Source organism: Ochotona princeps, chromosome 15 (assembly GCF_030435755.1).
Source record: "Ochotona princeps isolate mOchPri1 chromosome 15, mOchPri1.hap1, whole genome shotgun sequence".
Taxonomy (NCBI): domain Eukaryota; kingdom Metazoa; phylum Chordata; class Mammalia; order Lagomorpha; family Ochotonidae; genus Ochotona; species Ochotona princeps.
In genome coordinates, this window is record NC_080846.1 from 25641120 (window position 1) to 25785298 (window position 144179).

Genomic DNA, 144179 nt, shown 5'->3' on the forward strand with positions numbered 1-144179 from the left:
ATATATGCAAATATATGTATATACATATATGAAACACATATGTTTCAGTCCTTCAGCAATTTCTGTCTAAATGCCCTTTACTTTCCTTAGAAGCTGCTGATGGTTCTAAGTCTGCTTGTGAAAGCTCCCATTCCCAACCTTCCCCTCCTGACCTCAGTTGAGCTTCATGCCTGTGCTCCTTGCCCTTGAAAATATTTTGGTTTATTTTTCTCCCTGTTCTTTTTAATGTGTTTTTAAAACACATTAGTGGCCAACTTTTATAATGAGGAGATTTGAAACTGAAGCCTGTGCTTTAATCTTCTCTCATGAAATTGATCATTTTGATAACAGTGAGCCCAAATTTTTGACTGACAATGCTTGGATGAAGTTCACTGACATCACTTCTCAGCTGGCTTTGCCCGCCCAATTGCAGGATACACACTGTCTGGTTTACTTGTTTCCTGCCTTTTCTGGATGTCACTCTGGCACCAAGGCTGGGGATTAATACCCTTACATGGTTGCTTATTTTGACCTGCTTACTAAATTACTTTGCTGTCCCTTGAAGTAGATGAGCTTGGGACTGTGACCTTAACCGTAACCTTTCAGCTCAATCCTCTCTGATGTTTCCCACCACTCCTTTGTCTGCAACTGAGAATGTGGAGCCTTTGGGTGTATTTCAGATAGGACCCGGAGTTGTAACTGGTGCTGGATTCCAGTGTGATGAGCTACTTCCATGGACTTCCAGAACATTGGGCTGGAAGTGTGGCTACAAGCTGCATGGTCTAGGCATTTTAGCTGCCATATTACTTAAAGGCATCAAAATACTTTAAAAAATTGCACCAATTTCATTCTTGCTTCCTGGATCCAATCAATATACTGTTTCCTTGTTGATTTAAGCTTTATTTTATTCTTTTTTTTAAATTAAATTTATTCATTAATTACATTGTGTTGTAATTACATAGAATCTGGGATTCTCCCCCCCCCATCCTCCCCCCATGGTGGGTTCCTCCACCCCGCTGCATAACCATAGTTCAAGTTCAGTTGAAATTCCCTCCCTGCAAGTATTTGCCAAGCATAGAGTCCAACATCCCATAGTCCAGACAAGTCCAGCTACAATAGGGTAGACCCTCTCTGGTCTGAAGGCAGAGTCAGCAGAGTATCTTCCCGGTCAAATAAAAGCACTAATATACCATCTGCAACAATTAACATCATTATGGAATTAATTGACATGGTATTGAGCAGTCAACATGTTAAAAATAAATGCGATTTCTTAACCACTTTCTGTGACCCTCCCATTCACAGTTCAATTTTAGTTTATATACTACAAATGACATAATATCCATAACATAACATGATATGCCTAACATCATATCACATTAAATTAAGGCAAACATGTGGTATCTAACCTTTTGGGATTGGTTCATTTCCCTTAGCATTATGGTTTCCAGTTTGGCCCATTTGGCCACAAAGAACTGCATTTTGTTTTTTTTAATAGCTGAGTAGTATTCCATGGAGTAGATGAACCATAGCTTTCTTATCCAATCCTCTGCTGATGGGCATTTTGGTTGTTTCCATGTTTTTTAGATTTGTATATTCGTTGGCTGTATTTTATGTATTTATTTTTAAGAAAGACTTGTATAGTTCTTTGGAAGAGTTGGAGAGAGAGAGAAACTTCCATTTGCTGGCTTACTCCCTAGGTGGCTGCAATGGCCAGGTCTGGGCCAAGCTGAAGCCAAGAGCTTCCTCCAAATCTTCCACTTGGGTGTCAAGAGCCAAAGCACTTGGGCCATCCTCTTCTGCCTTTTCATCAGCAGAGAGTTTGATTGGAAGTGGAGCAGCCAGGACTTGAACCGGCGCAAATATGGAATGCTGGATTTGCAGGTACCAGCTTACTGGCTATGCCACAATACTGGCTCCAACATTAGGTTTTTTTGGTTTGTTTTTGTTTTTGTACTGCTAAGGTGGATTCTCATAGTAGCTTTGGAACTGGAACTGGTTTAACTTTAGTTACTGCTGCAATCAGTAATTGTAATCACTAATTTTTCTTTTTTACAATTGGTATCATTATGTCATGCATTGCCCCATACTCTCTCATATAGAAATTGTCAATAGATAAATTTACAGTGAAAATGTAGGGGATCAGGTGACTTCCAAAATCTACCAGGATCCTTCTTTAGCCTGTTGTTCCAGTATCCCTCTCATTGCATCAAACACACAGCACCCATTGTGAACTTCTCCCTCTAAGCCATTGTTCATGTTCCTCATGTTATATTACCTGTTGCCATCTCCTCAGCTCCTAGCTTTTTGTGGTACTTTTCTAGGTTCTTATTTATTTATTTATTTATAATACAAAGTCAGATATGCAGAGAGGAGGAGAGACAGAGAGGAAGATCTTCCGTGTGATGATTCACTCCCCAAGTGAGTGCAGTGGTTGGTGCTGTGCCGATCCAGAGGCAGGAGCCAGGAGCCAGGAACTTCTTCCAGGTCTCCCACACGGGTTCAGGAACCCAAGGCTTTGGGCCGTCCTCGACTGCTTTCCCAGGCCACAAGCAGGGAGCTGGATGGGAAGTGGAGTTGCCGGGATTAGAACTGGCGCCCATATGGGATCCAGGTGAGTTCAAGGCGAGGACTTTAGCCACTAGGCCACGGTGCTGGGCTCCACTTTTCTGGTTCTTGCAGATTAGATTAATCTTTCTTCTCTTGGTTCTCTTGGGATGTTTTCTCTGGATCTTATAGTTGAATTGGGTTATAGTTAGTTGGGTTTTTCTCATTACCAAGATTTGAGCCTACAACAAGTACATTGGCTTTTTATCTCCTGTACCCAGCAGGTAGCCTCACATGAGTTGAATTGAAACAAGTAGGGAATTTATTTTTTCAAACAATTTCATGACTTGCCCAAGTTGATCTGGGACCAAATGTGTTTTTCAAAAGAGATTTAACAATTTTTTTAAACATACCTAAAAATTGTCAATGCTTTTGGGGCATCATGAGGTGTCTTAATGTTTTTGTTCTATATTTTAAAAAGATGCAGTCAACAGAAAGTGATTTAGCATTGATAGCATCCTTGATCAAAAAGCCAGGCCATAATTATACATGTGATGATAGTATTAAGTTTATTGCATTTCTTTGCTGTAATAGTGATGTTGCTCCTGGTGGAAAAATAGCTTTATTATTAGGAGACACATTCTGGTTTATTTAGGGGTATTATGTCAAGTTATCAGCAACTTATTTCCAAATGGCTCAGCCAAATAGAGAAAAAGGATATTTATATCTTAAAAGAGAAAATGCAAAAATGTCAAGACAATACTAATTAGTAAGTTTAAGTGAAGAATAAATGAGTACTTCATGATAGTGTTTCAATTTTTCTATAGTTTCATAATTTCTATCAAAATACAAATTGAGAGAAGAACAAAGCAAAGGGCTAATAGAGTAGTTTAATTTCCTAATTATATTCTTCTTAGGCTATTACTGTGTAAATTATAGCAGAACAGTAAAAATAAAGCATTTGGGCATAGCTCTATTTTTAAGAGGGAAACTATTTTGCAATGAACCATATATTCAGCTGTTAGAATTACTAAATTTGTAATGCAGTTTTTACTGTTTGTATGAGAGACCTCCCATATTTTATGGCTTACACTTTTAACAAAAATAAATTCTGGAGGAAGTAAACCCATAGTGCATTGAGGAATCTAAGTTTGTGCTGTAAGTTTGGAAATCTTTATCAAATCCTAACTATGCATTCTCACAAGCATTTTACAATAATCTGCTATTTTTGGTATCTATAAAAGTCATTATATTGATTTGCCTCCTTTTTGATTAGAAAAAAAACTTATCTTGGTAGCAGTTAACTGGATCTGATTGATAAAGACAGAGATAGAAATAGATGGGTGTAAAAGGACACATAGGAGATAAGACTATGCATTTATTGCCCATTTATGTAATTACATGTGTCACCAAGGACAAAGTTCCTTAAAACAAAGGCAGAAGGCAGAGTGGGTGCTGCTCCCAGCCTGAAGCTAGATGGATTGGCTGCCACTTCCCCCTTCTCCAGTTGTCCCAACGCCACGCATATCCTTCTTGTTTGAGAGTCACCTTTGAGAACTCAGCCAACTTCCTGGCACAAGTAGATGGCTGAAGACATGCTGCACTCCAATAAAAAGAAAACAAAGTGTTTTCAGGATCACTCCTAGGCTCTGGATCCGGAGGGTGGCACTTCCGGGAGTCTCAGGACCCTGTTTTCAAAGGGAACAGTGACCAGGATCCCAGCACCATGGACGTGGTAGGCGAGCATGAAGCTCTGCAGCAGTTCTTTGAAGGTAAGACGCCAGTTTCCAGCTTGAGGTTGCTGCCTTCGAGAAATGTCTGCTGGCATTGACTCTTCTATCGTTCTGGGGTTCACTGAAACTTTGCCTTCAATGGTATGTTATCATACTTAGATTAACTCTCCTGACATAGGAAGTGGCGTTTACTTAGTGCCTAGTTAGCAAAAATCAATGATAGGGGCAATTATTTTTCTTCTTCTGATACAGGTTTCCATCAATGCAGCATAGTTAAAAGAAGCAGGGGGTCAGCGTAGGTAGAGTACTTTATAAATAGTTTGTAGAAAAAGTGGAATTGAAAGATAAAGGCTTTTGTTGTAAAAAAATTTTGAAATCTGTGCATATAAACGGTCTTTTAAAAGTGCATGGATAACATGTCTTATGAAAAAGTCATGAATTTCAGAAGACTTTTGCACCAAAATAATTTTTAATATTATTTCCCCCGATCTCTCTGAGGTTATCTTGCATTTGTTTCTAATATCTGCCCCTGCTCTGTGCTAGGTTTTATTATAACTCTGCACATCTTAAAAATTATAGATTTGCCTTATCTCTAAAGTTATTGCTTATAGCATAAGAAAAATGTGAAATTTTAATTAAAATATTTTTCTCTCAGCATAGTTGAATATAAAACAGCAAAAGGACACTTTTCCTCCCTGTCCTGTTCCCATTTTTCTGTTTTCTTAGCACTTTAGAAATGTGTAACTGAGTAATGGTTTGTTTCTTCAGTAGAATAATATTTTTCCTAAGGGAGAGGCACCCCATGGGACATGGTCACACAGGTCTTCTTCCTTCTAAAAAGCGAAAATGGGCTCTCCTGTGTAACTGTGTTACTACTCTGATGGTAGGACTGTTGAAAAGCAAGGATTTGTCTTCTTGGGACACCTTTAGGTGTCCACGCCAGTGTGGCTTCAGGTCTTTATCAGTTAGCCATGCTCAGACTGCCATGGGAAGGAGAATGTGTCCATTGCTTTTACATTCTTCAATATCTCATTGTTGTTAAATATTGTAATTGCTATTATTAATAGTATTCCCATGCTCCTTAGTCCAAAACCAAACTCTCTGGCTAGTTTGAAGTTCATTTGAAGAGAAGAGGAAATTCTCAGATAGAGTATAATATGGTCAGTGTTGTTCCTGACTTTACCTTTGAGTGAATACCTGAAAAGATGGTAGATTTTACAAATAAGAAACAGGCATGAGTATAGGTGGTTCCTGTCCCCTGAAAATCAAACAGTATTATGAATTTTTTTAACTGTATGCTCTGTTCAGCCAGTATTGAGCACCAACTCTGTATCAAGTCCAACAAAAACTGCCTTTAAATGCAGGTTGTAGGATTTTGAAGCCTCTCTCTTAGATACTAATGATTTTCTTTCTCTAGAATTTCTTCAGATGTACCTAAGAATTAGGACAGTAAAAGTAGACACAATGCTCTAACAAGGAAGGCCAGTTATTGCAGGTCATGCTCCTGTCAATATGTCACTGTGTCACTATTTCTGTGGAAAACTTTCCATATAAGAAATCCAAGGTTGGACCTGGCGCGATAGCGTAGTGGTTTAAGTTCTCGCCTTGCACATGCCAGGATCCCATATAGGCGTTGGTTCTAATCCCGGCGGCCCTGCTTCCCATGCAGCTCCCTGCCTGTGGTCTGGGACAGCAGCTGAGGACGGCCCAAATCGTTGGGACCCTGCACCCACATGGGAGACCCGGAAGAGCTCCTGGCTCCTGGCTTTGGATTTGCTCAGCTCTAGTCGTTGTGCTCACTTGGGGAGTGAATCATCGGATGGAAGATCTTTCTCTCTCTCCTTCTCTCTCTATATCCGCCTTTCCAATAAAAATAAATGAAATCTTAAAAAAAAAAGAAAAGAAAGAAATCCAAGGTCTGCAAAAACAAATTGTTACCACACCCCAAAGTTACCTCCCTCCATTTCTGCAGACTCTTTGTTCTAAGAAATGAAATCCTAAACAATGGGTAAATAATCTTGTATTAAAAAGTAGCTGGAAAGACAGCATCATCTTGAGTTTTATAGCTTTGCTTGTCAGAGCTCACTTGATCTTAGCATTTATGTGAAATCTTCCAATATGCCTTAATCTTTACGATTTGTCTCAGGGAAACAGCAAGAGCTAGCTGACAGTCCAATCCCCTGTCTGCCACGGGCGCACAGACAGACACATGAGCTAAAGTAGAAGAGAGAGATCAGGTGCTCCAGGGATCCCAGCAACCTCTTAAAGCTCAGCTGATCTCTGAACTGTTTGATATCAGAAGGAACACATGTTTTGATTTATCACACCTAAAAAATTGCCAAAAAGTAAATTTCTGATCATAGCAGATGAGTTTATTTAACTATGGTTTTTACACATAATGGAATTTTTGTAGCTTTTCAAAATAATGATAAGAAAACTTTTTATGATATTAAGGAGGAAAGCTACAAATTGGAATATATAGCGCAACTGAATGCAGTTTTCTGCAACAAAGTTTATTCAAACTGATATTTAAAAATCAATGAAAAGTTATAGTAGATATACACAAGGGGGCTTAAAAACATTCCTGGATGGAGTGGCATTTGTTGTAGTGATCAAACAGCTTCATGGGGTACCTGTATCCCATGTCAGAGTGCTTGTGTTAGAGTTCTGGCTCCATTTCTAACTCCAGCTGCCTGCTAGCACACATCCTGGGGGCTAGCAGGTGGTAGTTCCTGTTGTTGGGTCCCTGCCATCAACATGAAATAACCAGAAAGACAGGTTTCAGTCTGGCCAAATAGAGGTGAATCAGTAGATGGAAGAGCTTTCTGCTTGTCACATTTTTTTAAAAGCTCTTAGGAAATAGAATTAAAGGATAGATTAATTACAGTGTAAAAAGTTAGAAAAGCCCATATATAATTTTTCATAATGCAAACTATTTGTAGACTCTGAATACATACGTGCATATACAAATACATAGGAAAATACATGCATGAGTACATGTTATGTATTAAAAGTAATTACTTGTGAGTGATCAGATCATGAGGGCTTTCATTATGAAGACTTTCATTTTCTCTTTTATACTTTATAATCCAAGTTCTTCATAACTGAAATGTATGTTTAAATCAGGGTAAAATCTATCCTAAATAAAGTTGGCTTAATTCAACAAAGTCTCTCCTTTTTAAGAGCCATGTGTAATGAAAGGCTGTAACAGTCTTTGACATAGATGTAAGGATTATTAGATGTCTTCCATAGTAAACTGTGAATCACATCATTCTGGAGTTTAGAGTCCCTGGAATTTGTACCTTCTTTTGTGCTAGAGCTATTTTAAAGATTCTGTGAATTATAGATGAGTGATATCAATGCCCATGCTTTGTATCTACAGATATGTAAATAAATCATGTCCTCAGGGCATCAATAGTTCTCATCAAAGTTATTATACAGTTATCAGTCAGTTCATTTCATGATTTTATTTTACATGGGGAGAAATAGTATGGATAAATATATGGTAAATATATGTGATATATTCCATTTTTATATATAAATATGTGAAATATTGTCTATATATAATTAATAACATGTTTTATTTGTATATAAAATTTAGATGTAAATTATGTTTTAAAAATTTATATGCATATAAATAAAATCATGGAATGAATTGTATATATTATATCATTTTAATTTTCCTTTGAATCCATACAACCTCCTGGATCTTTCATTAATGATATAGTTAAGTAAAATCTGTGATGTATGTTCATATGATGTTTACATGAAAATGAAACTTGTGCTTTAAAAAATCTACATTTGTTGACATTTGCAAAGTTTTAGGTTAACTGCGAAGCTTTCAATGTCAGCTCATTCAAACCAAATTGACAGCAACACGGATATTGAGCTTTTACTGTGTGCCAAGCCCTGTACTAGTCACGTTACATTAGGATGTCATTTAACCCTTCCAATGACTCTCTGGATCAAAATGAACAAAAAAAGTACAGTAAACCCCAAACCTGAATTTATTTTATTTCTGGTAGCTAAAATGTTAGAGTCAATATTTGTCTCCCTGAAGAACTTTGATGTTTTTCTCAGACTACCTTGAGATCAGAAGGTTCATCATTGGTTTCTAAGCTTCTTAGAGCAGCTTAGTAAGTCATTTGAAAAGAATATTGTTCATTCACTTTACTATCTGAGGAGGAAATTTTCTGAGTGGGTGAGAAATGATTTACTCATTCCCTTTGTAGTGTCCGAAAGCAAATGTTCCCTGGTTGCTCATGAGTGCAGAAATGAGGTTCCTGCCCATACTGAGTAGAGTAGACGCAGGTGAGGACCCAGGAGGGAAACAGACAGATGGAAGCTCCTTCCCTTGGTGGGGAGGCTGTGGAGGCAGCTGTTGTACCAGAGCTGTGGACAGGTTGAGATAGGAGGGAAAGCAAAGTGATCCCCTCAGGAAGATGCTGCCATGCAAGCTTCCAGCATTTCCGGCCTGTCTGCATCAGATTCAGATTCTTTAGGTAGTGATTGTTAAAGCAGGGTTGTCAAGAAGGTAAAGCCATCTGCTGTCCACAAGCCCTCCAGGAATGCTCTGGGGGTTCCTCGGGCTCAGGAACATGGGCTAAAAGCTGAAGACTCCCGGGCAGGACAGCAGTCCCTGAAGGAACCAATCAGACTAGATCAATCTAGAAAGATATCAAGGAAGCTGAAGCAGGATTATTGAGTGCAAGAGGGGCGGAGCTTGGAATAAAGCCTCTGTGGTGTCAGAGTGTAGTAGATACGCAGCAATATTGTTAGGAAGAATGAAGATACAGCAGATGAGAGATCTCTAGCTATCTCTCTGAATTTCAAAAATAAACAAGCAGTCATTACATTTTAACTAGATTTTGGACAACTTGAAATTTTTTTTTATTGATTTATTTATTTTATTACAAAGTCAGATATACAGAGAGGAGAGACAGAGAGGAAGATCTTCCGTCCGATGATTCACTCCCCAAGTGAGCTGCGACGACCGATGCTATGCCGATCCGAAGCCGGGAACCAGGAACCTCTTCCCGGTCTCCCACGCAGGTGCAGGGTCCCAAGGCATTGGGCCATCCTCAACTGCTTTCCCAGGCCACAAGCAGGGAGCTGGATGGGAAGTGGAGCTGCCGGGATTAGAACCAGTGCTCATATGGGATGCTGGCGCATTCAAGGCGAGGATTTTAGCCGCTAGGCCACGCCGCCGGGCCTGACAACTTGAAATTGTAAACACAGGGAAAAGGAAAACCTTCTCAAAGCAAAAAGGTCCAACAAAACAGTGGTGATTGTGAAAAAGTGTTACCAGTTGGTAGAAATCCTGAGTTCCATGATTAGCAGACTAAAATGATGACTTTCCTGAGAGGTCCTAGTGTATCATGAATGTCTAAACTACATCTACATGTCTACATCTACATCATAAATGTCTCCCCCAGATACAAAACCGACCTTGGCTGATGCTGCTGGGTTCTGGAGAGAGGGATCAGCCACTCTGAGCCGCTGAGCTGCCCGCTGCTAGAGCTGGTTGTAGGCAAGGCTGTCTTATGGGTTTAGAGGATGCTTGATCTCAGACTTGTTTTTACATTCTTCCTTTTGTTCACTTTGGAATCACTGCTTTCTCTCTTTCTCAAACCTTAGCACACTTGTGCCCTCCGCTTTCTGATCCAATCAAACGAGGTGGTCCAGAGGGAGCAAATGGTAAACCACATAAGCCACTTTACATCTCTGTAGAACCTTGTGTTTGAAGCACTTTTATAGCACCCTGAAGCAGCTTTGATCACATGAGTTGGGAAGGTTACTTTCTCCAAGGGTAGGTTTGGTTTCTTGGTCAATTTGTAGACCTGGATTGTGTGAAATGATTCCACAGAAGCAAGAACTTGGTCTTTTGTGTGGCAGCCCCTTTATCAGCGAAGCTTAGACCTTCCTGGAGACAGGATAAAAGCTTACCAAATGGGCTCAGCATGGTGGCCTAGTGGCTAAAGTCCTCCCCTTGAACGCACCAGGATCCCATATGGGCGCCGGTTCTAATACCGGTAGCCCCGTTTCCCATCCAGCTCCCTGCTTGTGGCCTGGGAAAACAGTCGAGGACGGCCCAAATCCTTGGAACCCTGCACCCGCATGGGAGACTTGGAAGAAATTCCTGGCTCCTGGTTTCAGATCGGCACAGCATAAGCTGTTGGTATCACTTGGGGAACAGATCATCGGACGGAAGATCTTTCTCACTGTCTCTCCTCCTCTCTGTATCTGACTTTGCAATAAAAATAAAATAAATCTTTAAAAGCTTATCAAAGACAAGAAGCACCAGCCAGATTGTGCCAGCAGTTTAGAATTGTTGAGCATTTCTGTCTGGTGTCAACAGGTGTTAGGAACCTTGCTGCCAGGCCAGCACTGTAGCCTAGTGGTTAAAGTCCTTGCCTTGCATGTGCTGTGATCTCATATGGGCACCGGCCCAGAAGAAGTTCCTGGCTCAGCTCCAGCTGTTGTGACCACTCATGGAATGAGCTAGTGGATGGAATATCTCTGTCTGTACTTCTCTCTGTAAATTTGACTTTCCAATAAAAATAAGAATGCTGTTGGGAAGCACCATGGTTGGTACAGAGAGACCAATGATTGTTAACTATTATTCTCTTACTGATACATAATTATTGTCCTCCCAATTCCCATCCAAGTGACTCTTTCAAGGATCTTTCTTCTTCTATGAGAAATGCTAGCCTGATAGAAATTAAGCAACTCACTTTCAGGGTCATCAAATAGTAAGTGATTGCAAGTGATTACACATGATTACATCATTTATTTCTTCCTATGTTTAGTCAGCCAATCCAAAAATATTCCCATGTCGCTCATGAGCCAGGATCTGTGCTGATGGCTAGGGACTCAGTAGTGAATGAGCAGGGCCCTCCTAGCCAAAATAAGAAAACAGTAAGGAGATAAATTTAGAAGATGATATAAACATCATTAATTATAAAGAAAATATAGGCTGGCGATGGTGTAAAAAGTGGCTGATGACAGGAGGAGTGAGCTCCTTGAGCTAAGGCAACCAGGAAAGACTTTAGGAGAGGTGACATTGGAACTGAGACCTAGACAATGACCAGGAGCAGGTCACGGGTCATGTGGGAGCTAGAGGTTGGAAGGAGCCAGCTGAGAGCTAGGGGAGAGAAGAAGGCATTTACCTTCTCAGAAAACATGTTAATTTCCTAGGATTACTGCAATAAATTACGTCACATTAGGAGACTTAAAACAACAGACATATATTCTCCCACAGTTCTGGAATCCAGAAGTCTGAATTCAAGGTGTTGGAATGGCTGTATTCACTCAGCAGGCCCTAGAGGAAGATGCATTTCATGTCCATCCTAACTTCTAGTGGCAGCTGGCCATCATTGGTATTACTGCAAACCATACTGGTTTCTGTTTCTGTCTCTGTAACACCTTCTCCATGGCTGTCATCTTCCCCTCTACTAAAGATGCCTGTGTTTGGGCTTAGGGCATATCCTAATCCAGTATGATCTCATCTTGAGAGATTTAATTGCTCAGACTTTTCACAAGTGAGATCCCACTCACAGGTTCTGGGTGAGCATCTCTCTTGAGGGCGCCACTTTTCAGCTCACTACAAAGAGTGAAAAAGTAGCTGTTCTAAGGAGATGATAAAATTGCCAGTTGGGGTTGGGCCTGGGCTTTGTCATTAGTTAGTTTGAGTTTGCGTGATGTTCTCAGCAGCATTCAGCTGCTTAGGTGCAGTCCAAGAATGGATGAAGAATTTGGTTTCACTTCAATTGAAGTTTTCCCAGGTGAATACCACAGGAGAAAAGATAAGAGAGATACAAGCCTTGATGAAGATTGTCACCAGGACCACTTATGTGAGCTGAGGAAGAAAGGATGTGTTGAGACAAAGGGCTTGAGGAACTATGGGAAAGTGGGAAGAAAATTATTGGATGGGAGTTCCCAGGTGGTGTGTAGAGTTATTAGAATAGTGTCAATGAGTGGTCAGAGAACAAGAAGCTTGAACCTGAGACATCAGCATGCCAAGTGGCTAATGGCAGTGCCTTGGTCTAGGGAAGGGTGAGGAGAGATGCCCGAGATGAGGCAGATAAGACATTTAGAAGTGAGGAGAAGACTCTGAGAGGCTGAGATATCACTGGATAGGTGTTGCAGCAACAGCAGTTATGCAAGTGTACTGTTGGAAAGACCAAGTGAACAAGCTGTGGCCAAGTTCTGTGACAAAGGAACAGAGCAGGAGGCTGGTCGGTGCTCCTGCCAGCAGTAGCCTAATTGTTGGACACATGTTCCAAGTGAAGTGAGATAGAGAGGGAGGAAGGAAATCAGTGGAGAGCAAGAGCACATCTTTCTCTTTCAGACCCCAGAAGCATGTGAATGAGAAAACATAATTTAACTATTTCTTATTATTGCTCATTGGGGATGATTCTGTGTTTATACTGTTAAACATGTACTGTGGTTAGCATTCCACTCCTCCAATCAAATCATGCTAAAATAGAATTGTCGGTACATAGAATTTTTATTTAAGGTTTTTTTTGATAAATAATGTCAAAAGTCCTGCTAGGAAGTTATATATATATAATATATATTATACATTATATATATAGTTCCTTTTGACTGTTGAAAAGTTGCATTCTGTCCAGAGTCCTTTAGCTGAGATGAGGTTTACGGGGTTGCTTGGCATCCTTTGAAACTGGGTGGGAAGAAGTGTTTGTGTACACTCAGACCTATGGGTAAAGATATTCTAGCTTCCTTCAGATGCTCAGCAAAGTCCAGGACCCAGGACAGGTTAAAGACTAGTGAGTGCTGTAGCCCCTGAATAGTGACGCTTCTCTCTCCTGCTCCTCCCAGAGGAGCTGCCATCTGGAGCAGCCTACAGTGGGGAGGGGGGGTGTCCCGGGAGGAGGGGGCACATTTCAGCAATCAAAGAGTTGAGAAATTTACAGATTCTACTCAAAATGTTGTTCAGGTTTGTGAAATCAGTCATTTGACAGTATGATTAGAAGTGTTTGCTGTAAGGTTAAGCTGCTGCGTGGACACCTTGTATCCCATGTCAGAGTGCCTGGATTCTACCACTCATGGAGGGGATTCAGATTGGATTCCTGGCTCCTGGTTTCAGGTGGAGGGGTTTGGAGAATGAGCTAGTGGTGAATACCACCTTTTTTGAGCGTGAGATTATGATTTTAAGAATGCAGTGATGAAGAAATCGTTTCCTCTATGTTCTTATCCGTAACAGTATTGTGAAGACATTTAGACCAAACCAATGTTGTAATAAAAGACGAAAGTGTATTTTTGAGCATCTGTTCTTTCTATTACGTGCAGGAACAGGAAAGCAGGTGGCTTCTTCTCAGAGAAGCTGACCTGACCAGGAATAGAGATCATTCCTTTTTCCCTGGGCTCCCTCCTATCCCCAGGGGTTGCTCAGTGTTCCTTGCCAGAGGCCCTTGCAGAGATACTTTCAGGGCTCAACCCAATCTAATAAGAAGAACTCCTTGCAGGGAATCAACATTTATTCTTTAGTCCTCACATGCTGCTGGGAATGGTTAATATTAATGAGTGTTTTCATAGTTGACATCCACGTCCATATAAGGAGAAACAGAAGGTACTAGAAATTCCTGCAGGAATCAGTGAAAGTCAGGCGTCACTTCATTCAACTCTGCCCCTACTTGAAAACGCTCACTGTTTCCTTCCTTTGCATCAAAGAATTCTGAAAAATACTCTGAAAAATTCTGAAAAATACTTGTTATCTTCATTGCTCTTTTATTCACTTTCCAACTCATTTTAGTCTGGCTTCTGTTCTGTTGGTGAAATGTCTCCTAATTGACCTTGTTTGCTTCTGTAGCGCCACTGCTACTTCTCTGTTCACCCTTTGTGTTTTTGCTTAGGGTCTGTCAGGTGTTGTCCTGGCTTCCCCAATCCAACTCTGAAGTTCTTCTGTTTGTGTACCATGAGCTTACCCACATGGATCAGCATAGCCAAAATCTCTTCAGCCAGTTCCAGATCCATATTCACAACTACTTAAAATATATTTGTATAGGCCTGGGTGTCTCACAGCTGTCTCAAATCAATCCACTTACACTGATCCCAGTCTTCACTACTTTCTGTGTTCTCTTCACTGTCCCAGATTTCTTGAATTATTTCATTTTGGGATACTGTAACATGAGATTTTAATAAATAAAATTCCTAAAGAACAGAAATTTATTTCTGATAGTTCTGTAGACTGCAAGTTGAAGGTCAAGCCTTCTCTTTGTGTTCTCAGATGGTGAAGGGAGAAGAGCAAGAGCATGATGGCTGAGTACTGTGTGAGGCTTCCTTTTGTTTTTCATTTGGGGGGGAGGAGAGAGAGAGAGAAAGAGAATGAATGAATGAATGAATGAATGAATCTCCCATCCTCTTGTTTCTTCCCAAAATGTCTGCAAAAGCTGGACCTGGAAGAAGATAACTATGGGAGCCAAGAATTCAGTCTGGATTTCCCATTTAGGTGGCAAGGACTGAACAATATGAACTGTCTCCTACTACCTGGAAGCTTGGATCAAGAAGTGGGGCTGGGGTTTGGACTTGGGCACTCCAGTTATGGGGTATGGGTATCTCTAGTGATGTCTTAACCACTAGCCAAATGCCTCCCTTACAGTCCCTTTTGTAAAGGACTGGATCATGTTAATAAGGATGTCTATGGTCTAATCTCTTCTGAAAGGCCCTCTTGATATGATCACTTGATATTGGCAACTTTTATATTTTGGGGATGACATATTTAAATCATAGCTCTTTCCAAACTGGAAACCAGGGTATCACTGACTTGTATGGACTATAGTTAGTCATTTTCCAAATTCTGTTGCTTTGACCTCAGAAATCTTTCAATTGCAAACTGGCATGGCTTTGAAAATTCATCTCTTTGCAAGACCTTCCTGGGCTGTCTTCTTTCTACACTGCTGTTGGCTCATAGAAGTGCAGTACTGAGACATTTCTGTTGTCTCAGCATGCCTGGACCTCAGGCCAATAGTTCCAGTGTAAACTTATCTCCAGGGATTTTCCCATGGAAAAGCAGCATGGTAAAGAGTTAAGAGCATGCTTGAGGGTCAGATTTCTGATCTTGACCTACCCTTTATTGGCTGTGCGTTCTTAGGTAAGCTATTTAAACTCTATGTGTCTCTGTTCTGTGATGATGCAACTGGGAAATTGTATAATATTGTTTCAGTTATACAATGGTTAAATGAGGCCCAAAATAGTACCTGCATGACTACATGTTTCTGCTTACCACCATCCTCGTTTTTGTCATGTCCATGGTCATTCCCACTGAGGGTTTTTTGATTTCCTGAATATGCTTTGCCTTGTGGTCTTGATGCAGCCTGCCTGGAGTGTTGGTTCCTGCTTCTTCATCTGGCAAACTCACCTGGGCCAAGTTAGAAGCACAATTTCCCATGCTTTTCCACCACTTGGGTGAACTCTTTAGATTGGCACTCTTAGCATCAAGGTTGCTTTCCGTGTTTGTAAGTCTGTCTCTCCTGACTCAGTGAGTACTTCCAGGTGAGGACCTGACTGTGCCTCCTTCATCTTTGCAGACTTAGGGTCCTTCGTGTAGTAGCTACTCAAGAAAGGTTTGTTACATGTGTTTAATAAGTGAGATATTTGACCAGCACTCTCTGTGGGAGAGGAAGTACTAAGCACAGGAGCTGGGTGTATGCTCCTTTTCTTTGCAGGCATTTTAATATCTGAATCAACTCTGTAAAGGAAGTCACAGCTCCTCATCACTGTAATGTTTGTAGACTCCTGGCTCCTCCATTGCGGTGTTTTCCTGTCGTGGGAATTTTGTGCTGTTTAAAAGGAGCTCTTTACTGGCAGTGGGTCACAGAGATGACATGGAACTCAGCAGAAACATGACAGAGGCATGAACTTTGGATGGAAAGGGTCAGAAATCAAAGTCCATAGAAGCTGAAACTCAAACTGGGTCACCAGCTGAGCTGGGTGCCGAGATCAATACTTGGAAATCACCAGGAGATCTTAGGAGGTGAAAAGTGGAAACTGCAAACCTTCATGAGAATAGAGGACCAGGCTGTATGAAGCAGTCAAGGTGGAACAGACCTGGACTATAAGAATGGGACAGGAAAGATTTGATTGCCATATCTTTCTCATCTGAGGCTGCGATTCACAGGTGCCTGGCATCCTGTGAAGATCAGGTGTCATTATCAGGCATAGTCACTAAGTTGGAGCTCCCAAGTCTAGTGTGCACATCAAGGAGGGCAGAAGAATGAGATGGTTCTGAGTGCAAATCCTACTTCTGTTGCATTCTGCAGGTGTTGCCTTAGCAAATGACTGTTTTTCTCTGAGACGGTTTTCTCATCTAGCAAATGGAGGTAATATCTCACACAGTAAGAATTAAGTGGAATGAAGTGTTGGACTTGACATATGGCTATCATGTAGTGAAAAAACTGTAATTGTTTTTAAAAAAATATTTATTTATTTCAAAAGCAAAGTTACAGAGAGAGGGTGAGGGAGGTAGGGAAGGAGAGATTGAGAAAGGGAGAGAGAGATAGAGAAAGAGAGATTGAGAGCACTTTCATGTGCTGGTTCACTACCCAAATGGCTGGACCTGGGTAGTCTGAAGCTGGGAGCCAGGAGCTTCTTCCAGGTCTCCCACATGGGGGCAGAGATCCAAACACTTGGGCCGTCCTCTGCTGCTTTCTTAGGCCATTAGCAAGGAGTTGGATGGAAAGTGGAGCAGCTGGGACATGAACTGGCACACATATGAGATGCTGGCACTGGAGGTGGTGGCTTTACCAACCACACTACAGAGCAAGCCCCAGAAGTATAATTAATATTCTATAATTAAGACATCTGTTAGTTTGTATAAAAGATTTCCCTGAGCAGCCTGTAATTTCTGAGGACACTACTGCTTGATTTTATGTTAGCTATTGTTGTGGGACCTTTGGCAGTATTGATCCATAGTTTGTACAATATAATGAACCCAACAAGTAGCCAGTTTGTTCATCATTTCACAGTGGAGGAAACAGACCTAAAGAAGTCAGGTACAATTCCTTGACTGATACAGCTATTGTGTCTCAGAGGTTGAGTTGGCAAAGAAGACTGACTGCAGGTTGATTTTCCCAGCCCTACACTGTCTTTTGAGCAGTTTTAGAGGGTTTGTTGTAGAACTCAGAGCTCCTGTAAAAATAGCAAAATAGCCAGGGCACTTTTTCTTTTTGAAAATTTGCATGTACAACTATCCTGGACTGAGCAGTTGGTCCTTTATTATCATCTGGCATTTTTGGCAAGGCTCAGCTCTAGCACTGTGCGATGAACTGAAGGGTTTACAGTGCAGGCAGCTTCAGAAACCCTAATATGAAGTCACTAACCAGCCAGCAAAGATAAAAGAAACCCAACACTGTTAAGAAGTACTGCTCCATGCATGAGAAAAATCTACAGAGGGAATTTAGGCAGCCGGGTTTGCTTAGAAGTGGCATAGAAAATGTGAACTCTTAGCCTGGTCATTTTGGGTAATGTGACTCAGGACAAAATGCCCAGCAAGATGGTGTGCCAGTACTTGGTAGTCTGGTGTTAGCAATGTGAGACACAAGTGTCATGTGCAGCAGAAGGGAGTCATATGTTTAAGAAGAATATTGTGTGACTTGCTAGTTGGAATTAGCGTCACCCTCACTGAATTAAAACCATTAACAGCTTTAAATATTAGGAGTCAAGAAACACATTTCATTGGATGCTATGATGTGCTAGTCAGTGGCAGACAGCTTTCAATCTTGATTCCTTTCTTCTTAGCTGTGTGACCTTGGATTACTTACTTAGACTTTACCTTTTACAGCTTCAGGTTTCTGTATGTGTAAAATGATGATAAAATACCTGCCTCAGGGGTCATTGTCATGGCACAGCAAGTTAAGCTGCCACCTGCAAAGCTGGCATCCCATGTGAGCACTGGTTCGAGTTCTGGCTGTTTCACTTTGGCTCCAGCTCCCTGTTGATGTGTTCAGGAAACAACGGAGGATGGTTCAAGTACTTGGGCCCCTGCCACCTATGTGGAAGACCTGGATAAAGTTCCTGGATCTTGGATCAGACCTGATGCATTCCCAGCTGTTATGGCCATTTGGGGAATGAACCACTGGATAGAAGATCTCTTTCTGTCTCTCCACCCTCTCTCTGTAACTGCCTTTCTAATAAATAACTAACTAACTACATATTTTAAAAATAGAAGACAAATAAAAATGTACCTACCTCTTAGAGTTGTTAGACTTGATGACAGAATGTTGACATGGTGAACTAATCTCTAGTTATTGATTTTTGTTATGGTATTTGCAAGTATGAAGGAATTAATTGTTTGCTTCATTTATTTTGAAATAGGAATGAGTACAAGCTGTATAGTTTGATCTATACATTTCCTTTTCAAGGAAATACTCTTGTCTCCAGGGAGTTATTATGACTTTTACATGTTCACATTAATTCCAGAGCCTTTATAATCATAAAATCCATTTATAGCCCTGAGTTGCCAAGCAACAAAGGACAAAGTACTGAGTATTTCCGTTTATTGCAAAAGCTTTTTCGTGTTGGCCTTGAAATCAACATTTTTCAGAAAAGACAGAACAGGGAAACTCAATTCCATCTTTCCAACATTTGGTTGGTATTCCTTGCTTTGGAGTAAGATGGAAACTGAAAGGAATACATTGTTATTATTGTCATATCTGGAAAAGTTAACACATTTTGTATAAATTTTACAGTAAATCTGTAATCAGTTCAGAAGTTGGAAGACTACAAATCTATTTTTTAAAAGATTTTTTTTTTAATTAGAAAGGCAGACATACAGAGAGAAGGAGACACAGAAACAAAGATCTTCCATCCATGGCCTACTCCCCAAGTGGCTGCACCGGCTGGAGCTGAGCAGATCCAAAGCCAGAAGCCAGAAGCTTCTTGTGGGTCTCCCATGCTGGTGCAGGGTCCCAAGGTCTTGTGCCATCCTCTGCTGCTTTCCCAGGCCACAAGCAGGGAGCTGGATGGGAAGTGGAGCAGTGGGACATGATCCTGGCAGATTCAAGGTGAGGATTTAACCACTAGGCTATCATGCTGGACCCTATAAACCTATTTGAAAGACAGAACTTTTCCTCTCATACCTATGTCCTATTATAACCTGTGACTTTCTCTCTATATATATACATATATATATTCTATACACACACACTATATATGTATATATATGTATATATATCACATATATTGGAAAAGCATTTACAGAGAGAGGAGATAGAGATCTTCCATCTGCTGGTTCACTCCACAAATGGCTGTAATGGCTTGAACTGAGCTGATCAAAAGCTGGGAGCCAGGAATTTCTTCTAGGTCTCTCATATGAGTGCAGAGACCCAAGGACTTGGACCATCCTCTACTGCTTTCCGCAGCCATAATCAGGGAGTGGATTGGAAGTGGAGCACCCAGGACATGAACCCGCACTGATATGGGATGCTGGTGCTGCAGGCAGAGGATTGGCTTGGTAAGCTACCGTGCCTGCCCTGACCAGATCTTTTATCTCTCAGTTATCTTTTATCTGTCAATTTTGCTAGGGTGGTGAAAAATTCATATGGAAAAATGTTATCTGCTGATCTTACTAACCAATGATTGCAAACAGGTCATTCAACCATGATATGCAGAGTTTGGGGAAGCTGCCTTTTAGGCTGATAATGAAAGGAAATATCTCTACTTCTTTAAAAAGAATCAAACCTTTTATTAAGATTTTTTTAGATCTTTAAAATATTTATTTTTATTGGAAAGGAAGATTTTAAAGAAAGAAGGAGAGATGACAGAGAGAGCAATCTTCTTTCTACCTGCTGGTTCACTCCCTAAATGGCCACATGGCTGGAGCTGGGCAGGTTGGAAGCCAGGAACTTCTTCCAGGTCTTCCACATGGGTGCAGGATCCCAAGGGTTTGGGCCGTCCTCGACTACTTTCCCAGGCCACAAGCAGGGAGCTGGATGGGAAATGGAACAGCCAGGACAGAACTGCTACCCATGTGGGATGCCATCACTTGCAGGTAGAATTAGACAGTTGAGCTATTGTGCTGGGCAGTTTCCTAGATTTAAAAAAAGTTATTTGAAAGAGAGAGAGAGAGATCTTTCATATCCTGGTTTACTTTCCAAATGGCTGCAACGGTCAGGGCTCAGCCAGGCCAAATCCATGTGCACACAGTATCTTCCAGATTTCCCATGTGAGTTCAGAAAAAACAAGCACTTGGGCCGTCTTCTGCTTTCCAAAGAACATTAGCAGGGAGCTGGATCCGAAGTAGAATAGCTGGAACTCAAACTAGCATTAACGTGGATGCTGGCATTTCAGGTGCTAGATTAACCTACTGTAGTAAAATGCTGTCTCCTGGTTACTCTTTTTAGCTGCATGGGAATCAAACAATCACAGAAATCTGCTTCCTTCTTCTGGCAAGGTAGATTCTGTGTGAGTCTGACATATCCTTTAATGGTGGGCAAGAGGTGAGGCTGTGAAACAAAGCACAGGAACTGTCCTCCTAGTTGATTTTTAGGGAACTGTTAGGAAAAACAGACTTTTACCCACAGCCACTAATTTTTACATTTACTTGTTTTGCTGATTCACTTCCCAAGTGGCTGGGGCAGTTGGCACTTGATCAAGCTAAATCCAGGAACCAGGAACTCCGAACTCATTGTAGTCTCTTACATGGGTAGCAGGGACCCAAATACTTGAGCCGCTCTACACTGTTTTCCTGGGCACATTAGCAGGGATCTGGATTAGAAGGGGAGCAGCTGAGACTCAAACCCACACTCTTCTGTGAGATACCAGTGTCATTAGGGGGCAGCTTAACCAACTGCATCACAATGCCCGTGCCCATTTTCCTCTTTACTCTTCCATATTCCAAACTCTTTCATTTCATCAACTCATTAACCTCTTGCATGATTCTAAGAAGAAGGTGCTTTATGCATTGAAAGATAGAGCCTTGAAGAATTGACAGATCTAATAAGTTGATAAGTTGGTGGCATACCTGTCTTCTAAGTCCAATATTCTTACCATTTAATTTTTAGAAAATTAAAATATTTGTTTTTTGTTTGCATAAAGGAAGAGAAAAAGAGAGGGACAGGGAGAAAAAGAGAGAGAGAGAGGGAGAGGTACAGAGACCTTCCATCCATTGTTTCACTATTGATAAGAGTCAGGGCTGGGCCAGGAAGAAGCCAAAACCCTGGATCTCAATCCAGATCTCCAGTGTAGACTTCAGAGACTCAAATATCTGGACTGTCACCTGCTGCCTTGCAGCATGTATGTTAGTAAAAGATGGAGTCAAGATGCAGAGCCAGGACTCAAGCCCAAGCACTCTTACATGGGAACCACCGTGTCAGGTGCTCATTCGCTGCGCTCTTTGCTTCTGTCCCCACTGTGCTTTCTCAAAGGAACAAGCCAGTAAAGGCATGTGTTGGCTTATTTCACAATCTCTGTCTAGGTGTCAGAAAAATAACTCCTGTAAATATGGCTCATCTTTGGAAAAAACCTCCCCCTTCTATCCTCTTCTTTCTCCTCTGCCCTTAGCCATTGTGTAATTTCTCACCAGCTGGCCACTGATCCTCAAGAACTTCGCTGGTCCTCAACTCCATTCTGCTGCAGAACAGAGTTAGCAAATTCCTGTCTCTTAAGCCTTCACCTAATCCCCTGCTTGGATGAAAGCACTCTTCCTTGAATTCAGCCATTCATTCTTTGTTCTGAGTCTTGTCTTCTCGGAAAAATGGGGCACAGAGAAGCAAACAGAGATGCAGTTTGCTGTGCACCAATGCACGGAAATAGGTTGATATTTGCCACCATAGTCATTCAGTCTGTTAGCCATTCTCTGAGCAGCGAATGCTTCTCTGTTCAGATGAGGAACTAGGCCCAGAAAAGTTAGTAAAACTGAAGTTTCACTCAGGTTGGCCTGACCTGCAGCTCCCACGTCTCCTGCTTTTCTTATATTTGGATCATTTGGGGCTCCCCTGCTCCTGGCACACAGCCTTCCTTCCCTTGTGCACTAGTTTAAATGTTGTCCATGCCAGGTCTTGCCTTTGGCCTCATTCCCTGAAGGACTCCCTATGTATATCCATAGTATTTTTCATCTGACCTTCCAAAGCCTGTAATTGCTGTTTTTGGTGTCTGTTCCTGTAAAGAAGAACTATGCCTCATTCATTTTCATGGCCTTGGTGCCTAAGAAATGGCATGGAGCAGCGTAGAAACAGAGCTGTTCAGTTAATAAGTAAAAATCTAGAAGCTTGGGTTTCTACCAGGAATACCTGGATTACCTTTTTTATTCCTCACACCAACAACTGGCTGAAGACTAAGCCCTGATTCAGTGCTTGCATAGACTGTTCTGGCTTGGCAGGACAGGGAGGCATTTCTGGAATAGAACAGACATTCCTGAGAGTGCCAGGTGGGCAGTTTTCTTGTTCCATTTTCCTGAACTTGTGCCAAGCGGCATAGTCCGGAGGGAAAATTCTTGAATATTCAATACTGCATTCCAGGGCAGCCCAACCCACCTGGTGAGGCTGTGGGTGGAGTCTGCTTTTGCTGTATTTCTTTGGAAAAGATTTTTCCTTTCTTCCTCCTCCTCATGTTCCTTCTCTTTCTTCTCTGCCTTTTCCTGCTTGCTATTCTGTTTAACTTTTGGAAAAACTAGACTTTCTAGTAGTTTAAATTAGAACAATAATTCTTCAGAATCTTGTACATAAAATCAATGAAGTTCCTTTACTGACTCCTATGTCATTAAAACAAAACAAAAAACTTGACTGGGGTGGACCTCTGGCCTAGCAATTAAGATACCGCTTGGAGGACCCCATCCCATCATGAAGTGGTTCGTCTGAGTTCTGGCTGTGCTCCCAATTCCAGCATCCTGCTATTGGACACCCTCGGAGGCAATAGTGATGGCTTAAGTGGCTGGATCTGTCATCTGTGGGAAAGCCAGATGGAGTTTCTGGCTCCTGGCTTCAGTTTGACCCAGCTCTGACAATTATGAACATTTGGAGAATGAACCAGTGGATAGGAGAGTGCTATCTTCTCTTTCTCTCTCTTTCCACACAAATAAATTCATATTTTAAAAACCACTGCTGGTTCCAAGATTTATCTTCTCTGGTTAAAGTTATGGATTGTTATGCATGATGTTCTATTTCTCTACTGGTGTTTTATTTACTCCTTGTGTATATTAACAAAAATGCATGTTATTAAGGAGAAAGTGAGTGAAACAGAAAACTTTAATCTTCACCTTCCAGGGCTGGGAGGAGACTCAGATGTAAGTTTCCAAGAAAAATAGATTCCCAGACACTCAGGAAGATGAGAGAATCTTTTTAAACTCATGCTTCAAGTCACTGATGCAAATTGAGAAGTGTGAACTTAAGAATCTCCTAGTGCAGACACGAACATACTTTTGCCAAAATAGAGGTTGCCTGTTGCAGTAGATAATTTTTCCCTTCTAACTTGGAATCACAACAAAGTTGTGATTATCCATGAAGAAATTACAATACACAGGGGCAGCTTTCCAACAATGCTAAGCCAATCAGCAGTGATTATTTACCCTGAGTGACTGGCAAGTTGTAAAAAAGCAACCAGTGACGCATTCCTGTGGAATTGTAATACAATCAATGTTGCAGAAACAGATCCACATCTTGAAGTCACATATGGTACATACCATCTCCAGACACACCCAACCCACCCCTTTTCAGCTAACAGAGACCCGATGGGTTTAGATGGAGGAGGAGTCTATGAACCCAGGAAGGAGAGACTCTGACCCAGTACTTTTGGTCAGACTGAGACTGATGTAAACCAGTTATCATAATTCCAATTGTCTGCTCCCTCTGCCTTCTCATCACAGTTCAGCACCTGACAACTTCCACAATCTCAACCAACATGCTTTGTGTAAGGACAAGTGCATGTATATGCTGAACTCCTTAATGGTACTAATAATGATTTATCATGCCTGTTAGATTTCTGAAGCAATGTTATTATTTCTGTTAACTTTCTGTAACTGTTCCCAACCCACTTTCTTTTCTGCAGAAAGCAAGGTTGTTCCAGAGCACACATATTGGATTGAGACAGAGGACCCCTGAACTCCTGTAGGGGTAGCTGTGGTCATACAAGCTCACTAAGGTTTCCTTTCAAAAGTTATGACTTGCTAGACACTGAACTATTTGTTTTTTTTTTTTAAAGATTTATTCATTTTTATTACAGCCAGATATACAGAGAGAGGAGGAGAGACAGAGAGGAAGATCTTCCATCCGATGATTCACTCCCCAAGTGAGCCACCACGGGCCGGTGCGCGCCGATCCAAAGCCGGGAACCTGGAACCTCCTCCGGGTCTCCCATGCAGGTGCAGTGTCCCAATGCATTGGGTTGTCCTCCACTGCTTTCCCAGGCCACAAGCAGGGAGCTGGATGGGAAGTGGAGCCGCCGGTATTAGAACCAGCGCCCATATGGGATCCCAGGGCTTTCAAGGCGAGGACTTAAGCCACTAGGCCATGCCGCCGGGCCCGACACTGAACTATTTGTAAATCAGTCTCATTTATTTTATTTGCTCAGTTCAGTTCAGGATGGGTGTGGGAAATGCTTATATGTGGAGTGCAGAAAGAGAAGACAGGCTTGCATTGCTCCCTCCTAGGCTGCTCATCCAACTCACACATCTTTCCTATCTCCTGGCATCACATGATTAAGATGAGGAATTGCCTAGATTCCCAGCAATCAGTCACAAAATTTAGCAGTCTAACCTCCCATACAATGATGTGCTGGTAAAGGTTCAATATCTAGTTCTTGGGGCTAAAACAAAGCAGCCTTGATTTGCTGTGCTTGTTTTCTACAGGGTAAATATTCTCAGTGTGGCTGATTTCAAAGTATGATGTCATTGAATGTGAAGTTGGGAAGAGTTGAGCAGAGGCTTGTGCAAAGTGACTCCAGCACACACTGCTGCACATACTTCCACATTCTTGAGTGTCTATATGTGTGTCTGCACCAGCCAGAGTCTTAGGACATTATCTCTCCCAGGGTCTATTGCTGCTGCCTCTTCTGCCCCTAGAGGCTTCCATGCATCCTTTTGTTCCTGTTGAGTCATGTATGTGACTCATTGTATCATGTGTATTGTCACATGTGTACCATCTCCACTGTCACATCATATTAGTGTCCTGTTTTTATGCCGGTTTTTTTCTTTACTTCTGTGAATTCCCTGAATGTAGCAACTGATGTGAAGACCAAGGGTTACCCTTTGTCTTTTCCTGACCTGGAATTTGCATTGAGCATTTATAATCCGTGATCGTAGTTTTCACAAATCGCCGAGGTAGTTGTTTTTACTAGCTGCTTCTTATAGGTGAGGAAACTGAAATACTGAGAGGCTAAATAATTTGCCCAAAGTTACATGGATGAGAAGTATCTCAACTAAGATTTTAGCCCAGACATAACTGTAGCACCAGGATCCTTAACTACTATTTTGCAAACTACATATTCAACAAAGGATTAATATCCAGAATATACCAGCAGCTCAAAATACTCAGAATAACAACAGTAACAACTCCAAGCCAATCTAGTTCAGAGGTGGTCAAAGGACCTCAATAGACAGCTCTGAAAAGAAATGCAAATAGTCAGCAAATACATGAAAAAATTCTCTACATCACTAGCCAGTAAGGAAATGTAAATCAAAACCACAATAAGGTATTGCCTTTCCTGTGTCAGAATGGCTATTATCCAAAAGGCAGAGGGTAATACATGCTGGCATGGTTGCTGTTGGGAATGTAAATTAGTGCAGCCCTTGTGGAAAACAGTTTGACCATTTATTTTATCTATTTTTTTAATTTAGTATGACCATTTATTAAGAAGCTAGAGATGGACTTGCCATATGATCTAGCAATTCCAATGCTGAATATATACCCAAAAGGCATGAATAGTTACCTTCACTTATAGCAGCTGTATTTATAATAACTAAAATATAGAATTAACCAAGGTGTCTATTGTGAGATGAATGGATAAAAATGTGTATATACATTTATATGTAGCATATAATATATATGCAAATATTACTCAGCTATAAAAAATAAATTATATCATTTAAATCACAATAGTTGCAACTGCAGGACTTCATGTTGAGTGAATTAAGCCAAACACAGAAAGACAAATACCTCATGTTTCCCCTTATTTAGGACAACAATTGTTTAAAATGTATTTATTTATTATTCCATGATACAGTTCTATAGGCTCCATGCTTTCCCTTATCCTGTCCCCAATTTCTCCCATGTCATTACTATAGTCTAGTCCTTCACAATCAGTAATAAGTCCATCATTCTGCTGTTTAAGTGTATCCTGACATTGTTGGCATGGAAAACGACAGAGAGTCCGGCATCCTATTGTCAAGATACATTCATCAGTTTTGTTGAGAGTCCATCTTTGACCTGGAAACAGAGATGCACACTGCATTGTATCCTCACATCTGTATGTAGTAGTCTCTACTACACAGGTACTATACATCCCTTAAAATGAAAAGCCATAAAGCAAATCAATAACAAAGAAAAATAGAACATTTACAACAACATGAAGTTAAATAACATGCTACTGAATGACAAATGTGTTGCTGAAGAAATGAAAAGGAAAATTAAAGACATTCTTCAAGCAAATGATGCTATTTTGTGATCTATGAGCCAGTGAGGAAATTAGTAAGAGAAACAAAAACTGTTTTTGAATGAATGAAAATAAAAATGTCAAAACACCTCAGAGATGGCAAAAACAATGTTGAAAGGGCTTTTGGCATTATATTTTACATGAAGGTTGCCTTATATCAGAGAGAACATATGGTATTTGTCTGTGGGAATGACTTGTTTCTTTGAGGATAACGATCCCCAGTTTTGGGACCATTTTGTTGCAAATGGGAAAATATCATTCTTTTTAATGACTGAGTAGTGTTCCATGGAATAGATGTACCACAGTTTCTTTACCCACTTCTCTTTGGACAGGCATCTGAGTTGTTTCCATTTCTTTATTATTGTAGATTGTGGTGCTGTAAATATAGGATTACAGATGCCTTTCTCATATGCAGATTTCATTTCCTTTGGATATGTTCCCAGAAGGGGTATAGCAGGGTCATAAAGCAGGTCAATTTTCAGTTCTCTTCGCACCCACCATACTGACTTCCATTGTTGTTGTACTAGCCTACACTCCCACCAACAGTGAAGGAGGGTACCTTTCTTCCCACATTCAGCCAACAGGTGTTGTCAGTAGAGTTCTGAATGTAGGCCAGACTCCCTGGTTAGGTGGAACCTCAATATGGTTTGCATTTGCATTTTCCTGAGCATTTTTTCTTCATCTATTAGCCATTTGAATTTGTTCTTTTGAAAAGTGTTCATTTCCTTTGCCCATTTCTTCACAGGGTTGTTTGCTTTGCTATTGCTGAGTTTCTGAAGCTCTTTGTAAATCCTTTGTAAGTTCCCTATCAGTTGTGTAGTGTGCAAAAAACTTTTCCCATTCCGTTGGTTGCTTCTTCACTCTGTTGATTGTCTCCTTTGCTGCATAGAAGCTTTTTAGTTTGATGCAGTCCCATTTGTTTATTTTGGCTTTGACCTGCCTGTGCATTTGGTGATTTTTTCTTAAAAAGTCTTTCCCAATTCCTTTTTTCTTGGACAGTACTTCCTATGTTTTTTCCTTTAATTGTTTGATAGTTTTTGGGTGTAGATTTAGGTCTTTGATCCATTTAGAACTGGTTTTTGTATAAGACGACAGGCGGGGGTCTTGATTCTTACTTTTGCAGGCTGCTATCCAATTGTCCCAACAGCATTTAAGAGACCAGACTTTTCCCCTCAATTATTTTCAGTTCTATCATTGAAGATAAGTTGGTTGTACATATTTGGGCTCCCTTCTGGGATTTCTATTCCATTCCATTGATAATCTTCTCTGTTCTGCAGCAGTACATGGGGTTATTGAGGGCTGCTGCTCCCAGTCTCCACCATGCTCATCTTTGCCTCCAGGCTACAGCCAGACAGTTGGCACATTTCCACAGGAGTCCTGCTGCTAACTATTGAGTTCATTTCCATATGCTCTTCTCGGTTCCTAAAATGTTTACCGTTTCTTTTCCCTTTGAAAACCTTACTTATTCTTAGAAAGGCTTCATGTTAACTGCAGGAAACTCATGGCTCACTCTAGAAGAGCCCCCACAATCTCCAAGGTCTCCAAGCACACATTCATCAGAACATCTGACGTCTTGCACTGACTTAGTTTCTTTTCTTTCTTTTTTTTTTGAAGACTGTTTATTTATTTATTTGAGAGATAGAATGACAGGGAGTTATATACACACAGAGAAAGGGATGGAGATAGATAAGGAAGAGGGAAGGGAGTGAGGGAGACAGGAAGGAAGGAAGTAAGGAATTAAGGAAGGAAGGAAGAAAAAAGGAAGGAAGTAAGAGACATCTATCTGCTGCTTCACTTTCTAAACACCCAGGGCTGGGTTACATTAAAGCCTGGTACCAGGAACTCTGTTTAAATCTTTCACATAGATGGCAGGTGCCAAAGCATTTGAATCATCCTCTGCTATTGTCACAGATGCATTGGCAGGAAAATGGATCAGAAACGTGGCAGCTGGAAACTCAGACACCCCAGTTTTGAATGTTGGTATTGCAACAGTAGTTTAAGCTGATGCACTACCAGCTTCAGCTCCAGCCATAATCAATGTTCTCTTTCCTCTCATGGGATTGTGAGCTTGTTTGTGATTTTATGTCTGGGCACAAAGTAGACATTATATAAATGTATAAATAAGTAGGTTGAGGAAATTTTCAGTTAATAGATTAGGAATGTCTGTGGGCCAGTGCCATCCTTGCTCAACTGCCTGTGAGTGGAGTGTGACTAAACATTGACATTAGATTTTAGATCCTCCTCTATTTTCAGTGGATTTTCAAAAGTATCCTTAGCAATTGAGAGATGGGGAATATTTTGTTTCTCATCCTCCCCACCATTTCCTTTTCTTCTCCTCTGACTCTGTAATATCTATTACCACTTCTGCTCTATTTTCTCATGAACACTTTGCAGGGAAAACTGTGTTTAGACCCAAAAGGCATCAATTTGGGAGATCCTTGTTGCTTTTTAGACTCTTTTCTAACGGCTAGAACAATAACAATTGCATCACATCATCATATCTGTTGTCTGACTGCTCTGTGTTTGTCCTGTAGCTCAAAGCACGAAAGAATAAAGAAAGGAACAGGGAGGCCGGCGGCGTGGCCTGGCGGCTAGGGTCCTCGCCTTGAAAGCCCCGGGATCCCATATGGGCGCCGGCTCTAGTCCCGGCGGCTCCACTTCCCATCCAGATCCCTGCTTGTGGCCTGGGAAAGCAGTCGAGGACAGCCCAATGCATTGGGACCCTGCACCCGCGTGGGAGACCCGGAAGAGGTTCCAGGTTCCCGGCTTCGGATCAGCACGCACCGGCCGTTGCAGCTCACTTGGGGAGTGAATCATCGGATGGAGGATCTTCCTCTCTCTCTCCTCCTCTCTGTATATCCGGCTTTCCAATAATAATAAATCTTAAAAAAAAAAAAAAAGAAAGGAACAGGGTACTTCAGGTTTGTGGCAAGTGATGTGGGAGGGGGATTTATCAGATACAAATAAGGGAGGTTTTTATAGAGAACTGGGTGGTGCATGGGCAAGTGGGTGGAGGAGGTTGGGAGGACGGGCAGGAAGGTCTTTGCTGCCCCTGTCTTGCTTACATCCTTGGAGAAGCCCCTGAGGCACACATATGAGAGAACTTCAGGAACTTCACGGAGGACAGTGGTGTTGGGTGAAGTGATTAAAGCACTTCCTTGCAGTCCTTACATTCCATATTGGAATTTCTGGTTTCAAGTCCTTATTTAGCTCCTCATTCTTGATGCCGGCTAATGCAAGTAACCGCAAATAGCTGGTGATGGCTAGAGCAGTTGACAGCTCAAGTACTTGGGTCCCATGTAGGTGACCTGGGTTGAGATCTGGGCTCCTGGCCCTTAGGTATTGGAGGAGTGAATCAGGAGATGGATAATCTCTGCTTGGCTGAATATATCTGTCTGTTTCTTTGTTTTTCCAATAAAAAGACATTTTTTTTTTAAAAAGTTGATAGAAAATGCTTGTTATGGAAAGCCTGTGCTAACTACATATGGTTTTTTTTAAATGCACAGAAGATAAATATAATTACATTTTCCAAGAACTTTTAAAGTACTTTGGTATATTGACTATTAGACTCTGTGGATGTAAATTGGATTTCTCCGTGGTACCCCTTAATGTGTTGGGCTTCATAACCAAGTGCTTCTCCCTTTTCTGTCTAAGGCCAAGAAGAGCTGGTCAGATCACTGCCCTGTAGCTGGCTTTGTGCCTGGAACTGGAGGTAGAGGACCAGGGTAAGAGGCTGCCTGCATAAGAGCAATGAAGGGGCAGCCCGTCTGATTCTTGCAGGCAGGTTGGGCAATGCTTCTTCTCGTGTCAGTAGGATAGTGGCAGCCCTTCCCAAGTACAAGGAAATAGCTAGAAAACGATGGAATCCAGATATGAAAGTCTGCTTTCCTGATAGGAAAGGAAATGCCCATGTCTGCACTCTTCTAGTTATGGCGTTAGAAACAAGTTTTTGGGACAATTAGAGTAAAGTGATTATTTTTTAAAGCATGAGATTTATTTTAAAAGCCACTGGAGAGTGCTGTATGAGTGTATAAACTCTGGAAACAACCTAATCTGACACTGTGGATTTATCTTGTTGACTAATTCCTTTTGGGTGTGGAAAGCACAAATGTCATTTTTGGAGTCCTAGAGAAAGAAGCTACTACAAAGATCCTGTCCTTGTTTGTTTAGATGTTGAATGGGGTATGTCATGGAGCTGTCAGAATTTGTGACCCACCTACCTGGGGCTGGTGGGGGTTGGTGTGTGATGAAAGTGATGCATCAGTCAGTTCTTAACATCTGTGAGCTTCTCTCATTTCTTTCTGGGGAATGGTGTGTGTGTATGCACGCACACATGAGTGCATGGGGGGAGGTCTGTTTAAAGCAGATGGAAGACCAGCTGGGGCTTCAGTGGGAAACTAAACAAATTTTCCCCTCCATCTGCTTGTCTTAACAGTTGGCTTGTCCAAAGCCCAGTGAAGCAGTAGAAGCAAGGCCATTCTCCTGCAGTTGTCTGGCATCGTCAGGGGATGTGGAGGAGCCCTGACTGCTGGTGGCAATAACTGGGGTGGGAACAATTTGGGTGGAAGTGAGAGCAAGCTCAAGTGTTAAGGCAGGCTGAGGTTGGCTTCCTTTCATGCCACTTGCAAGCTCTGGGGTGCTGGGCAAGCTAGTTCACCTGCACAAGTAGGGGATGTCTGCATCCCAGGGCTGGAAGGAAGATTACATGAGGTCATGCAATGAAAGTGCTTGTCTTTTTGTCTGGCTAGATGAAGAACTCCAAATTCTGAGTCCCTGGGCAACTGGACTGATGTTTGAATGGGTCTGCCTTTTCCTGTTCTTTGAATGGGTCTGCCTTTTCCTAATCCTTTCCCACAATACAACTGGAATGCCATGTAGAGTTTATCATGCCATTTCCAGAGGTTACCCCCCGCCATTGCTCTGACTACCTCTTCTGTCCCTACACACCTGTGTTGTGGCCGCAAAGGAATGATCTTTTTCTCACACAGGTCCAGTGCAGTCCAGTCAACCTAGGCTCTTGCTGTTGCCATCCCTGCCTGGTGAGCTCTGCCTTGAGCTTTGTGGGGCTGCTTTCTTTCTGAGAGAGGCTCCAAATTGAAAGGAGCTTCTCTTTGCTAGCGTTTCTCATGCCACCCTGTTTTATTTTTATCACTACCTCAAGGTCCAATTTATCTATTTCCCTCATATCTGATACATGTCTGATTTTCTCCTAATGTGGTGGGTGCCTAATAAATATTGATTGAATAAATAAAAGAGAAAATGTACCTTTTCCTGTTCATTGTATTACTGTTTTCTCCTTTCTTCAAAGTCTAGCTCAAGTCTAAGCTCTCTTGCGAGGCCATTTCTGACCCCTGTGACTTTTAGGTATCTCTTTCTCCTGTAAGCCTAGAAGACACTTGGGCTGTGTCTCCCCATTTCCCTTTTGGCCCATGTCTCAAAGTATAGTTGATTATACTTCTCCACTATTTTCACAGTTCTGGAACACAGAGAAAGAAAAGGCCTCCAAATTATTTTTAAAGAGTGAACATGAAACACAAGGAATATTGGAATGTGAGATAGAGGGTTGAAGTACCGTATAAATAGATTGTCCTTGGCAAGCCCCCACAAAATTCATTAAGCCTTCATTACATTATGTAGCATTTGTTTCAAGTTTTAGTAAGATGAAAGAAAAGGGCTTGTCATTGTTGGCAAACACCAAAAATAATAGTTTCAGAATCTATGCATGTGAACATTATAGTCCCCTAGAAAAGGAAAGCATTTTAGACAACAAAGTGTGTCACAGAAAATGAGGATTGGGAATTCCCAAAGATAATACTCCCATAAGCAGTATCCTTGTCACCCTTCTCAATGGTGAACTTGAGAAACCCCCTCCCTTTTTTTTTCAATCCTGGGCAATTGATTGCAGCAAAACTAACTCCCCTGCTCTCCTTAGTTTAACCTTTGGATATAAGGTTCCAGATAGTGATTCTTGATAGTGGTAAACAGCATCTGCAGTGGGATAATTGTAGAGGAGGTTCTCCCTTACAGTTGTTTGGGAATTGTGTGGTTGAAAGGCTCTCATGACTCTCAAAATATTGTGATAAAATGAAGGGTTGGGCACAGAGCTGTGAAAGAAACGCAGATGTCACACACCTTTGTTGTTGGGATGCTAGTGTAATCGCCTGAGCAGAGAGGGTGGGATAAAGGAGAGCACATGGAGTAGTGGTCACATGTCCTAGTTATGCCTGCACTTCATTGATGGGTCATCAGTTGAATCCTCTCTAGGGAAGACATTCATTCATTCTGTGGTCAATTCCAAACCAGGAAAGGGCAAGATGATGAGGTTACATCAATGAATTTGACAGCTATGATCTTTGCCCGGATCTTTTCTAGGGAGAGTATAGGTAATCGTTAAGAGGTTTTGATTCAAGATTTATTAATCCAAAACCTTAGAGGTGGTCAAATATGTAGACTTTTTTGTGTATGTGTCCAACAGGGTTTGAGAATCCTTATATCCTTCCAAAATCTACAAATGTATGCTGCTGGTAATAAAATGCTTTATGTGAATCTTCTATACATCTATGAATTCATTTTGATGTAATAGCTTCTGGTGTATAAACTTTCCCTTTATCATTGGCATGAAATGATATATTTATCGTAAACTAAGTTTTTATAAATTTGGTTTTTTTGGACTTTATTTGAAAGATTGGTTTGTTGCTGCAACATAAAATTTGTATTATGTTTTGTACATTTTATTGATAAATATGCTTTAGAGGGTTGTTATTTTTATTCTCTGGGACATTTCCACATGATTGTTCTTTCAGACAAGAAAATTTTATTGTGGCTGTATTGAACAGGTTAATTTAGGAGTGTTGAAGTTTTTATAGTATTATTTCTTTTTAATACAAATTATTTTCTGCATTTGTTCATCTTTTGCTTATATCATAATTTAAAAACTTTTCCTTTTATTTTATTAAGCTTATCCCTAGGAATTATATTCCTTTTATATATGATATCTTTTTGGATTACATTTTCTTTATAGCTATTTACGTATGAATATCTATTTTTTTTAAAGATTTATTTATTTTATTGCAAAGTCAGATATACAGAGAGGAGGAGAAACAAAGAGGAAGATCTTCCATTCGATGATTCACTCCCCAAGTGAGCTCAATGGCCGGTGCTGTGCCGATCCAAAGCCGGGAACCTGGAACCTCTTCCAGGTCTCCCACGCAGGTGCAGGGTCCCAAAGCTTTGGGCTGTCCTCGACTGCTTTCCCAGGCCACAAGCAGGGAGCTGGATGGGAAGTGGAGCTGCTGGGATTAGAACTGGCGCCCATATGGAATCCCAGGGCGTTCAAGGCAAGGACTTAAGCCGCTAGGCCATGCCACCGGGCCCGATGCATGAATTCTTATATTGAATTATCTTTGTCTTCCTTGATGATAAAATCTTAATATTGAATTTTCACAACATGTGTTCAGGGTTCAGGTATATATATTCACAAATGTCAGTCTGTACTTTTCTCTATGGATTTCCTGCCTTTCAGATTTTGGCATTGATGTTATGATGACTTTACACATATAACATGATTTTCTTCCTTTTCTATGTTTCTAGATGTTATTAAATGGATACTATTAAAATTATTAAGTCATGATTCACAAGGCCATTGTTACCTGGCCTGTTTTCATACTTACTTGCTTATTTATTGTTTTATTTGAAAGACTGAGTGACAGCAAGAGGCAGAAACAGAGAAGAGAGATTTTCCATTCACTGATTCACTCTCCAAATGCCCATAATGGTCAAGGCTGAGCCAAATTGCAGCCAGAGCCAAGAACTCTGCTGGATTTTCCCATGGGTGGCAGGGGCCCAAGCACTTGAGCTGTCATCTACTGCCTTCCAGACACGTGAGCAGGAAGCTGGATCCAATACTTGCTACAACTTGAACCAGCACTCCTATATGGCATTCCTGTGTCCCAGGTTGTAACTTAAGCAGATGTCACACAACACCTACCACTTCATATTTAATTTCAACCAACTTCCCCATTTATTTTCTGGCCATTTCTAATTTTTTTTCACTTGTTTGCCTTGAGTTTTTTAGGTATAAAAGGATATTACCCACAAATAGAGATAACTGTCTTCTCTATAATATGACCCTATAACTTGTATTCTTTTAAAATTTTAACAATATTTATTATAATTAGAAAGAACCCAGCACAATTTTGTAAACCAAGAAAAAGAACTGCACTATTGTGCTACATTTTGTGAACTCTGACAAAAATCCAAATAAGATCAAAATCTTGCTGAGCATAATTGGAAATAATTTGTCTAACACACCAACCATCTATCCATCCATCCATCTGTTCATCTTTCTTTCCTTCTTTTAATCCAACCAATGCACATTTACTGTTTGCTTGTTTCATGCTATGAATCCTTGAAGTACAACAAGAAAGGGTTAAATATTTGAGAGATAGATGACAGGTAAGTAGACAGATTTATATCTATCTATATATGATGGATAACAAAAGACATGCAAAAGAAACAGCTCTAATAGTGGACAAGGAAATGATTACAGGTCTATGCAAGCACACAAGAAGGGGCAGCTTAACAAGTCATGGACTTGCTGGAAGAATGTAACATCCAAGGAGATTTCTGAAGAACATATATGAGTGAAAAAGCATGTGAGAATGACCACTCTCTCAGCAAAAGCATTGTGACATTTACTTGCTTTGATACGCTGGAGTGAGAGTTTGTCGAATGTTTCAGTTGTTGGTTGTTCTGAAATCCTCATGGTTTTCAAGATTTTCCCTTTGCTTTTGCAGCCCAGGCAGCCAACAGCACTCTGGAAAACCCTGCCCTGGATACCAGTCTGCTGGAGGAGTTCTTGGGCAACGATTTTGATCTGGGGGCTCTGTAAGTAATGAGAAGGTTGTTTTCCATTTGATGTTCTGAAGTTGGATAATTAAGTAATAGTTTAAGTGAATAATCAGATAAGCCAGGAAGCTTCTATTATATATCTTGGGCAAATTTCACTGGCGAAGCCATCTAGGCCCAGGGTTTCCTTTGTGGGAAGTCTTCCTTGCTCTGCCTCCCTCCTACCATAAATTCAATGCCTTTAAAATATGTGGGACTCTTCAGGTTGTCAATTATTGGTGGCTGCCCCCTTAGACAATCATGTCTTTCAAGGAGTTTGTTCATTTACCTAAATTGTCAAATTCGCTGGCATAAGCTTTTCATATTTCCTTATGCTTTTTAACAATTGAAAGATATATAGTTAAGATGCTTTTGTTATTCTTGTACCAGTAATCTCTGTTTTCTCTTGATCAATTTGGCTGGAGGCTTATCAAACCTTTTCAAAGAATCAGGCTAAATATATTGTTTTTCTATATTGAATTTTGTTGATTTCTGGTCTTAATTTCAGATATTAACATAGCTACTTCAGCTTCACTTTTACTTCTTCCCTCACATTCAGTGGAATTAGGTTTTTACTGTGTATGGTTCTACAAATGCTGATGGTCCCTAGAGTTCTATAGCCAACCATGGTTAGGATACATACAGTCCTCTCACCTGAACATGTCCCTTATGCCACTCATTTATGGTGAACCTGACCCAAACACTTGCCCATAATCCCCACTAACCACTGACCTGTTCTTACTCCGCACAGTCTTGTTTCTTCCAGAAGATCACATGAATAAAACAGGATAGCCTTTTGATTCTGACATATTTCATTTGGCAGAATGTCTTTGGTCAATAGTTCATACCTTTTTTTTTTTGCTGAGAAAGACTCTTTTGAGTTGTTATAACACAATTTATCTGTTTACCTGCTTGACAATATTTAGACATTTTCATTTGTAGGTATTATGAATAATGTCTTCATAAATATCCATGTATAGATTTTTTGTGTAATGAATAATTTAACTTCTCTGGGATAAATACTTAAGATATGGACCTCTGGATCATATTGTAAGTTTAATTGCAGAAATTATTAAATTTTCTAGAATGATCACATCATTTTATATTACCACTAGATAAAGATTAAATTGCTTTTCTCCATGACAAATTTTAAAATTTTATTATAGGCATTCTAAAAGTTTTATAGTGGTGTTACATGACATTTTAATTTGCATTTTTCTAATGATGAATGAATTTGGGCATCATTTCATGTGCTTCTTTGCCATTCATATATATAATAATTTGCCATTTTAAAAATATTAGAATTATTTTGTTATCACTGGTTTTGAAAAAATGCTTAAGTACCTTGGATACAAGGGCTTTGTCAGATATATGATTAGTGGATATTTCTCCCAGTCCCTAACTTATGTTTCCATTCTCGTCTCAGTATGTTTCTCAAAGTAAAAGTTTTACTTTTGATGGTGTGGAACTTGTGGATTTTATTTTACGTGCTTTATAGTAAAAACACAAACTTTGTGTAATACAAAGTCCCCAGAAATTTTCACCTTTTTCCCTGAAAGTCTTAGGGTTTTACATTTTACTTTTAGACTTAGGATACATTTTGAATTAGTTTTTATACAAGGTTTGAGATACAGGTCAAAATCATTTTTTTTTGTAAAAGAATGTCTAATTATTCTAGAATGATTATTTGGATAGCCTTTCTGCAGTGAATTGCCTTTATACTACTGTAAAAAAAGGAGTTGACAGGATTTATGTGAGTCTGTGTCTAGAATGTTATTGTTCCATTCATCTGTGTGCCTTTTCATTTTGTCAATACTATACTGTCTTGATTATTGTACGTTTTCATAAGTCTTAAAGTAATACAGTGTAAGTTCTCCAAATTTTTTTCTTTTTCAAAATTATTTGGCTATTCTGGCTCTTTTGAGTTCCCACATAAATATGAGAATCAACTTGTTGACCTCTAGGCAATCCTGCTGGAATTTGCTCAGCATTTATTATGCCTAGAGATTTTTGGGGGGAGAATTGTCATCCTAACAAAATTGGGTTTTCCAATCCATGAATAGGGCTATACCTCTCCAATTATGTAGACCTTTTTTGTTTTCTTTAATTTTAAAAATAAAATTACTTGTTTTTATTGTAAAGACAGATTTACAGAGAAGGGGAGAGAGAGAGAAAGAGCTTTCATCCACTGCTTCGTTTTCCAAATGATCGCAATGTCCAGAGCTGAACTGATCCAAAGCCAGGAGATAGGAGCTTCTTCCAGGTCTCCCACATGGGTGCAGGTTGCCAAGGTTTTGGTCCATCCCGCACTGCTCATGTACTTAGGTGAAAGACCCAAATTGATTTCTAGGCTACCGCATTTGGCTTGGACGAACTGTGTTACAGGCATTGAGGGACTTAGAAGAGTGAAGAGTCTCTCTCTCTCTCCATTTCACATGAAATGAAAATTAATTTGCTAAAATTTGTTTTGAGGATTTTACATCTATTTTCATGAAAATACTGGTTTGAAGTCTTCTTAAACTGAATTTTTCAGGCTTTGATATCAAGGTAATTATAGCCTCCTAAAATAAATTAGAAAGCATTCCCTACTCTTGAAGTCTCTCAATGAAAATTATGGAATTGAGCTTATTTCTTCCTAAACAAACAAACAAACAAACAAAAACGCTTTGGTAGAATTCTGTAGTCAAACCACTGTGCCTGTAGTTTGCCTGTTAGGAAGTTCTTAATTATAAATTAAACTTACTTAGCAGATTAAGGACTATTAATGTTATTTCTTTCTACTTAAGTGAATGTTGGTAGCTTCCTTGTATCTCAGAGGATAAGCCTATGTCATCTCAGTTGTCAAATTTATGGCCAAAGAGTTTTTTCACAGACTTCTTGATTACTTATTTAATCTCTGAAGACTGTAGTGATATTCTGTTTTTTTGTTCTTTATATTGATGATTTGTTTCTGATTTTCCTCTCTCTCTTTCTTTTTATTAACCTAGTTAGATATTTATCAACTTTACTCTTCTTTTCAGTGGGTACATGGCTGTTTGCAGGCCACTTGTGCCACTCCCTCCAGCAAGTTCCAGGTCTGGGTTCTTATGTTAGATTTCCACAAAGAACTCCATACCCCCAACTCCTGGCTCACCAATCTCCACCTCCTATGATACCATGCTGAGGCTGCACAACCTTTCTCCCACTTCCAGTTGGAACAGGTCCCAGGATTAGGGAGACACCAGGTGTCCTATATAGCTAGATTGCTGTTGGTGCTGATCTTGCCAGAACCTGTTGGCCATTAGGTCTCAGGGCCATACAGACCTATTTTGAGTCATACAATGCCATAATCAGTATTATTTTCCTGCAGGCACAGTGCAATCCAGTGAACCTAGTGAGTTCTCATGAGCTCAGCACATGTGCAATTCACTGTTTTCCCCTGGAGTCCTAAAACGTTTGCCACACTGTACAAAATGGCACCTGACATGCCCCTACCAGAGTTCTTGATCTGCTGGCTGTCAGGTCTGAGGACTACCAAGACCTGTCTTGGGCATTGTAGAATGCCACGTTGATGCAGTTTACTGAGTCAGAAATGAATTTACTCCCAGCTCAGTGCATGCATAGTACTGTCCATAGACCTTGCCTCCTTAAACAAAATGGTTTCCAATTTGGCTCTACGGGGCAGACTGGGCTGTGAAATCCACCCTGTTCTTGCACTGCCTGTCTGGGATCTGCTTCCCTATCTCTGCTCCTGGTCAAACCAAACGGACCAGCAGAATGGACAGTTCTTTGTCTGGGTTCACCTCCCAATCTCCCAGTGAAAGTCCCTTCCCACCTGGTTGTTGGTGGAGTTCTGGCTGCTGGTGGGGATCAGATCATCACTCACTAAATGCTGCTGGGGTGTCAGTCAAGGTATCACCACATCATTGTTTTTGTTGTTTTCCTGTGTCTGTCAGTCTCCAGGTACCCCTCTGCTGATGTTCTGTCCTCTCCTATTGCCTGGAATGTGTCCTCTCTGCTTCACACTGGCTAATATTTCACCGTCTGTTTAAACATGTCCTAATCCTATTCCATCATCTTGATTCTTGTCATCTCTAGGAAATTTTTACTAATTATTTTTTCACATTTGTTTTTCTGTACCAGTGTCATTCTTTTTCCCGGTCTCCAACAATAAGATGTTAGGCCTTTTGATAGGTACACAGGTCCCTGAGGCTTGCAGCTCAACCAGGGTTTTTGTTTATATTTTTTCCCTAGTCTTACTTATTTTTGTTGTTCAGATAATTTCTATTGTACTGTCTTCAAGCTCACAAACCCTCCTCTGTCATTATTACCTTAAGGCTTTGGTTGATCCCACTTTAGCATGCTCTACCTATGGAAACAGAGTAGAATCAGGCCTGAATCTTAGTAGTGGTGGGGAAGCTGACTTGTGGATCTTTTATGTATGTGGTTCTTCCTGCTGTTTGACCACAGAGACATCTTTGCCAACAGAATAGTGGGAATTATGCAGGTCACACACACACACACACACACACACACACACACACATACACAAAGGGAGCGAGAGAGGGAGGGAGAGGGACTGGCAGAGAGTAAGAGAGAAGAAGAATAGAGAGAGGAAAAGCAATGCCGAGTGTCTGGGTCCATGCTTGAAGCTCCAGGCATTGCTTGCATGGGCTGAACCCAGACACTGGTTGCTGTGTCTGCCCATCACAGACCTCTAACTCCATCCAAGCAGCTGGTACGAATTATCAACAGCTGCTATATGCTCATTTTCTGCTGAAAGTTTCCCTGTTCTCTCCCCACCCCCAGTGTCTTCCTGAGAGAAGCACAGCTGATTCCCCCAGAGTTCTGTTTAGTCATGTGAGACACTTTAGGATTAGCAGAAAGGCCTGGAGCTGCTTAGAGGGAGAACAGTCTTAGTCCCAGGGCTGTCTTCTCACTTGGGAGGTCTGACAACTGCCACACATTCATAAGACTCCAGGGTAATAGGAACTCTTCTGGCAGGCCCAAAGATATCTGCCCACAGACATCCCCACCGCAAAGGAGATTTAGGGTTGGTTTGTCCGGTGAGAGGAGGGCCTTTGGGAGCTGGATTATAGATGGCATAGAGAAGAAATATTACGGAGCATTTGCTAAGCATTGGGCATTGCTCTTTGGGGTTTACATATTCAGTTATTTGATTCCATATAAACGAACTGATGCAATACAGTTCGTTTGTTAAGGCTCTGCCAAATTAGTGTAGAATTATCTCTATCTTGCAGACAAGGAGACTGTGATGCAGCAAGATTATGTAACTATCCACAGGTCATTAAGTGGCAGGGCTGGGATTAACATCTACTGGATCTAAGTCATGTTGCCCGTTCTTCTCCACGTTATTTTAAGGAATGTGGTGGAGTAATGTGAACCTCAGGGAGGTATGTTAAAAGTACTTAAAATTAAGTAGCCAAAGGTGTGGTTCAGAAAAGCTCTGAACCTTAATTCTGTGGAGACTGTCAGAGTGCAGGTTCACTAAAAAACATCTCATCATCAGATAGCCTGTTATTACTGGTAAAAACATGCTAAGGTGTATGCAGTTAACTTGAGCTGCAATAAAAGTCTGAGTGACAATAAGCAGACACAGGTCCAGTCCATGACCGTAGGGATATGGAGCTGGCACAGTGATTGTGACACCTGAACGAACTGTTCAGCTACTCCAAGCATTGAATCTGAGTACCAGACTCTTTGTGTAAGTTAGTTGTGTCTGTCCCATTAGCCTGGGGAGACATTTTTGGTGGGTGGGGGGCTGGGATAGCAGGACTGAGATTCAGATCTGCATTTGCTAAAATCCTGAGCCATTGCTCTACCAACTAGCCTGTAAATTATGCTTTTAGAAAATGTCAGTGCTCATGCTTTATCTGAAGGGACTATTAGGCTTCAAAACAGCTGAGAGCCGATTTGAATCTCCTAGACACATTTTCAGATCTCCAATATATTTTTTTCTCCCAGGTGCATTTTCAGATCTCCAGTATATTTTTTAAAAATGGAATTTCTAAACATGCATATTAGATTTCTCCCAAATGCTTTAATGAGAGCTTATCCTAGGAGATGCTGGGGTTGGGGGAAGAAGATTCAGAGTTCCCTAATCAATCATTAAGCTTATGACTCACTGGCGTAAGACAAACTGAACAAGCTACAGGACTTCTCAGAGCTTTTATGTGCTAAAGTCCAGCTGGGAAAGGGCAGTGGTATACAGTGTGTCTTACACTTACTTGGCCATGGACCACTTCAGGGAGGTGTGGGCTTATATCCAAGCTTTGGGATATGCTTCTCAGGATTTCCTTATTTTTTCCATAAAAATCTCTTTCTCTTCTGTCTGAGCTCAGTTCTTGAGTAGGTAAAGGGGTTCTGCAAATTACTGTTAGCCCTTTGTTTCCTTACATGGCGGCATCCAGAGCAGCCCTCTGCCCTGAAGGAGCAGGTGGAGGTCCTCTCTGATTGCATTAGGTCAGCCAGCCGGTTCCCGGGAAATATCTAGATACAGAGTGCTGCTTGGAGAGAGGGAGCTAAAGGTGAAGGGGGCATCATAAAGGACAAGCTAAAGGACAGATAAAGAACAAGGAGATGCTGGCATTGTGGTTCAGCTGGCTATGAGTGCCTCATCTCCTATGCAAATGCTGGTTCCAGTGCAGAAATTCCAATTTAGCTGCCTGCTGATGTGTTTGAGAAAGCAATGGAAGATGGCCCAAGTGCTTGGGGGCTCTGCTGTCCACATGAAAGGCCTGGGTGGAGCTCTGGGATCCTGGCTTCAGTCTGGCTTAGCCTCAGTCATTGGTGGCCACTTTGGGAGCGAATAAGTGGATACATAATCTTCTCTTTCTCTCTCTGTAATGTTGATGTCCAATTGCATTTTAAGCAGTATGGCAAATGGTTGCCCTCAAGACATGTTAAAGTCCATGTGAGAGGATAAATCATGCATAAGAAAAATGAAGTATCTTCAATAACACCATTTTTTTTCTAGCTGAAGAATGAAATTCAGCAGTGAATAGGAGAGCTGAAACCCTTGACAAGAAAGGCAGTGGTTTGGGACCAACTGCCCTGGCAGAGCACCAGTGAGCTCTTCTTGGAATTGGTGACCTGGGGTGATAATACTGAGCAGATTGACTTTTCTGAGACTTTGGAATTGTTTGAAAATTCTCTGTAGATGGTGCATGACCTTGCTTACCTATCAGGTCACTCGAGTGGAAAGAGAAAGGTAGTGGCAAGGAGTCTAAAGCCGTTCAATATAATTAAGACAAATAAGAGTAAGAAAAAGAGGTGGAAGGGTGGTAGATTATGTGATCAAGAAAGCCCTCTCTTGATATATGAATTTGTGTGTGAAGTTCACTCATTACCACACGTAATTGTGAAACGTCATTTGTATTTATTCGGTACCAGCTTCGTGCTAGGTAGGCACTGTGCTAAGCTGAGCTTGCTGTGAGGTGCAGTGGAGTTCAGAGCAGGGACAGTTGGTGCTGTGCAAAGGCACTGTGGAAGTCATTGGAGAATCTGGGGATTGGATTGGTGAATTGTGAGTTCCTACTTGGGTGCTGCCTTAAGTACTATGTCTTAACACTGTATGCAGTCCTACCTCATGCCTAGTTGGGTCCTGAACATGCTAGGGGCACTCAAACCTGACTGGCTACAGTCTGATAGAAGTACTGGGCTTTCTGGAGGCAGCAAGCAGATGTCATAGATTATATATGATGGCACTTCAAAAAGTGCATAGAAAAGTAGAACTGAAAAGTCAGAATTGTGTTGCAAAGGGTAAAGTCATTAACTATGACACCAAAATTCAAAACAGAAGTGCCAGTTCAGGTCCTGGCTGCTCTGCTTCCTATCCAGCTGTCTGCTGATGCACCTGAGAAAGCAGTGGAAGACAACCCAAGTGCTTGGGCCCCTGTCATCCATGTGGGAAACCAATATGGAGTTCCAGGCTCCTGGCTTCAGCTTGGCCCATTGTAGCCATTTGGGGAGTGAACCAATGAATGGAAGATTCTGTCTCTCTCTCACACTCACTTTCAAGTAAATAAAAATTTTAAAAGTATAAATTTAATTAAAAAGTTAAGTTTATTTTGGAGCAAAATTTTTATATTCATGCATGAGCAAGGGTTTCAAGAAGTTCATGGTAAATGTGTATTATAGAAGAACCACCCATGGTGTTTGGTGTCTACTTTATGGAAATCACAATCAGCAAATTCACAGCACAAAGGCCAAAGCAGTATAACCTGCCTTGTTGGGATCTTGACCCTGAGCCAGGAGGAGTACACAGCACAGAAATAATCCAAAGCAACTGCATTTTTCTTGAAGCTAATCATCACTCTTGTTTTAACAATTTGCCTTAGTTTTGAAAGTTGTTATTGGTAATTCTTTCCTCAAATTCTCTGAAAAGAACTACAAATGTTCTCAAAGTATTTAAATGCAACGTGTGGGAGGGTGTAAAATACCATGAAATGGAGAAGTAGCTGTGGCGAAGTTTGGAAAGAAAAGTGAGATGTAAGGAAGGCACCTAAAAATTAAAAGCATCCGTTTCAGAACTGCCAGCACACGAACTCTTGTCACTCAGCGCAGGCACCTGAAGTCTTGCCTGCTGCTTGGAGTGTACCATCCTGTTTACAACCTGCTATGCCATATTTCTTGAGTGAGTTGATCCACTTACCTGTAATTTTCAGTTTTAACTGACATTGGATTTAGTGGTTCCTCTACTGTACAAGTGACTAACAACTACCTAGAGCCTTAGATGTGGAATAGTGAGATCCTACAGCCAGCTGCAGCATTATCTGAAGAAGTATCAGAGCGTGAGATGCTCAGAACCAGGAAGTTCAAGGGAGCTGCACACATGGCACGCACCAGTGGGTGAACAGCGCTCCAGGTCCCTTCCTCTCCCTGCTCCTGAGTTCAATATTTTCAGTGGCAGTCACTTTTCAATTCATCTAGATCTTTGTACCCACTTTCTACCTAAATGATATTTTCATACTGCTGTTTTTACTCCTTTCTTTGAAGAACTTCCTATCATCTCCCAGGAAGACTTGATTTTCTCATGCCACATTCACATCTATTTCTACTCCCACTCCAAGGCTCCCAGTGTCATGAAGTTGTATAAAAACTTCCAGTTAGGCTAATATACAGAGCTTACATTATTATCAGCATGTGCTCACATGTAGTTTGCCATGTTTATTGTTTCTGTTTTCTTGAACCATTGCTCTGTTTTTTTTGCTTGACTTTGACTATTACTATGTTCATTCTTCCTGAAAATTTATAAACAGAACTGAAAAATTTCTCTTGGGAGCATTAGTTTCTTCTCAAAGACATTCTCTGAACGATCTCTTACTTTTTCTTCCACCTGTTTGTTCGCTGTTTTGCTCTATAGAGTTGATGAGAGAAGGATGTTTACATCTCCAGCTGTGTGACTGTACAACTGTCTACATCTCCTTTAAGTCCTGCCAATTTTTCTTTAATTTTGAAGTTCTATTTATATTTATATAAACAGTTACAAATTCTTTGCATTCTTAATGAAATCTCTCTTGTATTATGGAATGCACTTCCTTCTTTTAGCTACTCTTATTTTGAAGCTAGTTTAGCTATTATTCATTAAACTACACCTGCCTTCTTGTACACTTTTTTCTCCCCATTAACATTCAATTTATATGAGTTGTTATATGTGTAGTGTTTCTTATAGGCAACATAACAGTTCAGTTTTGCTTTTTAAAAAATCTGCTCTTATAATCTCTGTCTTTTAAGTCAAGTGCTTAAAAATGTATTATTTTTATTTATTTGAAATACAGAGGGATAGAGAGACAGTGGTAGAAAAATAGGAGAGATCTTCCACCCAGCACTTCATTACCAACATCCCTGAAACAGCTGGGGCTGAGCTGGGTCCAGGCATGGAGCTCAGATCTCTATTCACGTTTGCCATATGGATGGCAAGGACTCAGGTACTTAAGTGTGACTGCTGTCTCCCAGGACAGCATTATTATAACCCCGACATTAGAAGCAGAGTTACTTGGTCTGTAGTCAACACTCAGATCTGCACGTGCCAAGTGTGGGGATCCCAGATGGTGATGTAACTGCTACATCAGCCACCTATTGCCGCTAAGTAATCCACAGCAGCAGCATTCTGGATAGGCTTCCTCTGAAAAACATAAAAACTTTGGTTTTAGAAGGCAATTACCTGTCTTAGATGCCACTTTGAAATCTGTCTCTGGGAACGTAACTCTTATTTCAGCCCAGTTCTTTAGCCTTGGTTAAGCTGTGTGCAGCCAGCCCCACCCACAGCCGGCTCTGGGTGAGCAGGAGACTTGTGCATTCTACATGGAATCTGCATCCCTCTTCCAAGAGTCCTTTTGCTTTTTGTAGCATCTGTTGTTTGACCCAAAGTCTGTTTCCTGGTTTCTCAAGCCAGAGAGGCTGGGTTTCTGGAGGAGTGTTGGCCTCTCTGGGTACTGACTTTAACGAACCTTCATGCTGAAAGCTGTCAACAGGTAACTCAGAGCATAGCATCTCTTTCTGGTTCCAATGGCCCTCCTAGATCATCTAATTTCTGCAGAGTTGAGAGTTTTTATCTGTAGCAGGGTCATGTTTACAAAGAGGTTCCCAATCATATCAGATACAAGAGGGCTCTTTCGACCTTTTCTCATTCTGTATTTATCTAGTTGGTTGCTCTCTGTCTTTAATGTTGAAAGCTGTGTGAAAATGCTGTTCCTACATTGTTTCTGTTTGGGAAATTCTGAGCTGTTATTCTCAAAGCATGAACTTTGTTATAGAGGGAATCAGGCAGGGACAGGCTATTTCCTTGGTAACTGGAAAGTATTCCTCTGTGAGTACATCTGATTTTTCTTAGGAACAATATTTCCAATTCTTAAATGTAGGAAATTCAGTTGGATGCAGGCAAAGCAGGACTGAGAAAGCATCTCACAGTTCAGCATTTAGATTTTCTTAATATTTATTTAAACTGGGAAGACAAACAAATGATACATAAATTGACAAAGAGAATCACTCAAATGCCCACAACAGCCAAAAGCTTGGCTGGGTGGAAGCCAGCAGCCAGGAACTACATATGGGCTTCCCTGGTGTGTGGTCAGGATCTAAGTTCTCCCAACAGCCAGGGGTGGGCCAGAGCTGAGGCTGGGTGCTGGGAACCCCACCATGTCTCCCACATGGGCCCAGTTACTCAGTTACTCAGGCCAGCACTGCTGCCTCCCAAAGTCTCTACCAACAGGAAGCTGGAACTGGGAATGGAGCCCATCTGTTCTGATCCAGGAGCTGGGCATCTTGACAGCTAGTCCAAATGCCTGCTCCTTGGCATTTAAAGTATCACTGAATCCTTCAATATTCATTCGAGCCCCTCCCCAGGTCCTTGTGCCTGGCAAACCTGTACCCCAGTTTTCTCATTCTGTTTTTCCGGAGAGGGACTCTTTTTAACCACTGAAAGGATCATTATCAAATCTGCAGGTTGAGGAGGCCTATCTAAGGATTTGATTGTTTTTTAATCAAATCTCCACTCAACTCTGCATAGACTCCTGGTGACCCCAATATAAAGGGCTTTCATGGAGTCCTGTTTGGTCGGATGCTTTTTCTTGGCTTCCTCCATCCTTTCCACTCTTCCCAGACAGTTCTGTGCTTACCTTTCTCCTTCTGGGAATTCAGCCTCCATCCATCCTCACCCTGGCTTGTACTGTGGTGTTGTAATCTGGTCTGTGGCACTCTGAATCCCGTGTCCTTCCATGCATAGACCTCATCATTCGCTCATACTGGTTGGGATGTGGTTTTCTGGAGCATGATCTATGGGTGGTCTCTCATCTTCTGAATCGGAAATGGATAAATGAGAATGAACCCATTTGAGGAGAAAGCATGGTTTTCCTGGTGCATGATAAAAACAAACTTCTCTCTTCCTTGTATCATATTGGAATCTTAACCAAGAAAAATGAGGTGAAAATCAAATGGTCCTCGTGTCCGGAATTTCTGCATGCTAAGGGGCAGCATTCATACCTCCTTAGGCCAAAGAGCATGCATAGCAGCTCTCTCGTGTATGTATGTTGAGCATGTTATGGCATAGTGGCAGCAGTCAAACTCCACTGCACAGGCAGTGGGTCTGGAGCAGGATGTTGTGGATTTTGAGACATTGTCCTCCTTTGTTTTCACAACACTGATATGACCTGGATGTGATGATTACTCCTATTTTGTAGTAGAGAAAATGGAAGCCTGAGCACTGATTTATGGCTGCAGCTAGGGACTGGGAGAACTGGATCTCAGAACCAGTCATTCTACCATGTGTGTGGACATTGGATTGCGTTTGGCATGTCCCACACCCAGAACACCTGGTATCTCCGTTGTGGGAGCTGCCTCCCGCTAGGGACATAACTCTAGCGGATGGGAAAGAGCCGAGCACAAAGCAATCTGTGTCTCTAATCCTCAGGCAACGCCAGCTCCCTGACACTCCACCCTATTCCACATCAGACCCCTACTCTCCTCCACAGGTCGAAGGTGAGTGAGGTCTTGCCCCGTGCTGCCTCTTCTCAGAAGCTGGGTGGTGAGAAGTAGAGGCACTTGCTGCTGTGTTTTCCTCCCCAGGTGCCTGCCACCAGACCTTGAGACCTGCAGCCAGGATGGCCCCAGCAACTTGTCTCCACACCACAGCTGCTGCTGGAATGCTGCCCACACGTCCTCTGCAGAGCATGGCTGCCTTGAACTGCTCCAGCCAAACCCACGGCGGCTTGCCCACCTGCTACCTCGACACCAGCCATCCTGCCACCCCTCTGGACCCATGCACATCCTCCCACCTGGGGCTAAGTTGCTCTCACCATCAGCAATCTCTGTGCCACGTCTCTGGGTAAAGGGAACCAGCATTAGGCAGGCGCGACCTCAGGAGAAAGCCCTTGGCAGGAGCTGGCCGTGTAGAGCGGTCCATGGACTCCTCTCCAGCAGGTGGCAGCGTTGAGATGCATATAGGACGTGACCAGCCCGTCTTTTAATTAAAAACCCAAGAAACACAAAGGCCCTCATTCAGCAAAAAGCTCAAGTGTCAGAAAGGCACAGGGAGTTTCTGCCTGAAGGAGAAAGCACTGTTTGTGTGTGAATCCACTAGACGGAAATGAGTAAACCACCAGAAAAGTATCCGTCAGCTGTTATTGACTACTAGTCTTTGCCCGTCATTCCCTCCTTTTTCCATCAGATCTTGGTGACAAAAGTGCAAAGGGTGACAAAAAAAAAAAAAGTGGTTAAAACGTCACCCAAAGACCTACACCAGAGTTTTATGTTCTTGTCCTCTCACCATGAGTGATTTGCCTTTGGAAAAGTCTGTTTTCCAGGCAGGTGAATCTCAGACTCCTTGAAAATTAAAAAAAAAAAAAGCTAAGTTTCTGACTTGTAAGACATAAAGAACCTTAACTAACTGGAGTTAGCCTTAGGATAGGGGAGAGCGGATACCTGGGAGATTGAACTAATTGAACATGAGAAAGCAAAGAAAAATCCTAATGTCTGGCTTCGTCATTCTAGTGCCTCCTTACCCCCAACCAAGAAGAGGAAACACACGCAGGCCCTGGAGGATGCTGAAGACTGTCAAGTGTGGCCTCACTACTCCAGATCAAGTGAGCAAACCTGGGGAGGGACAAGATCATGACCTGCAAACCTTTGGCCACTGGGTCAAGGTTTGTCAGCAGCCTTGAGCAATCTTACAAGATTACATTCCCATTCACAGAGACTCCAGGCTGTCTTCCCTCTGCTTATGCCTTTCCAAACAGGTAGGGTCACTCATGTGCTCCCAGGAGAGGTTGTTCCCTCTTGGGTGCAGGTACAACCACAGGATTTCCACTTTAGGAGTGCCATGTCTCAGAAGACCTGGGCTTCAGGGCTTGGGGAAGGTTTGCAACAACTGCCAACCACAAGAGCTTGCTGCTGCATTCAGCGCCTTGTTTAGCGTCATTCTCCTTAACTGTGATGTGTGTAGAACAGCATGAGGATTTGGGTTAAGTGCAGATTCTGACTCCGTGAATCTGATCTGGGGTCTAAGGCCTACCCTTTTAGTGATCTCTCAATGCTGCTGGTTCCTGGAAGGCACTCTAAGAAGCAAGACTAGAGGATTTCTCCAGGGCAGTGGGAGGGTAGAAGGTTGAGCTTTCCTCATCCTCACATCAAACCAGAAAGTTCCAGTAGAGCTTTGAAATTTTCTAAAATCATGTTGGAAATCCTCTGTAGGCAGAATCTGATGCCCTAGGGGCCAGTCAACCTAGTTTTCACCAAGTTGTGAGCAAATTGATCATTTGGAGTCTGAGGACTTGAATTTGAGAATTTTCAAAATGAATTCTCTGGGCTTCTTAGCCACTGTAGATTCTCCAGTGGAGGACGTATATATAGTGCCCTGTGCTCAGAGTGCAAGTTGCTATCTCAGGTCCCTGCATCAGCTTGGCATGAGGGTTCCCTCTTGCAGAATCCCAAACTCTGGAAGCTTCTACTGCCAGGAGTGTGTGTGTGTGTGTGTGTGTGTGTGTGTGTGTGTGGCTTTTCTAGCCTGCAAAGGGCAATATGTCACTCACCACCCAAGGTTGCTGCCTTTGCCTTCAACACCTGTAGGGTGCCATCTCAGCCAGTGGGGACCTCTGGTTTTAGCTCCAATGCCAACCAGCCATGGAGGTCTTTAGGGGATAATGACCTCCTCTCCGTCAAGTCTCCAAGTGCCCATCCCTAGAGAGTGCTTAGGCATCCAACATTTGCCCAAGTGAATCTTTTACTGCTCCATTCCTTTAGGTGGACAGAAGTTGATTTCTTTTTTCAACCCCAGAAACTAAAATTGCTCATGGAAACCCCCTTTTTGGATAATCTAGAGCTGCCCACGTCCAGTGTGAGGTGATACTAATTTCTTCAGGGATCCCTGCCTTCAGCCTGCAGTGTCTTAGGATTCTCCCTAATAGGCTGAGTGAATTCTTAGCCAGAAGGTGGAACCATCTGTTCATCCTCCCACCCATGCCCTACCAGATCTGCAGGGGGAGGGGAGAAAGAAGTGTCCAAAGTGAGTCACTCAGACCTTCCAGGAGTTTTTGTGCCCAAAGCAGAAGATTGTACAGCATCCTGGTCAGTCCAGAGTAGAGCTTCTTCTTGGGATAGTTTTTGGCTGCCATCCCAAAAGGGCATTTGTTTCTCACAGTCCCTCAAGATGGGCCATGGGATAGCAACTGGCAGGTGCCATCAGACAGGAATTCTTGAGGCCCTGGTTTCAATCCTATTGCAAGGACAATGAAAAGTTGGCTGAAGAGAACTGGTTGCAGGCAACAGTTCCAGTCAACATGAGGGCTCCAGCTCTTTGTCTCTCTTGTTTTAAAAAAGGCTATATAGTTAATCCATGTGCTATATTTTTCTTTACAGCTTATGTTTTTTTGCAGAAGCTTACTAATGGAGAACTATCTGTCATAGCAGAGCCATGCCATGTGGCTCCAGGAAAGAGGCATTTCTGGTAAAGCCATGGACTTGAATGGAGTTCATATTTTGATGGGAGAAGGTATTGTGAATCAGCCAATGAGGCTGTTCTGGCAACCTTCTCACAAGAAATGCACTTTGGTAGAGGGATTCAAGAGCCTCTTTGACAGGGTCAAAATGCAAAATCCCTGGTGAGAGCAGAAGGAAACACTTGCTCCTGGGAAAAGCTGTAGCTTGGCAGGTTCCCACTAGCTGGTACCTGGTCTCACCTGAACTGAACCCCAAGTATGAAAGGGTACGTGCCTTCCCCAGGAAGCCTTCAGCCTCTTATTTTTGGGACTTCAGTTACAAGAGGGTTTTCCAGACGTGAGGCTGTTCCCTGTGATTCCTGGTGAGTGGTGCACCATCTGAACTGGCGCTGGGGAGTCAGAAGGGAAATTAAGATTCTCATTTGAAAATCAAGAAGAGGCTGGCCCTGAGGGTTCCCGCTGCTGAGAGGCAAGAGAGACCCAGCCCTGGCAATTGCTCCCATTTTGAGTTGGAAGATTCTCTCTCTCTCTCTCTCTCTCTCTCTCTCTCTCTCTCTCTCTCTCTCAGAATTGCAGAGAGAGAAGGAGAGAGAAAGATCTTTCATCTGTTGATTTACTCTCCAGTGGCTACAAGGTCCAGCACCAGGCCAGGTCAAAACCAGGAGCCATGGGCTTCATCGAGGTCTCCCATGAGGGTGCGTGGGCCCAAACACCAAGGCCATCTTTTAGCTGCTTTCCAGGCCTTTAGCAAGGAGGTGGATCAGAAGCAGAACAGCTGGAACACAAACTAGGCCTTATATGGGATGCAGATATCTCAGACAGCCACAGCCACGTTACCTGCAACCTGCGATGTTTTTGTTTTTTCCCCTCAAAGGTTGGAACTTGAGCAGTTTCCTGATCCCTCTTCTGCTTCTCTATTCTGCCTGTTTTTCTCAGGAAATTGTCAGAACAGCAAGGAGGGAATAGTAAGCATTGAATTTTGTCTCTTCCACTCATCAGTTGTGACACTGGGCAGGTTATTTCAGGTCTTTGAAATATCAACTGCACATTCATTAAATGAGATTAAGAAACTTTCTAGTTTAGCTGCGTTTGAAGTCTATTTGGCAGCATCTGCATGTCCTACAACCTAGTGATTCCACACATGGAATAAACCTAAAAGAAGGGTATACATGTGCTCACCAAAAGGTATGTGCAACCCAGTCTGTGCAGCATGGCTTGTAAAAACCACAGATTGGAAACATCTGGCAGAATATTTCTACTATGAGTAGATGATGATCAAGCCATGACAATGAGTGAAGGACTGCCATTTGCAACAAGAACAGAAATCTCATGCATATGATGCTGGTCAATAGAAGCCAACATATGGAGCGTGTATTATGGCAAATGAGCCCAAGCTTGTGCCTGGGATTTCACTGTGGGCCTGTAGTGCCAGAATCCGGTCCCTAGGGTTGACCAGCTGGTGAGTAACTCCCAGGGAAGCCATGATCCTGTCACTCCAGTTTGGAATGACTCCGTGAAAACCTCTGCTGTTGAGATGGGAGAGGGCAGGAAATGTGGCTCTCCTGAAGGACCTGCTCCTCCCTCAGCTTCTGGAGAGCTTATACTGGTCTTTGGCCAGGTACCTAGTGTGTTCACCTGCTGACCATGCTGGAGCAGAGAAGAGCAGGAGTTAGTGGGTGTTCGGTTAGGTGTCTGCATATCAGATAGAGTTACCAGGGAGGCCAAGAACCAAAGTATTTTTGGGAATATTGGAGTCATTCAACTGAAGCATGCACAGTTGATAAGGACAGTGCCACTACTTACTTTAATAAGAAAATTTAACTGGGTTTGGCTCAGCAGCCTAGTGGCTAAAGTCCTTGCTTTGCATGCACGGGAATCCCATATGGGTGCCAGTTTGTGTCTCAGCTGCTCCATTTCCCATCCAGCTCCCTGCCTGTGGCCTGGGAAAGCAGTCCAGGATGGCCCAAAGCCTTGGGACCCTGCACCCACACAGGAGACCCACAAGAAGCTCCTGGCTCCCGGATCAGCTCAGCTCCAGACATTGTGACTGCTTGGGAAGTGAACCAGCAGACAGAAGAACTCTGTCTCTTCTCTCTGTAAATATGATGTCCAATAAATAAATCTTTAAAAAAAGAAAATTTAATTAGTTTATGTATATTATGTGAAAATCAGAGAGAGAAAAAGACACGAGAGAAAGATGTTCTATTTGCTGGCTCACTGCTCAAACAGAAGCAACAGCCAGGTTCACATCAAATCCAGAAGCTCAGATCCTATTCTGGGTCTCCTGTGGGAATGGCCAGGGACCCAAGTACCCAGGTTACCTACCTCCTGCTACCTCCTAGGAGTGGGCATCAGCAGGAAGTTGTAATCAGAAGTGGAGCTTAGACCTCAGCTCAGGCATTGTGACATGGGACAGAGACTTCCCAAGTGCTGTGCCGAATGCCTGTCCCAATAATTCTTTGTAAAAGGACCATTATTTAAACTCTCCCTGGTGGCTGACTCTGAGCCACAAAACCCTTTATAGATGTTACTCAGTAGATCCCTCCAAGAACCCTGGAGGGTACCAGGTGATTACTCCCATTTCACGGACCAGAAAACCAAAAGTCATACAATTTAAACTATTTTAGTAACAGTGTTCAGTCACAGAGCATTGAGTTGAAATTCAAAACCACACTGATCTGATTATAGTCCCAGCTTTTGATTCTTTCTCTGTTATGGGAGAAAGGGAAGAAAGAACTAAGTTTCCTCTTCGAATTTGGTGTAAACTGGAGAACCATGGAAATATTTTGGTCGTGTTGTTTTTGCTTAAAAAATAAATTTCAGGTCCAGGAGCATTTGAAGGCATAAGAGAGTTCCTCACTTTGCCCATGTCCAGTGTTCTTGGTAGAGAAAGACTTTCAGAAGCTTGAAAAATCTTTCCAAAAGAGGTGGTTTATAAAAACCATACACACACAGAAAGAAAAAAAGAAAAAAAATACAAAAAGGTGTTCTTCTTTTAGCTGACATTTAAGGATAATACTCTGAGAAAAATACATTTTCTGTGACATTTGGGATCTAAAGTAACCTGAAGAAGCTGTTTGTTTATTTTTTTTTAGGAAGTCCTCAAGGGAAATATAAGAAAGAAAAGTTAGATAATAAAAGTATGCCCTTTTCTGCTGTGTTTTCCATGCTGTGAGCTAAGCAGGCATGTTCTACAGAGGCCGATGTCTGGCTCCTCTGTCCTTGCTGCACCTGGCTTTTCACACACGTGCTGCTTCCCTTTGTTCATGTCAAGCGTGAGTGACAGCCAAGGAGTTAGGTGAAAACCAAACCAGCAAAAGACCCACTAGCATTTCTCATGAAAAGCAGCCGAGACTGAATTGTACAGTTGGAGAGGCATACTCAATTAAGATAAACAACTTGCAAGGATTATGCAAAAATAGTTGGTTGCCCAAGTGAAATTGCTGTTATTTCACCATTTTTGGCAGACACAAATAGCGATTTCATCCAGTTGATATTGCATACTAACAAGATCTTCTCTGTTACTTTATCTTGGTTGTAGCCTCTAGCAGTGCTCTCCTTTCTGTTGTCTCGTTCTGTCTGCTTGGGTAACGTTGCAAGATGGGTGGGATGGGCACTTTGAATTTCTGTTTCTCAGCCAAAGGAAGGGAGACTCTCTAAATGAATAAATAACTCCTTTAAGTTTAGAAGAACCTCAGAACCATGGGCCCACAAGAGCCTGCACCCAATTACATCACGTTGGTTACAGTCTACAAAAGTGAAACCAGACGGGAACAGCAACAACAACAAATCACACTGCCTTATGGGGGATAAAAACAAAGAACAAACAAAACCTAGGGTTCCATTGGCTCCTGTAATCTGAGCATTAAGGAGTGGTTCCCAGAACTTTAATCCCATCATCAGCCCTGCACACCCTTCACTCTTGCCTCTTTCTTGTGTCTGCTGGTTTCATTCCCAAATGGGCTTTGTCTCACGTCCCTGAAGGCGCCAGCAACTCTTGGAGATGGAGGCTCAAACCTCATGCAAAAGAGCCAGCATCTCTGTACCTAGATCCCCTGAGATGCTCAGACCCTTTGGGCTTGGCTTAATGCTCTACTGTGATGGGTCCAGCCTTGATCATTGCCCTCCTAGGGCTGGGCAAAGATTTTACTAGAACCACACAGACTGGGAGGGGAAACTGCAGGTAACAGGGCAGATAGGCATGAAAGAGAGGTTTCCAACCAGTGCTCACCACCTGCGCTTGGAGATTCGCTGAGCTCAATCCACTCTTTGTGCTGATGGACAGTTGGGCCAGTGATGCCCTTCCTGTCTCCTGATACCTGGCATCTCCTGCATGGTTGTTTGGCCTCACATGTGGTCCTTTTGTCTATTCCACACAGCTGCCTTTGGATCCTGGGCGAGTAGTCTGGTAGGAAGGGTCTAACCCACTGATTTCCTTGCAGTGACAAGTAGGAGTCTCAACGGTGACATACAGAACCACGACAGTGAGGGACAGAATGGGATACCTGCGGACCAGTGCTCCCCTGCTCTGAAGTGGCAGCCCTACCATAGTGTTCCTTGGCACAGCTTGTTGAACGGACACTATGAAAAGCTGTAAGTGACCCTATGACCCTTGAGATAAGCTGGAGATTGCAGTGGGGACAGGCAGTACTAATTCTCTGGACTGAGTTTTTGGTATTTGGGCTTTGATGCCACCCCTGGTTAAGTGGGATGGGTCAATGAGAACATGTCTGCCTTATCTCTTGTGCTTTGTAGCCCAACTAATGAATACTCAGGCCGTGTCTCGGCCTGCAGGAACCCAGATGTGTAATTCCAACTCATTATAATCTGCCCACTAGGTGATGGAGGGAGAGGGACTCTTGGGGATCAACAGTTCCATTGAACTAAAAGCCAGAAAAGGCAGCTTTCCCAATCAATAGTATTTCATCCTGCTGTTAATCTACAATACCACAGAACTCTTTTTTGGGCCACCTTAAATTATTAGTGTCCACCCTCATCATCCATGCTATGAGTCACTGTTGTTAAGTTCCTTATTGATATACTCTGCAGCAATCATAGCCCATGGTTTCCTTGTATTAAGAGACTGAAATAAAAATCATAAAATTATCCTACAAAACTTCACCTGTTTTATCACATTATATTTCAAGAACAAAATGTGAATACTGTTATTTTTAAACATTGGTTAGAGCTTCTCTTTACTCTTTGGGATATAATTTGCCTAAGATTTCTGAAAGTTTCACAGACTATAGATGCCTTCTTGAAGCTCTAAAAAGTGTTAATGGTGAAAAAAACAGGATTCTCATATAAGTAAATATAACATGAAATGAGAAATAATAGGCTATATACGTGAGGGTCCTCTTAATATTTTCAAAATTCAAATATAGCCTAGTTTATTGTAGTATTTTTAAGTTAGATGTACCAGAATGGAGAACTGGTTTAAAAAAGAAACCCTCAAGGAGTTAACAAACATTGAGAGCTGGTGTGTCTAATAGGAGATATCACAAAGCTAAGTAGTATTCAAATGTGACGACTTTAAGTCCCGTTCACTTGGAGCAATTAGGGTCTGTAGGTTTTGAGTCTTAGTCTTCATCTGATTATCTTCAGGGGAGCAGTCCGTGTTCTTCCTTACAGGTAAGGGCTGAGGTATGGCCAGAGAAAGTAGCTTAGTTACATCCTATAGTGTTTCCCAGCCCCTGTGCATCTAAGCTGATCAAATTTTCAAGGAAAGGGTTATCTCTCTTCTTACTTGAAGAGATTTTTTTTAAGTTTAGTTAAGCAGCCCATCTCTGCTCCAGTGATCTGAAATAAAAGAACACAGATGGTATCAACTCAAAGGTAAACAGGCAGCTTATTTTGAATGTTTAGCCATAATTCACTTTTGCTAAGCAAAAAAGGAAGGCATGTTCATCGCCAATAAAATTCAGGCTCTCCTGATTTAACTGTTTTATAATGTTAAGACAGAAAATTACTTGCCTCTATGCAGATAACTCTGCTTTCTTTTGTTAACAAAATACTGCCTCCATAAATTACCCACAATGCAGTACATTCAGAATTAAATTCTATCCTATCATTTTTTTTTCCCTAAATGATGCCTCAGACCTGGCTTGTCAAAGTCAGTTATGAAAAGTCAGTGTAGTCGACTATATCCATCACTTTTGATGTCTAAAGCAAAATTGCCATTCTTAGGTAATGAGAATAATTTTCTGTAAGCAGAGATTTGGTGTTAAGGGTCATATTGACCCTCAACTGTGTCACTCTTGTTGGTTGCATTTTAACATTCAGCTGTCCTTAGATTTCAGGTCACTGTGCCTGCCTTGTAAACCTTACCTTCTTCAGAGTTCTCGACAGCAAAATATGGAAGCTTACCCCCAAGCCCCCAAATTCTGTGGTCAAACCAGTACAGGTCTATCCACCTGGCCTCTAAATGAGCATGGAAGTGGCTTAATTCAAGTCATGTGAGTTAGCCTAAAGCTCCTGGAGGGCACAGCATAATCCTTATATCCTCATCCAATTCTTCCCACAGTGGGTGTGCTTGCCTTTGCCTGACCTGCTGTTGCAGTGGCCTGAGGCACAGTGGAGGACCTGCAAGGAGCAGGGATCCTTCTGGGCTGAGGTAGCCACTGATGGTTCCAGCTTCTAAAATTATAGGAAAATGTGGAGACCCTGTTGCTCCTTTGCACTAGTTCAGCCATCCGCATTGAGAATCCAGGAAGCAAAGATCCACACAGTAGTGGGAGAGCAGTGTATTCTGCTCTTCTGCTGGGGGTCCTAGGAAGAGAATCCTTGAGAATGATTCATGTTTAGAAACCCTAGGAAATTAAATCCAGGGCAGTTCATTGGCCTAGCTGCTAAAATAGCCATGTTCTGCCTCCCAGTAACTGGGCTGAATGCCTGACTTGCAGTTGCCTGCTAATGCTGACCACAAGGAGGCAACCATGTTGATGCTAGTCATTGGGTCCCTGTTACCATGTCCGAGAGCTGGATTGAGTTTCTGGCTCCCAGCTTTGGCTGTGGTTCAGCCACAACCATTTGTAGCATTTGAGAAGTAAATTCAGAGGGAGAAAATTGCTCTGATATAATTTCTGTTTGCCTTTATGAGAAATTAAAAAGAAGACCAAAATCCTATTCGATATCTAAAATGTGTATGGGAAAACTTACAACTGTAGAAGTTACAAACTTCACATTTTTTTTCTGCTTGATAATGTTATATGTTTAATATATTTTATTAATATTTTTAAAAGTAATGTATTAAGCATTGATATGTAGAGACAGTAGCAATGATGGAAAAGCTGTTTGGTCTGATGAAGAGCCCAGTTAGCATATCTGTGTTCTATAGAGAATGTCTCAGGGTAGGTCTCAGACCCCTCTTCATTACAGCCTGCTAACTATGCACCCGAGAAGGCAGCAGGTGATGTCTCAGGTTAGTTAGGTCCCTAACTCCCATGTGGGAAACTTGGTTGTGACCCCAGTTCCAGCCTTTGACCCATCCCCATTATTGCATCCTTTGGGGACTGGACCAGTAGCTGGTCACTTGCTCTCTTTATCTTGCTGTCCCTGTCTCTCTGCTTCTCCAATAAATGAATTGATTTTGAAAAGGAAATAGTGATGATAGAATGAATAAAGCAGTGATTTTGTCTAATACCCTATTATTTATCCTAGTCCTTTCTGCAGAATAATCACCATGGTAGATTTTCAGAGTTATTGTTAGATTGGGAGGGAAAAAAGGAATGTCTATGTTCTAATAAAATATGTTATCAATCAGTGGTGTGAGTGGTTCTGGTTAACTTGATGTAAACCTATGCCTGGTATTTCTGACCAGTCTGCTTTTTATATGGCTACCCAGAAATTGAATGTTTGCTTATTTGAATGATTTTCCTTTTAAATATCTATTTACTTATTGGAAAAGCAGAGCTATAGACATAGAGGGAGAGATCTTCCACCCACTGGCTCCTAACTGGCCACAGTAATGAAGGCTGAGCCAGGCATAAGCTGGGAACCAGGAACTTCTTCCATGTCTCCCACATGGGTGGCAGAGGCCCAGTCACTTGGACTATCTTTTGCTGCTTTCCCAGAAGCATTAACAGGGAACTGGATTGGAAGTGAAATGGCTGAGACATGACCTAGTGCTGGTACGGGATGCCGGCATCCCAGGTGGCAGCTTAACTTGCTATACCACAGCACCACCCTCTTAAATGGTTTTTGAGTGTGGTGTTTCTGATGGAATTCAGAGACCCCATTTACAGGAGGAAAGAGATGAATTCTGTTACATGTATTTCACAAGTGAGTGCTGTGACTTCTTGACTTATATCCAATGGCTTTCTATAGTAATGTGGAGGTAGATTAGCAGTCTAGAAAGGGCAAAGTACAAAGGCATTCTGAGAAACAAAACTTCCATTTGGCAGCAATTGTACTTCTTCCTATGAGCAGATTAAAAACAAGGAAGGAGCCAGTGAAGCTTTGAAATGTCATTTTCATTTTACCTGTAAACATGCAAGACATCCATTGATTACATATGGTAAAAGGCACTTTCCATAATGTGTTTTCTTGAGGTGTTTATACAAGTAATATTTTTAATGAAAGAAAATGTGTGAAATTGATTTCTGGATTCTTTTTTTCCCTAGACCTGATGTGGGCTATCAAGTTATCACAGACAAAGGGTTTAATTTTTCACCAGTAGATGAAGCTTTTGTTTGCCAAAAGAAGAACCATTTTCAGATAACCGTCCATGTCCAAGTTTGGGGGAATCCAAAATTTGTGAAAACCCAAATGGGCTTAAAGCCAATAGAAATGTTTTATTTGAAAGCCTTTGGAATTAAGGTAAGTATTTTATTTAACTGAATTTAAGTGCAGCAACATTTAGTAAACATTACAGTTGTCTGTTACCATATAAAAAAGTACTCCCAAATTCAGTGACTTAAAATAACAATGACACACATCGACAACTGCATCAGAGCTTTTTAATGATTCCCTATCTCTGTTTAGAAACTATTCCAAGATGATTTGCTCACGCCTGTCAAGTTGGGGCTGGGCACCTGCTGTCAGTCAAACGGGCAGGAACCAGGCCTAGGAAGCCCTAGAGCTTCTCCCTGTGCAGCTCTCCCTGGACATGCATGGGACATGGGTTCTGCTGACTAAGTGCTCTCAAACCCAGGAATTGGAAGCAGCAACTTACTAGGCCTAGACTTGGAAACTGACACATCACTTCAAATCATAGTTCCTTAGTTGTCAGCATACAAATCCTACACTTCTTTCACTAACTTAAAAAGAAAGATTTATTATTTATTTCAGAGTTACAGAAAGAGAAGAGAAGAGATAGTGAGAGAAAAAAAAAAAAAAAAAACAGAGAGAGAGAGAGAGCAACCTTCTATCTGCTGGATCACTCCCCAAATGGTTGTGATGGCATGATGGCCAGAGCATGGCCAGGCCAAAGCCAGGTGCGAGGAGCTTCTTCTGGGTCTCCCATGTGAGTGTAGGGATGCAAGGACTTGAATCATCCTCTGCTGCTTTCCCAGGCACCATTAGCAGGAAGCTGAATTAGAAGTGGAGCAGCTGGTACTCAAAATGGTACCCATATTGGACCTCCACCAACTGGACCCACACCAACTTTTTTTTTTAAGATATATTTCTTTTTATTGGAAAGGCAGGCTTACAGATAGAAGGACAGACAGAAAGAAAGAGCTTTTGTTCTCTGATATACTCCCCAAGTAGCCCTAACACTTCAGTAGCTGAGCTGATCTGAAGCTAGAAGCCAGGAACGTCTTCTGGGTCTCCCATGTGGGTGCAGGCTCCCAAAGCTTTGGGCCATCCTCTACTGTTTTCCCAGGCCACAGGAAGGGAGCTGGATGGGAAGTAGAACAGCTGGGACGCGAACTAGCATCCACATGGGATCCTGGCAGTTGGAAGGCAAGGACTTTAGCCATTAGGGTGTTGCGCCAGGCCCACTTTTTTCTTAAGCATTGTGCTCTTATTTATGTTGATGCTTTTTTTGTATGAGTAGGTGCATGGTTTTCATGAGATTCTTCTAAAGAGACACTAATTCAGTCAGTACCTCCCTTCTGTAGTTAAAAGTGGGGAAACGGAGCCCTGTGTAGGAGCCCTACACAGTGCACCTAGGATGGTAAATGATAGAGCTGAGCTTAGGACTCTGGTTGTATGACTTAATGTTAAGTTATTGCCTCATTGGCTCCTTAGTGGGGACTCTTCATCAGCCACATGCTTTGTTTTGATTTCACACTCCTGGGCTTGGGCACCAAGTTTCCTAAAATGGGCGTGGCTGCTGAACACATCAGTTGTTATTGCTCCAAACTGAGCTCTGACCAAACCAAATCAGTAATAAAAAGACCAAAATAAGCACAACAAATTACAGTAACAGCACCTATTTTTGTTATGAAAGTAATGTGGTTTCATTGTGAAAATGTTGAAACATAACAGAAATGAATAACTAAAAGAAATGGATAGAAAAATGTACCAAGAGACAGGCTATTTGTAGTTGGAATCTACCATTTGGTAGCCCAGTTTTTCTTGATCTTTTTCTCATGTTTGTAACATTAGATTGTGAAAACAATATTATATGCTACTACAAAGGACCCTATAAAACAATATATACAAAGATGATATAATTTACTATTATATGGATGCATCAGATGAATTCATCAACTGTATTATGAGAAGGTCTGTTTATTTCCAGTTTGCTGTTAATGAAGCTGCTATGAATATCTGTGTGTGCCCATTTTGTTTGAGATAAATTCCAGAAGATGAAACATCATTACAGTTCTTACTGTAACTGCCCAGTTGTTTCCCAGAAAGATTGTTGTGGTGTGAGCCCCCACAAACTGTGTGGCTCCAGGCTGGCCTCCCATGCCTTGCCAAGATTCGTAGACTAGCAAGAATAGTGTGTAGTAGGAACTGAAAAAATGCTTTATTTATATTTTATAGCATCGTTTTCTTCCACAGTACTGGAGTATAAGCTCCCCAATGGGCAGGAATTTTGCTTAGCTTTGTTTACATTTTAATTCCAAAGCTTTGTGTGGTGTCAGGTGCACAGAAGATGCTCAACGCATAGTCTCAGACTAAAGAAGTGAATGAAAGAGCTTCTGTTTGCACTACCTCCCTGCAGTGATCGCTCCTGATGCTTCAATCCTCTGCTGGTCACTCTGTATTCACTTCTGCTTGTGCTCCATCATGTAATCTCATCAGCATTTTTTATCATTTAGTTTTATCAGTATTTTTTTCTAATCAATAATGCATTGTTTTAAGGCAGGAGCCATAACCTCTCCTGTGCCTTTTCTATGACTTGTACTTCCAACCCAGGGCCTAGCATGGAACCTTGGTAAACTTTATAAGAACTTGAACACTTTCTATGGCTATACATTTTAATTAATAATCTAATATTTCATTTACCTTTTGTTTTTTCAAACAGGCAGAAGCCACCAGTCAAATAATTGCCATTGAACAGTCCCAAGCAGACAGAAGCAAAAAGATTTTTAATCCTGTTAAGTAAGAATGTATTTTCTGAATTCCTTGGTAAACATTTTATGAAGAAGATTGTTGGATAATTTATTTTACATTTTTTAAAAATAAAATGTATGAAATTAAATGAATAATAAGTTAGTATTGTGAACATAGGTTGTAAGCAAAAAATGAAGCTGTAAAATGCATTGAAATTGTGAAGAAATTCTTTATAAAGGGACCACTTTTGAAATCACCATTTCAAAAAGTGTTTTTTTAACAGGGTTATTTTATATATTTGAAAGACAAAGATGCAGAGACTGGGGGATATATATATCTCGATCTCCTGACTTTATATATATATATATATATATATGTGTGTGTGTAAAAAAAATATATATATATATGAAATAGAGAGCTCTTCCAAATGCTAGTTCACTCCCCAGATGGCGACAATGGGCATGGCTAGGCCAGGCCAAAACTAGGAGCTTCTTCTGGGTCTTTGTGTGGGTACAGTGGTCCAAGTACTTGGGTCCTTTTTCAGTGCTTTCCCAAGTGCCTTAGCAGAGAGTTGGGTAGGAAACGGAACAGCTGCAACTCCAACTTATGTCTATATGGGAAGCTAGCACTGCAGGTGGTGGTTTAATCTGTTTTCCACAACAACTCTTGAGATTTTTTAAAAAATATTTTTATTTGAGAGAGATTAAAAAGGAAGGGAGAGAGAGAAAACAAGAGAATGAGTGAGCTGCTATCTGCTGGTTACAGCTCAAATGTTTGCAACATTCAGGGAGCTTTACCTGGGATCTGAGAACCCAACCAGGTCTTTTATGTGTTTGGCAAGAATTCAACTACTTGAGCTGTCTTAGCTACGTGACTGCCTTGTAGGGTCTGCACTCGTACCAGGCTGGGGTCAGGAGGTGGTGCCCAGCATTGAACTCAAGGATACAGGAAACAGAGATAGGTGCCCTAAAGAGTGCTATAACCACTAGGCTAAGCGCTCATCCCAAATCACCATTATGTTTTGTAACAAGCTTACTAGCAACCTTGCTAACAGCTTTGGTTTCTTGAAACAGATAATGGCTAGATCTTTCTTTTACTTTTTCATTAAGTCATCACAGTGGTGACATGCTGTGTTTGCAATTCATTTTTTCTTCTATTTTACATCGGTGTCAATAGATCAATGAGGTCCAAGATAGAAACATACAAGACTGGTGACTGATCATATCCAAAGCATGTGACTGCATGTGGCAGTCCAAAGCAATATGGCTTGTTCAAAGATGGAATCTGCTCTATGGCATGATGGAACGGAGAGTTGCATGTGGACTGATTTGCCTGGGTTTTGATCCTGAGTCCCCAGCATTTGAGTTGAGAAGAGGGCTCTACAGCCTGCACAGATGGGTGGTCACTCAGGTTGGAACCATTTGTGTGAGCTCAGTCCTTGGCTTGCCTGGTACAACTGGCCCTCCCACACTGCATGGGCTGCCTGTGACTGCTGCCTCTTGGAGGAAGTTACTTCCCACCAGGAAGCTGGGAGAAGACAGATTTGTGGCAGAGTTGGCAAGCTGTTCCCAATCGATCTGGAGAAGTGGTGATAACTGTGTTCTTTCTCCCTCCCATGCAAGTGCCAAGATCCCTAGGTGGTCACATGGGGAACACAGGGGCCCTTAGGAGTCAGAAGCTCCAGGCTTGAGCTCTTGCTGAGTCAGCATGTCTCAACACTCAAGGTCAAACCACAGCCTTCCCTGGCAGCCATTGTTGACAATGCCTTAGCTCCCTGATGAACAATCAGTGATTGCAAGAAGCTGTCCCCCCAGTGTGCTGAGAACAGGAGCCCAAGAACGGATCTAATATGACCCTGGTTCCATGTTCTCTTACCACCTCTTGGTATTTCTGCTGGTTGTTTCAGAATTGATCTCCTGGCCGACCAGGTCACCAAAGTAACGCTGGGACGATTACACTTCAGTGAAACGACAGCAAATAACATGAGGAAGAAGGGGAAACCAAATCCTGACCAGAGGTACTTGTGTCCCTGTGCACACCAGAGGTGGCTGGGTGTTTTGTCTTCTGACCTTGCTGGCCCTGCCTGCCAGCAACCGGGCCACCCTGAACTGCCATGCTCCTTTCTCTTCCTCTCCAAACTTCTTCCCATCTCTCATTTGCCCACACTCTTCCTCTCCTGTCCACACTCCCCATGATGGCCGTGGTCCTGGCCAACCTTGATTCCCTCACAATTCTCCAAGTCCCTGCATGTGTATGCCTCATAGCCAAGGCAGGTTGGATTGAGTGCTTTTCTCAATCCGGCATGCTGGATGCCAGAGCAGTACTCTGAGTCTTAGAGCTTCACTGTCACTTTTTCGTTAAAAAAGAAAATGTATGTGCCTTCATGATTTGGACCTGTGAGTCTCAAAGTGTGTTACCAGAACTAGCAGAGAAGACAATGTCTGGAGCCTTGATAGAGATCTAAGCAAGTTCTCAACCCTCCCTACAGACCCACCTCTGGCTGTGGGGCTCAGTGTTTTGCATTTGAAGCAGCCTTCCAGATAATTCTGCTGTATGCTAGCATTGGAGAACCACTGGTTTTAGAACATAGATCTTGCCTTCTGCTACCTGGGTGACTTTGGGTACCTATCCTCCCTGAGATTCGTTTTTTCATATTGTGGAATGGGGCAAGAATGATCTCCTGTCTCAATAGGAATATTTTGGTGTCTAAAAGAAAGATCATAGGTAAATTGCAAGACCTGGTATATGACACATTTTGAATTCTCTGTGGTAGCTGGTTACAGTAATGGCTGAATTAATGTAAATATCAGACCAAATTCCTATTCCCTAGAGACTAGAGAGTCCAGCGAAAATACTAATGCAGGCAGATAGGGTTTTTTCTATTTTGTTTAATTAAGCTAAAGTTTCTTTGATAAGGAGTTGGCTTTCAAGAACTGATCTAATCTTAAACTTGTCATTGAATCATAATGAAGATGCAATTGAAATAACTGCTCATGAACTGCCCTTGGAGCAATTGGGGGTGGGAGGTGTTGTTCAGGTCTTGGGCTCAAATCAAGAATGATGATGGTTCAGGCTACACAGCCAAGAACAGGCTGGGGTGGGAAGGATCCTGTGTGGCGGGCAGACCCTGCTGGGTCATCCTCCATGAAGACCTGGGTATCTCTGGACAAAGGGTCTCCCACACGCTCCCTGTTGTTTGTGAGCAGTGTTGTACTACTGAAAGGCCAGGGATGTGGCTGAGTGAGATGCAGTGAGCCCAAGCCCCTCATTGGAAAGGGAAGGCTGCCTTCCTGCTGCCAGGAGCCTACAAAATAGCTCACAAGTGTCTCCAATGCGCAAAGGGTAGACCCAGAGCAATAGCAAGTGATCAACTGCTTGCTAATTTCACTGTGGGGGCAAAAGGCAGTCTTGAAATAAGTAATATGGGTAAATGAACTGTTGATTAATTAGGGTGTATTTGCACAAACTTTATCTGTGTTCTCTGATGTGTTGTTTCTGAATTAGATACTTCATGTTGGTGGTTGGACTATACGCTGCTAACCAAGACCAGTTCTATCTGTTGTCTGCCCATGTCTCTGAAAGGATCATTGTAAGGGTAAGCTCATTTTTCTGGTTTCTTTTAATGATTTTCTTGCCTGGGGGTCGAATTTGAATTTCCAATGGGATGCCTGAAATGTGCTATTATAGGATGATCATAATGGCAGAACCTATTCTATCTTTACACCGTGGTTCCCAACCAGGGGTGATTTGTTCCCCAAGGGTCATATGACAAGGTCTGGAAAGTGTTCTTGGTTATTAATACTGCCATCTAGCAGGTAGAGAATATGGTTGTTGCCCAACACTATCTTAGAGTACTCAGGACAACCCCCACAATGAAGAACAATTCCTCTCAAAATGTCAGTGATCCTGAGGTTGAGAAACCCAGGACTTCAGTCTGTATCCTAGGCTGTGGGTTAAGTAAGTTAGATATGGCTCCATTTTACATCATCTTCCTTGGTGTTCTGTTCTTTACATCCAGAGAACTCTGGGCTCTAGAAGCCAGCTTGTTGGTGACCATGCAGTTTGTAGATGATGGAGCCTGGAAGGTGACCTAGTTCCCTCTGGCAGAGAAAGCTCTTGGGGCAGAGAAAGCAATAGGAAAGCAATCCAGGCTGCAAAGTGATGAGTGACCCCAGGGCATCCAGGCCACTGCTCAGCCAATGGAAACAGCTCCACATTTGGCTGAATGAGTGATTGGCCACAGCTGTGGACTAGAGGCTTGGCAGCTGTGAGAGCAGAAGGCCCTTGGCAGCTGAGCCGTGGCTGTGTGAGGTCTGCCTGGCCACTGCTGTGGATGCCAAGGGCATGAGGTAACAGGTGAGTGCAGGCCTGGCCACCCTGGGAGGGGAGGTGTCATTGGTCCTGGGTGTTTGAAGTGGCACAGAGAGGGTGGGGATGCATGCATTCATACTCACGTGGAGCTGAGCTTCTCTTGGCCTGAAACAAAGTACCCGCTGTGATGCTGTTGGCCAAGTCAGGGTACCAAGCTCTGTATTCATGGCAGTCCCCACCATGAGTCCACACTCATGTGTTTAAATGTTGCAGGGTAAGGGCTGGGATTATCTGCAGCAAAGGGGGCTTCCCTGGAGCCACAGCGGGCTCAGGGAATGAGTCAGGAGTGGATGGCACTGGTGCCAGACATCCTCAGCAGGGACCGCACTGTCTTGCATATTCTGGCCAAGTGCACTGCACTAACGCCTCTACTTCAAAATCAAGTCAGGGATCCCTAGCTGCTCACTGTTTCTGACCTCTCTCAGAAAGGAATAAAGACCGACAAAGCCATTCTGTTCAGAGTGCACACGGATCGGCTGTGCTGACCATGCCATCCTTAGCTGGGTGACTCCTGCCTGTGCCAGGCAGTCTGCTGGTCTCCTGCGTACTTGGAATCGTTTACCTGCTGACAGGGTCTCTGCGTTTGCCACAGGCAGCTCCTGCTAAGCTGTACTATGGCTGCTTTGTGAATCCACACAAAACAGCTTGAGAGGGAACCAGCTGATGGGCCCTGCCAAGTACCCAAAGCACAGTGACATTCAGCTCCTTAAGGTGCCTTTCAAAAAGATGAACGTTTCTGTAATTCATTTTCAATATGAATAGTAAAAGTAATAAATTTCTCTTGACATAGATCATGTGTCATATTAATCACAAATTTTTATTTTGTAAAGTTTTTGTTTTAGATGTATTTATTTTCACTGGAAAGTCAGGTTTACAGGGAGGAAGAGAGAGAGAAAGATCTTCCATCCAATGCTTCACTCGCCAAATAGCTGCAATGGCCAGAGTTGAGCTGATATGAAGCCAAGAGCTAGGAGCCTCCCCCAGTTCTCCCACATTGGTACAAGGGTCCCAAGGCTTTGGGCTGTCCTTGACTGCTTTCCCAGTCCACAAGCAGAGAGCTGGATGGAAAGTGGAGTAGCTGGGATACGAACCGGCACCCATGTGGGATTCTGGTGGATGCAAGGAGAGGACTTTAGCCACTAAGCTATCGTGCCAAGCCCTCACATTTTTATTTCTAAGAAATGATTCTGTTCCAGGTGGGAGTTTTCTCCTAGTCCAGATGTTTTTGGAGAGTTAGAAGACCCTACATTCTGCAAGTGTGCTTGAGTCATAGAAGTTTATTCTAAAACATTATTAACACCAGCCCTTACCCTTCCCCTCACTGGAAACATCTCACTGTCCTAAGCACCTACAAGGGACACCCTTTATATCACTCCCCACCTGCACCTGGATGCAGGTCCCATTGCCAGGATGGTATTAGCTGAGGAAAGCAGATTTATCAGTTATAGGATAGACTGATTGCTGTGTCCAACAGTGGTGTGTTCAGGATGCATTTGAGACTTAACTTTCATGCACCCATGATTAAAATTAATCCCATAACAGCACTCTGAGATGGATAAATAAGACAAAATTATCTTTTAAAATTTTTTAAAAAGTTATTGGAAAGGCAAATCTACAGAGAGAAAGATTTTTCATCTGCTTATTTACTCCCCAACTGGCTGCAGGAGCCCAGGAGCCAGGAATGCTTCCAAGTCTCCCATGCAGTTGCAGGGTCCCAAGGCTCTGGGCCATCCTCCACTGCTTTCCCAGGCCACAAGCAGGAAGCTGATTGGGAAGTGGAGCAGCCAGGACATGAACCAGCTTGAAGGGGCAAGATTAAACAATTGAGCCATTCTGCCGGACCCAAGAAAATTATGTTTACTCTTCAGGAAGGTTAGGTGATTGCCCAAGGTCACAAAACCAATTAGTATCACTATGTAACCCATGCAATATAGCTTCCACTGATTTTTGTTGGTGAAATGTGTCTCTAGACAACAAATAGATGGGTTTTGCTTTTTAGTCCAGTCTACTAATCTATGACGCTTGATTGAGCTTAAGCCATTTACATTCAGGGTTAATATACATGGGTGGTACTTTGGTCATGTCATTTTAGGAATGGGTTGTTCATTGATTTAGTCTTCTGTTGTCATTTTACTGGGATGTTGTTTCCATTTGCCTTTGGTTTTGGTAGGTGCTATTCCTCTTCTGTGTGAAGAGAACATCTTGAAGTATCATTTGTAGTGCAGGTTTGGAAGAGGCAAATTCTTTTAACTTTTCTGTACTGTGGAAGAATTTTATTTCATTTTCAAAGACAAAAGAAAGCTTTGCAGGCTATGTTATCCTAGGCCGACAATTTTTTTCATTTAGACTCTGGAATATGTCACTCCATTCTCTTCTCGGCTGTAGAGTTTCTTGTGAGAGATCTCCTGTGAGTTTAATTGGCAATCCTTTATATGTCAATTGATTTTTTTCACGTGCATATGTCAGGATCTTTACCTTATGTTCAATTGAAGAGAGCTTGATGATCATGTGTCTTGGTGAAGATCGGTTTTGAGCAAGCCTGTTGGGAGTTCTGTGCCCCTCCTGGATGTTGTTTCCCAATTCTTTCTCTAAATTAGGGAAATTTTCCTTTATTATTTCATTAAATATATTTGTAAAACCACTTTCTCTTTCTGCACTTTCTGGGACTCCATAACTCTTATATTAGGCCTCTTAATAGTGTCTTTTAATTCTTTTCTTTGAAGATTTATTTATTTTTATTGGAAAGTCAGATATACAGAGAGGAGGAGAGACAGAGAGGAAGGTCTTCTGTCTGATGATTCACTCCACAAGTGACTGCAACAGCCGGTGCGTGCCGATCCAGAGCCAGGAGCCAGGAACCTCCTCCAGGTCTCCCACGTGGGTGCAGGATCCCAAGGCTATGGACCATCTTCGACTACCTTCCCAGACCACAGTCAGGCAGCTGGATGGGAAGTGGAGCTGCCGGAATTAGAACCGGCACCCATATGGGATCCTGGTGCGTTCCGGGCGAGGACTTTAGCCACTAGGCCATGCCACCAGGCCCGTGTCTTTCAATTCTTGAATACTTTTTTTGGCCTGATCCAGCTCTGCTTCCAGCTTTTTGTTTGCTTCCCCCTGATGACAGGAAGTATCTTCCAATTCTGAGATTCTTTCTTCTGCTTGCTTCATTCTAGTTTGGAGACTCTCCACTATACTTTTAATTTGCTCTACTGTGTTCTTAATTTCTGATATATCAGCCTTGATTTGCTTTATTGCTGCTATTGCTTATGTAAAATATTCCTTAAATTCTTTGAACTCTTGTATGTGCTTCTCATTGTTGATCAGAAGCTTTAAAATGAGTTTTCTGAATTCTGTGTCCCCCATTTTCTCGATGTCTTCCTCACTAAACTCTGAGGTTGGCATAGGGTTTTGCTCCTTTGCAGGGGAATTTTCAGTAATACTCATTGTGCCTTTGTCTCTTCTTTTGCTTTTGGTCATTGTACTTCTAGTTAGCAGATTCTTCTCCTAGGGGCAGGTTTCTAGGCTGTGTCACCCACAGGTCTACAGTTTGATTTTACTTATTGCAGTTGGCACACAACTTTTTGCTTGCAGCCACTTGTGCCACAACCTGCAGCAAGTTCCAGGTCTGGGTTCTTATGTTAGATTTCCACAAAGAACTCCATAGCCCCAACTCCTGGCTCACCAATCTCCTCCTCCTATGATACCATGCTGAGGCTGCACCATTGTCTGTACAACCTTTCTCCCACTTCCAGTTGGAACAGGTCCCAGGATTAGGGAGACACCAGGTATCCTATATAGCTAGATTGCTGTTGGTGCTGATCTTGCCAGAACCTGTTGGCCATTAGGTCTCAAGGCCACACAGACCTATTTTGAGTCATACAATGCCATAATCAGTATTATTTTCCTGCAGGCACAGTGCAATCCAGTGAACTTAGTGAGTTCTCATGAGCTCAGCACATGTGCAATTCACTGTTTTCCCCTGGAGTCCTAAAACGTTTGCCACAGTGTACAAAATGGCACCTGACATGCCCCTACTAGAGTTCTTGATCTGCTGGCTGTCAGGTCTGAGGACTACCAAGACCTGTCTTGGGTGGAACCTGTAGAATGCCTGTTGATGCAGTTTACTGAGTCAGAAATGAGTTCACGCCCAACTCAGTGTATGCTCAGTCCTTTCCCTTGCCCTTGCCTTCTTAAACAAAATGGTTTCCAATTTGGCTCTAGGGGGCAGAGTGGGCTGTGAAATCCACCCTGTTCTTGCACTGCCTGTCTGGGATCTGCTGCTCTGTCTCTGCTCCTGGTCAAATCAAACGGACCAGCAGGATGGAAAGTTCTTTGTCTGGGTTTACCTCCCAATCTCCCAGTGAAAGTCCCTTCCCACCTGGTTGTTGGTGGAGTTCTGGCTGCTGGTGGAGATCAGATCGTCATTAGCTTAATGCTGCTGGAGTATCAGTCCCTGCAACACCGCACCATTGTGTCCCTTGCTTTCCTGTGTCTGTCAGTCTCCAGGTACCCCTCTGCTGATGTTCTGTCCTCTCCTGTTTCCTGGAATGTGTCCTCTGCTTCATCCTGATTAAATGTTTCTCTGTCTGTTTAAACATGTCCTTACCCTATTCCGCCATCTTGATTCCAAACTTTTCAAAGTATGTTATACTAGAATGTTCAGGTCTTCCCTAAATAGATGAAGCTGAGAGACACATAATAGTAGTATTTTAGAAACATTAACAAATTAATTTTAGTTTAGTCCCATCAACCACTATTGGGACATAGGTGAGTATAACATTTCAGAAAAATGTGTCCCATTGTAGTTTGCTTTGACACGTGAAGATTGTGGATTCTAGAGCAAGGAAGTAAGTTCATGGATCTTGTGTTTCCTGTTCCTGATGAAGTCTCCTCCCTGGGGTTATGGATTTAGGGCTTTGTAAGTCAGTGCCTCTTTCCAATACGATTTGGACATATTTCAGGCATATGATTTTTCTCATCTTATGCAAGCCAAGTGTAAGCGATTGTTCCAAACAATTAAATGTACTCATACCCACAGCTCCAGTATCAAGTTACCAATGTGATAATAATTATCCCAAAGCTCATTAAGAGAAAAAAAATTCCTTTGTATCCTATGTTGTTTCCTTGAAGTGGCTCATTATGTTCAGCAATGAGCAAAATACATCGACATTTTATAGGGCATATCTTTGGATTTAGTTGATGGCTCAGTATAAAAGGATTTGCGTCCAAGCCAATTTGCCATTCACAACCAAGGGAGCTCTAGGGACCTCGCAGAAAAGCTCTTTGGGTGAATTTACAGAAAAGAATGTTGAAAGTTGTTACTTTCTTTTACTGCCTTTGTCTGTCAAGTGTTGATGGTACAGTCTTCCACACAGCTCAGGCTCAAACTTGTGGGAATGGTAGAGGCAGTTGAAGGCAACTAAAGGTTCTGCAATTTTGTGTTCGTGTTATTTTATTAATAATTGGAAATGTTTATATAAGAGGCTTAGAGAGAGAGAGGTAGAGAAAGCAACAGAGAGAAAAAAGAGCTCCTATCCACAGGTTCATTTCTTAAATGCTTACAATGGCCAAGTGCTCAACTGGAGCTGAATCTGGGAGCTGGCAAGTCAAGCTGGGTGTCCCTTGTGGTGGCAAGGACCCAGTCACTTTAATCATCGCTTGCTGCTTGCCAGGGTTGCATCAGCAGGCAGCTGAATCAGGAGTTCCAGGTGGAGTGAGAACAGACACTCCAGTCAACCGCAAGATCAGGTGCCTGCCCTGAGTGATGTGTTAGTGGATAACATAAACATAAGGCAAAACGTTCACACAGTATTAGGAGAGAATGTTGAGAGCAGTGAAACTCCTTCCATCTCTGTCTCCGTTCTTGCAAAAAGCTTCCATAATCATCCTCAGATATCATCTGGAAACATTCAACTCATGTAAACTTGTAAAGTCTCATAGGCCACCAGAGAGGCAAAAAAGTGAACTCATTGCATGAATAGTGACTTTTTGCATGACGAGAACCCTAAATGTCTAGATTTATGGCCACATGTCTCACATACACAAAACATCACATGTAAAAAAAATGCTATAATTTTGAAAATAAAGTAATGTCCTTGTGAGAATTTGGTGAGATGTAGAGATTCCTGCTTAAACAGCTTTAGAAATTTATTCAGCAGCCCTAGGGAAGCTCTAGGCTGTACAGTGGAAAATTTTTTTGCAAGAAAGAGTGAAATCTCCAGAACTTTGTCTAGTTCAATAGTTTCATTTGAATTTTCTTTGACAAATGCTGAGGTCACCTCTAGGTAACACCAGGAAATAGGTAAAATCAGAAATATTGCTTCATAATCAGGAGAAGTGTAATTTCAGCCCCAGATTTTTGCAGGTTTTCTTTAGGGGATTTATTTACCCTTTAAGTGTTTCGGTGCCAATAAAATGAAGATAATAATGTATATGTCATTGCATTTCATTTTGAGTTAATAGCAAATCAATGTAGTTATTATTGTTTTGCCTCAGTTCTATCTGTACATATAGGGTAGTTGAGGTGTACTAAATATATTTGTTTTACCTTTGCCAATGGCATATGAAGTCATAAATATGAGTGTTTTGAAACTACAAAAGCATTGCTTTTATTTGTCTGTACTTTAATAAGCTTGAATGTTTTTTTAAGGATTTATGTATTTTGCTTGACAGTTGGTGTTACAGTGAGATCCTGCATCTGCTGGTTCACTCCCCAAATGGCTGCAGCAGCCACGGCTGAGCTGGTTCAAAAATGGGAGCCAGGAGCCTCCTCCGGGTCTCCCTCAGGGGTGCAGGGTCCCAAGTATTTGGGCCATCATCTGATGCTTTCCTTTGTGCAATAGCAGGGAGCTGGATTGGAAGTAGAGCAGCCAAGACTAGAATCTGTGCTCACGTGGGAGGTTATCATTGCAGAAAATGGTCCAACCTACTCTACCACAGTGCTAGACCCTGATTTTTCTTTATCACCTACCTTTCATTCCCAGAGAGTTGTGCTGGAGATTGGATTTTTCCAATCCCCAGCATACAGAGTCACCATTGCTGGAGAGGTGGGTGGTTAGAGAAGTCTGGTTCTGCTGGGACCCTGAAATTACCTGTGAGTGCCAGGCTACCCCATCTAATGTAGAATTCCCACGTGAAAATCTTCGACAGTGTTTTGTTTACTTTTGCTCAGAACACCAGCACAATCATCTCTTCCTGCTACTGTAACTTTAATGGTGATATATTTATGTGTTCTTCCAGGCCTCTAACCCTGGGCAATTTGAAAATGACAGTGATGCATTATGGCAGCGAGGACAAGTTCCAGAGTCTGTCATCTGTCACGGTCGAGTAGGAATAAACACAGATGCGCCGGATGAGGCGCTGGTTGTCTGTGGCAACATGAAAGTAATGGGGACTATCATGCATCCCTCTGACAGCCGTGCAAAGCAGAATATCCAGGAGGTAAGCACAGGGGCAGGCCTCAAACCTCTTCTCTGACCCCTCAGCCAGGTGTGTTGGCACCCCTGGCTTCTGACACACCTTTCTGAAGGCATCCTTACATGCTGCCCATCGCAGGAGCTGCACCTGCTATTTCACATGATGACTGTTTGAGCCGGCGGGCACCACTGTTGAAACTGTGAAGCAGTACCTACCCAGGAGAACAAATGCACTTGACAAGGGTGGTGGACAATGACAGGATGCCATTGTCCTTTCCATTTCTGTGCTCATCTTCTGAGCACTGTCTCAGGTTAGTTAGTTTCTGCTCATATTTCTGCTGAAGCTCACCAGGTTCTTCCTCCCAGAATGCCTGGCCTCGGCCATGGGTGCTACTGTCTTCCCAGTGTACCATCTGTGGGATGCCACAGTGGAAATCAGAATCCTTACCCAGACACAAGGCCACTGCTCTTTGACTTGGAGCTCTCGTCAGCGACTGCGCCCAGGAAAAACATTTAACTCATAGAATTTCCTGATAGAAAAATGCTTGCTAGTCTGACGCCCTGAGGCTTTTTTATATTTTAACCAATTGAGACAAGAAGTCATCATGGAGAGTTATAATCATTATGCCGATCAAAGAGATGAAGATCTAGATTCTGGTCACTTAACCGGTCCTGGTTTCAGTCCATGCACCATTTCATTCCATTTCCCACACTCTGCTCCCACTCCTTATCCCACTTCCAACTTGCTACTAGGAAAACATTTCTTTTTTAAAAAAAGATTTTTTTCCTCATGATTTATTTTGATGATTAGTTTAAATTGGAGAGGGGTGATATTATATTTAGCTATTTTTATTTGAAAGATATGTAGAGAGAGACAGAGAGATTTACCACCTGATGGTTTATTTCCCCAGATGCCTGAAAGTAGCAAAGTCTGGATTAGGCCATAGTCAGGAGCCTGGAACTCAATCGGGGTCTTCCACATTGGTGCCAGGGACCCAAGAACTTGAGCCATCCCTTGCTGTCTCCTAGGACACAGGAAACTATAGTTAGAACTCTAACCAAGTAAACATCTGAGACACTAGGCCAAATGCCTCACCCACTCAACTCCCAAAAGAATTTTTCAGTCTGCACAGTCTATGTATTTTTAAACCTTATTTCCCTGCTTTCCTTTATTCTTTTTTTTTTAAGCTATCAGGAGACTTAATCTGTTAATCATTGCTCTTCCTTCTAAATTCCTTTCTCAGTGCAAATCAGCACTGGTTTCTCTAAACCAGCCAAGGAATGTTCTCCTTTGCATGGAGGATTCTAAAGAATGGTTGTAATTGTAGACTTTTATACTGATTAAGAATTTGCAGCTCATGTTAGAAGAGTTATGACCTACTAACTGGATGGGAACTCAGGACTGGAAAGTTCTCACATATATTTCCAGATATTGTGGTTTTGAATTTGTAACATGGGATGAACTGTCTGCATTTCAAATCCTTCATTAAAAACTCATCCTTGAGGGCCCTGCATGGTAGCCTAGTGGCTAAATTCCTTGCCTTGCATGTGCTGGGATCCCATATGGGATGCTGGTTCATATCCCTATTGTTCTGCTTCTCATCCAGCTCCTAGGACAGCCCAAAACCTTGGGACCCTACTTCCCATTTAACTCCCACATGGGAGACCTGGAAAAGGCTCCTGGAGCCTGGCTTTGGCAGATCTTTCTGTCATTCTTTTCTTCCCTCTGTAAAATCTGACTTTCCAATAAAAATAAATAGATCTTAAAAAAAAAACTTATCCTTGAAACTGGCAATGAAAATTTCCCGAGTCTTATTGAAATGAGAATGGAATATAACACGTAGGAAATGCTCCTGCTACTCTCAGGCCTAACAAGCAATTTCATCTACCAGAGTGTTCAAACATTGCCCCTTAGTCTGAGGGAAGTTCATTGTCATGGAGTGGCAGATCCCTTCCTGAAAGTCTTATCTATTTAAATGAAAGGTTACACCAATCCAGGCTCTAAATGTAAAGTTTCTGCATTCCATTCTTGGACTAGAGGGTTAGGTCTGGCTTCACCAGCCAAGGGATTTTAGACCAGGGAGTTCTATGCCTTTGTTTATGATCTGCGTACAGGTGTTGTCCATATTCATTCTATCCTTGTTAAGAGATTTTTCTATGCTCATAGATGTAAGACATTTTCTAGTTGTAGAGTAGATAGCTATTTTATTTGCATGCACAAAATGCAAGTTATATGATTCATTCATTGTATTATTTTAATGTATTTGTTCTACCTTTGCTCTTTCCACATTTATGAAACGTATGTCCCTGAAAATCCCATCTTTCTTGTCTGCTTTCTATTTGAGACAAGAGAGATGATGAACTTCATCTGTCTCCCTGGCTCAGTTTTTCAACTTTCAAAAAGAGTCATTCTTCCAACTTCTCTGGGAAGCTTACTGTCTTAATCCATTTGTACTGGTATAATAGAATACCATGGAGGGGGTAATTTATAAAGAACACAAACTTGTTTCTCACAGTTCTATGGCCCAGGAAGTCCAAGATCAAAGTGCTGGCAGGTTTAGTGTTTGGTGAAGGCCCTTGCTCTCGCTTCCAAAGTGATTCTTCAAACATTGTATCCTCATGTAGTGGAGAGGATGGAAGAGGAAAATTAAGTTTTCACATGAATTTTGAATAGGACACCATCATTCAAATGGTAATCCTGACCCTTGGTCACTTTGCATGCATAGGACTGGAGATAGTTCCTCATTTGATAGGGAAGTCTACTTGCTGGAGTTGGTTTCCTGACAAGCTCATATTGCCAAATGCAGTATCCAAGCATGTTGCCCAATTCTCTAATCTGGGAAAGTGACTGTGGATGGCTGCTTTGCCCTATGTGTCTTTTCACTCAAGACAAGGTAAACAGGAGCACTGCCTAGAGCCCTGGTGGAGTAACCCTCTGATGCTCACACAGATGCACATTGATTCAGAAAAGTTGATGCAAGTACATTTGGAACCCATGTCACTGGAACAGTTGTGAGATGAAATCATTCCATATGAGGAGCAACTTGGCTCGCCAGTGGTCTTATTTTTTACCAATGTGGCTACAGACTGGAGAAGGAAATACAGTTCTCACAATGGAGACTGGGCAGAAAGTGGCTGAAGGAACTCACTGAAAACCTAAGAGACCTGAAGGGTACTGATGTCAATGAAAAAAAGAAAGTGAAGTTATTGAGGATTGAGTGCATCCATGAGGTTCCCTGCTGAAGACTGAAAACAGGCTGCAAGTGAGTGAAAAGCAAAATTCAGAGCAAGAAATCAGTGAAGAAGAAATGTTGAAGATTGCTTTGTCCTTTTCCCACCACATCAGCCAGAATGCTGGTTGAAGGCGAAAAGGTTTTTAGCCCAGGAAAGTGAAAACATGCTCAAAGTCTCACTCAGAGTCACAAGTGGAAGTTCCTCAGCCAGGAAGGAGCAGGTGTCACCCAAGTTGTTCATGGCCCTGGGCTAACGCAGGATGTGGACTACAGCCAGGTGACCGATAACAACTGGCCTTTTCTGAATAGACCAGCATTTGTTTCCTGTGCGATGAGGTTGTTGATTTCATGATGTGGAAACCTCTGATGTGAAGAGGCAGGACAATCATGTTCATTCACCTGTACAGTCAAAATTTTCCAAAACTGTTGTGAAAACCCACATTTAGCTTGTGGTTTCTTACTCCACACACACTAATGATCAAAGAAGGCATTTCATGCTGGCTGTGTGGAGTTCCTGGTGAGGATTCAAAGAAAGCTTAGCGCTGGCCTCAAGGATTTTCCCTGGGCCAAGTGTGTGCATAGGGAACATGCCAGACATGGCATTTATATTTGGCTTTGGGATGTTTCCAAGCCAGCCCTGGAAATCAGAAGAGCATTTCCTTTGAGGGACATTGTTATGCAAGACAGTTAGGTCTCCAAGTTAATAACCCTTAACATTTTCTTATGGAAAAAAAAATCTCTCTGAAAAAGGATGGTAATTGTACAACAGGACCTAATCGCTATGTCTAATATTTGCTAAATACATGAATAACTTTAAGTTTGGAGTTAGAAAAAGGCATCTACAGGGAAAATACAATCAAGGGCCCAACTTGGAAACCAGAGACCATTTTTCTTTTCTGCATCCCAGACAGCCTGAGTGAAGATGTATTCTCTGCCTTCAGCAAGAAAGGAACTGACTGAGCCTCCACTTTGTTCCCTAGGGGAAGCTCATGCAGAATGCACAGGAACCAGGGGGAAGGTGGGGAGCAAGTGCAGCGCTGCCATGATGCAGTGCATAAAGACCTGGGTAGGGCCTGGGATTAGGAAGGAAGGTAGGCTGGCTTCTCATTGACTTCCTTCCTTCCATTCGGTTACTCTCAAAAATTGTCCTGCCATGACAGTAAATTCATTCTTTTTTCTCCATCAAAGATTTTGTCAGACTTTGCTGGGCCCTGTGCAGGTTCTGAAATGAATACAACACAAACTTTACATGCAGGAATGGGGCTTTTATCGCAATTTAAGCTTCAAATAAAACATGCAAAGACATTGAGTATGACAACTACCAGCTCTGGCATGCAGTAATTGTTCAATAAATACTTGTTTAATGAACAAAGGAGCTCACAGTGATGGATACATGCACAGACAATATGATATTTATACTTGTTATTTCTTACATGAGCAGTAAGACTTTCCATATCCTGACATTATCCTTAACCTTAATAGTCCAGTAATGCCAAACTCAGCCTTGGTTGTCCAGACATCCTTCAAGGATCTTTCTGCCAAGGTGTTCTCTCTGCCTAGCATTCTTTCTGTCTTCTCTCTGCCCTTCCCCTAACTTCCTTAACAATGTATTTGAAAAATAATCAGTTGAGCAACTACCACATGCAAGGAATTGGACTAGAAACTTGTCAGAAGATGATGGACAGGAGCCACAGCTCAAGTCTGTCCTCCGGGGTGTATATTCTGAAAGGCAAGGCAGAATAAAACGGACACAGTTGTCTAGTGACAGTTGTGACTGGTGCTGTGAGGATGCGAAGCAGAGGATCTCTTCATAGTCTTGAAGCTCAAGGAACACTGCTTGGAGAAAGGGATGTTGACACTGAGAGGTCGAAGTAGAGCTGTGGAAGCGGGGAAAATGGTCCAAGCCAATGTCCTGAAGAAGAGGAACTGAAACCAGTCCTGATTGGCTGGGAAGCTTTCTTTTATGCTATTTCCTCCCCTAGAATATTATATGTACCTTCTTGGAACTGGCATAATTCTCCATCCCAAACTACATCATTACCCTGCACCACACCTCATACTATAACCTAATCATATGTGAGGCTTCTGCTTGTCTAGGCCATTCCTAATTCCTAATTGTATGTGATGTACTTGTTGAAGGTGATTGGTAAATGTTAGTCAAATGAAACAAATGAATGGATGAATTGAACTAAAAGTTTGATGATAGCTCAACACTATACTCTGGATAGGTAACTAAAGTAAAAACCAGTGTGTTTAACCAATTGAGCACATAGCCACCCTTTTTCAAAACCAGCCAAACTAATGAGGCACTGAGAATCCTAAATGACCATCCAGGAGCGTTTCCTGCTACCTCATACCATGAATCAAGGGAAAAGCTGAGGACCTGGACAGGGTTTCTCTGAAAACAACAAGCATTTTTTATTCTTTTGACTCATAGATTAAAGTCTATGTGGTTTCTTTTTAATTATAAAGACACTCTTGATTTTGTAATCCAGTTATGTAATCCAGTTATGGGGAGCCTACATAGGTGCTAACTTGCTACTTGTCAAATAAGGTCATTAAACAAAAAATGTTTATTCTGTTAATATCATCAATTGCTTGGCAAAGTCCAGCTCGAAGTGGAATCTTTTGGATAGAACTCACTGATTCACTCTATTGTCTTCTTACTGTTGCTGAGAGCCAGTGTCATTTCTTGAGGACCCTCGAATGACTGCTGGGAGTGTCTTCTGTGGGAAAAACAGTGATCTCAGTGCAGGATTCCTGGGAGAATATTCTGGAACAGGAGGAGAGCTGCCTTCTGAAGAGCTTAAAATCCCCTGCGAGCAATATCCTCCAATAAAATGTCTAAATACTATGAACAATACAGTCTACCCATTCCTCCAGGTTGGAAGGTGAATGAAACCCTACATGTTCTATAGCAAACTCATGTTTTGCCCTGGGCTCATTTGAAAATGATGCCTTGTAACCCTAAACAGTGGTTGTTTTGCTCCAAAGTAAGATCCTGTTTTCTCAGAATGAGGGTTCTCCTTCTGCAGGAGAGAACGTAGGCAATACCAGTGAATGGTGGAGTTTGGCCCTATAATTTAGACAGGAAAACTCTAGGCCCATTTGTGAATTAGGGGATGAAAGCCACTGATGGGAACTTTGAAACTTTGAGGGAAAAAAAAGAATATTTGTTGAAATAGTTTGAACAGCAGAAAAAATATAATATAATATAATATAATATAATATAATCTCATCTCATCTCATCTCATCTCATCTCATCTCATCTCATCTCATCTCATCTCATCTCATCTCATCTCTCTTGGTCACCGTGGGTATTGATTTGAATAGTAAATATCTAGGTGGGTTAAGTCTGCTCTTCTTTAATTAAATTAGGTTGACACAAATGAACAGCTGAGAAGAATAGCCCAGATGAGGATTGTTGAATACGAATACAAGCCTGAATTTGCATCTGCAATGGGAATAAACGCTGCACATCAAACAGGTATGCACACAAATTCCCTCTTAATTCTACGTAGTGGACAATTAAAACTGTAATCCTCTCTTTATTTGGAGAGTGTGTGCTGTAGCATTTGATAGCATTTGGTCTCTCATGCTTTGGGAAATCTCATAATCATTAAAACAGAGAAGGTTAAAGAATTTCTGGGTTCTTTTGGCTTAGCACCTGGATGCCTGCACCCCAACGTCTTGGTGGAGTAGTTTGGGCACATTGTATCTGTTTACTGGAGTCTTCTTGCTAATGGAGTGGGGGTTTAGGGGCAGATGGCAGCTTAACCTTCATGAGATTTGGGCAGTTGCAGGATGGAGAGAGAAGGTGGCAGGGTTGATAAGAATAGGGAAAAGCAAAGTGAGGTTTGCATTCCAATCCCAAAATCCTAGAGAAAAATCAAACATTTAGGGGCCAGCAACAACCATAGTAAAAGAAAAGTAATTAAGCTTGTGCCCTACTCCTTCCCTCTATGCACAGGGATTTTTAAGATAATTACTAATCATTTCCAGCATTTAGCCCAGAGTCTCAGGAAGAAAATAAGAAAATAGAAAAAGTAAAGAAAATTACATCCCCACTTTAAATCCTATAGTCGTTCTTCTTATTTTTAAAATAAAGATCTATTTTATTTTGCTTTAAAGAGTTGGAAAGAGAGGAAGAGACAAAGAGAGAGATCTGTCATCTGCTAGTTCACTCCCCAAATCGCCTCATCAGCCACAGCTGGGCCCATCAGAAGCTGGGAGCCAGGAGCTTCTTCCCGGTCTCCCATGTGAGTGCAGGCACCCAAGGATTTTAGCCATCTCCTGCTATTTTCCCAGGCTATTAGCATGGAGCTGGATCAGAAGTAGAGCAACCAGGACTAGAACTAGTGTCCTTTTGGGATGCCGATGTCACAAGCGAAAGGATTAGCCTGATACACAGCTGCACCAGGTCCAAGTGGTCCGTCTTTCCTTCCTTCCTTCCTTCCTTCCTTCCTTCCCTCCTTCCTTCCTCCCTCCTTCCTTACTTTCTTCCTTTCTTTCTTTCTCTCTCTCTCTCTCTTCCTCCCTCCCTCCCTCCCTCCCTCCCTCCCTTCCTTCCTTTCTAATCTGTATTTGAAAGGTAGTTACACAGAAAGAGAGAGAGGAAGACACACACACACACACACACACACACATACACTGTACCATCTGCTGGTTTAATCCCTAAGTGGCTGTAACAGCCAAGGCTGAGCCAGGCTGCAACCAGGAGCTTCATCTGGGTCTCCCACATGGGTGGCAGGGACCCAAGTGCTTGAGTCATCTTCCACTGCTTTTCCTAGTTCATTAACAGGGAGTTGGATTGGAAGTGGAACAGCTAGGACGCCGGCACCCATACACCTCTGTGGGATGCCGGCATCACAGATGGAGATTAAACCTGCATTGCCATAGTGTCAGCCCCTATCCTATCATAGTTCTTAATGAAAAAAAAATTTTATTTGCCTCAAAAGCATCCTAGATGAAAACAAAAGCTTTTTTTTAGGGTAAGTGTGCACTTATACACATGGCTGCCTTGTTCCATTCTGACGTGCGCCTGCGAAGGTGTGTCCCTCATTAAACCTGCCTGAGTGTTTTGTGATAGGCATGATTGCCCAGGAGGTGCAGGAGATCTTGCCCAGAGCCGTCAGAGACGTTGGCGATGTAACCTGTGAAAATGGCGAGACGCTGGAGAACTTCCTCATGGTAGACAAGGTAATTCATTGATGACCGGATGTCTACTATAATTGCCACCAACCCGGGGTTAAAGCCCAGTGTGTGTGATAGCACAGTGTACTGAAACATCCCAGCAGGATGTGGGACACTGAGTTGTGGAGTGAATTAGTGCAAAATATTCTGCATTGTTCATAGGTGTTAATAAGAAATCACATAAATCCACACTCTCATCAGGTATCAATGAGTTGATTGATTTAGTTATTCCACATTGTATTTAAAACATCAAGCATCAGTTTGTTTACCATAAATACATGCAGCTATAATTTGTCAAGGGGGAAGAATATACAATAGTACAATTTGGGTCCAGCAGATTTGTTGAAGACAAATTGGCACTGGACAAGTCCACTTAGCATGAATGTACATAAAACAAGAACCAAATGTCATGATAAATGCTGATCCAAAAAGTTCTGGCTATATTTCACTTTTAAAAATGGAACTAAAGCTTGAGAAAATGTATCTTCTTTTTATGTAATACAGCTAAAATTCTAATTTCCCAGTGTGCCTTTTGATAAAATCATTAAAGTTTGAATGAAGTGTTGAAGCTGTATTTGAGCATCAACGTTGATAAAATTATATGTGTCACTTTCTCCGTAGGATAATAAAGTGGGTCATTTTTTACAAATATTCATGGACCTCATCATTTTTCACCTGAGGGAGTGTCTTACTTCTTTGATATTCAAATCACTGTCTTTTGAAGGAGCATTAATATGCCTGTAGACTAACTCCCCTTTGCTTGGCAACAGGCTGAGCCTGCCAGTTCCTTGCTTGTCAATGCTGTAAGTGTTATTTGAGTAGTTTGTTGATACTATGCCTACCAACTCTGATATACTGCGTGTTTTCAAAGCTTGCAAGCCCACTAGGCTATTGTTTTACTTTATATTACATTGTTACATTTGCTGCTGGGAGGAAAGACTGAAACAGGATTTTGGTAGTTGTGGGGAGGCATATGGGGTAATTGGTCAGTTCATGAAGGCAGCACTCATCAAACATCAAAGTACAGCACAGGAATCTTATTAAAATACAGATTATGATTCTGCAAGAAAGTGCTGGGATTCTACAGAAAAGCTACAGGTTTTTTTTTTTTTTTTTAAGATTCGTTTTAAAGAGTAAAAAAAATGTGACAAAGACAGGCAGAAACAGAAAGAGAGAGAGAGAGAATTGCTATCTGTTGGCTCATTCTCCATTTGGCCTCAGTGGTTCACAGTCCACATGGGGCTGAGCCAGTATCCTGGAACTCTATCCAGTTCTGTCACATGGGTGGCAAGAGCCCAGACACTTGGGTCACTTTCCTCTGCTTTTCCAGAAAGCTGCCTCGCAGTAGTGGAGTTGCTGAGTCTTCAGTTGGCATCTCAAGTAGTGATTTAACCCATAGTGCCACCCAATGTGACTTAACCCAATGCCCGCCCTGATTCTGTACTTCTAACCAGCCTCCTGGTGTTGCCAGTCTTGCCAACACCAGTAGTTGTCAGCCACCTTTGGAGTGTAACTTTCAGGTTAGGCCCCTCCACTCCAGGTCATGACTGAATGAACCCTAAGATGATAGGATTGTCTTGCCAAGTTCAGCCTAGAGCTGTAAGAGTTGAGTGGTGAGAGTGGTTTTATTGCCTTCTGTTCTCAGAAAGAAGAGACTATTCAGTATGTCTTTCCAGAGCCCTAACTAGCACTTTCATTTAAGAGGTGTGTCATTAGGAATGTATGGATTCCCAAATATAATGTAATAGTAGGGTATACAAAACATGCAGTTTATTATCGTAGCCATTTGTAAGTGTACATCTCAGTGATACGAAATACATTCATAGTGTTGTGTGACCATCACTACCATCTCTCTACAACACTTCATTTTATAAAGCTGAAATTCTGCACCCAGTAAACAGGAGCTCCCTAATCCTCCCTCCCCTTCACCACTGGGCAACCACCATTCTGCTCTTTGTCTCAGTGATCTTGATGGCTTTGTCTTCTGGAAGTGGGGTCATACAATGTTGTCTTTTTCTGACTGCCTTTTTTCATATTGTGTAATGTCCTCAAGGTTCATCTGTGTTGTGCCTATGTCAGAGTTATTTTTCCCTTTAAGGCTAAATAAGGTGTGTTGTATGTGTGAGAATTCTCCAGGTTTTACTTATCCACTTGTTTGTTGATGGATGCATGGGTTGTTTTCATGTCTCAGCTGTTGTAGATAATGTTATTGTGGATGTGGGTACAAATATTCAATTCCTTAGGGAGATACATACCTGGGAGGGGAATTCTGTATTCTAAATTATTCTGTTTTAATTTTGGGGAATTTCCATACTGTCTTCTTCAGTAGCTGTATCATTGTACAGTCCTACTAACAGTGCCTAAGGGTTCTAATTTCTCCCTATCCTCATAAACATACTTACGTGTGATTTCTTTAGCATAGACACCCTAATGGGCATATGGTGGAGTATCATTGCAATTTTGATTTGTATTTTTTAAAAATGATTGGTGATAGTGACCATCTTTCACGGGCCATTTGCACATTTTCTTTGGAGAAATGTCTATTCGAGTCCTTTGCCCACTTTTGGGTTGAGTTGTCTGTTTTCATGTTGTTGAGCTTTACGGATTCTCTATGTCTTCTGAACACGAATCCATTATCAGATATAAGGAATGAAAATATTTTCTCCCATTCTATGGATTGTCTTTTCACTTCCTTCACAGTGTCTTTTTATGTATAACAGTGTTTAGTTTAAGTTTTAAGGTACCATCAGCTTGTTCTTACTTGCCTTTCTCTAATATTAAGTTGCGCATTTATTTCTTGTTAGCTATTGGGATTTCTTCTTCTGCAGTTGTTTGGCTTAGTGTTTTTCTCTGATTTCTGTTTTTTCCAGGGTAGGAATATAATTTTTCACCGGACTGTATTGCTTTACTGTTTTGCAGTGCTCAAAAATAAAACCAAATCTATAGCAGTAACTTAAGATGGTGGCACTTCTGTTCTGTTTAAATGCTTTGTTGGCTTCCTTCCTAGTGCTAATTACAACTTAAAGCAATATTATTTATTTGTGATTTATATGGTATTGGTAATTCTGCCTTCTCTCCTCCAAAAGACAATGTAGTCTTTGAGGGTAATTATCTTATTTGATTTATCTAATTGTTTTTGCCTCTGTACTTGGGAGGGTGCTTGGCACCTCAAAGGTGACTGGCTAAAGAACTACTGATTCTGCTCATTCACTGAATATCGGGCTACATGGGTCAGGTGCTGGGTTAGCTCTGGGGAGTCTCAAGACACATTGCCCTCCAGAGGAATGCAATGGTCACTGGTAACATGAGAAATCAAAGGATCGTGTGTTAGCTTAACTGGAAATGTGTCTCAGTCTTTGCACAGAACATTGCATTTCTGAGGGCACTTCAACAAGCTCCTGTCTGCTCAGCAGCAGTGATGGCTCAAATGCTCAGGTCCCTGTCTCCCGTGTGGGAGACACGCATCGAGCAGTCCTAGCCCTTGGCTTCCTCCTCACCAGCCCTGAGGATTATAAGTATTTGAGGGAGTAAAGCAGCAAATGGAGGTGTCTGTCTCTGTCTTTCAAATTAAATAAATCAGCAAATATTTTTTTAAATGTGAAAAATGACATGAAAAGTCAAGTTTACTTTGATAGAAATAAATTTGGAAATCCATGCATAGTTTTTTCCTAATATACATTTTTCATGAACTTTTGGAAAAGTTTTTCTAAACAGAAATATAAATTAAATTCTAAGGTAAACAAACAGAGGAAGCAGTGACACACCCAATTCAATACATTTCCTGAATCTCAGGCTCTTCCCATATAAGACAAAAAGTCAAAGCATGGCATCTGAGGAAATGAGCCCGAGTGACCTCTTTACAGAGAAGCACATGCTCAGACAGCCTGTCCTGTCGTCCAGGGCCTGTGGCTTCCAGGTACAGTAATACTGGAGTGTCCACTTAAAATACACACTCATCCTTTGTCCATTTGGACTCTACTCCAAAACAAGCCTTTCCAACGATGACCAACAGGGCCTTTTAAGAGAAGAGTTCATTAGTGATTTGAGAGAATTGCCACTTTTTCCTCCACAGTGTCATTAGTGAGTTTTGGTGGTAGACTAGGCCAATCATTTTCACAGTGGTTACGTCATGCTTCAGCTGCTTTATTCAATCTCTTCTAAAACTTACTAGCTGGAACAGTATTGAGTAATTAAGTTAGATTCAGTCACCAAATTGTTCTTAACCAAGAGTGAGCATCAAATGTGGAAATTATTCAAAATATTGCACACTTACCCCTTGTTTCAAGCTTAATGACTCTAGGCCCCTACATGGGGTCTAGATGTATGCGTGTAGAAAAAGTTCCAAGGGCATGTAGGATGTATATTCCTTGTTAAAATTCTCTAGAGCAGATCTTATTATTTACATCGGAAAGGCTATTTTCAGAAAACTCAAGTTTACATTTTGGAAACTTTCTACACTAACTTCGCTGTGGTGATAGGGGACATAAGTCAGAACTCCAAATATTTTTAAAAGAGTCCATCTAACATGTCCTGGAAATTAATTTTTTTGTAATTTTCCATTGGATCCAGAAAATCAGAGCTGGCCATAATTAGTAGAATCAGGAAGGTAGTAAATTTATTTCTTTTTTTTAAATTTTTACTTTTTTATTATATTTTTGACAATCTTTACATAGTTAATTATGGTAAAAAGGTTCAAGGGCTATAGGGAAGTGGGTAAGACTATTATTTCCATATTGTTTCTTTCATGTATCTGAGGTAAAGAGGGATATTGAGGGAGAAGCCCCACCCAGTCTCCGACCCACCCCAAGTCCCGGATGTGGGGCATGCTCTGAGATACTTGCTTAAGTGGTTTTGATAGTTCACCAGCTATGAATCGCTGCCAATCTCGCCACTCCAAGCACGATGAGGTTGTTGAAGAATCCACTGATTGACATAGTCCATCATAGAGCCTCCATTTGCCCAGTATTTCGCTGCCAACATATAGCTGAGGTGGTGATTGACTTGTTCTGTCTTCTGTCTTTTTTTGGCTAGGGTTCTGAGTCCGGCATTTCGATTGGAGTGATCCCCAAAGAAACTTTGAGGTATTCCCAGACCAGATTCTTGTGTGTTCTAGCAAGCACAGGGCCCGGCACAGTCCATCACCACGATCAGCTGGTGGTTGCAATTGCTGGGTTGGTTCTGTTTTCAGTCCCGAGTTGCACTGGAACCAATGGGTGTTGCAGTCCAGCCTGGTTCTGCCCGGCACATACTCGGCCCTCACATCAACCAGTGGGAGCTGCAGCCTAGTCGGGGCGACCCACAATAACCCCCACCAGGCCCGCTCCCTACCTTGGTTTGCCAGTATGTGCAGCAGACTAGTCCAGTCTGTCCCACATCCCGTGGAAGGTAGTAAATTTCCTCAGCCTTTTATTTCCTCCCAAATAGAAGAACTCATGAATTATCTTCTTGCTTGTTAGATCTACCTGAAAGATGTATAGTGCTGGCAAATTTGACTTAGAAAATTAAATCATTATTGACAAGTTGCTGGACAACTATAGCCACTGCTGATATTTCATGAGACTGTATTCAGTTTTGCTGAGGAAGATGTTGCTGAAAGAATTTACTTGATTTAGAAGGAATTCTGTTATGATTCTCCACTGCATGCTTTGGGCTGTATCATAAATTAATATATCAACAAACAATTAAAAGAAATATGAGGGAGGCATTAGGCTGAGTGGATGAGTTTCTGGTTAGAATACCCTCTTTGCCCTCTCTTCAGTACTTGCATTGATGGTTAGCCCTCTTCCTGACTCTAGCTTCTTCGCAATGCAGACCTTAGAATGCAGCAGGTGATGACTCAAGTGCTTGGGTTCCTGCCACCCACGTGGGAGATCTGGCTTGAGTTCTTGGCTTCTGGCTTCAGCCTCGGCTCAGTCCCTGATCAGTGTGTACATTGGCAGATGTGAACCTGCAGGAGGGATCGTCCTGTCTCAAGTAAATACATGAGTTAAATAAAATAAAGCTACGCCCATCTGTGCCTTTAAATTGTACATGTGTCAAATGGGCTTAAAATTTTTTAAAAAGAAATAAAAAGTAAGAAGCCGGTTGAGAAGGTTTAAAAAAAAAAAAAAAGAAAGATGTAAGCAGTAGTGTTTGTGGAAGACAGAGAGAAGCAAAGTTTGGGTTGTAAAGTTGACAACCTTGAGAGATGGCCAGTGGAGAAGCAGGATGCACAAAGGAGTCGAACAGGGTGATGGGATTCTATTGTGGCCTTGTTTGTATAGAATAATTAAGCATGTGATCTCCCTTAAATAAGGTTATAGTGTAAAATACCCTCCAGTATGAACACAGTATGTAACTACATAACATCTATTGTGATTTAGAATCACAGAATGCTATTCGTGATTTCTGCCTCATTTTCTATTAAAACAAATGTAGAACTCAGGAAAAACTTGCATCAGATTAAGAAATTTAGAGGGGATTTTGTCAGAAGAATTTGTGTGTGTTGTTAAAAGCATTTTTAAGGAATGTAAAACATTTACAAAATTAGAATGAAATCCTTCAGATGCCTCACTTAAGATTCCATAGTTACCTATTTTTATGCAGTCTCATCTGAGTTAAATCTTCCACCAAATCCCAAGAAAACCGGATTATTTGAAGCAAGAGTCAACATAATATTTTTTACTGGCTACTTCAGTATGTCTTCTAAGAGGACTGCCTCCTAAAAATCAAATCACCTTATTATTACCACATTCAGGCTTATAGTGATTCCTTTATATCATCAAACCTAATTGTGTTGAAACTGCAATTGTTTCATTTTATTTTTTCTAAAATATTTATTTATTTGTCTGTTTATTTATTTACTAATTTGAAAAGCAGAGTTACCGAAAGAGAGGGAGAAACAGAGAAAAAGAGATCTTCAGTTCTCTAGTTCATTCCCCAAATTGTTCATACCCTAACTGGCAAAGACCAATGCTGGGACAGGTGGCAGCCAAGAGCCAGGAGCTTCATCTGTGTCTCCTATTTAGGTAGCAGTGACCCAAGCTCTTGAGCCATATTCTACTACTTTTCCCAGGCATGTTAAAAGAGAATTTGATTAGGAGTGAAGCAGCTGGGATTTGAACTGGTGCATAAGCAGGAAGCTGGATTGAAAATGGAGCAGCAGAGACTGGATTTGGCACAGGTCACTTCATTATGAGATGCCAGTGTTACAGGGGGCGCCTTAACTCACTGCACCACAACACCAACCCTCTATGATTTTTTTAAAGTGCCCTCATTTATGATAGATTTTACTCCAGCACAATATATGGAGATAGTCTTCATTCCTTTTTCCACTTGCATTGTGTGCTGCTATGTGACTGTCATCACAGTCCACTATGATGGGCATTGTTATTGATTTTGACCTTTTTTTTTCTTTAGCTTTACCAGAATCCTGACATAGATTACTAGAAGTGGAATTACGGATTTAAAGATAAAAATATATGCAGTGATGCTAGATATTGCCAAATTCCATCCCATAGTAGTTATATCACTTTGTGTTCTTTGGGTATATTTGAAGGATATTTGGTTGAAAGCTCAGAAAAATTTTAGGAATTTCTGGTGACTTCTGAGAAGACATCACAGAGGTGCCTTTTAATTTTAATATTAAATTTATTGTTTAAGAGTTTCCTTAAAATAAGCATAGGCTTCAGAGATTAAGCTTCTGGCAATTTCATTTCCCAAAGAAGAATGTTTTCTGTTTTTCTAAGTCGCTGACTCCTAGGACTCCCCAGCCTTTTGTGTGTTCTCCCAGAGCATGACCTGTGGGCACAGCCTTGTGCTCCATGATGCTGGGATACATAAATACATGCATGCAATCATTGCCTTCCCCACCTGCCTGAGACAAGACAAGTGGCCAGGTGATAAATGACTTGTTGGAGGACATCATGGAAGAGAGAGATGTTGTGAACTCCTGGCTGGGGTGGGATTTGGGGAATTGCTTTTAAATCACAGGTCAGCATTGGCGTGAAGTCCCAGCCCTGGGCTAGTGCTGAGACCCTTCCCTGTTTGTAAGTTGGAGAGAGCCTGCTGGTGTTTCAGAACACATGCCTGCTATGCAGCTGCCTAAAGCAAGCCTTGGATCTGTCAAGTTCAGCTCATCATTCCTTTGTGCAATTGCTTTCCAGTGACTCTTAAAGATTTATTTTTATTGGAAAGTCAGATATACAGAAAGGAGGACAGTGAGAAAGATTTTCTATCTGCTGGTTCACTCCCCAAATGGCCACAACAGCCAGATCTGAGCTGAACTGATCCAAAGCCAGGAGCCAGGAGCTTGCTCCAGGTCTTCAATGTGGGTGCAGTGTCCCAATGCTTTGGGCTATCGACTGCTTTCCCAGGCCACAAGCAGGGAGCTGGATGGGAAGCAGGGCTGCCAGGACGCAGCCAGTGGTCATATGAGTTCCCGGCACATACAAGGTGAGGATTTTAGCCACTAGGCTATCGATCTGTGCCCATTTCTCCAGCATCTTAATCTCATGAAGCTTGTTTGTAGTCTGGGACTCTCAAAGACGCACAGGTTCTGAGTTTGACCTTCGAACACCCTTGAGTTCCTGGCCTTGAGCTCAGTACTTGACAACAGTTAACCAGGTCCTGTGAGTCACAGAAAGTGCTGTGGGATTTTGAACATATAAACAGAGAGAGGAAAAGGAGGTGAGGGCATGGGGTCAGAGTGTGAGTGGAGAAGAGCTCCCTGGGGTCGGGTTATGGCTAAGAGATAGATACACACGTTCTAAGGATAGCTGCAGTGCGGGGGTACAGGATGGCTGCTGTGGTCCAGTGTGGGTAAGGGAGAGGACGCTGCTGTCCTTCTGGCCTTGGTTAGTCTTTCTTTTCTCTTTCTGATGTGTCAGTGACTTTCTTTGGACAGGAAGAATTCAGTGTTTCATTTTGGTTTTATAACTTTTGTTTGGAATTTCGGTTAAAGTACAGATTTTACACAGTACTTCATGGGGTGCTGAAACATAAATTAATACATCAAGCATTATTCTCTCATGGGCAGCTGAACAAACAGAAGCCCAAAGAAGTTACGACCTTTCACCAGGTTTTCACTTCCAGCGAGAGGCAGAACGCAACAAAAGCCTGGATCTTCATTGCTGCTGCCTTCACCAGAGCAGGGTGATGCATGTTTAACCAGCAAGTCCTGGGCACATTTCTGAGGGGGACTTAGCGATGATCACACAAATCAACACTTGGAAGCCAGTTCTGACTTGCGTTTTACGAGTTTTAAATATAGCATTATAGCCATTGGAAATAAATCTTTGGGTCCCAAATCTAATAACGTCCTTCAGCTCCCTTCTTTCTTGGGTTACAAAGACGTATTTCCCCTTTATTGCAAATTGAGCAGCAGCAGTTTTACTACACAGCCAGCAGTTGAGCAAGACAGCTTTAAGTTTCACACCTCTCCAGATTTGTCTGGAAAGAACTTTGACTTGGGGACATAGCCACTTTCAGTGTGTGTGCCAGCTGTGCTGCAGTGGGCTGTGGACAATCCCCTGCTGGGTCGCACCCTGCGCACATATGTACTCTGTATTTATAATCTCCTTTTTAGGACCAGATCTTTATGGAAAACGTGGGTGCAGTGAAGCAACTCTGCAAACTAACCAACAACCTAGAAGAAAGAATAGAAGAGCTAGAGATATGGAACAAAAAACTGGCCAGGCTAAAGCGACTCAACAGCTGGAAGTCTTCTGTCAGTGAAACCAGTTCCAGCAGGTGCGTCCAGCACTGCCACAGACATTGGGGGGCAAAACGAGACTGGGTTCTTTCCAGGTAACAGGTTCAGTGACCCTCTGGGTCAAGTAGAGACTGTGACTCTCTGAGAAGGAGGTCCCCATCCTCAGAGAGCATTTTGCCTTCTGTGGTCTGTCCCTTCTTTTCTCTGTGGCTTGAGAACTGACAAAGCCCAAGCAGCAGTTACAGGAAGTGCCCAGTTTTGGCAGGAGTGGCTTCTTTTCTGGAGAGGTCACAGTTTCTAGATTTAGGGAACTCTGATCCTCAAGAAAAAAAAAACTGATTATTGTTGCTGTTGTTGTTGTTGTTATGGAAAGAGGTAAGTCTACGTTTCCTATGGCTGAGTTTCCCAAAAAAGAGAAATTTAGTGTTTCATGCATCCATTGTGCCTACTGATGTCTCCCTTCACAAAAAGAATGCCTAATTGCCTGGAGCTTTTCTCTTCTCAAATTATTGTCATAGGAAGGAAAGTTACTTTACTGTGTTATGACAACCTGGGCCTTTGTCATATATTCCTAGAGAGAAGAATAACCTTTTTTTTTTTTCCTGTTTCTTTCTCTCTTTTCTTTTTAAAGCAAATTTAGCAGAACTGTTAGTGCATCTTCTACAAGAAAGACCTTTTCCAAAAAAGCCAATAAGGTAAATGAACTTATATGTTTAATGAACTGGGATGATATCTTTTATACTCAAGAAAAGTATTTCAGGAAAATGATTAAAAGATTTCCTTATTTATACAAAGTTTGCATCCTGCACATTTTCGGAAATTGCATACTAATCCTTTAATATATTAACTGTTTTTAAGCATAAAAGTTTAGAGAAATGAGTATAGAACATTTCAGAACTGCCTTGAGAGATTTTGTTCATATTTCCTGTTAGGTGAAATTAATCAGCCACTCCATGCATGGGGCCCTAAGCCATCAGATCTGCCTGTGTTCCTTGACCCCACTTAGTCACTTATCTTTAACTCCAGTAGATCCCAAAGGGCCTTCCCTTAATCCTCAAATTCCCCTTTCCCTTTGGTATTTGGTACTTAGCATGCAAAAAGAAAAGGATAGGTTTTCACTGGCTTGCAAAGGCTAAAATGTGTTGGTTTTACTAACAAGTAAAGAAAACTTTCATCCCTAGGATTACTCTGACATTGGAAATTGAAGGCTGACATTCATTAACATCAAGGACACCCTCTCCATCACAGAAAAGTGTTAGTGAGGGAAAAGCTGCAACCCTCCCCTCATGCCCTGCTCCCTCTGATCCACCAGTGACCCCAAAGTGGACCTCCCCAAGGAAGTTATTCTTGACCTTAACTACTACCTTGTTAAAGGCAACTTAACTGGTGCTTAAGCAACTGCCTACATTATTCTCTAAGCTTCATGCTGTACTGTGTTGCATAATTCTACTGAAGACAAGTGAAACATGTTGCTGACAAGTTTCTTGGTATATCAACAAGCACAAACTCACAAATAAATATACGTATAGAAGTATTCTGGGGACACACTGGGAATCAGAGCTCCGTATGGCACCCATCTTGTTAGGATTATTGGTAGGATTAAATGAGCTCACTGCATAGTGTCCAGCACATGTAGCTCAAGAAACACAACACTAAAAATATTGAGTAGGAAAAGGTGGTATTGACACCAAGCAGTTTGTGATTACAAGATAAAAGGAAGCCTGATAGGGACAATTTTGTTAGCTTCAGCTTCTTTAAATCCACCTTTCACCCAGAAGGTCTCTACTTGTTCCTGAATAATGAATAGAATGTATGGTCCATAGAGTAGGCCTTGGGTCTGTCTTGATGTATCCCTAGGGGCTAACACGGAAAAGGTGGTCAAGAAATATTTGCCAAACAAATAAAGGAGTGGAGAGTTCAGTCTGAAAATATTGCCTGAAGCCTCACGATTCCAGCTGAAAATACTAAGTGGTTCAGTGTCCGGTGTGTGGGCAGGGTGAGAGTTGAGATGTGGACACTGGGTCAGGGACTTAAACAAGCACGAAAGAGCATCCATTCAACCCAGAGCCCTTCTGATCACCGCAGACGCCCTGTGGGTGGCAAAGATGAGTCAGATGTGATCTGTTCTTCTGAGGCATTACAAAGTAGTTTGGGAGAATGAGAAGAAAACACAAAGCAAGGTTGTACCTGGTCGGATAAATGCTGCCCAAAGCAAGACAGGCTGGCAAGGGTGTGGAACTGGAGGAAAGGCTTCAAACAGAGGCGTAAACAAAGTTCTGGGAGCTGGACTAGGCTTTATTGAAGGCTGCCTGGGAACTGGTTAGGGAGGATAGATAAGGCTGGAAATACTTAGGGCAGGTTTGGATTTCCTGATAAGCCACGAAGACCCTGAATAATAACAAAGATTTCTGCACTATGTAGGATTTTCTTTTTTGTACTGAGAAAAGCGGGCAGTCCAGTGTTGTAGTTAAGAGTGCAGATTCTGGAACCTTTCTTTTCTCTTAAGAACCTGCCTCAGTGATTTGTTGGCTGGGAGAAAACACAGCTTTCCTGTTCCTCCTTCATCCTGTCTCTGAAATGGGGATGATAAAATGACCTGCCTCATGGGCTGCTGAGGATCACTGTGAAAATTGGGTCCAACAATAGATGTAAAACACTCAGAAGAGCAGGTGACACACCGTGTGATTTTCATCGTTCCCAGCATTAGTAAACCCACTGTTTTAGTTCTTCTTAGAGTCTGGTGTTTGTCAGAATCATCCCTGCAGCTTAACTAAGAATACAAACTAGGAGTATTATACTTGCCCTCAGTGGTGTTGGTAGCAGCTCTCTGCTTTCATCAAGTTGAATTTCCCTTTCCACTGCCACCACCAGCTCACTGGGCCATGAGGTCGTGGAAATACAGGTTGGGGGTGGAGTATTAGTGAGCAAAGTAATTACTGTGTTAGCAAGTGGATCGGCTTTAGCAGTTGGTAAGAAACTGGTAGAAAGCCAGTTCCTAACACTGGCCAAGATGGAGCTCGCACTGGAGGAGCCTTGGTGTCCCCTGACTGGGGCTAATAGGTCTAGCAAGCCTCTTCCTTTGTTCCTTTTCCTGTCTCCAAGACACCTATCTGAAGTTGGTGGGTGATTCTTGCTTCTAGTGGAGTTCAGAGTGAAGTGGAAAGGACTTCGAAGAGGAGTAGAAGGAGAATGGAGAGAAATGAACATGAATAAATACTTCCCATCATCTCACCATTTAGAGAATCTCAGTCCCCACCCCACCCATCCGAAATAAAACCTATCACAACAGAATTACCCACAGCATTTAGGTTTCTTACAGGCTTTAATGTAATTCTCATATATACGTGAATGTGAGAACCATGAAAATGTTAATTGTGCCTACACAATAACTTTGAGAAGTAAGCAGGATTTTTTTTTCCTTATTGTTCTTATTTCATTGGCTAGGCATAAGGATCAGTGACATTTACATTACTTAGTCTGGCTTCAGGTCTTGGACTGATGCCTTCTTGGTTTTCAGAAAGTTCACTTAAATTGATGCATTCACCATACCTCTCAGGGATTGTATCCTTGTCACAAAGAGCATGTTTAAGCCCTTCCCTTTTACAGTTAGAGATGGCCTAGCAGCTAAAATCCTCGCCTTGAATGCGCTGGGATCCCATATGGGCACCAGTTCTAATCCCGGCAGCTCCACTTGCCATCGAGCTCCCTGCCTCTGGCCTGGGAAAACACTCAAAGATGGCCCAGAGCTTTGGGATCCTGCACCCGCATGAAAGACCTGGAGGAAGTTCCTGGCTCCTGGCTCTGGATTAGCACAGGGCCGGCCGTTGCAGTCACTTGGGGAGTGAATCACTGGGCGGAAGATTTTCTTCCTCTGTGTCTCTCCTCCTCTCTGTATGTCTGCCTTTCCAATAAAAATAAAACAAATCTTTAAAAAGCAAAAATAAGTTGAACTGATTAGAAGATATTTCTTATTTACCTCTTCCCTTTAGTACCATTACAACCAACAGAATGATTCTACCCTGTATCTCTGGAAGCAAGCAAATGTAATACTTCCCACTGCACTGGTAGAAAACTCATCTTTTAGGAGCACCTGATTTAAGTGGGCAGGGTATGCACCATGTCTTCAGATTCCCCACAATTCTAGAACTATGTAGCCTATAGTTTTTAGCCTATTCCCTGAGTAAAAGATTTTTATGCTAATGTATATCAATCCAGAAGGTCTGTCCTATTCCTTTCCTAAAAACTGTAAATCACCCATTTTATATCTTCTATATAGTGTTGTATATGGTAGTGCTCACTAAATGTCTGATTGAATGGGTATCAGAATTAGTAAGAAACAGGCTCAGGGCTGTCCTTCTAAATAGGTGGGAGACTTGGATAGCAATATATATAAGGGAACTTCAAAATTTGTGTGGAAAAGTCACATGTTTAAATGAAAAAAAATTTACTTATCTGAGGAAGAGAGAAGGAGAGCCCAGGCTACCGTATGCTACTTCCCTAATTCCTCAAAGTGGTGCTAGGCTGACCTGAAGCTGAGAATCGAATCCGGGCCTATCCATGGATGACAGCAGTCTAACCTACTTGTGCTATCACTGTTGCTTCTCAGGATCTGCATTAGCAGGAAACTGGAGTCAGGAATCGGAGCTGGGAATCAAACCCAGGTGCTCTGATACGGGATACTGACCTCTTACTCCCTAGGTGGAACACCTCCTCCCCACATGATCTATTTTTACTGTAAAAATTTATTTTAGTTTATTTTTATTGGAAAGGCAGATTTACAAAGAGAAGGAGAGGCAGAGAAGGAAAGATCTTCCATGCACTAATTTACTCCCCAAATGGCCACAGTGGCCAGAGCTGAGCCAATGTGGTTAGGAGCCTCTTCTGCGTGTCCCATGTGAATGCAGGGTTCCAAAGGCCTGGGTCGTCCTCTGTTGCCTCTTCAGGCCACAGGCAAAGAGCTGGACTGGAAGTGGATCAGCTGGGACTAGAATCAGCGCCCACATGGGATGCCTGTGCTTGAAAGTGGAAGACCAGCCTGTTGAGCCATGGGCTACCTCCTTTTGCCCCCCCCCCCCATTATCTTTTTTTTTCTTTCTGAGACTTATTTTTCTTGGAAAGGCAGATTTATAGAGTGAAAGAGAAACAGAGAGAAGGATCTTCCATTCATTGGTTCACTCCTCAAATTGGCTCAGTGAGCGGAGCGGAGCCAATCCAAAGTCTCTAGGTCTCCCACATGTGTTCAGGATCCCATAGCTTTGCGCCATCCTTCGCTGGGATAGGAAGGCCACTGTCAGGGAGCTGGATAGGAAGTGCAGCAGCTGGGCCATGAACTAGCACCTATATAGGATCCTGGTACTTAAAAGGCGGAGGATTAGCCAATAGAACCATTGCATTGTCCCTTACCCACTTTATCTTTTAAGACCATTTCCTATGAACTTTATGAAGCACCTTTGTATGCTTTAATTACTTAGTAAGCTCTCATGCTGCAGAAATGTTTTCTGTAGTTCGTCATGATGCCTAGACTTCTTCTGTTAGGTATATACCTTCACATCTTGACAATGTTTTGATTTCCAAAAGTCTCCAGTTAAAAGAAGTGGACTTCAGGGTTCTGACAATATCTTAGTCCTTATCTCCCATAAAATTCAAGGGTGAATACCAGATGAAGGGCATAGCCAGTTGTCCTGCAGGATGTCAAGGAGAAGGAGAAGGCTGTATAGCCTGGATATCCAGGAGAGGGAAGGCCTGGAGATGGGCTTTGAAAGAGCATCGTGTGCAGGGAAGGAGATGTAAATCTAGGCAGGTGCAGGAACCAATCAGGGGGGGCATCGGACATCCCTGCTATGAGTTACTCCACAGATGGCCAGAGAATCACTGAGTTATCACTGCACCACTGACCCTCTTTATAGGTTTACTTTTCAGGAAAAAACCAGTCGTGTCCTAACTGGGTTTTCCAGACCTTGATTATAAGTCTGACAGCAGTAATGGCCTTTTGGTAAGAAAAACTTCAGTGTTATGCTATATCAAACTTTTATTTTTCTTCTCATCTCTTTGCACCCTTACTTTGGAGCTGGAACCTGTTTTCTATTTTACTGTGATGACAAGAAGCCCTGTAAACCAGGCACTGACCTCTGGCAACTTGGGAATGAGGAAGGCCTTCTAAAACTTACATTCTGAAGAAAAAGCACAGAATTTCTGCACTTGAGTGGGAGATAAAGGGTGACGGTTTTTAGTCAACTTTGGTGTCTTAGTGGTACCCATATCTTCCTTGTGTGCATGCAGGCATGCGTATGGTAATGGTGGTGCTATGTGTGTGTGCTTCATAACTTCTCAAATAACTTTCTTACAGTCTTTGTTTTCATTCCTTCCTGTTGGGGGGTGGCTGTGTGGAAAGTGAGAATGTGAAATCAGATACAATTCACTCCCTCTGGTCACTCATATTAATTGTAATTCTTTCAGATTCATAAGTGGATTTGCACCAAAGGGTCACCAAGGCTTGCAATATGAAAATGTAGCCAAGTCTGCTAGACAGTTAAACAAAGCAAATGCGGTGTTGACACCCATATCTGTCTGGGCACCTGTGCCCACTGGGTATCCTCTGCACTGAGGCAGGGGTCTCACTGGCTGGAAGGATGGCTCTCTCTGAGTCTCTGGCCTCAGGCCTCTTGTGGCTTCTGTGCTGTAGCCCAGCCTTTGAGCACCAATCCTCTGGCCTGTGCTCTTTGGACCTTTGAACTAGTTTTGGTCTGGCTATCCATGTGATAAAAAGGCTATGGATGCAGCTTGGCAAGTTGCTTTGTGAGCCCTGGGAAGGACTGGCTTCTGGACTGTCTCAGGGGAGACCTTCACGCTCAGAGGCAAAGCAAGTTCCAGGCTATCTCTAGCTCCGCCATCCCCTTTAGCCTGCCAGCTGTAGGAAGCAGAGTATGCACTCCTTGCCTACTGGCAGTTTCTCATGCCCTGCTACCGCCCTCTGGGTAGATCCCTGAGTATCTCTCTCTGTTGAGAGCCCTACCCTCTTCTCATACTCCTGAGTGTGCTTGCCTTCTCTGGCTGAGTTCCTTACATCAAGCAAGTGTGAGCATCTGCCAGGCGCAGATGTGCTTAGCACAGATTCCCAACCCATGGGAGCGTTTTAGAAGTCTAATGCTAAGATAGAGATTGTTTTCTAAACGTGCTTCTCAGATCTTAGATTACAATACTGGTGTCCATTAAGGCCACCAACAGGAGGCCTGAGGCTTAGTAGCTTGTTTCTGGCCTGGGGTATACCTGAGAGGGATCCAAACCAGGGTTTACCACTCAAGAAGAGAGCAGATAACTGATTCTGCATTCCTGCCAAGTTCTCTGGGCTATGCATTGAGGCAGATGCCAGGGAGGAATACGATGGAGAATTTAAGAATTAGTCACACAGAACTAGGGAGTAAGAGACTGAACCACAGCAATCACCAAGGTGACTCTTTCCATTCTGTCAGATGGCGTCTTTGAAACTCACACCACTTTCCCAGGTAGAGCTGAGCCTGCCGGCAGTCACCACCTACTGCTGAGAACACATCAGGAGTTCATTCTTTGCAAGTGGCATTCAAACACTTGGCAAATCTCCTTGTCTACAAGTGGCAAGATCTTCCAAAAGTTATGGAAAATGCCTATTATGAAAATATTATGCATGAATTTGATATGGGTGTGTTTTTGGCACCAAAATTAACTTATCTCTTAATTCCATTTCCCATCAATATTCTGAAGTTACCTAGGACATGGTCAACCCACTACTTCTGATGGGATTAAAATCAGGATTCCCATTTGGAGACCCAGATGTGAAATCCAGCTGGCAAAGATGTCTTAGCACTGCCTCACGTCCAGCACCCACTGGGACTATACAGTCCTTAGCAGACTTTCTGGGCGATTCCACTGTCGCGCTTTACATGGTGCCAAAGAGAACAACAGTGTGTGGATGTGAGAGCATGATTGGGAAGAGCTGCGCAGAGCTGAGGACCCTGAGCACTGGGGCTGGAGGGGGCAGGGAGACACTTTTAATATTCTCAAGTCCCCCAGCTGTCATGCCTCGCTTTGCCTTGCCTTCCCCTACCCACTTTTGTGTCTTTTGTTCTGAAAAGACAGGTTTGGCATCCACAGCTATAGACCCAAGCAGCCTTTCATTGTGTAGGCGACCTTCCCCAGCAGGCTGTGAGCCCTGCCCTGACTCTCCTGCAAGCAGTGGAGGACTGCCTCCAGCTGTGTACATGCTTCCTCTTGGAATCTTCCACTACTGACAGCTGCTTCTGTCTGAGACAGCTGGCCAGGGCTGGAGGTGCCCCAAGGCAAAATAAACAAATAGATAAATAAATCCACCAGCGTGCAGCTCCAGGGCTCCAGGAAGCTGAGGGCTTTTTCTCACCAAGGCAGGAATGCCTGTCTATGCTGGTTTCCCTGGTGTTTCTCTCAGCTCTGGCCACTCCTCCCCCTTTTCCCATCTGTATGGCCTGAGAGCATCCATCTCGGACCAGCTGGATGTGGGAGACCTGGAGACTCGTGTGCTATGTGACACTTTTCTTTCTTTTTCCCCAACAGTGCCTTGACAATAGTCTGCCTTTACATACTTAGCTTAAAAGACCAAGACCGACACGGCACAGATCTCCCTACCAGGTGAGACATATTCCTTGGGGGTGAAGGACTCTGGAAGTCGGCTTGCATGACTCTCTGTGTTCCCTTCCTAGCAACATCACAAGTTCTCGGGAGCCAGCTTTGCCATCCACAACCTCCCCTGAAGGTAAGGCCTTCCCATCTTCACCCTTGAACTTGTCAGTGTCTCCTGGGAGCTGTCAGCACGTGAGGCTCTGTCAACAGGAGAAACCAGCCTTTCAGGTTCACCCTGTGGCCTCTCTCCTTTCTGCCCACTGCCTCACAGCACCTCACACTGCCCTGACAACTACACAGACCTACCTGCCAGTACCTGAGATCACTTTCTGTGAGATCCTGCCCTGTCAGGAGACCAACTGCTGCCCCATCTGGAGCGTGAGAAGAGTCTCTCCAAGTCCTTTACAAAGCCAGACCACAGAGACCGAGAACCATCGCAGCCAGCAGGCAGGTAAATGACGAGCACAGGCGGACGTGAGGCCTTTAAACTTGGGGCTTTTTCCCTTGTCAGCATTTTCTTGGATCATCTGTTAGTCCTTCCATGCTTCTACTTAGGGTGGCAAAATCTTCAACCACACATATACACTAATCGTGATTTATTTATCATATTGAGTTCCCTCTCTAGGGAGAAAATTTTGCTTGATTCAAGTCTTCATGATTTCCTCTGAGAAATTCCACTTTCGCCAGGAAGATAGTAATAGCACCAGTGAAGTAATCATGGGCATGTGGGTTGATTTTTTTAAGATTCATTTTGAACTGAAGGAATGACATGTCTGGGCTCTCCACCCAAACCAACCAACTAGGGAAGTTATAATTAGAGCACAGGATGAAGCCTACAAGGCTGACATTTCTCATCTCTACCTTCTAGGGGCACACACACGCACACACATGTGTAATGCATATGTAATTTTTTCAAGTAACAATTGTCATGTTTAAAAAGCTATAGAAAATTAAGGGCTACAAATGAAACTCTCCCTGATCAAACAGGGTTCTCCCACATGTGTAATAATTTGTGACTTTTCAAAATTTTCTCCTATACACATATATTAATGTGTTTCTAAAATAATAGCTAATAATTACAGTGTTTATAAGTGTGACTGCACTACATAGCAACTCCTAGTAATAGTGATTTTATATGGCAAAAATTTTATTCCTAACCACATAGGTATCAAATCTGAATCAAAATCACAATCTCATCTTTGTCATTCACTGCTCACTTGGTGGATACTCCACCTGAATACATGATTCCATTATCTCTGTAGTAATGATATGAGAACAAGACACACTGCACCGGCTCTTAGAATTTCCACCTAGGCATAACGTATATTATTTCTGCTTACACTTCATTGGCCATATCCAATTTAAAAACAGATAGGAAAGGGCAAACTTGATGTGTGCTTGGAAGGAAAGAAGCCAATGTATTTGTAAGCATACAAATAGAGTATGATCAGTAGTTGAAGTTTTGAGGGCAGCAATGTAATTCCCTTTTTGTTTTAATATTATTCCTAATCTTAGGTATGTAACATTTGCAAATCATCATTATCATCACATCATCATCATTATCATTATCAACATCATGCACTGAGGTGTTACTCTCTGCCAGGTACTGTCAAAGCAGTGGACATGAATAAACTAATTCTCACAAGTCTACAGGACAGTTAACTGCTCTTATCTCCATTTTTTCCCAGTGAGTATCCTTGGAATCAAGATCTTTATCCCCTATACCTGTAAGAGGCAAAATTTGGCCTGTTTTTTTGTAAACAATTTTTGAATAAACTTTGGAATAGTGCAATAGTATAGAGTGAGGATAAAGTTCTTTCTGAAGAAAGGAGTTGAAGTCATAGTCTTAGTGTTTTTTTAGTCCCTGGAACTTTCAGTTCTTAGGGAAACACATGGAGAAAAGGGGTGGTAAACCCTATTCTTACCTCCAGAGTCCCATGGGCACACATGCTGTCCTTTTGTGGGACTGGTCCTTAGCAGGGGTCCTTTTCAGCCCAGGGATGAAAGCCATGGGCTGGCCCACTCTTCATTTTGTAGGATGTTTTGGCCCCTGAAGAGATGCAGTCCTGCAGCATCCAGCTCTTCATATCAAAGGGATGTAGGGATAAGCAGCCCTTGTCAAGTCAGATGAAGATTTGCCGCTTTTACCCCCTTGACAAGGAATGTCTGCTTGTCTTATGATTCTGTATCTATGGGAATTTCCTAAAGAAAGACCTGCCCCAGGTGCCTGGCTCTGTGCCACTGGGCAGAACCAGCAGTGTCTACCTAAAAATGAAAAAAATATTTTTAAAGTTTTATGTTATTTTATTAGAAAGTCAGATATACAGAGAAGAGAAGAAACAGAGAGGAAGATCTTCTGTCTGCTGATTCACAACCCAAGCAGCCGCAATGACCAGAGCTGTGCTGATCCAAAGACAGGAGCCAGGAGTCTCTTCCAGGTCTCCCACATGGGTGCAGGATTCCAAGGCTTTGGGCTATACCTGACTGCTTTCCCAGGCCACAAACAGGGAGCTGGATGGGAAATGGCGCCACCGGGACACAAACCGGTGCCCATATAGGATCCTGGCATGTGCAAGGTGAGGTATTTAGCCACTAGGCTACTGCACCAAGCCCCCTAAATATGAAAGCTTTAGACTTCATGATACATTGGGAAAGCTGTCCCTTCTTTCGAATGAAAGAAAATAGAATGTAAGTGCTTTTGATTTTTTTTTTCACCTTCAGGAAGCCTGAAAATCTGGGACATGGCAGTCATAGAATGTCAGAGGTCAGGTATGCCAGGAGTACCCTAATGTTTTGACTGTGGAAATCTATTATTGTTATACTTCCATAATGATTTGATTGGGAAAAATACATAAAACAAAAGGTGGCTAAATTTCATTGAGCTTTTTCATTTCATTATTTTTATAGTAATGACATTTGAACTATAGTGCACATCTGTGGGAAAGATTTTACTTTCCATGTGCACAGACAACACCACAGACCCCAGGGTCTGCAATTACCAGGGGTTCCAGAAGACCCAGGTCACAAGGACTTGATTTCTATCAACTTGCCCAGTTTACAGCTGATGAGGTGGAGGCACGGATCTTGCTAAAGATTCCTTTGTTGAATTTCTTGCACAGTTGGAATTGGAGTCCGGATGCCCTATTCTCTTTCTCTCCCACTGGGGATTCTTTTCCTCCACTGCACTGCCTCCATTTATTTGGACATTGAATACACTTGCACCAGACGTCAGCTCTAGAGGATGTAGGGAGTACCCAATGCATGGATGTAGGAAGGTTCCTGCATACCCTCCGCATTGCCAGATTTGCATGTAGCCATCGAGATGTCCCCAATGTGGGACAGTGCTGAGGATTTGAGCACAGGTTCTCTGTGCTGCAATTGGTCTAGTTTTCCTTCTTCCCAGGACACCATGTAATACTGGAACTCCTGAATACAAATGAGGAAAACCAGGGAACTCTTACTTCAACCAGATGTTTCTAAGGCATTCAAGACCAACTAAAACTGAAAAAATAAACAGAAAAGAGAATGCAAGGGTAAAAAAAAAAAGCTTAGGAAGATTCTCAATGGGATGCAGAATAATATCTAGCAATTTAATAATTCCCAAAACACATTGATGAGCCTCCTCTATGAGGAGTAGGACTACAATAAAACAATTGAGCAGAAATCAGCATTTTTATGATATACTGAGCTCAAGTCATTGTCTTTGGAGGCTAAGTTGATTATGTTAGCCTTTATAAAGTGTCTTTCATAAAAGTTATTCTTCCCTTCACGTAATAAAAGTTTGGACACAACTAATGAGGGTGTGAAAACTATTTTGGAATATTGAACTTGTAAGGAGCCCTTGTATGTGATGGATTGGGTTTTCATCTATGAGACCAATAAGGGTTTGACAGGAGAGGTAGATATTAAAAAGGCAAAGAGCCTGATTGGGGGGGGGGTGTGGATTTCTGTGTAATTCTATGGATTATAAAGTATTCGGTTACGATTTTTACAGAATATCACAAAGAGCATCATTCTGTTTTGGAGTTCAGAGCTTAGAGAAGAGCAAAGGGAAATGATTTCCAGAGTTAAAGGGGGCCTCGCTGACTTCTTCTTGGCATGAATCTGGTTCAGTCCATGGAAGAGAATGATATCCATGATGCTGTCCTGGGACACAGCCCTCCACCTAGCTTTATATGTAATTCACTATACACCTTCAACCACACCAGATATACTTTGGTGACATGCCATCTTAACTGTCTCCTCCAGAAGTTTCCAATTTAGTTTACTGGGAGATCTTATCTGCCAACTGTGAAATACATCTCCAACCTTACAGCAAAAACCAGCAGGCACGCATACCAAGCTTATAGTGAATATTTTTGGAAGACATTTATAAAATGAGGGCTACCCCTGTATGACTAATGCAGGATTTATGCTTTTCCAACAATCAGCCATTCCAAGTTGAATAGTGTTACTTCAAAGATGTGACAAACTGGCAGTATTTTGTAAGGAGATTTCAATTTTATTTTTCTTCTTTTGAAAAGTATTTCCATGATTCTAATCCCAAAATTATTTCTTCTCAGCCTGATCTTTCTGTTACTATCTTAAAAAATACTTTATCCCAATAGGCTCAATTCTGTAGGATTCTATATCTCTGGGAACCTGAGAACATAGTTCTGTGGAAATAGACAAATCTGTAGTTCTCTGGCTAGGGCGTAATATCCTGGGCCCTTTCCCTGCAAATTCAGCAGGAAAATAAAACAAAAGATAGGCAAAGAAAACAGGTAGAGTGGAAAAGCCCCAGTTTCTATTCTTTATGCCTTATTTGCCTTTTAAACTTACAGCCTTATGTGGGAACAGTAAGCAAAATTCAGTAAGAGGAGGGTATTTGAACATTATTACTGGAATAGCTAGAATCCAACAACTCTAGAAGCCTTTTTGGGTAACATTTTTTATATTTTATAAAAATGGAAATGGACGCTGAATTTTGTAGAAAATTCTTACATAATAATTCCTTTCTTCTTAATGGAAAACATGATGGTGGACAGGATGCTTAGAAGTCAGTCCTACCTTTGGGTTCTGCCCCCCTCCTATTTGATAAAGGAGCGCACTTCTCATAAATATTCTCTAGTTTCCTCAATTTCCCCTTCTCCATTTCCTCAGAAGTTTCCCTGTGAATATAGAAGAAATATTTTTTGGAGGTTCAGCCATTGACCTTCCTTCTCTTCTTTCCTCTTTCCCTGGTTCTTTTCCCTCCATCCTTTTACAAATGTTTATTAAACACCTACAGGTGAGCTTGGCACTGTCCTATCAGGGAATACAAGAGGGAGCAAGTTGTGGACTGTCTAGGAGCTGACAGTCTGATGGGCAGACAATAAACAAACTTCTCTACTTGCTGAAAGTGGGAGGAAGGAGTAAGTAGCACAGAGATGCCCAGGAGAGTGATTGGACTCAAGTATTGCACACCACTGATTTTTCTTTCTTTCCCAGAATTTGACAGGGAAGGTTGAACATGGATCTAAATCTACAAATATCGTAAAACATGACTGCCAACAGTTTATAAACTTCTGTTAATTTTTTTTGCAACCCACTAAATGGTTGATTTCACTATCTGCTTTTTGGGTTTTTTTTAAAGATTTATTTTATTTTTATTACAAAGTCAGATATACTGAGAGGAGGAGAGATAGAGAGGAAGTGGAGCTGCCGGGATTAGAACCAGTGGCCATATGGGATCAAGGCGAGGACCTTTTTCCACAGTTGTAATAACAATAATCTGAGTGATAACTTTTTCAAAATTGCTTGCAAAATGCCGTTTAAGATACAGTAAGTGGACCAGCCCTTCGATGACTCTGGTCTCATGCAGTGAGCTCATTCCTGTCTTCACCTGACTACAGCTTCATTCTTACCCTACGCTTGAAACAGGCTTTCCCCTCTTCCCCTGACCATGCCCCATGTGCAGCATAGGAAAATTGCTGCTGCTAGAATCAGATGATTTGGACCAGAACTATTCCTCTTCATTATGACCCCCACAGTGCCTCTCTTAGGTTACCTTTCAAACAGGGATAACCTTCTTAACTAAGTAGTATGTGATAATGCATAAAAAGTTGAGTTATTGTAATTACCCTTCAAGGCAAAAATGCGTAAATTTTATAGAATTTTCTGCAACAGGGAATGGTCTCTGACCTAGTGGTCCGCATTCCAGAGTGCCTGGATTTGATTCCCAGATCTGACTTCTGACTCAAGTTTCACATTGATGCAGACTCCGGGAGGCAGCAGGTGATGACTCAAATAGTTAGGACCCCACCATCTACATGGCAGACGTGAATTGAGCTCCTGGCTCTTGGCTCTGGCCTTAACTCTGCCGTGGCTGTTGTGGGTATTTGAGGATTGAGCCAGTTGGAAGCACTGTCTTTCTGCTTCTCAATTATTTTTTAATAGGGAAGAATTTTCCCAGGGCAGGTATTGTGGCACAGTGGCTTAAACTGCTACTTGGGATGCCCGTATCCCATATTGGAGTGATAATTCAAAACTCAACTACTGGTTGCTTCTGATGAAGCTTCCTGTTAATACATCTTGGTGGCAGCAGATGATAGCCTAAGGACATGAGTCCCTGTCATGTACCAGAGACACTTGATGGAGTTCTTGGCTCCTGGCTTCAGCCCAGTCCAGTCCCAAGCATTTGTGAGTATTTGAAGAATGAACCAATGAATGAGGACCTCTCTCTCTCCCTCTGTCTCTCTCTGTTTGTCTATGCTTCCTTCTCTGCCACTGTACCTGCCTGATAATAAATACATCTTTATATATGTATGTCTGTATAATTTTAAAAAGAATTTTCTCTAGCTTTTGATATTCAGGCTATTAAGTAATTAGGAAAGCACAACAAATTTGTAAGTTGTACTTATCTTTAGAGACCCCAAACTCTATTTGTGTAGAGAAGGTTAGCATTGTATTATTCTACTGTTACTCTTTTTCTTCATTTTTACCTACTCTCTTCACTGCCCTTGAACTACACTTCTCATCTAAACAGGATATTTTATCTAGCATAGAGACCACAGAAGTAGAAAGGGTTGAAAACTAATGGGGTCCAATATCCACTCAACTATAGGCTCTGGGTTGAACCCTGAAGGGACTAAACCAAAGAATTCCTTCTCCTGCTTTCCTCTTGAGTCTCCTGGAACACATCAGAAATCAGATTTCAGACATAACTGTTATTGTTTTCTTTCTCCTTCCAACTTTCCAAATGTCCAAATTTTTTTTTGACTTTTTTTTTTATTATTTAAAATGTCCTGTTTTTAATGGTCTTTGTTTTCACTCAGAAAAGACAATAGGATTCGTGGATATGCCTTGCTTCTCAGCCAGCTCGAGGGAGGCAGGTCTGGACTGGGCAGAATAATTATCTCCAGGTGTTACACTCACTCAAAAGATAGAATGTGCATCAAAGAGGCAGCCAGGAGAAGACAAATGCTCGCTCAATAAAAACTCATCCAGAACCACCCGACAAAGGAGGGAATGGCTCTCCCTAAGAGTCAGTGAGCCACTTGTCAGTGGAGGTATTCAACAGTGATTCCCTGAGGACATACTCACATTTTGTAATACAAGCATGTGTAGTCTCCAGATAGTACTAAGGTGCACAGAAAAGAACCCATGTGATCTAAATCTGATGATTTTGATGAAGAGTAGCTACTAATTAGAAAGACAAATGGTATCCTAATATGAACAACATATTGTGCCAAGAGTTTTGAAGAATTCACAGTGTTAATAAAGGTTTGCTACCTCCAAGTTGTCAAGAAAAAGCAAAAATATGTGAAAAAAAAAGCTAAGTAATGATCCAGAGATTATATGCCCTCCCATGGAGTGACACATTTGAGTTGATGGCCATGTAAGGTACTTCAACAATAAATGCTACGGCTCTGGAAAGGTAGGCGCTGGGAGCAGCAGGACCTAATTGTGCATGATAGCTTGGTTTGTTTGGACTGGCATGACAGAATTCCTGAAGTGGCTTAAACAAAAGATAATAAATATTGTCTCTGTTATGGGGGCTGAAGTCCAAGATCAAAGCGTTAGAAGACCTGGTTTGTTTCAAAGCCTCTCTCCTGGGCCTGCAGATGGTCACCTTATCTCTGTGTGCTTTCGTGATGGTCTTTCCTCTATGCTGTGCCCCTAGTGTCTCTCTACAAGGACACAAGATTACATGAGGGGCCACTCTAATGACCTCATGTTAATTACCTCTTTAAGGACCCTGCCTCTAAATGCAGTCACACTCTGAAGTAGTTGGGTTAGGACTGCAACACTGAGAGAGTATACAGTTAAGTCCATAACAAATGGATAAGGGTAAGGAAAAAACGGATGAGCAAGACATGGGTTAGAGACCTGAGGGGTTGATAGAAAGGGAGCAAAAGGGTGGAGAGATATTTAGCTGACCCAGAGAAACTGAGGCCCACATGGGATTTCCTCTGGTCTCCTCCTGAACAAGGCTTCAAGACTCATGGCCCTTTTTTCTTCCTTAGAAGACACAAGCAAATCATTCTTGCAAAGAGATGTACTCACCAGATCTCGCTGGGGAAGTGACTGTAAGTTGACATTTAAGTGACATTCTTCCCTGGCTCTGTAGGGCCAGACGGCTTTACAAGCTGGAAAGGCATTCCGGAAGTGAGGAGCAAAGACGAAGGCACACCCTGCCTGCCACCTACACGCAGGGATTGCATTTTTACAATGGGTGCCATCCCCACAATGAAGAAGGCCTTAGACGTGGTTACTGCCTAGCAGAAGTGTGATGGTTGAGCTCTGTGGATTTTAATAGTGCCTTTGAATTTCCTGCCCCCTCATTCTGACTATATTTTCAATTTGTTTTCTTTTCTGAAACAAATTGCTTTTCAAATTGCCTGCTCAATTTCAGTACATTTCAATTTTGTAGGATTTTTTTAGCTCCAAAATTTCTTTTGGATATTACAAGGACAGTTTATTGGAGCCTGGATTTTTATTAAATTTTACCATCACCCACCCCTCCCAAATCCCTTCCCCTCTCTTTCCCTTTGTTTTTCTACGTGAATGCAAATGAAATCTGCTTATGTGGGAAAACTCATTTCACACTATGCAATTTAGGGGGCGGCACTAGAGTGTTAACACCTTGCCCCTGTAGAAGAGTTTACTTTCTTCCGTTTCTTCACAATTCAGGGATTGATACAACCATCAGTTCTATTCAGATTATGGAAATCCAGCAAATAATAGATCACCGGTATTGCAGTGGAAGCCTCCAGTGTAGGTGGGTAAGCCTACTCTTTATATCCTAGTTGTTTCTGGAATTTACCCAGGGCTCTGGGTTTTTGAAACTGGTATGGATGCTAGAACGACATGGTGAAATCAGTACATGCTTACGTTGCTCCTTAATTGAAAATGTATTTGTTGTTCAGCGGACAAAGAGATCATATAACGATTGGTATTAGCAAATGTCAACAAAGCACAGCCCCCATTGACTCTAGTAGTTTGGTTTAATTAGAAAGTCCAAAGCAGAAAGCCCAGGGAGCAACTTTGTGGGTGACTCTTGGGGGGTGGGGCACAGTACTGTTAGGCCCAGAGCTGCTGGCAGGCTCTGGATAAAAAGGACAGTGTTACTGATGGCTCCAGGTGATGAGTGAGCTCATGTTTGCACATTCTAATAGAAGACATGTCATTATTTTAACTTCTAAAGAAAATATCTTATCTTAGCTCTTCTTAGGGGAGAAAAGAATTCAGAGATTGCAAAGGCTGTCAGCCACATCCACTGTATGAAGATCGTGCTATACATGGCGAAGCAAGAGTGCAGGTTGCTCCAGCAAACACCATATGCAAGGTGTAGGCGTGGAGAATGAGGAGCTATTTTTCTTGGCTAGGTTAAATGCCAGGCCAGTGTTTGAAACTGAAGTGATGGATCTTGTGAGCTTTTAAGTTTCTTTCCTTTTCAACTCGATGTAACTTAGGCTTTCAATGGAACGCCTGGAGTTGCAAGAATAACCTATGTTCTGTCTTCCGGCTTGTGGGTGACCTTGTTTCCTTATTGAATTCTCACAAACTCCCTGTGAGGTTAGTCTTGCTTATCTTCAGCTGATGATTAAGTTTCACTAACCTGGAAAAGGCTTGCAGAGGCTCACCCATCTGGTATGTGTCAGCGCAGATCTGCACTCCTATGGTGGGATGACACCGGGACCAGAAGTCAGACGATTTAGGTTCAGTTTCTGGAACTCCGACAAGATGTTTATCCTGCTTGCATATCCACTTCTCACCTATAAGGGGAGGCTGCCAAGTTGGGTTATTGCAGAACTGATATTGGGAAAAGCATAATAAAAACTGAATTCCATGGAATCAAGTATTCCCAGTCTCAATGCAGATCTTTCTGATTTTTTAAAAATAAATTCACTTACTGAAATAGCACTGTTCTCTACTTGATACGAAGGTAGTGTGGGTTTTTTCCAGTTTTGTTTGGCTATAAATGCAAAATTTAACGTGTAGCATACAATGGGATGTTTTGCTCTGATACATTTGTGTGTTGTAAAAGGCTATATCTTTCCATTTCCTTTATTTTTACTTTTACCTTACAAACTAAGAGACAAAAGCAAAGTGAGATTATCCATGCATTGATTTATTCCCTAAATGCCTGCAACCCACAGGGTTGGGCTGGCTGAACCCAGGAGACTAAAACTCAATCTGGAGCTCTTATATGGGTGGTAGGGACCCCAACACCTGCTGTCTCCCAGGGTGTGCATCACTGGAAAGATGAAGTCAGATGAGGTCCAGGACTTGCACCCCAGCACTTCAATACAGGCCACAGGCATCCCAAAGCACGTCTTAACCCTGAGGCAAACACCTGCTGCATACTTCCGCATTTGAACAGCTCACTAGTTCTTTTTCCATTTATTTGATTTATTTAAGTCATTATTCCATGTAATTCCAAAGAAGAGATGACAGATCATAGGGAAACTTGTATTAGATACATTTTGTAGTTTTGCCATTTTTTCAGTATAATACAAGTCACAGGAACTTTCCTTTTCTCCAATTGTCTCTCTTAAAAGGAAAAAAAAACTATGCAAGCATTTTTGTCTTGTAATTTTCTCCATTGCTAAATGGTAACTAGGATTATAATAATTTTAGTAGATTTGGATTCTAAAAATACATGATATGTGGTGCCAATGTTGCTGAAAAGGAGTGATTTATGGCAGAGAAACTGGTATTTATTATTTCCAGGGAGATTGTTAGTTTGAGGCCTTTGCCTCATTTATCTTCTGAAAGTTGTTATCTCCTTAGGGAGGACTGAAGTCACTTCCTGTGTGTTGAGATTTGTGTATTTGATCAGGGGTTTAACTTTCCATCATTTTTTTCTGCACATTCTAAAGCACCACAGCTCTTTGTTGTATGTTTGATGTGAATACCTGAAAGATTGCCCTGAAATTTAGCAAGTGTATCTCTGAAAAACATAAAATGGCAGCAGATAAAACTCAGTCTTCCACATTTATTGTGTATTTAACAATATTTCATAGTTTATGTCATGTGTAGAGAGTGGCAAAATAGCCTTTGGAAACTTTTACTGCTTACTTTGATTTGCGCTTCTCTTTTTTTCTGTAAATTAGGCCTGGAAATTATAATTACGATATTCCTGTTAATAAGAAGACACCAACTAATGTCAAATTCTCCCTGGAAATCAAGTAAGTGTGTGGTGATAGTAAAAACTCTACTTTTGTCATCAACTTTTTAAAGTTAGAAAATGCAAACTTGTTCTCAGTTTTACAATTCAGAGTATGGGACCATTTATATTATTAACTGCAAGTCTCAGTGTATTTCACATTCCGATCAACAACTTAGAAGATAGGAAGCTGCAGATGTTAACTTGGACTGATAGGCTGTATTGCTTAATAAATTGATGACTCAATCAGTGCATTGATCCACATTAACTAATGGCAGGCTGAGTTCTGGCCTCATTGAGGAAGGATTCCAAGGTGAGGACTGGCATCACTCAGGTTCTCCCTGGGAATTGGCAAGGTTCTCAGTTTTATACTTGCACCTGCTGAATGGGATGGGACCAATGTTAATAATGTGGCCCCTGGAAGAGGGGCTGTACGGCATGGGGAACTGGTAACAATGGTAAGCAGACTCCACAATTTTTCCCCCAGGAAGAGAGAGAGAAAACTAGGAGTCGGAGTTTGTAGGCACATTGGCCAGGGTTTACTGATTCTGTGTCCTGGGGGAACCATGTGTCTCTAAGCCATCATTTCTCTTCTATGCAGGGCTGCTGAGGGATGGCTGTTAGCACTAGTGAAACCACTGCTGGTTCTTTGCTGAACACCAAAAGTCCATCAGATACTTACCTTCCACAGTGGGCCCTAATCACCTGCACCACAACCCACCTGGGGTGCGTGTGTGTGCATGCATGTTTTACTTTGTGCTTTTCGGACAGGGCCGTTTGGGTATAGAGTGATCCGCCACTGTGTTCTGATACTCATAGCTGATCAGTAGCTGAGCTGAGGGGCACACCTAGCCCATCCTTTATCTGTTTGTAAGGACAGTGCCCATACCTGCACAGAACAGACACTGAGCAAATGGTCGTCTTTATGATGACCACCTTTCCTCCAAAGCTGCAAGCTCTGATTTTACCTATTGTTATCAGACATGGCAGATTATTTCAGTGCTACCAGACTTTCCACCCACTTCATTAAAAGCTATGCAGTGAGCAAGTTGTCTTGGAGATGGAGGAGTTATTTCACATCTCTGGATTTCAGTTCTCCTGCTCTTCCTCTTCACACTTCATCTTTCCTCCCCTTTCTTTTCTGTCTTCTGCCTCCCCTGCCATTATTCACAACCTGCGTCTCTTCCTCTGATTTCTCCAGATTTCATCTCATCCTCCCATCAGCTTTGCTTCTACCAAGCCTTGCAGAGGCTTGTTTGAAGAGCTGATGCTGGGGACTCAGCATCCACAGGCTAGCATACTGTACCTTCCCCTTGCCCTCCTTGAGGAACCTGGTTTTCTGTATTTCCGTATTCATTTCCGGCTCTTCTTGGAAGGAAGGGACTTTACATACAATGTTTGCTAAAGAAGCCAGAGATCCTATGAGCCACTTTATTCAGGCCTTTGGGTTTACGAACTGTTTCTAACATGAGTGACTTTAAAATAACACACACTGTACCCTTCTTATGAATGGTTTCACTTTCCACAGTTCTGTTACCTGTGAACAAGCATTATCTGAAAACATTAAATGGAAGTTTCCGGAAATAAAGTTCATAACTTTTGTAACAGTATATTAGAGTTGTTCTATTTTATTGTTAGTTGTTACTGTTAATCTGTTCTGCTGCCTAACTGGGAAAGTAAACTTTATTATAGGTATGAATGTACAAGTATACAGCCTACACAGGATAGAGTAGTATCTAGGATTTGGGCCATCTGCTGTTGGTGTTAGACAGGGGATGGCTCCCATATACTGAGCTGAGATTGTAGGTCACCTCCATCACACAGAAAGATTGTTCCCAAAAACAGATGGATATCATCGACTTGATGACAAGTGAGTCAATTGCCAGGGAATAGCCATCCTTTCTTGTAGGCCTTCCATTCTGATAGTTTTAAAAGCTAGTGATTTTTAATTGGTGTTCACCCTCAAGCCCTCCCTGTGTTTGCTTTGCTGTTTCAAACAACATCTACTCAAACCAGGGTAGTTGTAGAATCTAAAATCCTGGAAAAGCTGCTAAGTGCAAATTCAGCTGCCAGTGTAAGAGAAGGAATATTTCACATGCAAACATTATAAAAATCTTTGGAAATGGGGAAGCTCAGATGTGAGGTGTTTTAGTCATGACATGAACGTATGATGGCATGTTCAGCTGCAGTTGAGTTCCTCTCTAACAACATGGGAGCCAGCTGGTGGGCACCACTGAGCTTCCTGTAAGAAAGTGCCTCTTTGCCCTTCCAGGAGACTTCCAAGCTGTGCTCCCATTAGCCCTCTGCTGTCAGGTACAGCCCAGGAGGAACTGGTAACTCCTTTCCCATCTGCCCTTTCTTTTGTCTTCCAAAGCACAACAGAGCCACTGATCATCTACCAATGCAAATTTGCCCTTGGAAATATATGTTTTCGTAGTAAAATGGAAACCACAGTGATCCAAAGCTACGAAGTTTCCCAGGAGATGACACAGGTAATGTCTTCCGTTCCAGTAGAAGCATGTCTAGAGTTGTGGAAGGGATGCGTTGGGCCAAACGCCAGTGTTTCTCTTGGCTAGCTCACCCCAATCACAGGGCTTGGCTCAACATTTGTGTCCTTAAGAAACCGTGGAACCTCCTAGTGACACCTATCAAAAGCTGTGATCACAGAATCCTCTCCTGCAGTTGCCTAGGAAGTGTGTTTTCCGGCCTGTGCTCTATCCAAGGACGTGTAGACTATGGTGATGAAATGGATCTCTTTCATCCCTTGTTTAGGGGTATCAGCACATTTGGAGCCTCCCTGTGGCTCCGTTCTCTGACAGCGCTTACCATTTTCGTGTAGCTGCACCAGTAAGTGTGGTTTTGTTTTCTTTATTTACTTTAAAAATGTTTATGTATTTCTTTTCCATTTTCATTTTAAAGGCAGGCAGGGAGGGAGGGGGGAAGGAGACAGAAAGGTTTCTAAATATAAACATCTAAAACAAGTATTTATATCTAGATATAAATATCTAAAATAGCCAATATTGGATGGAGCTGAAGCCAGGAGCCAGGAGGTCACCCTAAATCTCCCCCCACGGGTGGCAGTGACTCAGGTAGCTGGGCTGTCATTGTTGCGTCCTGTGGTGCACATAGCATGAAGCTAGATCAGGAGCAGCACAGCCAGGGCTGCACCAGGCACTCTGATAAAGGGCACAGGCATCCCAAGTTTCATCTTGAGCCCTTGTAATGAAGGTCCATCCCTCTTTTTTTTTTTTTAATAGTAAGAGAATAAATGAATGAATGTTTCTATGTACACAAAAAGCAGTTGAACTGCACTTATGTCTTCTATGATGTGTCTCGCTTTTCTCCTGTCTTGGCAGGACCTGGCTGACTGTTCCACAGACCCTTATTTTGCTGGGATATTCTTCACAGATTACTTCTTTTACTTCTATCGACACTGTGCTTAATTTATTCAAATCTGAGGACTTTGTCCAACAAAAAGACTCATAACACAGTTCACAGAAACTCATATCCTGTCACAACTTTTTTTTCTTTTTTTTTGGAAAAACAGTCAAATTCATAACTGGAAGAACTTTAACAAGCTTTGGCTTCCTTCTGTTTGGAGACGCTCATGAAGAGAATAAAGTATTTGCTGGAACTTGAGATCATGTGGTGTTTGACTTTGTCGAGATTATGAAGAAAACATGTCCTGCAGCAAGCAGCGCCGTAGGAGCTGAGATACTGCTCTTGGTATTAAGGAAGCTATAAGTCCACACTGAGCCCTGCATTGTCATAATCTATTTAAAAGGTCATGTTAGTTTGGACCCTGTCAGTGCAAGCTTCTGTAAATGTATGATTTAGTGTGTGTGGAGGCTGGAGGCCAGTGTGGTCTGATGATGTGCTTACATTCAGGCAAAGTGTGTGTGTGTGTGTGTGTGTGTGTGTGTGTGTGTGTGTGTGTGTGTGTGTGATTGCATATTGCTCACAAAGTAGATTTAAGACTAATCGTTGCAGCTGCTTTGTTGTATTGGATGGGTCCTAACCTTTCTGAACAGGAAGGCTGTGCTTTCGTGTAAAGATGGAAGCCTTGGTGCACCAGAGCCCACTGTAATTCCCCACAAGCTATCACACAGTCTGTTTACAAGGGTCCCTCAAGCCATCACAGCAAAATAGATTCAAATGATAAACTTACTGAGTACAAAATGTTGAAATTCATGCACTGCTTTTTCTTAGTACACATTCTGTGATTTTTTAAAAAAAGATTTATTTATTTTTATTGGAAAGTCAGATATACAGAGAGAAAGAAAGACAGAGAGGAAGATCTTCCGACTGTTAATTCACTCTCCAAGAGGCCGCACTAGCCAGAGCTGCATTGATTTGAACCCAGGAGCCAGGAACTTCTTCCAGGTCTCCCATATGGGTGCAGGATCCCAAGGCTTTGGGCCGCCCTCGACTGCCCTCCCAGACCACAGAGAGGGAGCTGGATGGGAAGCAGGTCTACTGGGACTAGAACAGGTGCCCATAAGGATCCTGATGCTCTCAAGGAAATGACTTTAGCCACTAGGCTACCGTGCTGGGCCCTCTTTTTTAAAAATATATTTTATTTATTTCAAAGACAGAGTTACATATAGAATAGAGGGAGAAACAAAGCTCAATAGACAGAGTTCACCCCCCCAAATGGCCTCAACAACCAGGACTGGGGCAGGCTGAAGCTAGGAACCAGGAACTCTGCCTGGGTCTGCAACACTGGTGGCAGGGGCCCAAACACTTGATCCATCTTCTGGGGCTTTCCCAGCCACATTGGCAGGGAGCTTCATCATAAATGGAGCAGTCCAGACTAGCGCCCATGTTCCTGTAGGTTATCAGCATCACAGATGTCATCTTAATCTGAGTCATTTCTCTGACCCCTCCCTGTGGACTTTCTGAAGACCTCTTGCTCGTTTAGAGAGCTGTCTTGCTCATCTCTACCCTTGGATGCCACACTGAAGTCTCTTGTCTCTAGTCCCTTGCTGACCACAGTGCTCCTCGGGTGATCTCCTGCAGCCTGACAAGCCAGGTATGCCAGGCAACTGGAAGTAACAAACCATTCTAATGCCTGCATCCCCTACTTGCTGTCCTAGCTGTCCCTCTCGTTTGCTGTTGCCGAGCTGTATTTGGAGCATGGAGCACCAAGCTGGTTTCCAGTGAAGGCTGCTGAGTGCAATCTCTTACTGTTCAGCTGTGGCTCAATTGGGATAAAGCTCTTCGACTTTCCACTTCCACAGTGCTCATCAACAATGCTGCTGCATCTTCCTGTTTCTGATCTTCAGATGTTAATGATGTGTCCTATGAATAGAAATTGATCACGAGACCCCAAAAGTTAAGATTAAAAAAACTTCTTCTCACAAAATGCATTTTGAAATAGATTTCTTGTTGCAAAGGTACTTGAGCTGAATGATCAGAAGCTAAGAATCTGAAGCCAGATGGTTCAGCCCTTCAATTCAAATTCTGATTTAATTTGTGTATCCTAGGGTAGGACCCTAAGCTTCAATTTTCCTATTTGTGGAAGATGGTAAGTTGATTGACAATACAGAGGTTTATGTGATATAAACACAGATAAGTTCTAAATTAGTTGAGCTGTTATTGTATCTGCATAGAAGAGATTCACTTTGAAAAGTTCAGTGAGATTATAAAGGAATAGTCCATCTCTACACACATACATTGAGATCATTTTTTTTGGCTGCAAAACCATATATAGAACATATGCATGTGTATTACATAATGTTTAAATTTTGCTATATTTGGGAAACTGTTTCCTAACAACTAACTTTTGCAGAAAATGGAATAAAACGCTGAATTCTTGGGAGGAGTATTTCAAGATTTCTCTATTGGATTCCAACTCAAATTTGATTCTCCTGAGAATCAGCTGTCCTGGCATGCCTGGGGTCTAGATTCTGAAGCCATCACTTCATTTTTGGATGAAACCCCAAGTGCTTGATATGGGAGAGAATCCATGAATTTGACTTTTCTCTTGGTTAAGGCAGGTTTGTCAGCAGCAGAACTCTCAGAGTTCCATTCAGCACTAAGAGGAGGGCGTTAAAAGGTTGTTAGAAAATGTGGACTATGTCAAAATCTGAGTGGATTTCAAAAAGTGTTTGTACTGAAATGAACTTATCTTTTATTCCTGTCTTCTAACAGAATGTCCTCATAAACCTCATACTCTTACTCATATACTTCTTCTCAGGGCAGCATCGGAATTTCAAAATATCCAGAAATAACAGAACGACCTGTTATATTGCCTAAGAGGAATTCTGCAAAATGAATTATTGTTTTCTCATTAAGTTTTATTGTAAGCCTAGGCATTTTTCCCCACATAAAGAAAGCATTTAAGGTAGTGACAGATCTGGGATGGCTTATGGATGCTACTAGCATTAGCCAAGTCTATTGAGAGACAGATTCTTCTGGAAGACTTACTTTGTGTTTGCAGCTCTTTCCCAGCTGTGTGATATCCACTCTGGACCATATGGCTTCAGGCCAAAAGGCTTTTCCTTGTTCCACAGACTGATTTGACTCTTTACTGGAATATTTTCAAACTCAAGTAAACGAAAGTGTCTAGAAGATTCTTCCTCCCTCAAACATAGAACCCTCATTTAATCAGGAGAAAAACATCAGACCAGCGGAGAGACACTCCACAAAGCACCTGCCTTGTATGCCTCTGAACTGTCAAGGTTATCTCAACCAAGTCAAGTCTGAGAAACTGTCATAGACAAGAAAAGTTTGAAGAGACATGTGACTGAAAGCTGTGTGGTGCCCTGGATGAACCCTGGAACTGAATAAGCAGATTAGGTAAGAACTAAGGACATTGTAGATTAATTTTTTAAGATTTTGAAGATTTATTTTATGGAAAGGCAAAGTAACATCAAGATACAAGAAATATCTTCTATTCACTGGTTCAATTCTAAGTGCCCATATCCACTGCAACTGGGCCAGGACAACGCCAGTAACCAGGAACTCTATCTGTATCTTCCACATGAGGAAAGGGGACCCACGTACTTGAGCCATCATCTACTGCTTCCCAACATGTATTAGCAGGAAGCTGGAGTGGAAGTAGTGTAACTGGGACATAAACCAATACTACACTATGATAAGCAGGGTTCCAAACTGTGGCCCTAAGGAAATTTTACTGAAGTATGGGTTTTAGACAGTAATAATGTATCAATATTAGCTTATCAATTCTGACAAATATATTATACTAATATAAAATGTTAATAAGAAATTCAAAGTGTGTAAGGATTATGGGAACTCTATGCACTATATTTATGGTTTTTCTGTTAACCAAAACTAATCTTAAAATTTTTCTTTATTTTTTAATTAAGAAAAAAGTTTCACAAGAATTGGGCTGAACTATCACGTGCTGCCACCAGGTACTACTGTGATAACCTAGGGTAAATTCAAGACAGACAAATAAGAGGTCATTCAAAGTCTCTTTTTAAAATGGATATTTCTATCTATCTATCTATCTGAAAGGCATAGTGACAGGAAGAGAGGGAGCTCTTCCATCCACTCCTCACTCTCAAATGGTAGCTGGGCCAAGCTGGAGCCAGGACCATATGGGTGGTGGGTGCCCAAGTATTTGATCCCTTTTCCACTGGCTTCTCAAGCCCTTATCAGGGAGCTGGGTCAGATGCAGAATCTGAGACTCGAACAGGTGCTGCAGTATGGAATGCCATGGTCACAAGTGGCAACTTCACTTGCATCACTACACTGGCCCCCATTCAAAATATCTGAGATTCCTGCTTTGCCAATTCTACAAGGTCAGATTCTGTAAATCAATTTGATTAGCCCCAAATATAGAATACATAAAATCAAAGCTGTTAGATGTTTTCAGACAAAAATTCATTTACAATAATCATTGAGATGCCTGTATTTACTCTGCATGAAAAAAAAAAAACATTTTGTAGTGCTTTTAACCTACTCTTTTTAACACAATTTTAAAAATACTATTCATTTTATTTGAGAATCAGAGAGACAGATAAGAAGAGATCTCCCATCCTCTGCTTTATTCCTCAAATTCTGGAATGGCTGAGACTGGTCCAGGATAAAACCAGGCGGCAGCAGCTCATCCCAGGTCTCTGATATGGATGGTAGAGACCTAATTACTTGAGCCATCACCTGCTGCTTCCCAGGGTATGTGTTCGCAGGAAACTGGAATGGGAGTTGAACCAGGACTTGAACCAGGCATTCTGATATAAAGTGTGGGTATCCAATTGTCATTTTAACCACTGGTCTGAATACCTGCCCCAGCGCTCAGCTGTTTGTTTTAACTTTAGTTAGAGTCCCACCAATAAGTTCTTTGAGTGTTGAAACTAAAGATCTTTGAAAGAAAAGTGCTAAGGTATTTTTGTTGGCAGTTTATAAACCATTTAAAAAAAATTACAGGAGGCTATTGAACCTAACACTATACTGGGCCTCAACAGACCATACTACTACTCAAAGTGGAGCCATCCATACTATCAACTCTCCAAATCACCAAACCAAAAAGTAAGCTGTTATCTAACCTCTCCAGAAATTGGGAGAGACACTGGCATTGTGCTATAGCAGATGAAAGCCACCTCTTGCAATGCTGGTTTCCCATACAGGAGTGCTGGTTTGAGTCCTTTTTTGTACTTCAGAACTATGTCCCTGCTAAGGCACCTGGGAAGGCAGCCAGTTGATGTTGACTCCAGTTCTTGGGCTTCTGCCACTCACATGGAGAACCAGGTTGGGGTTTGAGGCTTCTGACTTCAGCCTGGCCTAGAAAGATCTCCTTCTTGCTTGCTCACTCAGCCTTTCAAATAAATAGATCTTGAAAAGAAAAAAAAATGGGGGTGGGAAGTAAAATAGGAGGGAGAATCAAGTCTTTCTGATAGATTGATTTCAACTGGTATAGTAATAAAGTTCCTTTTGTTTGAATCTTCATAGACAAGATAGTAGCCTGATTTTAACCACTGAGCTATTTTTCTGTTGTCCTTTCTTCTGTCTCTCCCTTACCAGGAAAAATAGCTTTGAAATGACCACTTTCTTTTTTTGTTGTTGTTTGTTTCTACTTCTTTACTTTTCTGCCTACAAAACCAACCTTATCTACTCGGTTCGTGAAACGCTTAATTCTATCTCATGGAATAAAATATTGCATTAGTACAGAATTGAAACGAGAGCCAATTAAGGAGCCCAGTGTGGTAGCCCAGTGGCTAAATCCTTGCCTTGCAGCCGCCAGGACCCCATGTGGGTGTAAGTTCTTGTTCTGGCTACTCTACTTCCCATTCAGTTCCCTGCTTGTGACCTGGGAAGGCAGGAGAAGAAGGCCCAAGACCTTGGAATCCTTGACCTGCATGGGAGACCCGGATGGAGCTCCTGGTTTCTGGCTTCAAATTGGCTCAGCTCCGGCCATTGTAACCACTTGGAGAGTGAACTAGCGGATTGGAATCTTTCTCTCTCTCTCTGTAAATTTGCCTTTCCAATAAAAATAAATATATCTTTAACATTTCTTTAAAAGAGAGCCAGTTAAGATACTTCAACCACAATGCTGTATGCTTGTCCTTCTAGAGCTTTCCCAATTATCTTCATGGGATTCCTGCAGTAAGCTCTTCTGGGATGTTGGGAGTTATTCATCCTTCTCCATTACACAGATAAGGAAACAGAGACACATGGAGGTTGAGCAAGAATGAGAGGTGAGCTAGGCTTTCCAGTGCTAAATTTCATCCCTTTCCACTAGGCTACTTCACCTTTTGGAAACATGGTCCTGTCTTTACAATTCTTAAGCTTCTGAGAGAACTCCAACTTAGATACCAAGTCACCAGAAAGAAAAGGCACAGTTGACTAATGACTTCTCTAAGTGATATTTCTTCAGGCCTTGTAAGCTGACAGGCTTTATTAGAGGACGTTTATTTAGTCCTAAATAAGAAGAGGGGAGGGATAGGTGGGCTCTCCTATCACCAGCCATTAAATTGCATCTCTTTATACTGTCACAGAGCTTAACACTCACTCAGGAATGCTAAATTTCAACCTCACACCAAGGAACACTTCAGTGAAGTCTTTGCTTGGCAAAGCTCTAAGTGTTTTGGCTTTCATTTCTTCAAGGGTATGTGCCATTGATTTCTGTGTCGCGTTCAAAGAGCAGGTTGAGCTCTGAAGAAGCATCCAAGGCTTCAGAATCTGGAGCGTTGATGCTAAGTGGCGGTTTAAAGCTTGTAGCAGCACAGCCTGAGAGACTCCCGCCAGGGCTGCATGTACCACTCTATCTTTTTTTGTTTGAATTTTGTGATGGGAAATCCTTTGTCAATTCTTCTGACAGATAAATGCAGGCAGGGTTGGGTGCCAACAATCCCAGCCTCAACTCTTCAGTTTCTTTATGGCCCCACACAAATACAAAGTGAGATCATATTTTAGAAAGGCTCTTCACCAGAGTTGGGGCCTCAAACTTTTTTAGCTGTGCCAGTCTGAACTGCTGTTGAAATGTAATATAGCCCGGGTCCCAGTCCTGGCTCACTAACTTGTCATTCCTGTTAGCTTGGATAATTCATTTATCTTCTCTGGGTTTCACCATGCCAACTGCAAAATTGGACTCATGGTAATTATGCCTATTCCTAAAGATTTTTGTGAATGCTAAATGAGATGTTTACACAAAACCACTTTATACAGTGGAAGATGCTGTACAAATATATGAATCATTTTTTAAAATGGTCCCTAGGAACACATTGTCTTTAAAGATTAAGAAAAGTGTTGGATATTTGGTCTTGTTTTGATGAGTTTCATTGTATTCTGATTAGGGTAAGAGAGTTACATTTGTGCCTACCACAATTTTCACCTAGAAAATAGTTTGCCTAGCATGTTTTCTCAATAACATTTATTTAATTTTTTTCTTTTTAAACTTTATTCCTGTTGTTTATTTTGTTTTATGGCCTTTAATTTAAGGATTTGTGTGGTAACTGCATAATAGAGACTATCATATCCAGATGCGAAGCTACAGTGCAGTATGCATTGCTACTTCCAAGTCAAAGATGGGCTCCCAATGAAACTCTTGGATGCATCTTGAATGTAGAATGCTGGACTGTCTGCCATTGGCTGTACTAGAACTGTCAGGGCACACTTAAATAGCAGAATGATGGACTTATGACTACTTGTGAAGGACTATATTATTGTAATAATATGGGGAAAATCAATTGGGGGAGGGAATTTGTGGAGGGGACAAGGGAAATCCCAGAGCCTATAGAATTGTATCATAAAATTAAAAATAAAATAGGAAGGGAAAAAAGAAATTCAATAAAAATAAAACAAAAATTTAAAAAAAAATTGTTTAGTGAAAAGTGAGTAAATAAAAACACTGTCCTTTTATTTATTTTAGCAGGGAGTAGGCAAGAAAAAAATTAGCACAGAAGATGTGAATTCTTCTTACATTTGCACTAAGTTTTTTTATTTTTAAAAATTTATCCATCTTTCCTGGAAAGGCAGATCTACACAGAGAAAGATCTCCCATCCATTAGTTCTCTTCACTCCCCAAGTGGTCAGAGCTGCCGGAGCTGAGCTGATCCAAAGCCAGGAAACAGGAGCCTCCTACAGGTCTCCCATGTGGGTAAGGGGTTCCAACGCCCCTGGGCCATCCTCCACTGCTTTCCCAGGCCACAAGCAGTGAGCTGGATGGGAAGTGGAGCAGCCAGGACACAAACCAGTGCCCACAAGGGACCCCAGGTGTGCAAGGCAAGGATTTAGCCACCAGGCCATTGTGCCAGTCCCACTGATTTGTTTTTTATGACCACTATCTGGAGTAATAGGATTATTATTACATTGCTATTTGGGATAAAAAGTTAATATTCTTTTTCCCAGCATATTTGAAACACTTGGAAGTGACTCCCGGCAAACACCAGAAGGTTAGACGGCCTGTTGTCTGTCAGAGAATTCCAGATCCGTCAACTAGTTTATTTATCATCTATATATACATGGCTGCATTTAATTCTATGCAGCATCACTCTATACATTTCCAGATTAATTGCAATACACTTAATGAATGCTGCCTATTGAATCCAAATGTTGAACACATGATGTCAGTAATTTGGCTGCTATATTATTTTCCCTGATGTGAGTTATAAAATCCTAAGACTAACATTCTTTGCAATTACTGAGAGATGTTTTATTTTGAAAAGCATGGAAAGTCTTCACTCTGGGGGTCATTATCTGGAATTACCTCCAGTTGAGATGCTATTCAAGTTTATGTTAAAGAGAAAAAGACTCTTGCCAAAAGTATTTTTAAAAAATCATCCCAATGTAGGTGACCCTTCTTGTGTTCTGAGCACTCTGTAGCGTTTGTTCATTTTCACTGAATTGCTTACACACTGGCTCCCTCATTAAACCCTTCAAGAACTTCGGTGGAGGACTTTCTATGTGCCAGTCTTTGGACAGAGTACAAAAGGAGCCTGGTGTCATTGCTGCATTTGAAGCATCAGGGACTAGCGAGGCAGCCACACAATCTGCACAGGTGTGATAGGCTCTGTGACGACAGTCTTGGCATGGTGAGAGCAGGGAGGGAGTGTGACCAGCTGCAGGGCTGGAGGAGGGGAGGTAGGGGGGGTTGACTCAAAGTTCAGGGACCTGAACCATGTGGATCCAAAGATGATGAGAAGGGATTGTGCTATTGGTTTTATCAGAGGAATGGAAAAAGACAAAAGTTAGGTAAGAAACCACTATCACACTTTAAAAAAAAATTAATAAGAAAGTTTCTGATTTTAAGTGCTCTGGGAATTGCCAAGTAATTCTTACCCCTACCCTCCTTAGTCAGCTCTTCCACTGGCTTATGCTCACAAGAGAGACAAGCATGCTTGTGGAAGGTGCCACTTTCTCTCCAGCTCCAGGAGAGTCAAAGGACTGGTGGGAACAACAGAACACACTGGGTGGGGCGGAGGATGACTCAGTGAGCTGGCAGTGAGGCTGTGGGTGGGGAGTTGGAGCTGCAGGGCAGCCACTGACTCATCCACAGGTACAGCTTGGTCCCTTGTGCTCTCCCCCTGGTAGGGGATTGATGGACTTTGTACTGGGCAAAGGCCACAGATTTTAGGCCACTCTGCCCACTGAAAAAGCTAAATGGTTTTCCTTGCTAACAAAAGATGGTTTCTCATTTTTAAATCCTAAGTGCTCATGGAGAGGAGGGCTAGATCATATCTTAAACTCCTCCCAATGTAGCTTCCCCCGTGCGTTTTTCTGTTGGTGTGCAGTCATGACCAGGCTTTTGAGCTCCATAAATCCTGTAGGCGATACCATGGCTTGATGCCAGATATCATGCCTTGATGCCAGATGGACATGTGCAAAGAAAAGACGAAATTCTTTAGGTAATAGTGATTGGTTTAGGGATAAGCATGTGAATTGTGGGAACAATCAGAACCTTCCCGGGGAAAGTGGCTGAAATATCCTGTAGAGATTACTAAACTGGTAGGAACAAGCCTGCAGTACCTGGGGACCATCCTGCCATCATGGACTGTCTGAGAATTACACCAACACATGGAGCTGAGATAGAAGAGGGAGAGATTTCCAAGCCAGAGAGTCCAGCTGAATGGTGGTTCTTGTTATAAAGTTACCTGTTTGGGTCTTCTCACCCCTTGGATCAGACTGAAAATTGGTAAGACTGCACATTCTCCATACAGGATGCCCAATTGGTGGATTCTTGATTCCTTATTTGGAGGATGTTGGGCCCTATGCAGGGTTTGGAGACTGCCTGCACAGCCAGGCTACCAAGCTTTCCCCAATGGCTGCTGAGTCCTAAGCAAAAAAAACAAAAAAAAAAACAAAAAAAAACCTTAATAAATATAATAATAATGACTACTTATTATATATATATATATATAATGTTGATATTTTCCATTTTATGCTTTTAGAATTATTTCACTCTTATTCAGAGTTAATAATGAATTTGTTATATAAGAATATAGAGGGATTACATATCAAATGTAGGGGCTCCAGCCAAGCTTCCTGGGGACAAGGCAGTTAACAGACATCAATTCTCCATCTTTCCTCCTCTTTTGGGAACAGGCAAATCTTGCTTGCTTCCTTCTGCAAGGCATCTTCATTCTTCTTTCTTTAGGTCAGTTTGTATGCCCATCCACCATGGCTACCCTAAAATATGGTTTTAGACCATCTTATGCTGCTTTTTCCAGGTCATTAGTGGGGAACTGGATCAGAAGTGGAGCAACTAGAACATGAGCTTGTACCCATATGGGGTGCTGCTGTCATAGTCGGCGGCTTAACTCATTGTGCCTCATCACTAGTCCCAAACATTGAACCTTCAACCAAATACTTTTTACTTCAGATCTGAAGCAATTATTTTACTTTCTCTTATTTCCCGTATCCTACCAACCATGGAGTGGGATAGGGACACAAAAGTTTATTAATACAACTATAACATTTTGATTAATATTGATTGCAAAATTGATGTCTAATGTGACTTGCTCTGTAGGACTCATCCCCATTCCATTCAAATCCTAGCTTCGATCATTCTGAGAGTCCCTAAAGCGGTGTTTACCCAAGATTTGACAGCTGTCATCATCATCTCTTTTGTGGCTGCTAGGGGAGTGCCAGTTACAATCACTGCCAAAGTTAGTGGTTCACCAGCTGACATCCACCACCGATGCCTAACCATCACCAGCCATGCCTCAGCCAACTCTGTCCCACTGGCACCAGAAGGCTGGGTCAAATGATGTCAGTCAGCCTTCTTCCATGGAGACTGTATTGAGACACTCTTTTTCTGGTAGTTTCCCCTTTCAAGTACTCAGTGTTGATTGGAATAAGTTCTCATGGAACAGGGGATGATCTGAAAGGAGCTGTCTTTTTGGTTTTTTGTCCTAGAGCTAAGCTTACAGTTCTCTATTGACTTCCTATAAGATCAATCTCATGGTTTTCCACATAAAAAGATCCAGGGGACTCACCTATGGCCAGACAGACTTTATTCCTAGATGAATGTAGATGTTAAAAGAAAATGTAAATAAGTGAATATATATGCGCGTTCTGACAGATTTTTCCGCTGCCATAAAGAGGGCTTTTTGAAATCCTACCTCTGAGGCAGTGGGAATTCAAGTCATGCTGAACTTCTCAGAAGTATGTGTGTATTCTAAGATGTATAAGGCTCTGTCTTAGCTTCTATGTTTCTAGGTTTGGGAGGGTCTTGGTGACCCAGGTCTTCTTGGGTGACTCTCATCTCTATACCCAGAATAGTGGGTCTGCAACAGGCAATGTCTTAAGGCAGAGGGCTGCTACTAGGCCTTTGCATATTCCTGCTTTTCTAAAGGCAAGAATCAATCTAAGCAAACAAAAAAATTAATTTCTACACCTGAGGAACACACAAACCTAGCTGGAATATTCCTCAGTTGAAAATTTCTCTCACTGGAGGGTTCATCTTGGCTGTGTCCCACTTCTGCATGACACAGATCTCTGGATCTGTGCACTAACACTCTGCAAATGGATTTTCACTCATGTCTTTGTCATGGGCTTCTGAAACAGATAATTTCTTTTTTTTTTTTTAAAGATTTATTCGTTTTATTACAGCCAGATATACACAGAGGAGGAGAGACAGAGGAAGATCTTCCATCCGATGATTCACTCCCCAAGTGAGCCGCAACGGGCCGATGCGCGCCAATCCGAAGCCGGGAACCAGGAACCTCTTCCAGGTCTCCCACGCGGGTGCAGTGTCCCAATGCATTGGGCCGTCCTCAACTGCTTTCCCAGGCCACAAGCAGGGAGCTGGATGGGAAGTGGAGCTGCCGGGACTAGAACCGGCGCCCATATGGGATCCCAGGGCTTTCAAGGCGAGGACTTTAGCTGCTAGGCCACGCCGCCGGGCCCAAACAGATAATTTCTTAAACTGAACCTAGGACATCTATTCAAAATACTCTTGAAGTGCAAAGAATTTTTTTTTTGTAAATAGTGATTTACAAATGGAATCATTCAAGTTTTATTATGAGTACTTATGTAAGTTATTAAAATATACAGGTTCATGCGGCTAATTTTTTACCAGGGAAATGGAAAGTGGAATACATGGTGACTATGGCAAAAACAATGGTATGTGTGTGTGCATGTGTGTGTCTGTACACTTCAAAGGAAGGTAAACTAACTCAAAGTGAAGTTCACACATTCTGTCCAACCTTGAGGTTCCACAGGCTTATAATTGTATTAAAGCCCTTTACAGTAGTTAGAAAGCTGATAAGTGTTCAGCTCCCTTTCACAGGCATTTGGGAAGCACTTCTTAAATGTCTCTTATCTATAGCAGGATCTAACATTGCTAGCTAATAAAAATGAAAAGTTGTTTCTCTTCATTATTATTTCCAGGCATTCTGGGCAGGAAAGTGTTAAATTCACTTCAACTCCGTGTGGGCTGCCACTCACATGTGGCCTCAGATTTCACAGTATTTCCTAGGACAGAGGCAGTGTTGTATATGGGGGTTTGCACCTGATTGGTTCTTGCACGTAGAAGGCAATGACTCCAGCAGTCCAAGGGGGTCCCCTGTGCAGTCACAGCCTGCTAAGTCCCATGGTTGGAATCAATTCCCCCCCGCAGCTGCTGAGCTCATCAGAATCTGGGAAGGGAGGAGTATAGAAACCTCTGACAAGAGATGATGCCTTGAAATCTGGATGTGTTGTGTTTCCTTGGCAGCATATACCTGCAAAACAAAGTCCTGAATTACAACAGGCTGCATTTTTGTAGCCTCTTGGGAACAGGGCTTCTCCAACTTAAATGTGCACGAAGTTCACCTGGGTATTTGCCAGATTATAGTACCTAATTTAGCAGGTCCAGGGTGGGCCTAAGAAGCTTTCTTTTTTTTTACTTGCCTTTATTGGAAAGGAAGCTTTACAGAGAGAAGGAGAGAAAGAGAGACATTTCATCGTTGATTCACTCCCCAAAAGGCAGCAAAGATTGGAACTGAGCTAAACCAAACCCAGGAGCCAGGAGCTTCTGCCAGGTCTCCCACACAGGTGCAAGTTCCTAAGGCTTTGGATTATCCTCTGCTGCTTTACCAGGCCACAAGCAAGGAGCTGGAAGGGAAGTGGAGCAGCCGGACACAAACCAGTGCCCATATGGGGTACTAGCACTTGCGAGCAGAGGTTTAGCCAATTGAGACATCGATCCAGCACATGGGAATCTTTCTTACAAAATCTCTGGATAACATTGATGCTGTTAGCCCAGAGACCCACTTTGAGCCACTAGATGCTAGACTTTGTCAAATGTTTTTGTATACATTCTATTGCATTCTCACAACAAACCTGCAGAGTGTTTGGTGTAGCCTCATTTCCAGCAGCAGAGGCCAGATTGGCATGGGAAACAGACTGCCTAGGATTGCAGAACTGTAAGTCTTGCACTGGTTGAATGAACCCAAGCCCCCTGCTTTCCCTTACACACAGCTGTGACCTCCTCAGCATGCATAACCTGTGACATTCCTCAGAGAAATGCTAGCTGTTAGAGCTTTCTGAATGTTTGTCTTCAACACATTGCTGCAAATATTACTATCCCTTGCACCTTGTTAGATGGGCTCCTTCCTGTTGCCTGATAGCAAGTTCCAGGCAATGAATCTGTCAGTGTATTAACCAGCCCTTTCCACTTAACTATGCACAGATCAGTGTCAAATGCCCGGTTTCTTACATTTTGAGTACAAATATGTCTTTCCATGATACTTGGAAGCCCAAGTATTGATGGATATATAGAGGACAAATCTATGAAAAATCACATAAGCAATATATAGAGAATTAGATTAAGAGAATAAATATCATTTCATTCATAACACTAATTGACAGAGAATAATACAAGTTGTCTAAGCTAGAAGTCGACAACTGCCCAGTGGACATGAAGATTTTGCACACTTGGACTTGGTTCTGCTTCTTACCAAGTGTGTGACCTTGAGCCAACTATTTAACCTCTCTGTGTCTTAATTTCCTTATATGCAAAAAGGGACAATATGATTATTGTGACAATGAAGAGACTTAATTTGTAATCATGTACAGCATTACTATTGAGTGCATAGTAGTTGCTCAATAAATACTAACAGCCATCACAATGAACAATCATACTGTTCAACGTCCTTGTTTTAATATAGAGCTACAGAGAGCCCGAAAGGATAACAGTTTATTATAACATGTATTACCAAACAGCTATGGGACTCTCACTATGCAGCAGACATTGACTGGTCAATGATTGGACTGGTGTCCTCAATTAGGGAGTCGGTTGCAGAGCTGATTCTCTGGTTTCTAGTCTGCTGCACTGAATGTGAGTGTATGCTTGACCTGGACATGTGTTTTCTTTTCTTTTCAATTGTTATGATTTTTAGCAATGATGCAGTTTTTTAGGTATAGGGATTCCCCTCTTGCCTTTTCATTTCCCCTCCCATTTTTTTTCCTCCTGCCATTCCCCCTTCCCCCGTATTATACCAGTAGTATAGTGCTTTAGCAACTGTCACAAATTTGACATTCTGCTGTGTAACTGCATCGTGGCATTGCAGAAAATCTAGTATCACAATACTGTCAAGGTCTGTTTATCACATTAGGAGCACCGCAGCCAGAGCTGGCTGGTTGCAGAATCAGCACAGATGACCTGGCTGAAGCTAGTGCTGTTGGTATCTCTGTGCCTGAAGGTGGTGAGGAATGTGGTTGCACAGGGCTGGGGTGGAGCACTGAGGAACAGCTAAGCCCCCTGTGACACTGTACTGTTCTGTGTTTCAACTGCACCTGCAGAGGATGGTCTGGCCATGAGTTTTGTACCTTTGCTTGGAGCAGCCTCTCCCTAGTCTTCGCATTGCAGGTGAGACACCTGGCATGTGACTGAGAGAAATGAAGATCCTTTATTACTTACGTGAAGCCAAATTTGTGCAAATAAAAAGCAAAGAAGTACAGATGAATTAATAGAATGGGATTGTATAGTCGCCAAAGGGACTGTTACCTGTTTAAAAGCAGTGAGCTACTTAGCATTTTACTACTTCACTTAGAAGTTAAATGTATTCACTTAGAACACATTTTAATATCAAATTCATGATCATGCATGACAACTGAAGGGGGTATATTGTCTTTAAAGCTAAGCCTCTTGGTGGCAATGGTGTTCTCTCACTGCAGATTATTTTAGTGTTAGAGCATTTCTTCCCTCATCAGGACCATCAATGATACCTTCTGCTATGCGGACAGAGGAAACCCTCCTACTCACCCTCGTCTCGGCGGATTCGCTGCTCCACATAAGGTGTTTCAGGGCCATGGACGTGAAGGGGCTCACCCTGCTGGGGGAAGAGGCTGTGATTATTTGCCTTAAACACAGGTAAGCCGTGAGTGATTCTAACTTCCCAACACACCCACACATATCCATTTCCAGTTGGACCATGTTTCAATTTAAAGAAAATGTTCCTTTTTCAGAGCTACACATGCACATGCTTTCAGAAGTCAAGTAGGATTGGTAAACTTATTGCTAAAACTTTAGTTCTCTCATGCACCCATGTCCACTCTTTTTTTTTTTTTTTTAAAGATTTTATTATTATTGGAAAGCCGGATATACAGAGAGAAGGAGAGACAGAGAGGAAGATCTTCCGTTGGATGATTCACTCCCCAAGTGAGCCGCAACAGGCCGGTGCGCGCCAATCCGAAGCCGATCCGATGCCGGGAACCTGGAACCTCTTCCAGGTCTCCCACGCGGGTGCAGGGTCCCAATGCATTGGGCCGTCCTCAACTGCTTTCCCAGGCCACAAGCAGGGAGCTGGATGGGAAGTGGAGCCGCCGGGATTAGAACCGGCGCCCATATGGGATCCTGGGGTTTTCAAGGCAAGGACTTTAGCCGCTAGGCCACGCCACCGGGCCCCCATGTCCACTCTTAAAAGCAACCATTTTCTATGGTTTTAGCTCTCATCTTATATTGCATTCTCATTTCTCAATAAATAGTATTCATATGCTGTTGTTGTTCATCAACTTCAGACAGTGGAGGATTTTATCTCCCCTACCACCGACTCAAACCTCCAATATATTTTATGAAAAACTTACAACAATTCATGTTCTACTCTCTTTATTCTCAAATGTAAATATCATTCATCACTGAGTCTAGAAGTGGGGTTACATACTCTGTGAATGTTTCTTATTTTCTGGGCTACTTCTGTAGTTTTGGGGACAGTTTTGTTCCTCATCAGTGGCACTTTCTCATTTTGTTAGACTGATGTCCTGGGTGTTGCAGGCCCTGTGGTCGGTGGGTTTCTCTACCAGCCACACTCTCCACACATTTCCTCTAATTGGATTCCCACTGGCTCCTGCCCAACCTCACTGGGTGACACTATGTATGACCTATACCACAGCCCAATAGTCAACAGCAAGATCTAGAGATGGCAAGAACAGAGAACAGCATCAAGGCCAGAGGCAAGATGGAGTGCAGGACTGCGGGGAGTTTGCTGGGATCTTTACATCCTGCCTGATCTCATTAGACTGTGAATGTGGACACCGAGTACGACGGTCCTTGGGAGTCACAGTTGTGGTTTTCCATTTTCTCAGTGGATATGTCATGTGTTTTTACACAACCTGAAATTGATTTCATTCAGAAGTATACAAGGATACTCTTAAAAATCTGTAGAAAAATGGAATGAAAGATCAGTTTATTTTGGTTCAAAATATTTTTGAAGCTCATGCAGTTTTTCCACAATTTTCCATGAACTTTTTGAATATCTTTTTATGTATGGATTTTGATTTGTGTGTGTGCAAAAATAAGCCTGTATTTTAGTTCCATTTTCTCCAAACTTTTTGAAATCTCCATGTACTATCACAAAACTTAGAACCTCCCACCCCATGTTTAGTCAGCAGGATTTTTTAAATTGTATTCTCTTCTTCTTCCTCATTTTTTTACTACTAGTTGAGAAAGTCAAGCACCTTCCTAGAGTTGTGTTCCAGCCTCTATCACAGATCTCAAAAAACAGAGCACAAGAGGCTTTAATGCACGCATGTGCACACACATGGCAGGAAGAGGAGAAGCAAGCAAAGTGGAATCATTGCACACGTGACCACACATCTACACACAAAGTAGTAAACACAAAAGTATCAAAACATGTGCAACCACAAACACACGTCAGATGAACAGAGCCCAAAAGGATTCAAGTCATGGACACACACACGCAGCCCCTCCTCCTAGCCAATCTCTGAATGTTTATTTAACCCACTTCAGCTCTCTTCAGGTCTTGAATGTAGAGTGTCAGAATGCATGTTTAGCCTTGAGATGGGATGTTTAAGGAGACATTATGTGGTCAATGTTATCTGTCACACTGATTGTTAATTCTTGTCTGGGGGATGAAAACCTCTGAAGACTGCCTCATCTTCTGTGTCTTTGTGACTAGATAGAGTGACAAAGGGAGGAAGAACCTGCAGTGAAGGAGAGGAAGGAAGCTGGAAAATGACTTTATTGCATTTCTGCTTTCAAATGCTGGATTAAAAAAAACCTGCATGATTTATGATAACCATTCACTTTCACAAATTAAGGGCATGATCAGAAAAAAATGCTGACAAATAATTTTAATAAAAACTGAAATTTTCCCTGTTTCACTTCTTTCTGCCACTACTAGAAATAGTAGTGACTCTCAATTGATTTACAAGATTTCTCATGGCCAAGGAAGACTCCCAGACTTTCTTACAGACATCTTACTGGTATTAAGTTCAATCTACCAAGAACTGGGATTTTGTTTCTTAAACTTTCACCTTAGAAGTCATATTTTTTGAATAGGAAAAAACAAAGCCTAGAAATGCATTCAGATCTTGCTTAAAAGGAAAAAAGAAATGCTTGACTAATCACTGGTTTTCACGTATTTAAATATGGATTTTGTGATCCATAAACCAAATGGGAATAACCTGCAGAGGATTCAAGCAACATAAACCTGGGAGGGTTTGGACATTCTCTAAGGAGATGATGATAATAAGCTGGTAATAGAAGTACTGAGGCCATGTATCAGGCGTATTCTTAAGCCCAGAACTGGCTTTTTCAGTTTACTAACCTGACGAATGCATTTTGCTCTCAATTCCTTTTGTTCCATTCCCCATTTACTGACAAAGCTTCTGGCAGTAATTTGACTTTTCACATGGCGTTTCCCAAAGGCACAAACACCCCTGCCAGTGTGACAGTTTTGGTTCTCGTTGCAGATGAATTGAACCTTAGTGTGGGCATCACATACTTGTGAGGTGAGTTTTCAGGATTCTAACCACCAGAGAGCTAGCATGTTATGGTATACCAGCAAAATCAAGTGAATGAGCCTGCAAACTGGAGGAGAGCCAATCTTTCCTCCTACAGGCCTGTTCTTGCCATTTACACAGCTCGGGGAAGCAGGGAGGAAAGGAATCATGGACTAGGTGAACATGCATGCCAACTCCCAGACACCATTCCAAGGTCAGTCCCAGACCCTGCCTGTCCAGATGTCATCTGTTGCCATTTCTCTAGTGTAGGGCCGTAGATATGGCAGCGGATGCCCTTGAGGGGCACAGACTCATGGAGCACCAAACATTTGTTGGGAATAGGCTTGGGCTGAGGGGATATCTAAGGGTAAACAAATCTCATGGCTTCATGGAGGCTGAGAAGACAGAAGTTGGGCACAGGGCAGGGACTGGATCGTCCAGTGCAAACAATGGCCCTGCCCATCTGATCATCCTTTCCCTAGCCCAAGAACATAGAGAAGGAACCATAGTGCCCGCTGGAATGACCCTGCCTCTTGATTCCACCCCTATCTAAGCTCTCTAAAAGTGCAGTAACTACTAATAATTCATTTTGCCAAGTTATCTTCTAAGGTGGATCTGACTCAAGCCCAGTGAACCATAAGTAAAGCAGTATCTCATTTGAAATAGCTCTCCAGAGAACTGGAAGTAACTTTAGGGCTCTCTATTAATATTTATATATGTTCCCCAGATCTCATCCTAGTGTCACAGCCTCTTTGGTCTTAATTACAGGGTCAAGAGCAGAAAAGACTTTACTAAACTGAATGAATCTGAACTATTTGGCCCAGAAAAGTTTTCAGGTAGTGTGAGCAAATGACATTCAAATAGCTTTAAAGTAATATAATCTTCCAGAGCTCTGTGTGTGACTGATAGAAATGAGAATCTGAAAGGAACAAAATGGAACCTGCTTGGTTATAAATATGCTTTAGGGTAGAATGGTTGCAATAGCCAGCCATTGTATTTTGTTCCGAAAGACTGAACTGCTCAAATCCTCCATCAGGCCTTGCTTGTGGAGCAAAGCCATGCAGCTACACTAACTGTGGAATGGAAGACTTTAATCTCCTCCACCAGCTGGCCTGTCAACTAGATCATACAAGGGGAGGAGGAAAAGATGTGAAATCTAATTGAAATGCAGAGCAATTTTGTGTGATTACTTGATAGAGGAGGCTTTGAAGTAGATGGGAAACCAAATCAAAATTTGCAAAGCTCTGAGCTTGATGAAAGCTTGTCCCTTCCTGATAATACTGAAATTACTAAAGAGGTGTGGCCAGGGGGAGAACTGGACTCCTTGATGATTGATTTTGACTTTTAATCATTCATTCAGAAAATATTTAAGTCCCTGCTGCAGTGAGGCGTTGTTGAGTGAGCGACTGTTTCCACGGATTCTTTTCAAAAATCTCCTCTTGTATTTTTTGCACCTGTCGCTGACTCCATCACCAAGGATTTAACCAAGTCAGTTACATTAACTTGGGAAAGTTATTCACATCTGATTCTTGCTTCCTCACCTGTAGAATAAGACTAATAACATGGTCCAACCCAAATAAGGGGCCTGGTAGACACTGAGCTACTCCAAAATGTTAAATATGAAATATGGAAAAGGATAATAATTTAATTCATAATCTGCTAATTTAGAGTCTACCTTTAGGGAAAAGTATGGTTAAAAGATAAAGGATAATGCTTCCATCTTCTTGAGTATAGAGAATCCACCAACTTGTTGAGCACATATTATACAAGAATATGAGCAAAAACTTTTGAAATATGTGATACTCAAAAATATCGGTGGCTGGGATCCTACAGAATAAAATAAAAATAGATTAACAAGGTTAAAAGGCTAATTTCTGATGGATATAGGGCAACCTCACAGAAATGAGTTAAAATCCCAAGGAACCAGGCATATCTAGAAATTCTAACAAAGTACGATAAATTGTGGAGAGGCAAGAAGACAAAGGAAAAGGGGGTTTCACTTCTGTAGGTGATAAATTTGGGGAATGTGAATGCATGGAGGAGAATAATGGAGGATAACGAGTCCTTTTAGTAAGTTTTGTTGTGCTGGTGGTTCCTCTCAGGGCTAGGCCAAGCTGAAGCCAGGAGCTAGGAACTCTGTCCGTATCTTCCCCTTGGGTGGCCAGGGCTCAGGCACTCCAGCCATATTCTGCTCTCCCAGGCACATGACCAGGGAGCGGAGGTGGAAGTAAATCAGCCAGAACTTGAACTGGTGCTCTGATGTGGGACACTGGTTTTGCTGGTAGTGGATTCCTTTACTAATTCTTAACTGCCCTCAGCTAAAATAATTCTGGAAGTTGGCCTCGTAGGGAAAATGTGAGCACCTCTATGAAAGGCTATAGTTCCCACCAGTGAGCAAAAGAGCCAGAGCTGGGGATGGGCCTGCCTGGATAGGTGCCAGCCCCCGCCAGCATACGTGTGGGCTGGATAGTGTAGCGGGTCGGGCTGAGCTAGGCTGCAGCACCTGTTGATGTGTAAGAGCTGACTGGGATGCAGGACAGAGTGGACAAGGCATAGAGGCAGAGATCCTGAACTCCAGTTCTAACCAACAGCTGAAGCAGAAAAGCAATTTGTTCAGGAGGTGGGCTGTGGAGGTCATCACTGCAGAGACTTCCTCAGATATGGCCCTGGGACAGACTCCTTACAACAGGGAGGCACACCCTGAAGTTCTAAAAGAAGCCTCTTGCGGCACTCTGAGCTGTGGTCTGTGGTGCCCAGCCACTCTTTTCTTTATTTTCTCCTAACAGACTTTAGAGATTATTTGTCACAGTTGATAGAGTCTTGGTACATTTATGTTACTCCCCTTTGGTACAATCTGCATTTTGATAGATTGAGGAACTATGTAACTGGGGAAAACAGTGAAGGCCATTACAAATCTTTAAGGTTGGATAATCTGGCTTTACTATGTAAGCTCTGGGTACAAAAGGAGCAAATAGGCCCTGGCACAATGGCTCAGTGGCTAAATCCTCTCTTGCAAGCGCCAGCATCCCATATGGGCAGGCTTGTGTCCTGGCTGCTCCACTTCCCTTCCAGCTCCCTGCTTGTGGCCTGGGAAAGCAGTGGAGAAGGGCCAAAGCCCTGGAACCCTGCACCCGCGTGGGAGACACAGAAGAGGCTTCTGGTTCTTGACTTTGAATCAGCTCAGCTCCAGTTACTGCAGCCATTTGGGGAATGACCCAGCAGATGGAAGATCTCTTTTTCTGATTCTCCTTCTCTCCATAAATCTAGTCTGTCTTTTGAATAAAAATAGATAAATCTTTTCAAAAATGAGCAAGTAAAAACTAGTTACAGAACCCTGCCTTGCACAGGATTTTGTTCAAACCCATTGACTTCAGAGTCCCAAGCACTTGGCTCCATGGTTTGCTTGCAAATGAATCCCATTTTCTAAGTCTAGGTTTTCTTATTTTCCATGTTTATAGTTCAACATCTGGATTTTCCTAGATTTGTCTTACCAGGAGGGCATTATTAAAGTTTCTTGGCATGTCTTTGGTTTCCCATTGAGTAGCTCTAATCTGAGGGAGGGCTTTCTGGGTCAGTGAACTAGTTTTGCGTTGATCCCTGGTTAAAACCCTTCAGTTACCACTAGTGACTTAAGGCTGGGGCAAGTGTGAAGGTACAGAACCATACAAGGAGTCACTTCATTGTTTCCACACAAAATTTCTTCCCTTTGGGTGCAGTTAAGGCCCTCTGCACAGGAGGAAGCCGAGCATGATGGTTAAGAGTGTGGTCCTAGAGGTCAGTGTTGTGGCACTGCTAGTAAAGCTACCACTTGTGATGCCAACATCCCGTAGGGGTACTGTTCGACTTCTTTTTTTTTTTTTTTTTAATTATTTATTATTTAACTTCATTAATTACATTGTATTATGTGACACAGTTACATAGATACTTGGGTTCTCCCCACCCCTCCCCAAACCCTCCCACCATGGTGGATTCCTCCACCTTATTGCATAACCACAGCTCAAGTTCAGTTGAGATTTCCCCATTGCAAGCGTATACCAAACATAGAGTCCAGCATCTTATTGTCCCGTCAAGTTCAACGGTTTCTTAGGTATACCCTCTCTGGTCTGATGACAGAGCCAGCAGAGTATCATCCCAGTCAATTGAAAGCTCCAACATACCATCAGCAAAAATTTACATCATTATGGAATTAATTGACATAGTAATGAGTAACCAATATGTTAAAAGTAAATGCGGGTTCCCAGCCACCTTCTGTGACCACCTCACCTATACTTCAATTTTAGTTTATACACAACATATAACATTCAAAACATAACATGTTATACATAACATCATATCATCTTAAATTAAGGCAAACATGTGGTATTTAACCTTTTGGGATTGGCTCATTTCCCTTAGCATTATGGTTTCCAGTTTGGCCCATTTGGCCACAAAGAACTGCATTTTGTTTTTTTTAATAGCTGAGTAGTATTCCATGGAGTAGATGAACCATAGCTTTCTTATCCAATCCTCTGTTGATGGGCATTTTGGTTGTTTCCATGTTTTTGCAATTACTGATTGTGCTGCTATGAACATAGGAGTACATGTTGGTTTCTCATAGAACAAGTGTTCTGGATATATTCCTAGGAGTGCTATTGCTGGATCATACGGTATGTTGAATTTGAGTTGTTTGAATATTCTCCATACTGATTTCCATAGAGGCTGTACCAGCCTGCAGCCCCACCAGCAGTGGAGTAGGGTTCCCTTTTCCCCGCAACCTCGCCAACAAGTGTCGTTGGTGCTTTTATTCATGTGGGCCAGTCTTACTGGCGTTAGGTGGTACCTCATTGATGTTTTAATTTGGATTTCCCTTATTGCCAGGGAACTTGAGCATTTTTTCATATGTTTATTTGCCATTTGGGTTTGTTCCTTTGTGAAGTGTCTGCCCATTTCCCGTGCCCATTTCTTGAGTGGCTTGTTTGTTTTGACATTTTGGTTGTTTTGTAGCTCTTTGTATATTCTGGATATTAGCCCTCTATCACCTATGTCGTGTGCGAAGATCTTCTCCCATTCTGTGGGTTGCCTTTTTACTTTGTTGATTGTTTCTCTAGCTGTACAGAAGCTTCTTAGTTTGATGAGGTCCCAATTGTTTATTTTGGTCTTGATTTCTACTGCATCTGGAGTCTTTTTTAGGAAGTGAGGGCCTACCCCTAAGTGTTCCAGTGTGTTTCCAACATTTTCTTCCAAAAGTTTGAAGGTTTCTGGATGTAGGTTTAGATCTGTTATCCATTTAGATCTGATCTTAGTGTATGGTGAGAGATGTGGATCTATTTTTTTGTTTCTGCAGGCTATCAACCAGTTGTCCCAGCAGCATTTATTGAACAGACCTTCCCATTTGCCTGGGTTGTCGTTTGTCTTTTTGTCAAAGATTATTTGGCTGTATCTGTGTGGGTTTCCTTCTGGCGTTTCTATTCTGCTCCATTGATCTTCCTCTCTATCTTTGTGCCAGTACCACGCTGTTTTGATAACCACTGCCCTATAGTATGTCCAGAGGTCCGGAACTGTGATTCCCCCTGCTAACTTCCTGTTCTTCAGGATAGTTCTAGCTATCCGTGGTTTTTTGTGCTTCCAGATGAACCTTTGGATCATTGTTTCCAGATCTGTGAAGAATGTTTTGGGCAATTTGATTGGGATTGCGTTGAATGTATATATTGCTTTTGGCAGTATAGACATTTTAATGATATTGATTTTACCTATCCAGGAGCATGGGATATTACTCCATCTTTTGAGGTCTTGTTCAATTTCTTTTTTAAGCAGATTGTAGTTTTCTTCAAATAAGTCTTCTACATTTTTGGTTAGATTTATTCCCAGATATTTCATACTTTTCTCTGTTATTTTGAATGGTATCTTGCTGGTTAAGTCTTTTTCCATCTTGGGGCTGTTCGCATACACTATGGCTGTTGATTTTTGTTCATTAATTTTGTACCCTGCCACTCTACCAAACTCTCGTACAAGTTCTAGCAGTCTCTGTATTGAGTCTCTTGGCTCTTCTACATAAAGAATCATATCATCTGCGTATAGTGAGAGCTTGACTTCTTCGTTTCCCATTTGGATTCCTCTGATTTCTTTTTCTTGTCTTATGGCCTCAGCGAGTACCTCTAGGACTATGTTGAATAGTAGTGGAGAAAGTGGACATCCCTGTCTTGTTCCAGATCTCAGTGGGAAGGGTTCCAGCTTTTCTCCATTCAGTATGATGCTGGCGTTGGGTTTTTCATATATTGCTTTAATTATGTTGTGGATTTTTCCATCTATGCCTACCTTGGTTAGGGTTTTTAGTAGGAAGTGATGTTGGATTTTGTCGAAAGCTTTTTCCGCATCTATTGATACTATCATGTGATTCTTGTTTTTCAGTTTTTGGATGTGGTGTATCACATTTATAGATTTTCGAATGTTGAACCATCCCTGCATTCCAGGGATGAATCCTACTTGATCTGGATGAATGATCTGTCTGATGTGTTTTTGAATTCTGTTGGCTAGGATTTTGTTGAGAATCTTAGCATCAATGTTCATCAAAGAGATAGGTCTGTAGTTTTCCTTCTCTGTTAGTTCTCTGTCTGGTTTTGGGATTAAGGTAATGTTGGCTTCATAGAATGAGTTTGGAAGGGTTGCCTCTTTTTCTATTGTTTTGAAGAGTTTGTAGAGGATTGGGGTCAGCTCTGTTCGGAATGTTTTGTAGAATTCTGGAGTGAAGCCGTCTGGGCCTGGGCTTTTCCTTGTTGGGAGGTCTTTAATCACTGATTCAATCTCTACTTCAGTTATGGGTTTGTTCAGGTCGTTTGTTGCCTCTGGGCTAAGTTTTGGCAAGTGGTAGAAGTCTAAGAACTTTTCCATTTCTTGGTGATCTTCTGATTTGTTGGAGTACAGTGCTTTGTAGTAATTTCTGATTATGGCCTTAATGGATGCGGTGTCTGTTGTTATGTTGCCTTTTTCATCTTTGATGCTGTTAATTCTTGCCTTCTCTTGTTTTTTCTTTGTCAGTCGGGCCAGTGGAGTGTCTATCTTGTTTATCTTCTCAAAAAACCAGCTTTTTGATTCATTGATTTTGTGTATGGTTTTTTTTATTTCTATCTGGTTGATTTCCTCCCTTGTTTTGATGATTTCTTGTTTCCTATTGTGTGTGGGGCTCTTCTGCTGTTGTTTTTCCAGTTCCTGGAGGTGTGTGTTTAGTTCCTGTATTTGGCGCCTCTCTTGGGCCTTGACATGAGCTCCAATTGCGATGAGTTTACCCCGTAGCACTGCTTTGGCAGTGTCCCACAAATTTTGGAATGTTGTGTCAGAGTTTTCATTGGTTTCCATAAATTTTTTGATCTCATCTTTAATTTCTTCTCTGATCCATTGTTCGTTTAGTAGCATATTGTTCAGCCTCCAAGAGTTTCTGTATTTCCTGGGGCATTTTGAATTGCTGATTTCCAGCTTCATTCCGTGGTGGTCTGAGAGGGTACATGGTATGATTCCTATCTTTTTGAAGTTATTTAGGTTTGCTTTGTGTCCTATCATGTGGTCGATCCTGGAGAAGGTGCCATGTACTGCTGAAAAAAATGTATAATCTGTGGCCTTAGGGTAAAAAATTCTATAAATGTCAACCAAGTCCAGTTGTTCTATTGTTTGTATGAGTTCTGTTGTTTCTTTGTTGAGTTTTTGTTTTGTTGATCTGTCTATAGTTGTTAGTGGGGTGTTAAGATCACCCACTATTATTGTGTGCATATCTATGTCTCCCCTTAAGTCCGTGAGTAATTGCTTCACGTAGCTAGGTGCGTTTGAATTTGGTGCATATATGTTCACAATGGTAATTACTTCCTGATGGATCAGTCCCTTCACCAATATATAATGTCCTTCCCTGTCCTTTTTGATGTGTGTCAGATTGAAGTCCACATCATCTGAAATTAAGACAGCTACCCCAGCCTTTTTTTCTCGTCCATTGGCATGAAATATCTGTTTCCAACCTTTCACTTTCAGCTTCTTTGAATCTCTTCTGGTTAGATGTGTCTCTTGTAGGCAACAGATAGTTGGGTGCTGTTTGATAATCCATTCTGTTAATCTATGCCTTTTGATTGGTGAGTTCAGGCCATTTGTGTTGAGAGTTAAAATTGAGAGGTTGTGATTTTGCCCTGCCATACTTGTTTTTGTGGGTGTTGATATCTGTGTTATTGCCCTTCCTTGTGTGGACTTTAGTGGGGAGACCTTCCTGTTTGCCATCTTTGCTTATGATTCACCTCCTTTTTTTCTGGAATTAGTGCATTTCTAAGGAGATTTTGTAGAGCTGGTTTTGTGCTGGCATATTCTTCTAATTTCTCTTTGCTGTGGAAGTATTTGATTTCGTTCTCAAATACGAATGAGATCTTTGCTGGGTACAATATTCTTGGTTGACAGTTGTTCTGATTCAGGATTTGGAAGATCTTTGTCCATTCTCTTCTTGCTTGTAAGGTCTCTTCAGAAAAGTCAGCCGTGATCCTGATTGGTTTTCCCCGGTATGTGATCTTTTCTCTGCTTCGTACTTGTCTTAGGATTCTTTCTTTGTCTTCGTTGGAGTGGAACTTGAGCACCATATGTCTGGGTGAAGATCGCTTTGGGTCATATCTGCTGGGAGTCCTCTGACCGTCCTGGATTTGAGCTGGATTCATGTTCCAAGTGTTTTGAAAGTTTTCCTGTATAATTTCGTCGAGCACCATTTGCATTCCTGATTCTTTTTCCGCTCCTTCAGGAAGGCCAATAATCCTAATATTTGATTTTCTGAGGTTGTCTTTCATTTCTTGTATGGTCTTATTGGCTTTGTTCAGACTTGTCTCCAGCTGTTTCATGAACTGGGTGTGTTCGTTTTGTGTGTCTTCCGTTTCAGAGATCCTCTCTTCTGCTGTATTTGTTCTGTTGGTTAGGCTCTCAATTTTGTGCTCTAAGTCAAGGATTTTACTTTTCATTTGTTGTATTTCTGAGGCTATGTGGTTCTTGAATTCCTTGAAGTCCTCCCAATTCTTCTCATTGTCTCTGACATATTTTAACATTATTTTTTTGAATTCCTTGTCTGGTAGATCTTCTATGTCTTCATCTCGCATCTCCGAAATAGACATTGGCTTTCGATCCTTTATTGGTAGGGTGTTGGCACTCTCATCTGGATCATTACCTTTTCTGGTATTTCTTCCCATTGTGTTAGTGTTTCTTTTTTGAGAGACCTAGGCACCAGTGTGCTGAGGGGTCTCCAAGCACTATCCTGTAGAGATCGGAGTCTGCA

At 42.0% G+C, this 144179-nt stretch overlaps 1 protein-coding gene across 1 annotated transcript; it reads left to right on the forward strand.

Annotated features, from left to right (window-relative positions):
• The first annotated feature begins 4249 nt into the window (after nucleotides 1-4249).
• MYRFL (myelin regulatory factor like) lies at nucleotides 4250-116425 on the forward strand. Its single transcript, XM_058673764.1, has 25 exons — nucleotides 4250-4295; nucleotides 35654-35744; nucleotides 48154-48221; nucleotides 48309-48567; nucleotides 49233-49324; nucleotides 55618-55768; nucleotides 59797-59992; nucleotides 62595-62671; nucleotides 64530-64640; nucleotides 66128-66218; nucleotides 74234-74434; nucleotides 81021-81129; nucleotides 82732-82841; nucleotides 92401-92564; nucleotides 93158-93221; nucleotides 98433-98518; nucleotides 101089-101163; nucleotides 101235-101287; nucleotides 101426-101605; nucleotides 109641-109703; nucleotides 110308-110395; nucleotides 112734-112808; nucleotides 115161-115278; nucleotides 115559-115633; nucleotides 116143-116425. Exons 1-25 carry the CDS (start codon nucleotides 4250-4252, stop codon nucleotides 116227-116229), a joined length of 2730 nt encoding a protein of 909 aa, XP_058529747.1. The 3' UTR covers nucleotides 116230-116425.
• The last annotated feature ends 27754 nt before the right edge of the window (nucleotides 116426-144179 follow it).

What these genes read in the sequence shown, in the direction of transcription:
- MYRFL (XM_058673764.1), top strand. Translation starts at nt 4,250, where the DNA reads ATGGACGTGGTAGGCGAGCATGAAGCTCTGCAGCAGTTCTTTGAAG. An exon ending in CTCTCCTCCACAGGTCGAAG is followed by an intron (nt 48,222 to 48,308) that starts GTGAGTGAGGTC and finishes TTTCCTCCCCAG; the next exon opens with GTGCCTGCCACCAGACCTTG. An exon ending in ACAGCAGTAATGGCCTTTTG is followed by an intron (nt 98,519 to 101,088) that starts GTAAGAAAAACT and finishes TTTCCCCAACAG; the next exon opens with TGCCTTGACAATAGTCTGCC.